The sequence below is a fragment of the Pogona vitticeps genome, chromosome 7 (assembly GCF_051106095.1).
Source record: "Pogona vitticeps strain Pit_001003342236 chromosome 7, PviZW2.1, whole genome shotgun sequence".
NCBI lineage: Eukaryota > Metazoa > Chordata > Lepidosauria > Squamata > Agamidae > Pogona > Pogona vitticeps.
In genome coordinates, this window is record NC_135789.1 from 12622756 (window position 1) to 12725484 (window position 102729).

General features: G+C 51.6%; 9 protein-coding genes across 20 annotated transcripts; 6 read left to right on the forward strand and 3 right to left on the reverse strand.

Moving 5' to 3' along the window:
- The first annotated feature begins 986 nt into the window (after window positions 1–986).
- Window positions 987–7032, forward strand: ISYNA1 (inositol-3-phosphate synthase 1). Its single transcript, XM_072977845.2, has 11 exons — window positions 987–1109; window positions 1593–1763; window positions 2344–2505; window positions 2942–3071; window positions 3265–3458; window positions 4235–4384; window positions 4481–4696; window positions 4915–5079; window positions 5198–5311; window positions 6049–6266; window positions 6570–7032. The coding sequence occupies exons 2-11, from the start codon at window positions 1650–1652 to the stop codon at window positions 6778–6780; spliced, it is 1674 nt and encodes a 557-aa protein (XP_072833946.2). The 5' UTR covers window positions 987–1109; window positions 1593–1649; the 3' UTR covers window positions 6781–7032.
- A 251-nt stretch (window positions 7033–7283) lies between these two features.
- On the reverse strand, window positions 7284–21876 carry SSBP4 (single stranded DNA binding protein 4). Of its 7 annotated transcripts, none has more exons than XM_072977850.2 (18): window positions 21573–21871; window positions 19038–19110; window positions 17916–17977; window positions 16476–16560; window positions 14468–14557; window positions 14061–14144; window positions 13425–13484; window positions 12740–12803; window positions 12424–12491; window positions 11740–11801; window positions 11513–11558; window positions 11344–11379; window positions 11153–11207; window positions 10557–10624; window positions 9698–9764; window positions 9068–9096; window positions 8601–8717; window positions 7284–8361 (listed from the first exon to the last, which is right to left on the reverse strand). In XM_072977850.2, the coding sequence occupies exons 1-18, from the start codon at window positions 21626–21628 to the stop codon at window positions 8332–8334; spliced, it is 1152 nt and encodes a 383-aa protein (XP_072833951.2). In that variant the 5' UTR covers window positions 21629–21871; the 3' UTR covers window positions 7284–8331. The 7 variants fall into 7 exon arrangements, with proteins under 7 accessions (XP_072833951.2, XP_078235139.1, XP_078235140.1 ...); XM_078379013.1 differs by lacking the exon at window positions 21573–21871 and adding an exon at window positions 20734–21272 and having other exon boundaries at window positions 8648–8717; XM_078379014.1 differs by lacking the exon at window positions 21573–21871 and adding an exon at window positions 20734–21264.
- Window positions 21877–22197: 321 nt separating this feature from the next.
- LOC140701663 (uncharacterized) lies at window positions 22198–31518 on the forward strand. Of its 4 annotated transcripts, none has more exons than XM_072977856.2 (3): window positions 22198–23504; window positions 24873–25412; window positions 28580–31518. In XM_072977856.2, exons 2-3 carry the CDS (start codon window positions 24874–24876, stop codon window positions 28725–28727), a joined length of 687 nt encoding a protein of 228 aa, XP_072833957.2. In that variant the 5' UTR covers window positions 22198–23504; window position 24873; the 3' UTR covers window positions 28728–31518. The 4 variants fall into 4 exon arrangements, with proteins under 4 accessions (XP_072833957.2, XP_072833956.2, XP_072833958.2 ...); XM_072977855.2 differs by having other exon boundaries at window positions 23491–23620; XM_072977857.2 differs by lacking the exon at window positions 22198–23504 and adding an exon at window positions 23804–24414.
- Window positions 31519–32279: 761 nt separating this feature from the next.
- Window positions 32280–37435, forward strand: LOC110072660 (uncharacterized). The gene is made up of 4 exons (XM_072977853.2): window positions 32280–33125; window positions 34092–34160; window positions 34236–34307; window positions 35947–37435. The coding sequence occupies exons 1-4, from the start codon at window positions 32318–32320 to the stop codon at window positions 36462–36464; spliced, it is 1467 nt and encodes a 488-aa protein (XP_072833954.2). The 5' UTR covers window positions 32280–32317; the 3' UTR covers window positions 36465–37435.
- A 4479-nt stretch (window positions 37436–41914) lies between these two features.
- On the reverse strand, window positions 41915–50860 carry GDF15 (growth differentiation factor 15). The gene is made up of 3 exons (XM_078379017.1): window positions 48905–50860; window positions 45982–47258; window positions 41915–43401 (listed from the first exon to the last, which is right to left on the reverse strand). Exons 2-3 carry the CDS (start codon window positions 46304–46306, stop codon window positions 42617–42619), a joined length of 1110 nt encoding a protein of 369 aa, XP_078235143.1. The 5' UTR covers window positions 46307–47258; window positions 48905–50860; the 3' UTR covers window positions 41915–42616.
- Window positions 50861–54933: 4073 nt separating this feature from the next.
- On the reverse strand, window positions 54934–70214 carry PGPEP1 (pyroglutamyl-peptidase I). 2 transcript variants are annotated; one of them, XM_072977859.2, is made up of 5 exons: window positions 70055–70214; window positions 66300–66352; window positions 56632–56748; window positions 55865–56097; window positions 54934–55274 (listed from the first exon to the last, which is right to left on the reverse strand). In XM_072977859.2, exons 1-5 carry the CDS (start codon window positions 70086–70088, stop codon window positions 55082–55084), a joined length of 630 nt encoding a protein of 209 aa, XP_072833960.1. In that variant the 5' UTR covers window positions 70089–70214; the 3' UTR covers window positions 54934–55081. The 2 variants fall into 2 exon arrangements, with proteins under 2 accessions (XP_072833960.1, XP_072833961.1); XM_072977860.2 differs by lacking the exon at window positions 70055–70214 and having other exon boundaries at window positions 56628–61393.
- A 432-nt stretch (window positions 70215–70646) lies between these two features.
- LSM4 (LSM4 homolog, U6 small nuclear RNA and mRNA degradation associated) lies at window positions 70647–76466 on the forward strand. Its single transcript, XM_020781059.3, has 5 exons — window positions 70647–70800; window positions 71498–71539; window positions 72764–72862; window positions 73861–74044; window positions 75808–76466. The coding sequence occupies exons 1-5, from the start codon at window positions 70798–70800 to the stop codon at window positions 75894–75896; spliced, it is 417 nt and encodes a 138-aa protein (XP_020636718.1). The 5' UTR covers window positions 70647–70797; the 3' UTR covers window positions 75897–76466.
- Window positions 76467–85830: 9364 nt separating this feature from the next.
- On the forward strand, window positions 85831–87732 carry JUND (JunD proto-oncogene, AP-1 transcription factor subunit). The gene has a single exon (XM_020781058.3). It carries the CDS (start codon window positions 86064–86066, stop codon window positions 87144–87146), a length of 1083 nt encoding a protein of 360 aa, XP_020636717.3. The 5' UTR covers window positions 85831–86063; the 3' UTR covers window positions 87147–87732.
- A 2005-nt stretch (window positions 87733–89737) lies between these two features.
- CIST1 (colon, intestine and stomach enriched 1) lies at window positions 89738–102430 on the forward strand. 2 transcript variants are annotated; one of them, XM_072977861.2, is made up of 4 exons: window positions 89738–94940; window positions 99734–100090; window positions 101433–101596; window positions 102248–102430. In XM_072977861.2, exons 1-4 carry the CDS (start codon window positions 94898–94900, stop codon window positions 102293–102295), a joined length of 612 nt encoding a protein of 203 aa, XP_072833962.2. In that variant the 5' UTR covers window positions 89738–94897; the 3' UTR covers window positions 102296–102430. The 2 variants fall into 2 exon arrangements, with proteins under 2 accessions (XP_072833962.2, XP_078235149.1); XM_078379023.1 differs by lacking the exon at window positions 101433–101596.
- Window positions 102431–102729: the final 299 nt, after the last annotated feature.

Sequence of the window (102729 nt, forward strand, 5' to 3'; positions counted from 1 at the left end):
ACCCTCTTTCAGTGTGGTCTTTGATCTTTGTATACTTCCTTTAAGCATGGTACCTATTTTAACAACATAAGCTGCTTTTAAGGAGAAAGGAGGGGTAAAAATAGTTTAAATAACTAAATCCAGAAACAAACCAATACCGTGGGGAGGGAGGAAGGGATGTTCCCCTTAAGAGCTCCTCTCCTTCCTTGGCCCACAATCTCGCTTCTCTTCCTCCTTTATTTTAAACTGAGTTCCTTTCAGGAGAAGAAACAGGCCAAGTTGGGGGGGGGGAGAGTGTTTCCTGGGCATCTCTGCCTCCTCTCCATCCCCCCCCCCCCATTGTTTCTCCTTGGCCTTTCTGGTTCAGCTTTGAAAAATCAGTGTCTTATTTTGCAGCCTCGCCCACCCCCAAGTCCGAGCGACTTCTCGGCTTCAGCCTTTGACGCACACGACCCCCCTCCAAAAAATATTGGCTCTCTTCCCTTCGTGATCGTCCCCCGCCCCGCTCCTTTTCCAAACACCGTCGGCTCCTTCTCCTCCTCCTCCTCGGAAGACTTCATCTCCCCCCTACCCCCCAAAAGGGCCAGATCCAGGGCAGCCGATCCCCCTCCCTCCCCACCTTCCTTCTAGCTTCTTCTGGACGATGGGGGTCCCCAGTGGGGCACATGAGGACTGGGGGGGGGATTCTATAACTCTGACCCATTCTGGTCCTTTTCCTGGTTTGCCAGGGCATCACCATCATCCTCATCCACGTCCTGTGTGCGCGGGACCTCTGGGTTCCCCCAACTGCCTCTTTGCCCCCCCGGAGGGGGTTCCTCTCCTTAGCCTGCCCTTTGAAGGGATGACACCCCCCCCCCGCCCCAGGTGCCTCTCCAGGGTGCAAGATGCCGCTGCGCCAGGGCGCAACCCCATCGGAGGCGCGCAGGGGACCGGGGGGGGGGGCGAGCGCGGGCGCGCGCCCGGGAGCTGGTGGAAAATTTTTATATGGGGCGGGGTCTGTGGGGCGGGGCCCTGGGGGCGGGGCCGGCGAGGGGCTTAAGCCGGCGCCCTCCCCTTCCCGCGGCAGACCGTCTTGCGCGCTTTGGAGACGGGAAACCCGGCGGAGGTGGCGCGGCCGGCAGCGGATCCAGGTGCGCGCCTGGGGGGGATGCGCCTTCCCCTCCCTCTCTCCCCCCCACCACGCTTTTCCTCCCGTGCAGCCCCTTTGTCTGCCCTGCAGCTGCGCCCCCCCTTCCCTGCCCCACGGGATGGCCTCCCGCCTAGCCGGACGCCTGGGTCCCTTTGCAAGGAGCTCGGGGTGGGGGGGGGGAGGAGAGAAGCAGGTGAGGCTGCAGCCTTTGGGGGGGGCGCCGGAGGGGCTGGGAGGGGAGGGGGCGTGGCTGGTCCTCCGGCGAAGGAGGCGAGGGGACCGTGTGTGTGTGTGCCAAAGGGAGTGGGGGGGCCTGTGGTTATAGGGCGAGGCGGGGGAGGGTCTCCCGACCCACACCTGGCCAGACCTCACTTTGCCCCTTGACCTGCGCCCCGCCCCATCCTTGGTCCTTAAGAGGCGGCTCTTTTCCACGCGCGACCCGGAGTGACCCCGAACTCGCTCTCTCTCCCCTTGTGCGACCCAGGAGGGCACACACGTGTGTGTGTGTTTGTGTGTGCGCGCCCCCCCCCAAGCCCGCGCCATGGCCGGCCCCTTCGTGGTGGAGAGCCCCGACGTCAGGTACACCCAGGAGGCCATCGAGGCCAGGTACTCCTATAGCAGCGTCCAGGTGTGCCAGGAGGAGGGCGTCACCAAGGTAGGTCCAGGAGGGGGCGAAGGGGGTGCAAAGCCAGGAAGCCCCCCCCCCCCGGCGAGAAAGGAAGCCTGCGGGAGACGCAACCAGCGGGGGAAGCCGGACCTGGAAGAAGGGCCGAAGGAAAAGGGGGGGGCGAGAGGGAGGCATGAAAGGACCAGCCCGGGAGGGCTCCCCCCCTTTCCTTTGAAGCCACCGGGCTGGTCAGTGGGCCTCGAGAGCAGCCTGGTGGCGTTGGTGGCCTTGCCCGGCTGGCAGTGGCTCAGGCGGCCTCAGAGGGGAACCTCCTCTGGGAGGCTTGTTATCTGTTTTTTCTGGAGCCTGGGGGTCTGGCTGGGGGTTGGCAGCCTCAAACCGACCCCTGTCCCCCATCCCGACAGGGTGAGCCTCCCGGGCAAGGGGGTGGAGGAACCCCTTAACTCTGCCCAGAAACAAGGACTAATAAAAGTGGGGAGCCCCTGACAGACCCAGGTTCGAAGGGGGTCCCGTGTTGCCAAACCCGAGAAACCAGGCTGATGTTTGTCAGCATCGCCCAAATGTCGGCACTGACCTCACCCTGTTCTTGTGTCGGGCGGTTCCGCAGGTCAAGCCCTCTGCCACCGACCTCGTCTTCCGCACCGAGAGGCATGTTCCCAAGCTGGGCGTGATGCTGGTCGGCTGGGGCGGGAATAACGGGACCACCGTGACCGCCGCGGTCTTGGCTAACAAGCTGGGTCTCTCCTGGATGACCAAAACCGGCCTCAAGGTGAGCCAACCGCTGGCGTGAAAAGTTGCACACATGCCTTGGTGGGTGTGATCCTCTGGGCACGAGGACCAAAACAGTGAGCACGGAGACCTTTTTTATGTTCCTCTTGTGGCACATTGTGGTTTGCTCTCATTTTCCTGCAGGCGGTTGGTTTTGATCCATGCATTTCTTTTTTCACTGCAGGGGGTGTGTGTCATTTTTGTTTATTTTTGAAAGACTTGTTTTGCTGCGTCCGCTCTGGACTTCAGAGGTGTTTTTTTAAAAAAAGATGAGATAGAAGAACCAGAGGAGGGCCAGGAAGGGACCTGGGTGGGAGGAAAGGCGGAGCGGAAACGTAAGGGCTGGATAAGGTGTGGTTTGCCGACTCTCTTGCTGCTCCTCTGCTGATGCCAGTTCTCTGCCCCCCCAACCCCATTGTGCCTCCTTCCCCCCTTAGCACGCCAACTACTATGGGTCCCTCTTGCAGTCTTCCACCGTCTGCCTGGGCACCGGCCCCTCCGGCGAGGTCCACGTGCCTTTCCGGGAGCTGCTTCCCATGGCCCACCCCAACGACATCGTCTTCGACGGTAAGGGCCCCGTTTTGCAAACAGAAAAGAAAACTCAAGATTAGGGTTTGGCAGAACGAAGCGAGCATCGTCTGTGCACATGAGGGATGAAAGAGCGTTTAGAAAGACCATCCTTTCCTGGCGGGACGTGATTCCGGACGGCCGTCTCTGAACGCTCCTCGCCTTCCTCTCTCTCTGTGTGTGTGTGTGCTAGGCTGGGACATTTCTTCCTTGAACCTGGCCGAGGCCATGCGCCGAGCGCAAGTCCTGGACTGGCCGCTACAGGAGCAGCTCCGGCCACACATGGAAAGCTTAAAGCCCCGGCCTTCCATCTTCCTGCCGGAGTTCATCGCCGCCAACCAGGAGGAAAGAGCCGACAACGTCCTGAAAGGAACCAAGGCCGAGCAGGTGGGCGGTGCGGGGAACAGCAGAGCCTGGCCGCTAGTCTAGCTGGCCCATGGTGACCCCTCTGTGGCCAACGGAGACTCCCCCCCCCCAAAAGGCAAGGGGGGACAGATTCGGTGTGGGAGCCTTTCCGGCTTTGCCACTCCTCGAGCTCGGGGAGGTCCTTGGGCTTTGGACCCCGTGATGTTTTGGACTTCAGAAAGTGGTTGTCCTGGAAGGGGACCTCGGCGGTCATCTAGTCCAACCCCAGGGAATCCGGAGTTGCTGCACACCTCACATGTGAGCACATCTCCTGCAGTGGGGGCCGTTCGTCCTAAACTTCAGTCAAAATCCGCTTCCTCGTTATTTGAACCCTTTATTTAGGGTCTCAGCCTGTGCTGTCAGGGGCTGATGAGAACTGTAGTCTCTGAACATCTGGAGGGCCAGTGTTCGCCCACCCGAGCCAAGTCTTAATTTTCTTCCGAGATTTCACACGAACATGTCCCGGCTGCAGCTTAACTCCTGTGACTTGGAACAGGGTGCCTAACTTCATCCTGTTCCCGTGCCCCTCGGCTAGGCTCCTCATGAGCAAGGCGACCCCTACGATTATGGGGTGGGGGCGGCATCTGGGAAGAGCAGGGCTTGAACCTGAACAGTTTCCTGATTTGGCCGGGGGTGGGCTGGATGACCTTCTGGGGTACCTTCTGGCTCTAGGGTTTTGCCAGACAGCAGGTGGGTTTCTCTTGTTCGTGGGTTCATGCACTCCTGCCGGCTTCTGGATCCTCTTTCCCTGCTTCCAGATGGCCCAGATCCGCCGTGACATCCGGGACTTCAAGAACTCCAGTGGGGTGGACAAAGTGATTGTTCTTTGGACCGCCAACACCGAGCGCTTCTGTGAGGTGCGGCCGGGGGTGAACGACACGGCTGAGCATTTACTGCAGGCCATTGAGGTGAGGATTGGGTCCATTTCCCTCAGGGTAACTGGGCCCCTAAGCCACCCCACCCCACCCACCCCCTCTTCACTCCCTCGCCCCGCCTTCTCCCAGGCCGGCCTGGAGGTCTCCCCGTCCACCCTCTTCGCGGTGGCCAGCATCCTGGAGGGCTGCGCTTACATCAACGGCTCTCCCCAAAACACCTTCGTGCCGGGGGCCGTCGAGCTGGCCGTCCAGAGGAAGGTCTTCATCGGCGGAGACGATTTCAAGTCCGGCCAGACCAAGCTGAAGTCCGTCCTCATCGACTTCCTCATCAGCTCCGGCATTAAGGTAAGTGGGCCGCGGGGGTGGGGGGTGCCAGGACGGAAAGAGGAGCGCGGTGTGGGTCCTGGACCCTCTGTGGGGTGCCTCCGAGCTGGGATCGGCAGGTAGCTGTGCTTTCCGTCTCTGGGGCTCGGCACCTTTTCGGGGGAAATCCTTGAGGACTAGCAGCGTGGGGTGCTCATTGAGGCCCAGCCGCCGGCTCGATCTCTTTCCGTTCCCTGCAGCCTGTCTCCGTCGTGAGTTACAACCACCTAGGGAACAATGATGGGCGCAACCTCTCGGCGCCGGCCCAGTTCCGCTCCAAGGAGGTCTCCAAAAGCAGCGTGCTGGACGACATGGTCCGATCCAACCCTGTCCTGTACGGGCCAGAGGAGGGGCCGGACCACTGTGTGAGTGGCCGGGGGGGACGACGGGGGACAATGCTGGGGTTGCAGGGCTGGCAGGAGGAGGGGGGGATGGGGTTTCCCAGTGGAGTCCTCTACGTGTTGCTTCCCCCCCCCCGGACAGGTGGTGATCAAGTACGTACCCTACGTGGGGGACAGCAAACGGGCCCTCGACGAATACACCTCCGAGATCGCCCTGGGCGGAACAAACACCATCGTGATCCACAACGTGTGCGAGGTGAGTGGGCTGTGCCAGCATCGAGCAGGTGGCGCCGGCTGATTTCTGGGGCAGGAATCTCCCGGGGGGGCTTGATCAGCCGGGGGTCAGTTCCAAGCCATGTTTGGATGCTGGAAACAGTGGATAATAGAGAACCCTAGGCCTAGCATGGTCTCTGCCTTCCTCTAGGGGCCAGTCCTGGTAACTACAGAATGGAAATCCTTGTTTCTGGGTGTTTTCTTTAATTTTTTTAGATCACAGGTGAGACTGTGGGACTATTTCCATGGATATGGAGGTCCTGCTATATTTCACCCACGTCCCCCAAGCCCAGAGTTTGGAAGGAGCCCTTCTGGCACTGGAGTTGTGTGAGCATGCCAAAAAGAAGCCTGAAAAGGGAGGCCAGGGCAAACCCCCCCTCCCCCGGGGAGATGGACCAATTCCATATTGTTCTATGCCAGTCTTCATTTCGGGTGGGTTTAGATGACCTTTGGCGTACCCATCCAACTCTGCGTTCCTCCTACACATTCTTTGAGGCTCCTGGGCCACTCTTATCAAATTTGAGTTTGGGAAAGTTCCTTTCTTGGCTCTTACAACCACATTGCCCAAGAAAATGGGAATTCGTCATCTCCGAAGAAGGCAAATTTTCGAGCTTTGTCTTCCGAGGGTGCGGGTGCATATCCTGACACCCTGTCACCTCCTTCCCCCAAATTCTTTCTCCTTCTCAACCCCACTCCCTGTTTCCTCCTCCTCATCCGCAGGATTCGTTACTGGCCGCCCCCATCATCTTGGACCTGGTCATCCTTACCGAACTTTGCCAGCGGATCCGGGTGGGGGTCGCAGGCGAGGGGGACCCCCAGCCCCTCCACAGCGTCCTGTCCCTTCTCGGCTTCCTCTGCAAGGCCCCCCTCGTCCCCCAAGGGGCCCCCGTGGTCAACGCCCTCTTCCGCCAACGGGCCGCCATCGAGAACCTGCTGAGGTACCTGGATCCGAAAACGGGTCCCGGGTGTCCTGGGGCGGCCTTGGGGTGGGCCGGCTTGGGGACCGCAGGAGGGAATCTGGGTGGGAGCCGCCAGTGCCTGACCCACTCCCCGTGGGAGGTTCGTTCAGGGGCCCTGCCAGCTGTGGTTGATGGGACTTGTTGTCCAGAATTGCTAGTGCACCCCCCGCTGCAGGGGTGTGTGTGTACAGACGGTGGCTCCCAAGGGGGATGGGGTCCCACTCTCGTTTCCTAATCCTGCCTTCTCTCTCTCTCTCTCCCCTCCCGCCATGTCCTGGACAGGGCTTGTGTGGGGCTTCCCCCGCAGCACCACATGCAACTGGAATACAAGACCCAGCATCCGTGGGGCTGCGCCAAGCGCTTCCCAGGGCCCACCACTCCAGCCGCCCCCAAACGGGCAGCCCCCCACCTCAATGGTTTCGTCTGCCCGGCAGAAAGCAACGGCCCCCCGCCCCCTGTGGCCCGGGGCGGCCTCCTGGGCCTGCAGGACTAGGCGCCCAGCTGCTCCGGCCGGCCCGCACTGCAGGGGCCGCCCTCTTCCCCTCTTTTGCCGTCTCCTTCTTCTGTCTCCAGTCATTTTGCGAGCTGTCGGTGCCCTTTCCTCCTCCGTTCCCTCCTTCCTTCCTCTTCTGCATTTCTGTTTCCCAAGCCAAGGCTTCGGAAAGCTGTCAATGTGTTTTTTGTAGTTGTTGTTGTGGTTCCGTCAGAGAAATTTGCAAAATAAAAATGAACAAAAAAAATGAAATTTGGCCCCGAATGTGGCATAGCGCTGCACTGGTTGAATGCTGCTGCAACGGAGCTTCCATATTCAGGGAGAGTCTATTAGTCTGAAGAGGCTGTTTTATTGGCAGCAGAAGTCGGCAAAGCTGTGGGCAAGGCATCCTTTCCTGACAACAGATGATGGGATTTGTAATCCAGTGAGTTTGGGAGAGCAAGCAGTGGCAGAACCCACCCACCCCAATCCCTATGAACAAATCACGCTGCTCCAATGGCATATCGGGTTTTTTTTTCTTAAAAAAAGAATTAAAATGACATTTATTGATCCAAGGCTTTTCACCAGCCATTTTTAAAAACTCAAGTGTCAGTCTCAAAAAGCGATACTCAAAAGCCACAATGTATTTACACTGAACAACAATGGGGTGCATGTGTGTGACCCCACAGGTGCTCCCATGGGGATCAAAAGTCATCCCGACCTTCCATACAAACTTGAACAAACCCACAAATCTACGCACATCCCCCCCAAAGTGGTTTGGAGACAGTAGGACCCCTGTGTCCGTGAGGGGGTCAGTTCCAAGCCACCAGCGGATGCCGGAAACCACAGATAATAGCAACCCTGTACATAGCATGGGCTCTGGTTTCCCCTAGTGGCCCATTCTGGTAATTACATGGTGAACTTACACATTTTCGCATTTTTCTTTCAATATTTTTCATCTGTTCAGACAGTGGATACTGATCCCTTGGATACGGGGATCAAGCGACAACAAAATCAGAACAAAACATGATCTAGAGACGGCTGAATCGGCTCCCAAAGGAGGACACCCGCCCAAACACAGACCGGCAACAGGAGAGGGGGGCCACCCCTAGCCCCCCAAAATGCCCATTGGAAGGGGGCCTCTTTATCCTCACCTGAATCCTGGCTTCTTTGCATCTTTTCCTCTCCTGGCGCTTGGCCTCCCGAAAACCCGAGCACCATCCCCCACCACCAGGGGGCAGCCCCCCACCCCACGAAGTTCGCCCCAAGTAGTCCGAGGAGCCAGTGCGGAAGGCAGCCCAGCCAGGCCGACGTCCCCTCCCCAAGAACGCCGAAGAAAAGGGTATCACCCTCTGGAAAAAGTGGGTCTAGCGTTTCGCCCGCCTGCCCAATCGTGCGGATGGCACCTCCAAGTTATTAGTTTGCTGAGTTTGGTGGGGGTGGGTGGGGGTTGTTGTCAGCTGGTTTGGCTTTAAAGGGGAGGGGTAGCTGGCCAAGGGGGGCAGTTTAGGGAGCCTTAAGACCCACGGAGGGGGGGCATCAGGTGGGCTCTGCTGGAGCATCCAGGCTGCATCACACGCTCATTGTCACGCTGGGCGAATACTGGAGAGACAGACGGGAGACATCCCAGCATTAGAGGGCCTGGGGGGGGATCCGTTGCACGGAGCGGGGGGGCACCAGCCTCTGCGTCACACCTCTGACAGCGGCCGCTTCCAGCTCAAGAGGGCCTCCTCGGCCGCCAGCCCCAGCCGGCCAGGCCAGGGGCCTCCCCATCCCCCTTGGGGGCCCCGAGACCCTCGCGAACCCCGCCGCGGCCGCCGCTCCACCGCGCAGGCCCTTACGCTCTCGCTCTGGAAGGGGTTCAGGAAGCTCCCAGTGCCCATCTCACCGCCACTGCCGTCGTCGTCTCGAGGGGTGCCCGGCGGGTTGGTGAGGGGGGGCAGGCGGTTGGGAGAATTCTAGGGGGAACGGGGGGGGAGAGAGAAGAAAAACGTTCATCATCATTCGGCCCTGGCCAAGACGCCCCAAAACGTCGTCCTAAGGGTGGAGAATCCCCCCTTCAGCAGAATGTGGGCTTTTGAGGAACCCTCGCAGCCGGCATCGTCTTCGAAATCCCCGGGTACAGAACAGTTCGAAAATGGGGTTCTTTCCAAGGGGTGAACCCCGGTGGAATTTGGGGAGCCATCATATAAAAAAGCCCCTCTGTTCGGAATAATGCAGGCAGTGTCCCCCTCCCTTAACATTCAGGGCCCCCCCCCCAGGTATCTGAGATCACCCACCCCCTGCTCCCTGGCCCCTACCCCCTCACCTTGGGCAGACTGTCCATTTCCGCCGGACCTGTAAGGAGGAGAAGGGGGAGGGCGGCTGTTAGAAGAGTCTGGGGGGGCTGGCTGCTGTGGGACCCCACTTTGGCCCCCTCCTAAGCCCCATGCCAGGCCATGCCAGCTGCCTTGCTTTTGGTTTTATAATCAGCTTCATTTAACAGTAGGACTCCAGTATCTGCAGGATCGGTATCCACTGAGTCACTTATCAACAGTCTCAAAATATTAAAAATATTCCAAGAAAAATCCTAGACATATAGCTTTCTAACATATGGGAGCCAGAGATCATACTATATATGGTGTTCGTTATTAAAAGAGTGTTTGCTATAATCTGCATTTTTCAGGCTCCACACAAATATTGGGGATGTGTGTGTCCTAATTTACATGAATAAATAAGAATTTATTTTTCTCTCGCCTCCTTTTTTTCACAACCTCTGATGGAGGTTAAGCGGACGACTGGCCCAACATCACTCGCTGTGCGTTTTGTATCCGAGTGCACATTCGAACCCAGATCCGGAGTCCCAGTGAAGTGCTCAAAACACGACACCACCTTCTGCTCCTCCCCAGAAGCATCCTCCAAACTCCCCCCTCCCCTCCATGGACAATCCCCGACTCACCCAAGGACCCATTCAGGTGGTGGGGCTCCATGGCTATGGGGCCTTCGGGGCTGGCTCCCATGGAAAACTGAAAGCCAGGTGCAGAGAGAAAGAATGAGGCAAAATGAGCGCCACCTAGTGGCCTCCGGCTGTCCTTGCTACTCATCTACGAGAAGGTGTCAGGACTAAACCCCACTGGGGGGGGGGGAGGAACCCTGTTCAAATTGTCCCAACTTGAAAAAGGAAAGGGAAAAAAGGCTGGATTCAGCCTTTTTGCATTCTGTGGCCAGTAAAAAAATATATATTTAAATCCCCCCCAGTGTGTCGTCACAGACCCAGTAATAATTTTGTGGAAGCAATCGGCATGCAGTAAGTCCCATAAACGGTGAATTTAACACTCTGGGTATTAAAATGTATATTGGGGACATGAACATTTCCCAACACATTAGGGCTCCCGTAGCTACAGGATCAGTATCCGCTGATTCCCTTATCCACCGTCTGGATTAATGAAAAATTTGGAAGGAAAAATCCTAGCACTTTATATTTTCATCAATGAAGTTACCAGAACTGGCCACTAGATGGAACCAGGGAACATGCTATGTATAGTGTTCACTATCATCCACCTTTTTTGTCATCCACTGGAGGCTTTGGAACTGATCCCCCCACAGAGGCAGGGTTTCTACTGTAATCAAAAGGGAAGGGATGCCCGATATGTGGGATCTGATCCTGCAAAAGACGCTGGACAGGAGGGCTCTCACCCCCTCTCCTCCTTTGGGCCTCCCCGTCATCTATGCCTTGCGGCCCCGGAAAACGTCTCTTGAACAGAAGTCAAGGCGCCACGACACAACCAGAGAGTAGGCAGGGCTTAAAGGCCACTTACACTGGGCCGGCTCCCCGGGGGCCCGGTGGAGTTCATCACATACATGTTTTCGCTAGAATTGGTGGAGTCTGTGGACAAAAAAGGAATTTAACTTTATCAAAAAGTGGCCTGTGGCTCCTTATGATCATATTGTAAGAGAAAAAAAATCAACAAACATAGCAAAAAATTTAAAAACACCAACACACTTATGTCTGCGGCGGGTCGTTTCCTAGTTACTTTTAAAGTTATTTTACCATTTTTGGCATGCTGATAGGGACCAGCACCCTCCCGTTTTCTGCAACAAGCAATGAATGAGCTTATTTATCATCAGGGCAACCTCAGAAGACAAGAAGTGTTGTTATTTTTTTTTGGTCAAGCCCTTGGTGATTAGGACACTTTCCCCACCTTTGCAAAACTTTCCCTTAGCAGACCCGAAAAGGAGGCACGAAAGGAAAGAGGCACACAACCCATTGGGTACTTTTTCCGTCCTGGATCGTCCACGGAACGAAGCCGCGGCCATCCTCATTCGAGCCTTTTGAAACGCCTTCTGTTATTTTCGCAGCGAGTGACAGGTAGCGATTTCAAAGCACTCCTGGGCACCCACAAGAAGCACTCACCTCCGGGGCTGGGCATCAGTGGGGTGTCAGGGGGCCCGCTGCCTCCGGTGGGGCCCTGTGGGAAGGGGGAGAGAGAGAGAGAGAGACAGACGACAAAGCGGTTTGGAAATTAAAGACCTGCAATGGCTCTGCTTGCGAGAAATGGCCCCCACCACCACCCCAAATCCGTGGGCCGTTGTGCCAAAACTCACCCCATAACTGCCAGGAGAAGGAGAGGAAAACGGCCCCTAGAATCAGAAAGAGAGAGAGAGAGAGAGAGAAACGAATCAGCCAGCTAATGAAGCTCCAAGTAGACACCCTCCCTGTGCCTTTATCAACCGCATGGGTGATGGATTAAAAACATATATAAAACCCACATACCGCGTTTGGGTTCATATTCAGCCACGGCCCCCGAATGCCGGGACCCCTGTCAAGAGACAAACACACAACTGCCGAATCGTAAACCATGTCTGTCAGCTTTTCAGACAGGGAGAAAGGGGGGCGGTCTCTAGGCTGGCCAAACGAGGGCCACTCATCCCCAAGAGCTTGGGGGATGCCCCACCTCCCTGCCCCCCCACGCAAAACAAGGTTAGGGTCCCCCTCCTTACATGCTCAGGGTGGGCATGCCAGCCAGGGACCCCGGAGGGACCCTCATCCCACCTCCGTAACTCTGGAGGGGAAAAAGAAAATAAGAATGAAAACGGAGACCGACATGATGATGGTCTGGTCCTCTGGGTCCTCAGAAGGGGTGGAGAAACGGCAGGGCTCCACGAGGCCATTTATCCCACCCCGACACCTCCCAGGGGCTGCCCTCCAAATGGAACAGAAAGGGAGCCGAAAGCCCTTTTCTCCTTTCATTTTTTTTTTAAAAAACACCTCTTTCAGATTCAAGAAAAGTTTTATTTTATCTGTTTGTTTGTTGTCTTAATAGGCTGCCTTTCTCTCCCAAATTGAGGGACTCGATGAGAGGATTTGTTTTTAGGATGGTTTGGAGGCCCCTCGTTCTATGAAACGTCTGTGCCGCCGGGAGACCCTCCCCTCTTGGTTAAAAAGTTCTAAAAATGACTTAGGATTTGTTAAAGGCAGACTTAGCACGGACGTTCAAGCAACTGGAAATGCAATGTCTCTGAGGGAGTTATCCAGACAGTTAAGTGCCAGTTAATGAGAAAGGGGTGGACAACCCAGGGCGCTTGAAGCTATTCGCCTCTGTGAGTCTCTCGACTTCTACTGGCCAGCAAAAGGAATTCTAACAGAAATTCAAAAGTCAGCAACAGCAAGTGTGTTGCACTTACCTGTGGCACCACCCCCATCATACCCCGCGGGGGGGTCATGCACGGCCCAGGACCCACGCTGGCATGGGCTGCAGAAAGACACGACTGTGTTTAGGAGGGAAAGATGGCCTTTTGTCTTCCCTCTAGATTTAGGCCCTCCAAAAGCACACCAAGGTCTGGGCAGGGCTGTCGCTGGTCCCCTCTGGGACGTCACGGCAGCCCCGCCCATCAGGGGTCGACCGTTCCCCCAGCAGTCTAGCCCCATGGATCTGCACCCTTTGGGGTCCGTGCAAGGAAAGAATTGCACCCGGGACCCACCCACACCGCCATTGCTCACCTCGGGCGGCCGAGTCCATCGCAACCGGCAGGAAAGGCTGGGACCCGGGCACTCCGACCGGTGGCTGCAGGAGAGAAAAGGCTGCGGCAGCCATGACACGGACTACTGCGCTGGGCTTCCCGTGGGGTGGCCCTTGAAGGCGATCCATTCATTCCTAGCCCCCCCCCCCCCCGTCTGACAGGTTGCTTTTAAGCTGGGGAGCCCTAAACAGGGATGTCAGCGATCCAGGTTTCTCGCCAGGAGAGCCATGGGTCCCCTTCTCCGTCCAGCTCCACCTGGCCTACCTCACAGGGCCGAGGTGAGGAGAAAGCAACAAAGAGGCCGTTTGGAGCTCTTTCCCTCCATCCATGGTAAGAAAACAGAATCATCATGCATTAAATGGTGGAAGAATTGTGCTGCGCTGTTCAGACCTTTCCCCCCACCCTCTGGCCCCCAATTCCTGGCTCCCAACGAGAGGGCCCGAAACAAGAACCCAAAAGGGGTCCTTTTCCCAAAAGGGATCAGAACCATCCTGTCCAGCTCTTTAGGGTGGCCTCTGGATTCTCCACCGTCTTAAGTGAAAAAACAGGGACCCGCACGGGACAGACCGGCGGGGTGATCCGGGGGCCAGGGACTCAACGTTCATTCCCTGAAGCCTGCTTTTTCAAAAAGGGTCGTGCCAAGCTGGGCAGGCGGGAAAGCTCACCTGACTGGGCATGCGGAGTGAAGGCCGGAGTCCGCCGGGGAAGCGCGAACCCATGAACGGCTGCCGGAGAAACAGAAAATCAACGTTAAGCAAAACATGGAGGCAGGGTGTGTGTGTGTGAATGAGTGTGTGTGTGTGTATTGCCTGACCTTTGAAGAAGCTACATTTTTGAACACCATGTCCCAGAATGCCCCATCTTCTCTAATGTTGTGACTACGCAAGTGTCAAATACAGTGAAATGTTTGATCGGAGTATTTACAACCTTGCGTGCTGCTTATCCTTTGTTTGGGCTGGGAGGGGCCTTTCTGAGCTGGAGTAACTGTCAATCTATCCAGCACTGACCAATCATTCTGTCCCTGCCTCTGGATTCAAAGACGGCCCCGCCTCTCTGCTCTATTGGGAGCAGTAGTGGTTTGTTTGCAGTTGATCTGTTCCCAACTTTCAGCAATGAAATGTTTTTTACTCTTTCTCCTACAAATGTCTCAAATGGAGTCGATGAGATGGTTCAGTGCCAGCTCATGAGAAAAAGAGTGGACTCTCTGGGAACTTAAAAAGCTATTCTTCTCTGTGGTACTTCTGCTGTGTATCAAAAGGAGAATTTAAACCGGAAATTCAAAACTTTAAGGGAGCCCTTACCTGATTATGAGGGCCCATCATCATGGCGCCAGGGTTGGCCAGAGGGGCCTGAGCATGTCGGGAGGGCTGGGAGCTCGGCGGTCCCTGAGGGGAGAAGCAGAAACCAGCTGAGGAAGAGGAGGAGGAGGGGGCAGCCCTGGATCATGAATCAGACTGGACCCCATCTTTTGAATACCCCACGGCCTGATCCATCCGCCATCGAGACCTGGCACCCTGTTTCCATCCACGGACAGCAGGATTCCTTGATGTGGACGTCCTGCCCCTGCGGCTGGGTCTCTGCCCTTTTCGCCTCCCGAGGTAGACTGCCTCTGAAGGTGGAGGTTTTACTTGTGAGGCCAAGCCGTGAACAGAAAGGGGCCTCCAGTCCCGGTTCCTGGAGTTGGGTCTGTCGCCGGCTGAAAAGGTACCTGGAAGACCCCAGATGGAAGAGGCCCCGGGGGCAGGCCATCCCCGGGGGCCAAGCTGGCCATCACAGGACTGCTCGTGGCCGCAGAGCTCTGTGGAGACAGAAGAACGCGTCGGGTTTGTAGATTCACCCGGCCTTTCTCCCTCAAGGCGGTCTGTGTGGCTTTCCCCTTGGTTTTCACGCCAACCCTAGGAGGTGGATCAGGCTCAACGTCTTCCTTCCCAAGAAAACAATAGGGCTTCTCCGGGGAGCGGTGATTGTCCAGATTGGGCTGGATGACAACTCCCATCAGCCCCAGGCAGGAGAGTCATGGGGGGGGACTGATCGGAGAATCTAACAACCTCTGGAGTGCCTCATTTTGTCTCCTTGGCAGACCTTGACCCTTGGGCCAAGTTCCCTTATGATCCCCAAGACCATCCTCTTAAAACATCAGAGCTGGAAGGGACCCTCGAGATCATCCAGTCTGGCCTTCTGTCAAGGAGGCCCCGTGAGGGCTTCGAACTCCCATCCAGCAACTGCCAGGCTGCCTCAAATACCCACGCACAAACACAGAGCCTGAGCAAGGGCTGGTGGCTGCCAGTCTCCGTGTGTGTCTCCGTGTGTGGGGGTGGGTGGGTGGCTGCGTGTGTGGGTCGAAGGCAAGGTGGTCCAGAGAGGATGTGGTTCCCATGGCAACCGCCAAGGAGGGAGGCAGGATGCGCAGCCGAGGGAAGCCGCCGAATCCGATGCGGCACAAAAACCTTGTTATGCAACCTCTTCGCTTTCTCTCTCTTACGCACAAGATCTGAATCAGAGCCTCAAAAAAAGAAAAGGGGGGGGGACCCAAAAATCAAATAAATAAAAGTGATTAATTCTGCAAAATTGTACATCCACCGGGTTACTGTGATAGGCTGTTTAAGCCTATTGGCCGGGGAGGCGGGGGGGGGATGTGTTTATAAATGCAGTAGAGTTTAATTCCATTTTGTCGCCTCACATTTCTTAAGAGTGTGGTTTTAATAAGGCCTGTTTTTCTTCTTGTGGGGTTGTTGCAGGAAAAGCAGCCAATAGACCTGTGAGGGCTTTAAGGACTCCTACATTTTCGGGATTCAGAGGCAGACTGGTGCCAGAAACGTTACAGTTTAAAAATAATTTGTTCCAATTTCTCATGATGGTGTTCGGGAAGTACTTCATTACCATTACTCATTATGACATGGGATAGGTTTTCAGAGGGGGAGCTAAGTTACGTCTCTTTCAGAAACAGCAATAAATAAATAAATAAATAAATAAATAAATAAACAAACAAACAAACAAACAAACCAAAGGGGAAAACTCAAACATTGTAGCATCTTTGAGAGTGACAAATGTCATGTAGATTTCATTTGCAATCCACAAAAGCTCACATTAAAATAAACTTGTTGATCTAAGGGCATGTTTATTTTGGTTTTAGTTTCATTTATGTTACTTTCACCTGAAATAAAACTTTGTTACTTTCACCTTTGAAAAGAAAAAGAAACCAAAACAAATGTTATTTTGCACACAATTGTGTAGCCTTTTGTAACTTTTCGTTACACGTTTTTAAAAACCCTTTTGAACGGCAGCTGCCAGAATCTCCCCATCTTCTGGCTGTGGATTCTGGGAGTTGTGATCTAAAAAAAAACACCCTCTCCGGTTTCTGTTCCAAACATCGAGGTTCTGTGCAGCTTGTTAGCAGGATTGGTAGCCCCACTGGGTAGCAAAGGGTTCTGCAAGCGTGTCACGACCACGTGAACGGCTACACCCCCTTTTGCCGTGGAAAGCAACTGCTTAAAGTAACTTTTGCATGAAACGGGAACACATTACTCATTGCTCCGGCGAAAGATCTTAGCTTCCGCTCTGTCGAGTTACTTTGGAAACATCGTGGTGCCTTCCTTACCCCAAGAAAGTAACTTAGGAGAGGCCGCTGTATAACTTGTAACTTGTTTCCCAGAGACCAGGGTCCGAAACGCCACCTGGCCAACATCGGCCAGCCACAAGCGATCCACCATACTCACGTAATCGTGGAACACCTTCGTCTCACCCGAGTGTTCGCACGTCTCCCTCCGGTCGGGCGCTGCGCAGTAGAGGTCCCAAAACACACTTCGAGGGGGCGGGGGAGGAGAGAGAGAAGGAAGAGATGGGACAGGCGTTAAGTGAGACCCCACACAGACCCTGGAAAGGATGCGCATCAGTGTGTGATGGGGTCTTCCGCCCAGGCCATTGGTATATTCCATTATTCCAGAGGTGGCCCAAACATAACCATTTTTTTTAAAATTGGAAAAACGTGACAGCTCAGATACAGTATATATCTTTAAAACTGGGCAGGGGATATAATTCGGGGGGCCTTTTCCGTCCTGGAGGGCGGAGGATCCTGTTTAAAATCTCAGCCACCGTTCCTCTCCTCCCCCCCACCCCCGACATCCCTGCATCCCATAATACTCTCCCAAATCACAACCATGTGCAGATCACGGAGCAAGACATAGAGGGCAAAGAATGGTGGGATTTGGGGGGGTGCAGGGGGGAGTGTGTGCTTGGTTCGTAAGAGGGGGGGAGAAAGAGAAAGAGTGTGCCTGAAGCCAATAAATTTAGTGGGGGAATTTTTGAGGTGTACAGAATCCAGGGAAGTTTACACACACACCCCGAAACAGCACTCAAAATCCCATTGGCAAGAAAGACACACAAAACTCATATGACACTTCTTTCCACAGGGGCCTCGTGTGCAATTTGGGGGCCACCTGGCCTGTGCTCATGAAATTAACTTGGAGAAGATGTTCAGGTTACTGAGATGTTGGCACGGGTTTTCAGAGGGAGGTCCGGGAGCACATTTGACCCGGCTCAAAATCAATGTCCCTTTAGCATCTTTCTAGGTCAATAAACTTCCAGGTCAACCAACATCCGGCCGAGGTCAAGGGCTGTGGCGGACACTCCACCTGCTTTTATTTATTTATTTTGGCTAATTCTGGACCCCAAAATAATCAAGAGCAGACCCCAAAACCTGCCCTCATCAGCACAATCTACATATTGAATCTCATCCCATTGGTTGCATTATGGAAGCCTGCAGGCCTGACTATTTAAATGATCACACAAATCTGATGCCCAAATAAAATGTGCTCGCTTTCAGGGTGCCACAGATCTCTGGGCTTTTTTGGGGGGGATTGCTGAAAATTTCTCAGCCCCCGGAGGGGAGAGCAGAGCTCGGAAAACCCATATACGTTGGATTACGGATTTAACCGGGAAAGACCATCATCCTGGGAAAAGTGGGAGGCTAAAGGTGAGGTGGACGGACTCCCTCAAGGAATCCTTCAGGAGGAAACGGGGCTGGAGAGCGTGAAATTTTCCCAGCACGGAGCCAGAAACAGTCCGGCTTGTGTATTTGCCGGCCCTGGAACGGTGCTCTCTCCTCAGGCCATAGTTCAATCCAAGGCGCCACCCCAAAAACGTGGATGGTCACTCACCACCACCAGGAGTGAAGGAAACCTGGGGGCTCGCCCAGCGTGATATTCTTCTCCCAATGGATCTGGAAGGAGGCAAAGGAGCCCCGGTAAGAACGGACGGGGCAGGGGAACCGGAAGAGGGGAGGGGAGCCGCGGGGAAATCCCACGGAGGCCACGCTTTGGGCGGGGATATCCATATTCGCACAAAGCACCACAGCTGTAAAATGGGGGCAGGTGCCACAGAGGGGACCCACGTCGGCTGAAAGCGGCTGGAGCAGACCCCAAATCCTTGCCACACTCCCTTTTAGAGGCGCCTGACCCATTTCCCAAACCGTTCTGGATTCCCAAAAGACGACGACAGTCCAGAGGACCACTGGAAATCTTCCCCACGAACATCCTCAACGAAATGCTTGGGGGCAGATTTTTTGGATGTCACAAACTGCACCGTGAAGAGTGCCACGGATTGGCTTCGGAAGGCAGCGGGCTCCTAAACCGAGGCCACCGGTCAGGGATGGTTTTGCTGTAGGGCTGGACTAGATGGCCTTGGTGGGCCCCTTCTGGTCCTACCCTTTGATACTTTGAAGCCGTGGCTGCATTTTACATGCCTGGTGCACCTGGTCCGTGAGGCCGGCCACGGGGAAGCCACTGCCCTCTGAGTCCGGGGTTTTACGGTTTTTAAGAAAGAGCAGTGTCTTCTCGCAATCGTATCATGGGACGCCTTCCAGAGCCACCAACCAAGACCCAGCATGCCGGGGGTGGCACGTCCTTTTGAGTTTCCTGACAAAGTGGGCTTCCCTTAATGGACCACACAGCTACAGGCACAACAGCACTGAGAATCCCACTGGGGTTTTACTCCAAAGTAAATGTGGCCAGGCAAGCGTAGGAGGGTGAATTAGGAGAAGATGAGCAAGACTGTGCCCCACGGAGTGCCTGGCAAGAAAAAAGGACCTTATTAATGACCTGCAACAGATCACGCCGTTTGATTTACTCTGGAGTAAGATCTCAGCAGGGTCACGGCCAGTGCAATCCAATGCAATGGGACCAAGCAGTGCATTTGCCGACAGGTTTCAGACATTACGTTTTCTTCTCAAAAACCAGAAATGCGGATTGATACTCCGGCAACCTTCCTTCCCCCTGCCTTACCTCCGAGAGGAAGCTCTGAGCCGATTTCTGCGCACCCATGTGGAGCAGGTACTCGTACACGTAGAGGGCCAACCTATGGGATGGGGGGGAAGAGGCATCGGTCAGGCTCCTTCCTTTGTCCCCCCTATGCCCCAAAAACAACCCCCTCCCCTCGGCTAAGGTGAACCAATTCAGCACTCCTTCTGCCTTAAACCCGATCACCCTAAGAGTGTGTCAGGAGGGAGGGTTTAGGGCTTAAGCCCCCTGCCCACAGCAATAACTAGCCAAAGCCCACCGCGACAGGAAAAGAGAACCAGACTCCATTCCATTGTCGAACACAGCGGGTGGGAACCACAGGTGGCCTGCTCCCGGAACTGGAGGCTCCGCTCTGAGCTTTCCTTATGAACCGCTGGCCTGCTTTTCATGCGTTCCCAGAGCATTTGGCATCCAGACAGGAAATGAGGAAAGGAAGAGGAAGGAGAGGGTGGGAGGAGAGCCGGCTGACTCCTTTCGGCCAAAGAGCCCACCCCGAAATTTGGAGAAATGAGGTGTGGGCTGTGTCTGAAGACCGTGTTGAATTTCTCAGAGGTCCCAATACAGAAACGGATCACGGGTGTCTCCAAGGCGCCCGCCCCCGAACTCACAGACTCGCTTTGGTGCTTTTAATCTCAGTTCGTCTTCCCTCGCAGGGCTGTTTGCCACGAGGCAAGGAGGACCACGGCAACCGCCCCCCCCCCCCCAAGAAAGGACAAACTCATCATAACCGGATCTCGCTTCTCCATTCCTTACGGGGAGGAATCTCCTCCACATGATTACAAATCTATTGAAAACATATTTATTTAATCCGATCGACAGGCTGAGTTCTGTCCTGCCTGGAAAGTGGGGGACCAAAGTAGACAAGAGGGCGACCACTCCGACTGTTCGTGGGAACAGACATCTCAATATTCCAACACGTTTGGACAAACCACATGACAGAACCCCAATTGAATTAAAGGCAATTATTAAAGCATAATCCACAGACACACACACAGAAACAAACAAACAAAAAAGGATCCATCCACAGTTGATCCTGGCTCAGCGTTCATCAAAATGCAAAAGAAAAAAGAAAAAGAAGCCACACTGGAACTGGTTAAGAACAGAAAATAAATCCATTAAATTAAATTAAATTGGGTTAATGCAAAGCAATTACACTTCAGTTTATTTATTCCCCTCTTTCTCCAAAGTGAGCAAGCGAGCGAGCGAGAGGAGACGCGATGGAAGCCACCTCCAGGAGCCCAGGAAAGGAAGCGTCTCAATCCGTCCCTTGGTATTTATGCATCCTGGCTCTTCACGGTGTGGTGTGGCGCTCAGATTTTGCCACAGGAGAGGGCAGGAGGAACAGTTGTGCGGTTAGTTGGTTTTGCAGGAATATCACACAATAAAAACAGCAGCAGCAGCACTCTGTGCTCTACCCATTATATGGTACTGCTTTCCTCGGGGATTGAACCGGGGAGAATCCAGCCAGCCAGCCAGGCAGGGCCATAAAATATAGATGGTGCCAGATGTGTGCTGGCTTGCCCACTGCCCCACAGCTAAAACTCCCCATTAAGACCTTGCTCAGACCCAGGACTTGATCTGAATTCATTATCTGGGGGGGGGATGGTCGGGAGGGGCAACCCCAGCCTGTCCCCAGTTCTGGATTTGAATGCTACCAAACCACCAATGAGCACTCATGCACCTTTGGACAGGTTTGCATTGAAAGAACCCGGGAAAATTCTTCTTTGGAGGTGAGGGTCGAATGCTGGGGAATCTGGGATTTGTAGTCCAAAAGCAAAGGGGGGCTGATCTTTCTCTACACAGGGTTAATAAAGTGGAGCAGCCCATCCTCAGCAGGCTGCAGTAGAAGAAACCATTTCCTGTGGGTGCTGCTGTCGTTTTTAAAGGATTCCACAGGCCCAGGTTCAAATCCTGCACTCACCCAGGAACTCACCCTGCAACATGGGCCAACTACTGATTCTATCTCACAGAGCTGGGGGGACAATGGGAACTGTAATCCAGCATGCACGCACACCCCACAGGGATCTCTGTTCCCTACATCTAGTTGAGGGAAGCCAGAAGGGTCCTGTTTCATCTTTCCCACAAACTGGTATACAGTGATAGACTTCTCCTGAATGTGGAAGCTCTAGTACCACCAGAGTGTACCAACCCCACCCACACCCGAAGGTGGAACACCAGCCCTGCGAGGGAGGAGAAGAGATGGGGAACAAAGAGGGAGAGGGGTCCCTTTATCTCCTGATCACCGGCGGGGGGGGTTGGACGAGATGACTTCCGGACCCCCCCGTAGCTCCATGGGACCCAGCCCTTCCCAACTGGGGGAAGGAGCCCTGGAGCAAAGGAAGGGGGCTCCCCCTCCTCCCGAGCCCTCCCCCCTTCCCAAGGGGGCGCCCCTAATTCTCCTTCCTCCCTCCCTCCGTGGAAAGAGGGAGGGCGCAGGGGAGGGCAGAGAGAACCACCCCCACCGCCCGCAAAGTTTCAGCCTTGTGGGGGGGCACCCATGGGAGGGGGAAAGGCACTTACTTCTCGCGCGCCTGTCCGTCGGAGGGGACGCCGGCGGCTTTCCCTTTGGGGTACATGGCTAGAGGCTTGGGGAGGGGGGGTCACCTGCCGTCAGAGGAGGAGGAAGAAGGCTGGGGATCGGGGGGGTCCCGGCCAAGGGGAGGAAGAGGAGGAGGAGCCTCCACCTTGCATCCCCATGGCGCCGTCGGGGCTCCTCCGGGGACCGGCCGGGCAGCCAAGAGAGACGCGCGCTGCCTTTCTGCCTTTCCCGGAGGGGAGGGGGCTCCTCCTCCGGCAGACCCTCCCCTCTCCCTTCTTAAAAGGGCAACGCCACCGACGGGAGGGGGCGCCGGGAAAGGAGGATGCGTAACGCGCCTCCTGCCTCCTCCAGAGACGCGCGCGGGGCGGGGAGGGGGAAGGAGGAGGAGAGGGGACTGGACGGGTCGGGAGGGTCTGCTTCTCTCATCTCACCAGCCGGGGTCCCGATCCTCCTGGCCGCTCTCCTTCTCCCTCGCCGCGAGGCCGCCCCTCCCCCGGCCCGGCCTTGCACGACCACCCCGCGAGGGAGGCCAGCCGAGAGGAAAGGGGGCGAAGCTGGAGAAGAGGAGCAGAACAGCCCCGCGAGGGAGGGAGGGAGGGAGGGAGGGAAGGCGGGCGGTGCTTCAGTGGGGCTCCGTCCCCGCCCAAGTCCGGCCTGGCCCCCAAAGCACGTGGAGATGCTGGCACAGGGGTCGTGCCCACTCGCCCGCCCACTTGCCCGGGGTCCTCAAAGCGCTCTGCGCCTGTTAGCAAACGCCCCACGCCCCTTGCAGTTTTTTTGCCGCGGCCACCACCAGTGGTGCTTGTGCCCTGGGTGTGCGATTTTGTTTTATTTTGCCACAAAATACGGAGATGGCTTTATTTGGGGGGGGGGGATAGTTCTGGGCACCGAGCGACCTCGATGGCCATCCGGCCAGAGTGACATCGGATCATAACTTGTGGTGCAAAAAAAAAAAAAAGAGGCAGCTGTGTGTGTGAGAGAGAGATTGTCCGCCCCCGCCCCCCAGAAATATTGAGCAACAGAGTAACGGCAAAGGAAACCAACCCCCCCCCCTCCCGGGACTCCCAAATTTTCAATAAACGGTGCTTGATGGGCAAGCGGAATAGCTGCAATTCTGCCACTACCCTGCAGAGGGCGGCCGGGCGCCACAGATTAGGCTTCTGAAGAGGATTTATGGTTGGGGTTGATTCTCTTGTGATCTGGATCCACCCCAGGAGGGATCCCCTCCAGGGGCCTCCGCCAGCCCTCGCCCAGCAGTTCCACCCAATTCCTCTCTGTCCCACTGCAAAACCCGCCTCCTGGCTACACACCTGCCTTTCTCTGACCTCCTCACCTTGCCTTTTACTTGTCATATCATCGTTTATTATTAAATGTTTTTAAAATCACATGACATTTTAAAACTCAATTCGTGTTTCACTGCCGCAAGCCAATGTGTAAGAATACAAGGAAAGAGTAAAGCGTCAATGCCCGAAATGGCTAAAAACTCCTTTACCCTCATGGCCGTTTGACTCCTGGGCTAATAATGACCCCTGGGAAGCCTGCCTGTGATAGTTCCCCTCTTAGGGGATGCTGGAGTCCAGATCCCATCGTCCCCAGCTCAGCCCATGCAGATTAGCACTATGGCACTATAAATAAAGACACTTCCCTCTGATTCCCGAAGTTAAGAAAGCAGTTTCTATTCCAAAGCGATAAATTACCTTCACTTCCTCTCTTGACCAACTTCTCTTTAATTCTGCTCAAAAGATCGCAAAAGGCACCGAGGGGCTGGAGAAATGGCACACAGAAGAGGAAGTCACACCAAGAGAGAAATGTTGCATTTTCTGAGTGTTTGGCTGTGAGCTTTTAAACCTCAGCAAGGTGTGATTTTTATTTTTATTTTTATTTGCAAGACCTGGCCTGCAAACAGCAAACTTGTAAGTAGCCCTCCGTGGATTTCATTTTTCCCCCCTGGGTTTTAAAAAAGCCGAGAAGAGCGGAGACCCGAATCCTTTCTTCTGCTGGAATACGTACTCTTCCTCCGAACGAACAGGTGGGTCAGGCTTTTTCCCACAAACCTGCGACGCCTGTTTGACCAGAGGTGATTTGGGGAAGAAAACAGCATAGACAGAAAAGTTCTTTTGATTCATGTTGCTTTTGGGTCTCTCTTTTTCTTTGTAGTCTGGACATGGATGTTGCCTGGAGTTGTAAAACTCTGGGATTTGGGGGGGGGGGAGGATCAAAAGAGGGAGGGGGAGGAGATGTAGAGCCGAGTTACGGAGGCCCCAAATTTCTTTTCCTTTTGAAAAGATTTTCCAGATGCTGGGAAGCTGCCAGCAAAGAGCGAAAGGAACTTACCGAATAATGACCTACCAAATGGCAAAAAGCACAGGTGCCATCGGCAGATAAATTTAAGATTTTAAGGTTTCGATGGCTGAAAAAGGACAATCTTTGTCTGCCAGTGCAGGGCACACCCCAAAAAAGCCTGTTTGCAAGGTTTAAAGGGAGCCCAGTGGCAACTCAGTGCATGTATTGTTGGCTGCCTGGGTTTTCTAGCGGAGCTTAGCGGAGCCTCCATGTTCAAGAGCAGTCTTCCACAGAAGGCGGCCTGCCACTTGCTAGAAAGCAGTCCTCTGTTTGAAGGTGTTTTCTCGCCCCCTCCATCGCCGCCCCATTTTCAAGAGCTCCTCTGATTTAAGTATCAACCGCCAGAAGGGGAAGAAGGTCAGGGGCCATGACGTAGTCCATCGTCCCCAGAGGGGAGGGAGCAGCTGGCTGGCAGACTCAGCAGCAGGTGGACCACTCTGGAAAATCGCCCGGTTCCACTCTTCCCTTCTCAGACAAGGGGTATTTGAATTTTGTTTAAATTATTTATTTATTTGCAAAAAAAAAAAAATCCTCTTGATTTCTACACCCCACCCCTTCCTGGCCTTCCTCTCCACCGCCTCGCCTTCTCCCCAGAAAGAAGGAAGTGTGGTTTGGTTTCCCCTTTCGGCTTCTCTCCCCTTCCCTGCCAGGGAGGTTGCTGGAGAAGAGGAGGCTGAGAGTGGCTGATCAGTCAGCTGGGTGGAGGCACCGGGGAGAAGGTAGAGGGGCACACTGGACTTGTGGGTGGCAAAGGCAGGGGGCCCAGAGAAGATCTGGAACCTGATCCATCAGGGAGAGGGGGGGGATCAGGCGCCGGAGAGGGCGGATCAGGCCCCAGGGAACAGTCCAGGCCACCGTCTCTCTGCTCCCACTTCCGGGGAGGGGAGCCCAGCCATCCCGACATTTATCGTGTTTTCCTTGTGCCTTTTTCCTCACAGGATGGGAGGGCTTTTCCTGGCTGGGCTGCTGGCCTTGCACCTCGGTCATCTGGCGCATGCCACGTGCCCCTCGTGGGACAGGGGCCACAACGCCACCTGCACCTGCGAGGAGGCCAAGGATCTCTACACTGCCTGCCTCAACTGCACGCCCAGCGCGGCGTGCCAGTGTACCTCCTCCTCCTCCCAGGGCCGCTTGAACCTGACCGACTTCTATGCCCAGGAATGCCACGGGAGCGCCACGAGAGCGGCCCTGTATGTGGCCATCATCTTGCCACCCGTGGCTCTGCTTCTGGCGGCCCTCCTGGTCTACGCCTTCGTCCAGAGGAGAAAGGTGGCCTCCCTTGGCCATGACAAGCGAGCCTCCAAGGCCTCCGATGCTGGCCTCGGGCAGCCACGCTACATCAGCCACACCAGCCCGCTGGGAGACGCGGCCAGGAGCCCCCCTGGCCACCAGGAGTACGAGAACGTCTTTGTGGACCAGCCCCAGGGGGCCCGAGGGGGCCGTAGCGAACGCCGGTCCAGAAAGCCATCAAAGAGCAGGTGAGCAATGGCGCCACCCCCCCACCCCCCGTGGCTGTCAAAAACTGAAAGGCGATGCTCTTGTTAATTAGGGTGTCCTTTGTCCTTACTTCACCATTCTTCCTTGAACCCTCTTCACTTTGGCCACGATCCTCACCCAGTCGCTGGAAGAGGAATAGATTTTTTTTCCTGTCCACAGGCAGAGCGGAGGAGCGTGTTTGGGTCATGAACAGGCCGTTAAGAGCCGTTCACTTTACAAAAGACTCGCCCTTAGAAGAACCAAACCAGCGCTCAGATAGGTTGCTTGAGTGGGTTCTGAAAAAGTGGAAGGTGTCCCCACCCCCCGGAAACTTGAGGCGGTGTGTGTGTCTCTCTCTCTGTGTATCACACATGTCCCCACGGGCACAAGCCGGTAGATGTGAATCAACACGGTTGTCCACTTTGGAGGGTCATGAGGTGGGGCAGGCTGCACAGACGGCCTTTCGGAGTGCCTTTGAAGGAAAATCTTCATCTGGCGGACCAGCAAATGGCAGTGTCCTATGATTTTAAAAAGATAAAAGGCAGCCAGCCCCTGAAGAAACAGGGACAAAAAGCCACATTTCTTTCCAAACACAGGCTGTTTTTCACTGGGGTGTGGATGGCAGCCCACCTTCAATGTCTCACCTGTTGACAATCCTACAAGGCTGTCCTACCTTGGAAGCAGCTTGGTGGGACTGGACATGCAAGGTTAGCTAATGAAGTTAAATGAGTGGATTAAAAACGATCCATAAACACCCCTCAACTCATTCCCATTGCAAGTCATGAGGCACTAAGTTCGTTCTTACTCAGAACCGACAGGATTGGGCGATTCATAGATTTTTCAAAATCGTTTTGTGACGTCTTAAGAAATTGTGCCAGTCAACTCGTTTTCCCACAAACAGCTTCCAGGCTCTGGAAGGGAAAAAGGGTTCAGGTCTAAAACACTGAAACCTGTCAGCAAATCTGTTGTTTGGTTTGGTTTTTTTTCCAACAGGACCTAATCACTTTCTGTAGCAGGTTCCTTACCCCAAACCCCACTGGGTCAACTCAGGTGAAAAAAAAAAACTAAAGGGGGAATTTGGAATGGCCTAGAAGCATCACGAGAAGGAGAAGCTCGTTTTCTCCTCCGTCAGGTTTTCTGAAATTTGCACAAAATCTCTTCATGCTAGAATGACCAGATTTGGCCTTGTTTGCAAAGCAGGCACAGAGAAAACAAACAGAGGAGGGGGGGGGCCTTTGGTGGCTCACCAAGGGACGAAAAAACCCACCCGAGGCTTAAAAGACACAAACATCTTGTCCCTGGCTTCTCGTTTGCAAAAATCCACCAGACCCATCGTCGTTTCCCATTATTGATGCAGAAGAGCTTCTATAAACGCTAGCGCTCTACTTTAAACGGAGAGAAGAATAGGCAAAGTTATTACAGCCAGCCTCCATATCCGCCGAGGATTGGTTCCAAGCCCCCGTGCATACTGAAAACAGTGGATAATAGCAAACTGTGAATACATGTTAAAGATGTAGGGGGAACAAGAAAAGGAAAAAAATCTGAGAGAAACGGCTTCATGACAAAACAGGGACCGATGGTTACAAGAACCCAGGCGCACTCCTTTTGGGGGATTACAAATCCCAGAATCCTTGGAGTGGAATCTTTGAAGCCTTGAATTGGTTTTTTGTCTCTTTGTGAACCACCAAGCACCCATCCTCTCTGTGTGTGCTGAGCGCATTGGGCCAGACCCGCTTGTCCACCATAGAGAGGTTTTGTGCACATTTCAGAACCCCTAAGAGAGAGAAAAAAAAACATGCTTCTAGTCCCTTCTGAATTTCCATGTTGACTTTTTGAAGCCAGGCACGTTTTCAAGCTCCGGACGGGTCTCCTCGACCCTTTCCGGCAAACTGGTTCCAAACCTGCTGAGACAACTTGTTTGTATCCACCAGTGAAGGGACAGCAGGGCGTCTCAAACAGGTTTATATGGGATGGTGAGGTCAAGGCTGACCGATGAGGCACATGATCTGGTGAGCAGGGCGCCCTGGTTTCGAAAGCTTGGATCACAAAGAGAAAGAGAGAAGAAGCCGAGAAGCCTGTGTCAGCTCCGCTCCTTGGCTAACATCCGTTTGGGTAACCCTTCTCTTGCGCTCCCTCCCTGCTCTCAGTTGGATAGCCGAGAAACCGGGGAAAGTCCCCACATAAGAAACCCCATGGCTTTTTCCCGGCAAGACCTCCCTCTTTGGGGCAGAAAATGTGCTCATTGTCATCATAAAAACTCCCACAGCCATTCGGAGGGACAAAAAGATCTCACGGTTGCATTGAAGCCGTTCTCTGGACCCCCTTTGCAGAAATTACTTTTTGCAAACCACCGGGGGGGGGGGCTGGTTATTTTATGCAATCGCTGCGGTACGGCATCCGCCAGAGTTGCAGTTCTTGCACAGCACCAGAGAACTTGAAGGCCAGCTTGAAGGTTTCGCCATTTTTTTCTCATTGGCTTTTTATCTGGTGCTTTTAGTTACAAAACATCTCAGTCGCAGTAAATGGATTCTCGTTATGGTTCAACCAGCATTCTGTATCCGTTTGCATTTTTCTAGATAGCCATCATAACCGTTATTGGTATTTTTTATGTTTGCTTGTTTTTTTTAGAAAAGGCAGGGCAATTAAATAATTAGCCCCAATTCTTAGCCTAAAATGGTCCATTTTTGAAGATACATTGGGTTTTTAATGTTTCCGGGTTCTCTGTTTACATCTTTGCAGGGGGGGGGAGTGTTGTGGTATTTTAATTGTTGTTAGCCAGCCAAAATAATGCCCTGGCACTAGATGGGCAGAATATAAATATAATGAACCAACCAAAAAAACCAATAAACAAACAAACCAATGCATTTAAAACCTAGCCATGTGACCTGCTGGTTTGTACCAAAGGAAACTCTCAGTCTATCTTGCTCCCAACTGTGTCTGCAGCATAGATAAACCTGCAGAGACGGGCTGGTTTAACGTATTAAAAAGAGATTGAAAAGCCTTTGTCCCTATTAAGCCTGAGCGAGACGGAATCGAATTTCATCCCATCATTCTCTCTCTGGTCAGCTCTGTGGAGTCCGGCGGAGCTGACAGGAACCAGGTAAGGAAGACATGGAGGTAACACGTGCGCTCCTCGTGTAAAACTATGAACTTCTTTGCTTCTTCTCAGGCCACCCTCCAAAGTGAGGGACACGGACAGCACCCAAAACGACCAGCCCATCTATGCCAACACTCAGGACGTGTATTACAACTATGTCGGCCGCCCCGCCACGCAGGAAGTGCACAACGAAGGGGTCTACGTGATTCCAGATCAGTGACTCACCGGCCCGCAAGCCTGCGATTCCCGCCCGTACTAAAGATCTCCTCTTTCAATTAATGCTTGTTTCATTGGGACATTTTGCTTTCGACGGTTGGGGGGGCAGGGCTGGAGGGGGAAGACATGTGTGTGTGGGGGGGAAACTTCCTTTGTGATCAATGCACCTGCCATTTGGTTTGCTGAGCTGTCTTGCGCCACCAAAACCCCGCTGCCAACCCTCTCTTAAATCTGATTGCAACGGGTGCATTGAATCATAATTTCATAATATTTCCACCCACCTACCCGCGATTTATCAACACAAGAGCGAGAGAGATAAGAAAACTGACTCTGTGGTTGACCTGCAGGGGAGGGCATCACTCCTGCTTTTACAAAGCGGATGAAAATCATGCGGCAATTCGTGATCTATTTTATGTTCTGCAAAAATGGGCAAGGTTTTCGACTTTCCAGGACTCTTTGTCACATTAGATCTGGAAGTGGAAAATACGTGGAGGATGGGAGAAGAAACAAAAAAGCCCCCACATCTGGCCAGATGTGATGGCCACAAGGACTGTGACAGAAGGAAAGAGACTGTCTGTCTGAATCCTACCACTTAACTGTGCTAGTCTACCTGCCTAGACAGAATGCTATTCCACTGCAAGTTCTGCTCAGCCCCATAAAAGTATACCTTAAAGCCTTGAGCGGATTTCATCACCTCCAATTTTTTCAGAATTTGGAGTTAACTCTCAACAAATAACAAGCTACCTGCAACTCACTCCTTTCCAGAGTAATTCCATCCTAATACATGTATATTACCATTGGAACATAACTGCCTTTGTAGTAACTTCTAGTAACTACTAGTTAATCGGTAGATATGGGCGCTGTCGCACTGCCTAAGGGTGTGTGGGACCACAGATCAGCTGCTTTCACCAGTTTGATGCTAGAGTAAGAAAAAAAAATCAGTAAGCAGAAATAACTTAAGTCTGAGGAAGTAAATTGACGTTCGAATATTGTGGTCAGTCTGTAAGGCACCACATCATTTTTGTCTTCTTTGGGGTCCCCCCCCCTTTTCCTTTTCCCTGATAGACCAGCACAGACAAACACAGATACCTCTTCTCAAACTACAAAAAAAAAATCACTTACCTTTCAGACCCGGGAAACAAGTTACTTGTAACTGTGCTGGTCAACTGGTCAAACTGGAACTAGAATGGGGACCGAGGGTGGCCTTTGGCCCTGACAGGGTGTAAGCGGAGGGGGGGGCGAAACCAGAGCAATGACAAGAATGCCAGAGCATGTTTTGAGCAGTGCAACAGTAATTGAGGTTAATTACCTTTTCTTTCCAAGAAACTTGTCCAGGTTCTGCTATTGTTTACAGCTCCGAGACTCTGGTTTCCCCCAACTCTGCAAAAACACAGAATTGAAAACAGAAGCAGGAAACCCTCGGTCTTTGTAACTGAAGAACCAGGTGCATCTCCCCTATGAGCAGCCGTGAAATGTGATCCTTGTTTATCCTTTACGTGAAACCCACTTCCTAGGAATGGAACCGGGCCCACCCTATTCCACCCCTCCAGGTGCTTCCTCGCGCCCGAACCCTCAGGGTGTCTCCCCATCGGGCCAAACCTGTAATTGTGGACGTCAGCCGTGGGAGCAACGGGTCTCCCTGCCTCTCCCAGATAAGGTATTGGAGCAAAAAACAAACCTGGAGGGATCATGCAAGGACAGGGCACGGGGTGCAAGGTGAACCGGGTTCTGGGTGCAAGGGGCTCTTTTACTCAGTACGTGAGTTACTGGGACAGTAAGTGCCGGGAAATGAGAAAGGGGTGGACCATCTGGAGGGAACTACTGAAAAGTGCAGAGGGAATAATTTTTCAATTATAATTCTGGAGAGGCAAGTGTATAAAGGTGGCCATGCACTAGCTAGCCCCTCGTGGCCACCTATTTCCCGTATTAAACAGTGGTATGCTTGGGAGGTGAGAACCAGGGTGGTATACAGTGGGGTCTTGACTTAAGAACGGCTCAAGTTAAGAACATTTTGACTTAAGAACCACTCTCATAGGAAAATATTGACTTGACTTACATACTTAGATTTGAGTTAAGAACTGAAAAAAACCCACGTGGGAGGCAAGGAAAGTGCAAAATGTGAACTTTCAGTTAACTGCTGGCCAGTGAAAAGGGTGCCTGTCCGCTTCCTCACTCCTCCCAGCGTTTAGAGAGTGGATTGGGAGACAGTCTTCGGACTGCCTGGTACTGCCTGGACTGTATTTTCCCTGCCTTCCCTGAACCTTTCTTGACCTAAGAAAAAAAGAAACAAAATATCCCCCTCTAGTGGTCGAAGGCGGAATAGCAGCTTCCCATTCCTTTCTATGGACGGAAAAGAGCAGATACGGATCAAATGGTTCTCAATGCATTCCTATGGGAAATGCAGATTTGACCTGAGAACTTTTTGACTTGAGAACCGCCTTCCAATACGGATTAAGTTCTCAAGTGAAGACCCCACTGTAGCTGATAAATTGTTGGAGTTTATACAACCTTCTGTGTTACCTGTAGCTTATTTGGTTGGGAGGGACTTTAGAATGAGTATAAACAGACAATTTATTTAGTCTATCCAGCGGTAACCCATCATTCCTTCCAGCCTCTGAATTAAAAGGCAGCCCCGGCTCTCTGCTCTGTGTCCCTTTCCCTCTCTTGGCCCTGTGTCCCTTTCCCTCTCTTTGGTCCGCTGAAGTCAGTTTTGTTGAAAGCCGCCAGGTTAGCCAGTTTGCTGTTTGATCTGTTCCCAACTGGAAATAAAGAAAGTAGTTGTTATTCTTTCTCCTTCTCATGCCTCAGAACGAGTTATTGGGAGGGTCAGTGCCCACTTGTCGAGAAAAAGGGGTGGGCTCCTCTATTCTGCTCTGCGACTCCCCATGCTTCTGCTGCACAGCTAGGGGGGATTTAACCTAAAAAAAAAAATCAAAACTCTGCCACAAGCCACAATATGGAAAACAGATTTAAAGTGGCTGAACAGCCCATCTTGAAGAAACCAAAAAAGAGAAGCCCTGAGCGGGCCCCAACAGGGGTTCAAAGCATGGGGAGTGACTTAGGGCGACCCGATGAAGGAGGGATCTCCCAGACGCCTCTCGCTTTTCCCCTGCCCTGAGGGTCTCCTCTTCCAGCACCATCTCTTGTTCCAGTTGGTCCTGCCCGGTCCCTCTAGAGTCGCCTCCGACTATTCCCGGGGACCCGGTGAATGACCCAAAACGTCCGGCCCATCGCAGCTCTTGCAAACTGGAAAAGCCTGTGGCTTCCTTGAGGGAGTCTATCTCTCTGCCTTCCTCTCTCCCTCCTTTGCCAGCAAGACGGTCCTGCACGAACGAGTCTGGAGGCTTGAAAAGCAGATTTCACGAAAGCCCCCGCCCCCCCGTCCCCCCCTGCGTTGGGCCCGATCCCCTTTTCGGGGCTGATTCTTCGGAAGCGCCGTTTCCCGGGTCAGCGCCTCCCTCCTGGGCCGAACCCACCGGGCGAGGGAGGTGGGGAGAGGGGGGACCCCCGGTTCTCCCGGCCTTTGCCTCCCTTCCCGAGGGGGCGGGGAGGGGGGAAGGGAGGGAGGGAGGCCGTCCCTGGTCCTCCCCGGCGATGCTCATCTCCCGGCCGGAAATTCGCATCACGGGAGCGCGGCTTTCCGGAGCAGGGGAGGCAGGAAGGGCAGGAATCCGGGGGGAGAAGGGAGAGTGGCGAGAGGGGAGTGGTTTTCTCTCCCCCCCCCTCCTTTCTCGCTCTCTCTCTCTCTCTCTCGGTCTCTTTTCTTGTTTTGCAGAAGGTCTCCTAGAAGGCCTCCGAGAGAGGAGGAGAGGGGAGGAGAGGGCGAGAAGCCCACCCACCCGGTCAGCTCGGCTCCCTCTCCCCTCCCGTCTCCCCTCCAGCCGGGCTCCGGGGCCGGGCCGGGCCATGGCCGACAGCACCGGGGAGGCGGTGGGGGCCCTGGCGGCGCCGCGGCGGGGGGGCCTGCTGCTGGCCAAGAAGGGCCGGGGCAGCTCGTGGCAGTACCAGGAGACGGTGGCCCTGCTCCAGCTGTGGGGCCAGCGCCAGGTCCAGGAGGAGCTGCGCACCAGCCACCGCAACCTGGAGACCTTCGAGCGCATCGCCCAGGGGATGCGGCGCCGGGGCTACCCGCGCGGGGCCGCCGAGTGCCGGACCAAGACCAAGAAGCTCAAGGGCGAGTACAAGCAGGCCCTCCAGCGCCGCGCCGGGGCAGCCGGGGCCGACGAGGCCCGCCGCTGGCCCTTCTTCCGCATGCTGAGCCGCATCCTCCGCCAGCCCCCGGACGGGCCCCCGACGCCCGAGGAGGCCGAGGAGAGGGAGAGGGAGAGGGCGGCGGAGGAAGAGGAGGAGGAGGAGGAGGAGGAAGGAGAGGAGAGGAGGAGGAGGAGGAGGGCCGCCGCCGGTAAGCGCCCCGGGGGGTCCCTCCCGGGAGGGGAGGGGGTGGGGAGCGTCCCTCTCTCTCTTCCCCCCCGTCTCTTTGCCCCGGGCAGGATGGAGCCCCCGCCCGGCCTCCGGGCCACGAGGCCGCCCCCCCATCCCTTCGGAGGTCGGCGAGGGGCGCCTCTGGCTTGGCGGACACGCACGCACGCACGGCTTTTTCTGCGGGGGTGGGGTGGGGTACCCCCGCTTGATCTCCGAGGGTATCTTTCCCCGGTAATACTACTCCTCCGGCGGTGCATCAGGGTAGAGGTTCACTTGCAGGCTTACCTTTGCTGACTTACCACTTGTGCGGGATTGGGTCCCCCCCCTTCTCTGATTCGGGGCCTGCTCCCAGCTTTCTCCCTCAAGGACTGCATGGCTACTCTTTCCAGGAAATCTTGTTGGGGCTGCTCTCCGTGGGGATTCCTCGGGCCATGCTTTGCGATTCCTCCTTCCACCCTTTTTAAAAGTTACCATGCTGGACAAAAAAATAATAATAACAACAGAGCAAGGGTCCAGATAGAGCCCTCAAAGATCGATCGATCGATCGATCGATCGATCGATCGATCGATCGATCGATCTATCTATCTATCTATCTATCTATCTATCTATCTATCTATCTATCTATCTATCAGGGCTGTACACACACACACACACACACACACACACACACACACACACACACACACACACACACACACACACACACACACACACACACACACACACACACACACACACACACACACACACACACACACACACACACATATATATCCTTAGTACCCATTAAATATTAGCCAAGGGTTCTTAACCCAATACCCTAAAATGTTACAATAACTGTGTTGTCTCTTCTATAATTTCCCAACAATTTCCCATGCTTCTCTCTGGCACTCATGCTTTTCTCCTGTTGGTGGAGAAAATGGACTCACCAGTTTCATCTTCTCAGCCTTCCAGGACAACGAGAATGAAGTAATGCTGGACCTTTTGGTGAAGGAAGAAGACACAGATGATGCCGGTATGTTCCTGTTCTTCTGCTGCCTTCCCTGAAGCGTGGATATGGAACTAATGTGGAACGGTCTTCTTTCCGTAGGGGACGGGAGCTGTGCCGGACCAGCCACAGATCCTGCAACACCCAGGACTTTGGAAGCCCAGCCAGTTTCTGGTGAGTCTCCTCTTGCCAGTTCGTCCTTCGTTTCTGGCAGGTGCTTTTTCTCTACTCCTGCCAGGATACACGGCGAATTCAGTCCGGGGCAGAAGGGGTTGGCCTCTCCTCTAGAAGTGGCTGTTCATGCGTAGGGCCTTCCAGACTTCTGTTACTTGAGCAGAGAGATATACCTTTGAGTGTGAGAGGCAAACTGGCCAGCAAAAGGCTTTGACTGCATTGATCTAGCTGGATATAATTTGCACAATCTGAAAATGAAAAGACAAAGGTTGTGTGTGTGTGTGTGTGTGCGTGCGTGTGTGTGTGTGTGTATGAGAGAGAGAGAGAGAGAGAGAGAAGGGGGAGATAAAATACATACATATGCTTAGCACCCATCACAATGGATTAAATATTACCCAAGGATTCTTAAGAACAACATCATCATCCTCACAGTGTGACATTAAGTCAGTTCTGAATTATGGCAACTCTTTTCAGGGTTTTCCAGGTAGCCAGAGGCCTAAACCCCTGAGCTATCCAGCTAGCTCTTAATCCTTTACCAAATGTAGAAAATAAAATAAAATTACATGTCTCAACCCATTACCAAATACAATTTTTTTCTCTACAATAATATTTTTAAAGGAATTCTAGAATAACTAGGTTTCATCTGCTGGACTTTCCCAATAACCCATGTTTCTTTCTAACAAACCACAGCCACCTTAACAAACAGCTTCAAAGACCGCCAAAAACTCATCCCCGTATGTTTCTGCCCTGTTATCTATATAGCCTGGGTTGAACGAAACCACTAACCATTTATTTTATTATTGTATTTGTAGGCCAGTTTTCTCCCAATCAGGGGACCCAAGGTGGCTCACAGTCGATATATATTGAAATCCCAATTAAGTTAAACATTACACAACAGTTAAACTATACGCCAATTAAAATAATTGAATAATTAGTTTCCAACACAATGCTTCAAATAAAGGAAAGAATGGAATATCAAACAGATGTCACTGCCAGGTGTGAAGCAACTCTCACAATCCACAATTTCTGTCTATTAACCCAAACCGTCTCTTTATTTTGTGATGATTTTAAATGTGTAAATAGGGACGTGGTGGCGCTGTGGGCTAAACCGCAGAAGCCTGTGCTGCAAGGTCAGAAGACCAAGCAGTCGTAAGATCGAATCCACGCGACGGAGTGAGTGCCTGCCGCTTGTCCCAGCTCCCACCAACCTAGCGGTTCGAAAGCATGCAAATGCAAGTAGATAAATAGGGACCACCTTGGTGGGAAGGTAACAGCGTTCAGTGTCTAAGTCGCACTGGCCATGTGACCACGGAAGATTGTCTTCGGGCAAAACGCTGGCTCTATGGCTTGGAAACGGGGATGAGCATCGCCCCCTAGAGTCGAACACGACTGGACAAGAATTGTCAAGGGGAACCTTTACCTTTACCTTTTACCTAAATGTGTAAATATCTGCCACGTACTCTCACACTTTTGTCTGAGGAAGGCTCACGTTAAAAGGTGAAAAGCAGGTCTTTAAGGTACCATTGTCTTCTCCAACAACGTTTTCTTGTTGCGACTGTTTTGTCTCTGGAAAAACGAACTGATGTGAAACCAACTGATCCATGTTTCTTTTTTTTTCCCTATGCCACGGAATGCGCAGACCCGGAGGCGGGCCACCCTGCCACGGCCGCCACCCTCCCACCGCCGGCCCGGCTCGCATGGCTCCGAAGGAGGAAGACCAAATCGGCCAAGGTGGAGTCCTTGCTTCTGCAGATGCTCCACCAGGACGCAGAAGAATCCCGAGAGACGCGGGAGGCGGTGGAGCGCGGCTGGGCCCGCCTGGAGGCCTGGGCCCGGGCCGAGCAGGAGAGCCGGGCCAGGGACGCCGAGCGGGAGCAGCAACACCGGCAGGAGGTCTTGAACTGCATGCGGCAGACAAACGCCTTGATCCGGAGCTTCATGGGAGACACGTCGCTGCTCCTGCGTCGGATTTTGGAGGCTCCCCGAATGGAGGACGGAGGCGGGGAAGGGGCTGCGGAGGGGTCCGTGGATGGCACGGGCAGAACGGCAGCAGGGAGCAGGCTGGCTGGCCATCGGCAGGCAAAGCGGAAGGCTGGCTCTGTCGACGACGATGACGCTGCCACCGGCCAGAGCCCAGCGGGCTCCACAACCCCCTAGCTCTGGGCGGGGGGAAAGGGGGGTGTCCGAATCTTTTAAAAGGGGTCCATAGATACCTGGGAGGAGGGCCCTGTGGCAGAGGGAGGGGGAGAAAGGCAATATCATACGTACGATAGTACTTACTGTTCTTTCCCCCTCTCTTTCCTGGGTTAGGGGCCGTTGTTTGTTTGCTGTTGATCCGTTCGGTTGGCTGCTGAAATAGGCATACGGCCAAGGAAAGCGTAGTCATAGAAGGTTAACGTCATGGCAAAGCTGGAGGAAGAGGAACCAGGTGTGGCCAGAGAAAAGAGTTCTGCTTGTGGCAAACGCAGGCCCTGCAGGAGAGTGTGGATCAGCCTCCCAAGCTGTACTCCCCGTCCTGGATTGCTTGTTGTCGTTGTTTTTAGACTTTCCAGAAAAACTCTTGATGGGCTCTTTCCACCTCATCTTTGGTCTTCCTCTTTCCCAGCATTATGGTCTAGGAACAATAGCAGCAAAATATTCCTGTTGCTAAGTCAGTCTCCCAGGCATCTGCAAGACAGTAAACTCTGTGTGTGTGTGTGTGTGTTGTCAAGATCACGCATGGGCTGAGTCGAAGGTAATTTCAGCAGATGATTGCAGATTACGGGGGGGAGGGGTTCCTGTAAACCAGCTGGAGGACAGAGTTGTGATTTGAATTGGCGGATCCTGGGTTCGGATCCTAGCTGGCTTTTACCTTGTGGTCATGGGGGGATAGGGGTTTCCTGGAATGGGGCTGGCTGCGTAGCTCCTCCCCTTTTTTGCAAAGCTCCCACCCCCAACATGGAATTTGACCTAGTTTTTTTGCTTGCCGTTTTTTAGTGTGGTATTAGTTTTATCTTTTTTTTAGTATTTGCAGACTTACTGTTTTTAGCTTTCGATATTGTCTTTTAATGATGTAAGACACCTTGTTTCCTTTTTTTAATAAGGAGAAAGGCAGGGTAAAAAATATTTTAAATAAATAAATAAAATGATTGGTGTGTACTCCCCAATTTTCACTGCGGAATAACGGACGCTGCCCTTCTGAAGGGCTGCATTAAATACTCGGTCTAAAACGGGACGGGGTGGCTCGCTCAAAGCCGAACCGTGTGTGGTTGCTGGGATTTGATCCGAACCTCAGTGCACCAAAAGTGGCTCAAACAACAAGTTTTATGCCCATCTTATCCAATAAAGCGCTAGTGGTGATTCTTCTATTCTTCTCGGATCAACACAAAATTAAATTGCGCAGGTGCTGGAAACATGTTCAAGATCTCGCTTTGCAAAGATACCCAAGTATAAGACAGGGTCTTTGCGCAGATGGAAAAAAAGAGAGGACCGGCCGGGGGGGGGGGAAGGGGGAGATGTTAGCCATGCACCAGGCCTGTATTTTGGTGCATCTCTCCAAAACCGCCACTATCCTCCCCCCTCACCCAGAGCCACAGGCCTGAGACCAGATCTTGTTCCTCCTTGACCCACCGCCCTGCCCTGAACTCCTGTTTTTGCAAACAATCCTTTCTTAGAAAAGGATTTCCCTGAAAATGCAGACACAGGAAACACAAAAACAGCCTTAAGGGTTTTTGGCCCACACCTGGGCTTCTCCGGGCGGGCAGACACTCCCTTGACTGTCCCTGCCTGCAGGCTCATCTCTCTGTCTCTCCATCAACCCGTTTGTTTGATCACTCAAGAGTATTCGGTTTCAGTCTTGGAATTTTACTAGTAGAAATACCACTGTCTGGGCAGGAGGACCCCTGAGCTGGACATCCAAGCCTTTCCATGACCCCGTCCCTCAAGGAGGGTTCGGCCTCCTTCCAACCACTAGGCCTGACTCCCCATTTCTCCTTAACACCTTGTTTTAAACTGACGGCAATACCTAAAGCTAAGATCCAAGACCTGAAATCGGAGAAAGGCAAGATTGCAGACTTAAGCGTCGCCTAAATACCTTTCTTCCACTTTGAATCTGTCATGCTCCTCATGAAATCAGTCTGCCTAGAAAAGCCGGGACCCCAAATCTTCATTCGTTCGTTCGTTCGTTCCTTTGCTTGTTCATTCGTTCCTGTAGTTTGTTATTTTATGTCCCGCCTTTCCACTTTACAAAATAGTGCTCAAGGCGGCATACAAGCATTTCAAAGATAGGGACTCAGTCCACCAGATCCACCCGGGATTAAATTTTTAGAAGCCTTTACATTCAAAGTGTGTGTGTGGGGGGGGGGGAGATGGCAACCACAAATGGGGTTCATTTTATTCCAAACCTGCCCCCCCACTGCTCTCCTCCATGTGGAATTTTTGTTGACTTTTAAAAAGGGGTTTATTGGGCTCCTTGACGGATTGAAAGCACCAAGCAGGTCCACCCCCAGGAGCCCAACCTGGTTTGCCTTTGGACCCCCCCCCCCCCCAGCTGAGCCACAGTTTGCAGGTGATTCTTACAAACAAGGAAGAGGAGGGAGAGGAGGGGTGAACCACGCACGGTGTCCTTGCATCTTCCATAGGGCTTGGTCCCAGGGAGAAAAACATGTTTGTTTCCTCTGCTCTGTATTCAAACCTTGCCTGGTTTCTTGCTCCCGGGTTTCCTGACCTCTGGGGCTTGCCGGGGAGGGAGGGGGGGCAGAAAAACAGACCTTGGCTCCTGGAAAGGTGGTGGTGGCAGACTGAGGACGCCCCTTGCCCCCTGACTCACCCGAGGGGATGAGCTGGAAAGGACGGTCGAGAGCCTGCCAACACCAGGCAAGACGGGGAATCAGGGCAGCCCAAACACCTTCCTGGTCCATGAAAGGGCACCGCCGAAACCGGCACGTGGGTTTAGTTTGCCAGGGCAGTGTGGGATAAGGGGGACTGTGGGCCCAGCGGACATCTTAACTGCCCCCCCAAATTTCCCAGGTTGTCCCGAGGCAGCTCAACCTCGCCAGGCTGTTGTGAAGATCCAGTGCGAGGGGAACCTGGAGTGCCAGCTTCCTCACGAGACGTGGGATACGAGGGTCGAGGGAAGGAAAAGCTGCTCCACCTCTTCTCCTCGGGCAAATGGATCTGCTGTATAGGCATTGGTTCTCTTGGTTTTGATACCTTGATTTTATATCTTCGTACATTTTATATTTATCTAGCCTAAGGCCTATGTCTAATAAAATGTACATAAAATGCTTACTAGATATTTTATTTTATTTTATGGCATCCTCACTTACTTTTTTAGTTGGTTAATAGTTATTTCAGTGCATTCTTCTGGGTGGTTTACAGCAAGTTGCAAACATTCTAATGATCCTATATTAAATAAGAACAGTTAAACAAGTCCGTTTAACAGTTAAACGGACTACTGTATTTAATATTTATTATTTTATTTAATTTTTTTACCCCAGCCTTTCTCCTTAGGAAGGACCCGAGGGGGCTTCCATCATTAAAAGACAATATTTAAATCTTTTTAAAAAGGGTAAGTAGAAAAATACTAAAAACAACCAAACAAGTACCACGCTAAAAGACAGCAAACAAAAGCAATACATAAAACACATTCAAAGCGACTGTCCATTTCAAAAACCCCACTTAGGTTGCCAGTCACACAAAAGGAAAGCTTGTCTGAAGAAGAAGGTCTTTGGCTGTCAGCGGAAGGACAGCCAAGACGGGGCCCCATTGGGCCTCCAGTGGGAGGGAGTTCCGCTGTCTCTGGGACCAGCTACAGAGAAGGTCACCCCACAAAATAACAGTCCACTCCCAGCATTTGTCTGGGGCATTTAAGAGACATAGACAGCTCCCAGAAAACCGCACTGGGCCCTTCTGGACCCTGCCTCGATTCTTCTCCCCTCAATGAAAAGCAGTGTACAAACCTCTCCACCATAAACAAACAAATATACAACAGGAACGCCTTTCTCAGGAGAGAGGTGGCCTATAAATAAAACATGTCTTGAGAAGCTGGGTCTGGAGGGACAGAGGGGTGGGGGTGGGGGGTCTCCTACGAGGCCGGAGACGGTCCACAGGTCCCGAGTGGTTTGTTTGGACGCAAGGTGATGGGTCCCTGGTTTGATGGCTTCAAAGCAGATGGGCTTGACGAGGGGTCTGGTCCTGAAGAGTTCAGAGGCCATGGAGACATGCCCCCCTTGGCTGCTTATGGCAGGTGGGGGGGGGTGGACATGTGGCATCCCGCCTCAGCATCTGGGCATGCCACGCCACCCCTTGGCACCGGGCCCAGTCTTTGCAAGGCGAGGAGAAGGGCTCCCCCCGGGCGCTGATAACGGCAAGGCCAAGGAGATACCGGTGGCCGATTTCAAGGACAGGCACTTTGCACGCAGCAGGTGGTGAAATGTTCTGGCATGTGCTGCTTTCCTGGAGAACAGGCTGGAGTCAGCAACGAGAGCCATGCCAGGAGGGAAAACAGGGTGAACCGAGGGCTGGGAATGCCCTCCCGTTCAGCTCAGTGGTATGCCTTACGCTCATCAGTCTCCAGTGCAATCCTCAAGATCTGACAAGATTCTTGGTCCAAGTTTTATCTTTTGTTTGCTGCAACTGATTTAAAACAGCCCTTATGAGAAAGAAGCATTTTTAAACAACCCATTTCAGTTCCCAAGAACGAGAAGGCAGGCTGTCATCCAGTGGAAGGGAGTTCCCCTGTCTCTCTGAGCAGCCTCTGAAAAGCTGAATTGTCAGGGGAAGTGCAGCCCCATCCAATGGTGTCTTGCGTCCCAATTCTTGAATCAGAATGTCATAAATGCACGTCAAATGACACTGAATCAGTTATGATGATGATGATGATGATGATGATGATGATGATGATGATGATGATGATGATGATGATGATGATGATGATGATGATGATTCTGTGCGGTGTAACAAGTAGCAGCTTAAAACTTAAAAGCAGCTTTGAAACGTATCTCTTATGGCAACACTTGGAATCAACAGGATGTGACTTGTTAAGTCTATCTCGTGTTGGTGTTGCTTGCTACCCTTTGTAACTATTGCAAAAATAAACATAAAAGCAAGGTAGCAGGCTTAAAACCTACTGGTTTCTTTCACTGGGATACAACCCTCTTTCTTCCGCCCCGTGCTGGAATGAACCCACCCAGCTGCCCTTCTGGAATTTGCAACTACTATTTTGCAGAATTATTTCTTACCCAAAAGTAGTTACATAGAACTATTTTGCTTGTAACTAGTTCCTTCCGATCTCTGCTTCCCTGTCCTTTCTCTCATCACCAGATCTCTCTCAGCTTGCTGTGTGCAGATTGTGACGTTACTGGTTGAGAGTAAATCTGGACTGTTGCAAATGGTTGAGCTACTGTGGCCTAGTGGTTAGAGCGTTTTATTAGCCTATCTTTGTAAAGTTAGGTTTGAAATTCTTCCTTGCTTGTGAAACTCACTGGAAAAGCTCGGGCGAGATCTGCTTTCTCGGCGTGATTGTTTCTCGGACGGGATGTGTGTTAAATGGGTACTCTGAGTGATGAGAGAAAAAGAGCCATAAAAGGCAGGAATTTATCGAACTGGAAGAAAAATAAGACCTCCGGTTTTACCTGCCGATTCAAGAATTTTATTGATCGCTTCATTACGTCCCCTTTCCAGATAAATCTCCTCTTATAAATAATGTACATAAAAAGACCAAAAAAACACCCCACAACACCCTACATACACGCCATAGATATAAACAAGAATAAGTTAATAATAAATAAGACAACAGAATAAAAAGATTTGAGAACAGTTATTAAAATATATATATAGTCTGAGGTCGAGGGTCTAGTAGGACCAGTCCATGATCAATCCTCCTCCCCACGATGCCCATCATCATCAGATGTCTGGGTGTATTAAAGTGCTTATACTGTAGCTGAAAACTCAAGAAGGAGGGGGGAATTTAAGAAGAATCTAGGGTTTTTTCTTCCCTCTTTTCCCTCCTGCCCCATAGAACGGTGACCTAGTCAGCATGAAAACTGGCTTTGGCATTTATTTATTTAAACAATTTTTTTACCCCGCCTTTCACCTCGAAAGGAGCTGAGGTGTGAATGCAAACAGCCCCTAAACCGTTCTGCATCTCCCTTTGGGGAGTGGGTAGGTGAGGTGGTGGGGAGGAAGGTTCCTCCAGTGATGGGGCAACAAGAAGAACCGGGTCAGGCGGCCGGGCCCCAAAAAGCACCGTTTCCCACGGTGGCTGGCGGCCCTCGGGAAGCCCAAGAGGTCACCCAACGGGGCCCCCCGTGGGCTCCCACGGAGGCTCTTCAGGCACAGTGGCACCGGGTCACGATCATGTCCTCAAAGAGTTGGGTGACCACCCGCCCTTCGCTGCCGTAGTGCATCAGGACCATGGGCTCGTAGGCGGCCGGGACGCAGCAGGGGGCTGGGGTCTCCCCGGAGAGGCTGTGGAGCCGGGCCTTGATCTGGGCGTGCAGGCTGGCCGGCTTGTAGTTATGCGGGCAGGAGCCGTCGCAGAACTTCATGGAGTAGCTCCGGGGGGCCACCACCCAGTCGGACCAGCCGATGGCCTCGAAGGAGACCCTCAGCGAGCGCAGGCAGCATTTCCCATCCTCCGTGGCACACTCCTCCTCCTCCTCCAGCTGCCTGGCTTTCCTCGCTCGGCCGTGGCGCTCCCGGGCCTCCACCTCCAGCACCAGAGTCTCCCGCCCTGGATTCAGCCATGGGGCCGGGGCAGGAGACGGGACCTCCAGCCCCAGGTGGAGCCGTGATTCGGGGCTGGCCAGCCACTCTTCCACAGCGGCCTTGAGGTTGAGGGCTGGGGGGACCCCTCGAGAGGCCTGGGGCACCTTGGGGGTGGCTGCTGGGTCCCCCTCATCTGCCAGTCGGTGGACCTTCAGGGGCCCATCAGGCCTGCTCTGGTTAGACTGGGGGGTGCCCCAAAGGGGAGGGAGGGAGGCTTGAAGAATCCTCAGCTCCGCCCGGAGGACCTGGAGGTGCCGATGGAGGTCGGCCGTTCTGGAAACCTCCAGGCGGTAGAGATGCCGGAGGGGGCCGCTTTCGGAAGAAGAGGCTTCGCCGATGGGCTCCACTGCAGGAAAAAGGAGAGGAACGTCAAATCAACCTCTGTCTCACTCCCGGGACCCCAGTGCCACGGCTCGCCCCACGTCGGCCACCACCAAGAGGTCCACACTCTCAAAGAGACTCGGAGGGCCAGCTCTGGTTCTCCAAGTTTCCCCCTGGCCTACCGCGTCCAACTGTGGCGGAATCGCAGAGGGGTGCCCTGAGGGTCATCTAGTCCAACCCCAGTTGATAAATCCTTGCTCACAAAAAGTAGAGGCGGAAAATGAGGGGGAGATGGAGAACGGGCCAAATCTTGCGGCCCCTTGGAGGCTAGGGGGATGGTTTTAGTTCAGGCTAAACCTTAACATGGATAGTTCAGGGGTGGAGCCAGAGGTTGGGAGTTCAAAGCCCCTCCTTGACAAAGGCTAGACTGAGGGTCCCTTCCAGCTCTTCACTTCTAAGAGGATGATGATTTCCCCTCACCCTCATTCCTTTCCATTCTGAACATGCTCAGACAGAACTAACGCAACAATGCCTTTGGAAATTAGTAACTCCAGTTATGAATTGCATTCTTCATCATCCACCAACACAGCTTCTGTGCTGCTTTCCCAGACAAAGTTTTTTATCACGGCATTCCCCTGCTCTGCTCACTGAATTTTATTCACTGGGTCTTTTGTCAATACTGACTGGGTCTTTTCTCCTTTATTGTTCTACCACTTTGGGGTTTCCCCCTTTACCAAATAAAATGTGTTGAGGGGGAGAATGAAGGTCCACTTAGCCTGAGGATCCCTCGGCCATTTCTCACCCTGCTGTTTTTTTAAATTATTATTTGTTTATTGCAATGCTTGGTTTTCATGTTGCTTGCCCCTCTTGATTGAATACATTTGGGTTCCAGCTATTTGCAAAGTCACTGAGGTCGGGGGTGGGGGGGTTCTGTGCATGGAGATTCCTAACGAGTGAGATAAAAATTACTTAACAGCTCAACCGTCCTAGAGGGAGCTGGAATGGCCGTTTAAATGAAGCCTTGTGGCTGGCGCTGGGCCTGTCAGGAGAAGGCAAAACCCCACTGGAAAAGACCGTGGTGCTGAGAGAAGCAAAAGGTAGCCAGAAAAGAGGAAGAGGAAATAGGAAATGGACGGACTCTTTCAAGAAATCCACAAGATTGAGTTTTGCAGGATCTGAGCAGGGCGGTTTGGGATAGGACTTTTTGGAGATCAATAATGCACAGGGTCACTATAAATGAGGGAATGTGACGGCACGTAATGATAATAATGTACCGACGCTGCACAGACAGGCCAGGCTGAGGGCTCCATGCTAAGCCATGCTGGGCTTGACCGTTTGCACCAAAACTTACACATCTTTGTTAGAGAGTTTCCGTGCATTTCCCCTGAATGTCAGCAAAGAATTCTGCGCCCGTCCCTAAGCTATAGATCACAGCTTTCCTTAGGATGGAGCCATGGCCATTAAAATGTGGAGAGGCACTCTGGAACTGTGGTGAGCGTGCCAGACTACCAGACACAGGCAGATCTGGGCTCAAATCCCCCCTTGGCCACGGAAGATCATTGTCAGGTGAAAAGGACAGCTTGAACCTCAAAAATCCCAGAAAGAGAGCAAGTTAAAAGTGGGGCAAACCAATATAATTTTGACGGGCAGTGAAGCTCGGACTTAGCACCAGGGACGTAAGAATTTTATCTGTAGCCAAATATTCCACCACAAACAGGGAACCTGAACTAAAGCATCTTCCCAGACCAACAGGTCTGAATGCTGTTCATCAAAAGCTGGCTAATTCATCGTTTCCTCCTTAATGGACTTTCTTTAGTAAGCGGGGGGGGGGGGGGGGGAAAGAGACTCAAGGGGGAAGAACAGAAGTTTAGCAATGGGGGTATAAGGTTGTTTTGGGCCCACCTGATTAAAAATTCCCCCTGGAAGCATCCTCCCTTTCCAACCAGACCTTAAGGGAAATGTGTATTTCCTGCTCTTACAACATTTTCCTTCTAGATAGGTGGTTCCTTCAAAGCTCCATGCCCAAGGAATCAGGGCTGGCAAAGGAAGCATACACTCGCCTCCCCATGACCAGTCACCAGAAAAAAAAGTCAGTGAATGATTCAGAAAAGACTGCCTAAGGAGAAACAGAACGTCAGACCCTGGATGCCTCTCCATTCTGCCGAAGGGAACTAACTCCCTCCCTTCTTGGCTAGACAGGGTGGCCCAGCCGGTTTTGCAACCCGAGGCCCTGATCCATGCCTGCTCCTTGGGAGGTGGCTTCTCAGGAACCCGACCTGCATCCTCCGGCAGTGAGCTTAGCTTGCCATCGGCTCCCGCCTTCTGGAGCTGCTGTCCGACAAGAGACAGACAGTAGCTCACCATGTAGTGCTGGCTGCTAAGAGACTTAGTTCTTGGGAGCATCTCCCATCTGGGCCAGGAGAGGATCCAGAGAGGCATAGCTGCCGATCAGAGTTAAGAATATGGTTCTTAGACAGAAAAAGGTCCGAATCAGAACCCTGAACTAGACTGCGGTGTCCGAGGAGCTGCTTAAAAAGAAAAGTCCCGCCAACCCAACGCCCGAGACTCGGACCGCTCCGTGCACATTGCCAGGGACACCACTTACGTTTCAGCGGCAGGCGATGGACACTTGTGGCCGGAAGCCGCTGAGTCTGGTTTGCCCGGAGCTGAGCCACTGTCTCCCGGTACAGTCTCTGCATTTCTCGTACGGCGGCCGGGCCCGGCGTCTGTTGGACGGTCGGCGGCTTCTCAAGGCCCAGCCTGGCCAGGATGTCCTGCTTCACCCTCTCCAGCTGAGCCGAATCCTGACCTTCCAGGGGTCTCGGGTCCACTGCAGAGAGGACAAGGAAGAGCAGCAGCAGCAGCAGTGGCAACCGTGGGCCCCGGGCGCTCAGGCGCAAGGCAGCCGGTGTGGTGCTCAAGGGGCGCATGGCGTGCCAGGCAGAGCGAAAGAGGGGGGGCCTTCTGCGGAGGGCTTTCCTCGTGGGCTGCGTGGAACCAGGGCGGGTGGGCGGGGGCTCCGGTTGCTCCTTGCCTGAGCCACCGAATGAATGAAACTAGCCAGGGAGGCCACGGTTTATATACTGGCACCTCCCTCTTGCATCACTCAAAGAAATAAACACACTCTGAGAGAGAGAGAGAGAGAGAGAGGGAGGGAGGGAGGGAGAGAAGGGGAAATAAAATGCACCTCAGGCTGATGTTTAGAGCGCCCAGGCTGGCCGAGGGTCAGAGACGCAACGTGCCACCCACCCACCCTTCTGGCTGTGCCCCATTTAAATCTGTGTTCAGGACAGAGCGGTCTGCCAAACCACACTTCTCCATGAGAACAAAGTCCACCAGGAGCCCTTGCTGGGATGGGTCCCCAGTTTGGAAGCTGTTCTCGCATCCCTCTGGTACATAGCCCTCTGGAAGCTGGACTCGATGGGACACAGCAGGAGTCTTCTGAAATTGCCCAGCTAGCTCAGTGAAGCCTCCAGCTCAGAGGCAGTCTACCCTTGGAAGTAAGAGATCAGGGGCAAAAAAAAAAACAACAACAAGAAGAAAAAACCAAAAAAAGTTAGGCTACCTCCATGGGACATTTGTCAGCTTCCCCAGAGACCTTCTGTTGTGCCGTGGGAAGCCACATGATCTGGAGCAGGGGTGGATCCATGCCTCTCACTTGGTCTTGGACACAGGCAGGCTCTTAGTAGATTGCAAGCTAAAAACGAGCCAACCCTGTGATGCAGCAGCAAAATGGGTGAACGCGATCTGTGGCAGCATCCACCGAACCAGGGAAGCCACGTCCTTCATGGCCTATCAGGAAAGGCTGCTCACTCTCTTGTCTAAAGTGTCAGGCTGGTTTTTGTCATGAAAATGAGGCACGCTGACAACGCCACTTCCCACCTTAAAAGGAATCAGAGGTTTTTTTTTTCAGAGATAAAAGTCATCAACCGGGCATTATAAATGTTTCTTTCAAACATTCCCAATATAATTTGAGATTCCTGACTCAAATAAGGCGAGGAATTTGCTCTCAGCCCGTCCAGAGCAGAGGTAAGGGCCCAGGGGAGGGAACGAGATGGGCTTTGTTTTCCGCGGACAAGAATCTTTGAATCACGGACCCGATGGTGACGAGGGACGGACGGGAATCTAAGCAGCAGCAACTTGTGAATCAAAGGGGCGATTTTACGGGAGATTGCGTGGTTTCTATGTTTAGGAAAACCTCATTCCACACAATCCTGACTTGTTTTATGGCGGTGATAGGCTTATAAATCCTGCAGAGACGGCCAGGAGGTGGCCAAATATATTTCAGAAGGAACATTTCCAAACCCCCTCCAATTTGTGCAGATTCATGAACTGATCCAGATTGAAACTGACGCAGAGTTTTGAAACATTCAGAACGCCGGGTTTTTCCGAAAATCTTGATGACATTCCACAGGGGTTTTTTCTCCCTGCCCGAAAACCCTCATGACATTCTGGCACCGGGTGGATGCCATACCTCAGGCCAAGCGAGAAGAAGAAAATATATAACACGCTGTTTGAATTAGCAAACGCAGATAATTTAAGATCGGAGCAAGAGCTGTGAAGATTTGGAAACAGCTAAGGAGCAAAATATAAGTCCCTTCTGGTTTCCCCTGGGGATGGCCGACCTCCAGGCATCTGAGAGTGGCCCACAGTCCACGGCGACCCCTTGGAGGGCTACTCCTGGACCCCTCCCCAAATTGGTTTTCTTTTTTAAAGGCCCTTTGTAGGGGGAATAAACCCTCATGCCCTCTAGTGGCCAGAAGTGTTTTTCTTGCAATGTTTTAGGGATGGGGGTGGGCAGGGGGTTGGCCCCCTCAAAGGCCCACATGGCTTTTCATACTCTCTAAAAGGGACTTTTTGAGATTTTGTTTTTAATGTAGGACATAGGGGAAGGCTGGGGGCCATGTGGTGGGCAGTTCCAAAGGTCAAATCCCACTACGGGCGATGGGGTATTTTCCACCTGCCCCGTCTGTCACCTCTAGGGTCAGGCCATCTGTGACACTCTCCACTGGGATCCCGCTGGACACTCTTTGAGTAGGAAGGAAGGAACAAGCTCCCTCAAAGTTTTGCACGCTTCCACATGCACGTGGAACACGTGGTCAACCCTCAAAGCCAACCAAAGGCACCAAAAGGTCATGAAACCGGATTCCCCCTTTATGTTGTAAAAGGAGCCCAAGGGGAGAAAGAATCCTTTTCCCGTTTTGCTCCTTCTCCAAAGCCTGCCTCTTGGGACGCCCTTCGGGTCTCAGAGCACTGCCACGCGTGGCACAGACAGCAGGGCCCGGATTTCTCCATAGCGCCACGTGCAACTGGGGCGAGCGGGCGCCGGCAGGAGGACTCCTGGCAGCCAAGGAAAACCCGTCTTTACGGTTCGGCCACTTTCCCCTCCTGCTTTTGAGCAAGGGGTGACTCACGGGCTGGCAGGTTTGCAACAGACGGACAGAAACCTCAGATGGGGGTGGGGACCCAGCAGCTCCCAAGCCCAGGAGATCGATCTTCACAGAAGGGTGTCAGCCTCAGAAACTCACCGGTGAACAGTTTGCACAAATCCCTCCACCACGGATAGGGTAGATTATGGGTCTCCCTCTCTTACAAGCCTTCCTAAAGGTCCTCTAGTCTGACCCCTGCCTGGGCAGGAAAGCTGTTGCTCAAGCATTTGCTCAATAACTAAGTCACGGCTAAGGCATTTTCTGTCTCCTAAGCCATTAAAGCCACACGGTCACCCAGGTTCCTCCACTCCCCTCTCTGTCCATGGGCTGGGCCGTCCCAAAACTTTTCGCTGCTTGAGTCGGAGGACGAGAGAACAAGCGACTGTGGGATTGCAGAAAAGAAAGCTTTTCACTGCACTGCAGGCAACTGGTTCCTTTTGTGGAATTCGTGTCTATTCTGCTTCGATTCAGTGCTCCAGTTTTTTTTTTTTTTTATTCCCCTTCTTGCCACAAACCTCCAGATCCGCTTCAATTCCTCAACGAAAGTCTGATTCCCAAGGAATTAGGTCACTTTCAGTGTGTTTACATCTTCCAAAAGGGCAGCGGAACCCGGCAATAAAATGATGTCGAACACACACACACACAAAAGGTGTCCACTTCACACGGAACATAGCAGACACTCTTTGAGATTTCACAGAAGGGAAATTTTTTGGTTTGGATTCAGCGAACAGATAAACTCCGGCGCGGGTAAAAGAGAAACAAGATACGTACTTGGAATTCCTCAACGGAGCATCATCTGGTGCAGAAGGTCAAAGATATGGCTGTGACCCAACTCTGAGCTCATCTCCAGCTTGGGCCTCTGTGGGTTGGCAAATGTGTGCCCCCCCCAGAGGGTAGACTATGCTGAGAACAGGAGGATCGCACAACGAGCTTGGCAGGCCATGGATTCTCCTTGGTGGCCTGACTCAGTCACATCTGGGGGTGATTTCACTGCAGGTAGGCGAGGGGCCTCAGGAAGCCCCTTGGCCCGGCCTTTTATGCCACTGTTTAGCCTTGCTGGCATGTGCTTTAGGGACCTGGGCTCCGTCCCTGAGGGGGGCCAGCTAAGAAGAGAAGGAAAGGGGACGCTGGAGCAGCAGCAGAGTGCTTCAAATCGACAGTCTTGAATGAAGGCTTGGGAGATCTGAGTTCAAATCCTTCCTTTGGCTCACCTTGGGTAGCTCACCTAGCCGGAAACCAAAACTGCCCGAGACCAAAAGATAACTTGACGGCACATAAACAGATCAAACAAACGGGCGGTGCTGAAGGCTGACACTGGCCATTCTCTCAAGCAGCCACTAAAAAAGTCCCCTTATTCCTTCCCCGGAGGGGCCACCAAACGGCTCGGTTCGGCTTGCTGGATCAGGGCGCCACCTGGTGGCCTCCGGGCGCAACACCCACCTTCCACGAGGGCTCGATCCTTTTTCCCTTCGCAAGCTGCGCCACTTCCCCTCATTCCCGGCCCAACACAGACTGTGGCTGTGGATGATGGGTGCTGTGGTCCAGCCACAGCTGGAGGGGCGCAGCTTTCCCCAACACCAGAGTTTTAAGCAACTGTTTTGCGTATGCATGGGGCCGTGGGGGTGGGGGGGTTTAAAATTTCCAGCAGCCGGAAGGAGGTTTCTTAGGCGCTCCCGGGAGACAACCAGAATCAGAGGAGAAAACCCTGGAAAGCAGTTAAAAAAAAAATAAAGATCCGCTCCTTTTGTGAAACATATACAAGGCAAGCAGAATCGTCTTTTTCGGTGGCCCCTTGCGTTCGAGGATGCTCGTGCTTTGCAGACTTGGAAGGAGGCAGGAAAGGACTTCTCTCCCCTCCGCCCCACCTTGGAGGCCCATCTTTCCCTTTTAAACGGCCTCCCACACCTCCGGCGGAGTTGCTTCCCCAGACGGGTGAAGACCTGAACTCAAGACCTTCCAAGGATTTGAAGGCGGCGCTCCTGTCTCCCCTCCGTCTGCTTCTCTCAAGGTTCGCCTTGCCCAGTTCTTTCTGCCTTTGCTTCTTAGAGGGCTTGGTTTCCAGCTCCCCTCCCCCCCCCCGCCCCCCCCCCAATCATCCTCACTGCCCTCCTCTGAACTGGCTCAAGTTTCACAGCATCCTTGGGATGGCCAGAACTGGACCCAGGACTCTGGGTGAGACCTCACCAGTCCCGAATAGAGGGGGACCATTATAGGATTTGGAGACTCCCTTTCACCCATGATAAAATCATATTCGCCTTTTTTGCTGCCTCATGGCCCTTTCGGCTCCTGTTCAGTTTGGGATCTATGACCAATCCCAAGATCCTTCTCTCTCGTAGCACGACTGAGACCAGTCTCCCCCATCTGGCAAGGGTGCATTTGGTCCCCCCCCCCATGTGTACGTCTTTGCACTTATCTCCTCCCCGCCGTTCTCTGCCCCCAGACTTGAGCCTATCCAGATCGTGTTGAATTACGTTCCTCTCTTCCAAGGTTATCAGCTTTTCCACCCAATGTTGTGTCATCCACAAAAATCCATCACCAGCACTATCACCATCATCATCCAGGTTCTAACCACTGCCTGCAAGCAGTCCAACCAGCACACTTTGGCTGCTGTAGTATCTTTGTGTGGCAACCACATAATCCTCCGTCCTTCTGTAGCAGAGTTTGTGAAATTTCACACGAACTCCGTGGCTTGGTAGAGGATTGTGCTCGAGAGTCGAGAGGATGATCTCGTTAATCAGGCCCTAATTATGCAGGAAGAGCCCGTGGGAGCCACTTTTATGATATTTAAAGGTGGATGAACTCAACACAAAGGAGGAAAAGGAGACAGGGAAACAAAAAAACCAGAAACATTTCATTTAGAACAGATTAAATAAAATTAGTTTAATGCAACTTTTTTAAAAAAAAGTTTAGGCAAGTGCTTGCTACTCGAAAGAGAGAGAAGACATGGAGAAACAGCTGTCCCCTAAAATTAATTGGTTCGCAAAAACTGAAAAAATCATAGAATTAAATTTCCTAGCTAGCAACATTAAGGAAGAGGGAACGGACAACAACACACAATGGCCTGCAGCGATCATGGAAGGAAATTCCTGAGGCGATGGGAGCACAGTTGAAATGAAGCACAGTAGGACCCCCATATCTGTGGGGAATGAATTCCAAGCCGGCCCCTGTGGATACTAAAAAAATGTGGCTTATAGCTCTCCATAGCAGTCTCTGGCTCCCTCTAGTGGCCAGCCCTGGTATTTTTATCTTTAGCAAAGTAGATTTCCAGAATTTTCCTTTACATATTTTCAGACTGTGGATAAATGAATCAGCAGATACCGATTCTGCAGATACAGGGGTCCTACTGTATTGCACTCCTGGGGAGAGGACTATCTCCTGTCAGGTACCCCTTCGCCTATTAGCTCCCATCAAGGCACTAGCAAATCCAGAGAAGTTTGTTGTGCTCAGTGATTTCTCTCTCTCTCTCTCTCTCTCTCTCACACACACACACACACACACACACACACACACTGTTATAAAGAACAGTGGCCGAATCCTGCTGCTCCCATTCAGGGACTCTTGCTCCCCGTGGCCAAGACAAGTCACCCCAGCAATTTTGAGAAACCCATAGAGGAGGTGGAGATGTCTCCTGAACTGGTAAGAACGGGAAGTCCCGAAAGGTGGAGAGGTTTCCCCCCATGTCTGTTTTTATAATCAGTGTTACACAGTTCTGGTTTTATTTACCCCATGTGGATGCTAAAAACCGCGGATAACAGCAAACCATACAGTATTTTAATAGCACACCCTACACACAGCCTAGTCTCTGGCCCCCTCTAATGGCCAGCTCTGGTAGCTTCATCTTTAGAAATATAGATTTCTAGGGGTTTCCTTTAATATTTTTCTGACCAATGGATAAGTGAATCAGCGGATACTGATCCCATGGATACCGGGGCCGTGCAATCATAACAATCTTTGAACTGCAGAGCTGGAAGGGACCCCATGCATGGATCATCGAGTCCAGACCCCCCTGTGAAGGAGGCCCAGTGAGGGGAATTGAACTCCCAACCACTACCTTCCCAGCCGAAAGCCTAAACATTTAAAAACAAGGTGAAATCAAGTAACAAGCTGGACGTCCTCAGATGCTCCTAGCTGGAGACTCGTTCAAAATTAAGACTGTTTTTAAAAAACCGAGGGCCTATGCCCGTTAGATAGGCTGACGTCTTTCAGAACGAAAATTGGGGGGGGGGGGGGCTTCCCAGTTCACAGCCACTTAATTATGATGGGTTTAAAAATAAAACAAAATAAGCCCTTGGAAATTGGGCTGGCCTTCATAGGGACCCCAACGACTCACCTTCCCCCCAAAAAAGACCTTTATGCGCCACGGGCTGTGGCTACCTTTTATCCCTCCCCTCGCCAGCACGCGCACGCACACACACACACACACACACACACACACACACACACACACAAGAAAATCCATTTAACAAAGGGTCATTAAATAAAATAAATTACTAACCAGAAAGAGGAAAAGTTTGGCAACCTACGTTTGGAATCGGGATGGTCGCACGGGGCCGGGGGCTGAGTTACTGGCCCCGACACTTACTGGGAGATGATTTTCCCCCCCCCCCCAGTTAAGACCTGCTCAAGCGGGCCACATCCCACGGTCTTCTCCGCCCGGCTTCCGCTGGGTTTTGCAAGCTGAGAACCACCCCGTGGCTGCTCTCACTGAGAGTCACTAAACATGGGACCGGTCCTCGTTAGAAACAGAATTTGATTCCGAACCCAGAGTGACGTTGATGACGAGAAAGACCAGCCAAGCGCTAAAAGGGATTCGAAGACCATCGGGATCCTCTTCCCCTACCCCTTACTTTAAAGGAAAGGTATCTGGGATGAAGTCAATAGCACAGCCGAGGCCACGCCACGCAGTCCCACGGCAGGAACGGCTTCCACGCAGTCCCAGCCCAAAGAAGCGGCCGGCAGCCCTAAAATCTGGGCATTAAGAGTGAAATCTCCACACGGGCTAGCTAGTAAAATTAAAACAGAACAAAAATGACATTTTAAAAAAATCTCAACAACGGAACGTTACACCCGAATCTCAACCTGTCCCCAAAGTGCGGTGTACATTTCTGCAGTTGTGCTAGGGATGTGTTTGTGTGTGGGGTGTTCCTCTCCCCCCTGAGCACCGAGAGCGTCAAAAAGGGGGGGGGGGACCTGGGAGATTACCCCACTGAAAAGCAAGGGGGTGGCCACCTTGAGCCCAGGATTCGCAACTCTGGTGCAAAAGGATGAGGAGTCCGGATGGGTCTTCGCTCCTACCTCTCAGCAAAGTTTCCAGAGGATGCCCCCCACCCCTGCCCCCCCAAATACAGCTGGATCACTGAAACGTCTCACAGGTGAGACCCCAAGATAGGAAGAGGGGACTCGGGAGACCTCCGAGCAGGGTCTACCTTTTTGAGGCACTGGGAAAGGAGGGGGGGGCTAATGGACTTGGGGGGAAAGAAGGACCCCAACAGCTCCTAAAGCAAGAGGCAGCTTTTGGGGGGGGGGAACGCTCCAGAAAATGTCTGCAAAAAAGAGCAGGAGCTGCTGCAGGCTTTGTAGGGGGCCCCCGCCCCGCCCCAGAGGTACATGGTTCTCCCGATGGACGGCAAGGCAGCAATTCTGAGACACCTCCGAGGGATTTGAGCCGAGGGGGCGGACGACAAGACTCTTCTGCCCCCCGAACCCCCAACCCCCCTGTGCCGTTGCCAACAGAAGCACGAGGACCCTCTGAGATGCATGCTTTATCGGCCGAGTTTTTGATACAGCGTGGGGCCAGTCGGACCCGGTGAGTTTCAACCTCCTTCCCCGGGGTTTCCCCTTTCCAGCCACCATGACCGTCACTCCTGCTCGCTTCGAGCCGCTGGCATGGCACGGAAGGGCTGGCAGATGCTGTCCTTTCGGCCCCCAGAGGCCACCGCGGTCAAGAGCGGAGCAAGCTTCGTGGCCCGGGGCGCGAGTGGCTTGCACACTTGGGGGTTTCTGTCCACAGGGGAATTTCAGCAGGAAAACGTACTACCGGCAAACGGGTTAAAGAAGCCGCCCGAGCCGGTGGGTTTGCCAGAGGAAGCAAACGGAAGGAGAGGGGCCGATCCTCGGAGCAGCGCCAGAGGGTGTCAGTTCTGTTCTCAGCGGCTCCCCAAACCCGCTGCTTTCCACGCACCCCCACCCCAGGAAGAGTCCGAGGAGACGTCCAGAGCGTTCCTGGGGCAAGTGCCATGGAGGAGGGGGGGCACCGGCCAGCCCTCCGCCCCGGGCTCAGTGCTGGTGGTGGCAGCTGATGTTGTTCTCGGTGCTTTCCAACACGACGAGCATCTCCTCGATGATGGCCTGCAGGGCCCGCCCCAGCTGCTGGGCGCTGTAGGGCTTCCCCAGAGGAGGCACGTGGACGAAGGCCGAGCGGCCGCGGCTCTGGTAGAGGGACATGTAGTATGTGAAGTCACAGAGGTAGCTGCAGACGAAGAGAAGGCAGGGGAGCAACTCAGCCACGGGGTGGGTGGAGAGAGAATGGGGGGGGGGGAGACACACCAGGAAGGTGGTGCTGAAGATCCCAGCGCCGGCAGGAGCCAGCGATAGATCCCTCCACCTTAAGATCCCTTCCGATGTGGGGCGGGTGGGTGTCTTAAAGGATCGGGCCCTCTTGGCTGGCGCTCCTCTCATTGGGAAGGAATGCCCCCTCCAAGGTCCACCTGGCCCCTCTTTTTCTGGAGATTTTCAAGACATCTCAAAGAACTTTCTCACTGGGTGATAGCTAACCTTGCTCGCTGGCCTTTTCTGTTTCAGACCCACTATTCTTGCCCCCCTAGTCACGGCTGCCCAACCCCGGTTAGCACTGAACAAGAACAGAGCCGAAGCAGCCAACCACAACAGCAGCAACACCAAAATATGGCACCCCAGGAGTAAAACCAGCACCAACACACACACCCAACTACTCTGTTTCTCCCCTTAACTTCCAGGGTGAAAACCAGCCTGTGGTGCCAGGGCGGCTTGCTTCTGTCCCCCCGCCACGCTTCTCCCCGCCCTCTCGCCCAAGCCCCGTACCGGCCAGCGTCCTTTGAGACCGTGATGGTGACGTCCAGCCCGAGGGCGGAGACCCTCTTATGCACGGCGTCCATGTCGATGACCGAATCAATGCACTCGGGGCCTCCTTCAACGCAGCAGTGGGAGCCCGGGCAGAAGCGGCAATTGTCCAGGCCCCGGTAGCCCGCGTTGTGGCCGCATTTTTCCAGCGTCACCGTGGTGGCCATGCCGGAGAGGCCCACGTGAACCACGAGCTAGAAGAGAAAACCCAGAAAGGCTCAGAAAGGGGCGGCCGGCCTTCCACGTTGGAAAAGGCCGAGGGCCTGAGATGAGGGCGGGTTAATCCGGGTGGCAAGGTGACCATCGTAGGGGGGAAAAACAATAACCCCTTCATTTCCACTTGCACTGGATTCAAATCCTGGCTAAATCCGGAAAACCTGAGGCAGCTCACAGCCAGCTCGTCTTTCTCCACATTGCACCTCCCGAAATCCTTTCTCTCCCCACCCCTTTCAGCCTTCCCCCTTCCACAACAGAGCCAAGGCCCCAATCAGGAGCTTTTCCCGGCCTTTTTAATGTTGATATGATGGATGAGAATCAGCCAGAGAAGGGAAACCATCTTCTCCCTGTTGACATGACCAACCTGTACGTGGCTCATGCACGACAAGGACACGTGGGCAGTCACGCAGGGCTATCGGGGGGGGGGGAGAGAACACACACGTCCTGGGCTACCAAACCCCGTGCGGCGCTCCGCGTCCAGCGCTGGCTCCCCTCGCTCCTTACTCACTCACTTGGGGGCTGTGCTTCTTCCACAAGGCAGGAATCAGCCGCTGCACCGCCTGGTACTCTACAGGAATCTCGTAGACGTGGAGATCCACATCTTTGCCGAGGCCGAGTTTTTCCAGTTCCTAAAAAAGAGAAAGCGGGTGGGGGGGGGGAAGAAAAAGAGAGAACTGCGCCCCCTCCGCCCAAAGAGTGGGAAGCAGCACAGTCAACATCCACACACCAAGAAAGGGATATTTTGATCTGGAGGATGTTTAGCTCCGATATCCTCAAATTTGGAAAGAGCATTAAGGACATCAGCTAAATCACAATGCCTTGGTGTTCAGACGTCAGACCCGTTCTGGGAACAAATACTCTCCCCCCCCACCCGAGAATCTCCAGGTAGCGGCACCCCCTTGTGATCTTATCCTTTACCATCTGACAGGCTCCTGTAGACCGTCATCATCCTCATCACCTTAGAGCTGCAGAGCTAGAAGGGACCCTATAATAAATCATTGAGTCCATGGGGCTCCCATGCGGGATTCGAACTCACAACCTCTGGCTCCCCAGCCAGAGGCCTTAAACACTGGAGCTCACCAGCTGTTCTGGACTCCTCTGTGGCTGTCCTGACCCATTATCCGGCCTGTGGCCTCCTCCATGCCGCCGGAGGGACGGCTGAGGATTGTCCACCTCGCCAACCGTTGAGCGCTCTCCTTTCCAGCGTTAGGAGGCTTAAAGCAAACCTGCTACCCCCCCCCCCCGGTTCATGGATCGGGTGCAAAACCCCCCTGTCGGGTGTCCCTCTCTGGGCACACCCGACACACAGCGAGTACAAAAGCGTGCACGCACGCATCATGCACCACAGAGCGCAAGGCAGGCGGTTGGCCCAAAATCTCCTTTACCGTTCTGGGCCATTCCATGAAAATCCGTCGCAAAAAGCACGGATCCTCCCCAGCCAAAAACAAGCCAGCAACCCCACCACCACCACCACCACCACGGTTTTGGCACCTTCTCATTTTGCAAGTGGGGGATTTCCTCAGCCAGCGAGTCGCCTCCCACTCGTGGTGACCCTCCCCGTGAGCGCTCTGCAATGCGTCCTGCGCTCAGCAGCCCTGCTCAGCATTTGCAAACTGAAACGGCATGGCTTCCTTTATGGAGTCCATCCATCTCACATGGAGGTCTTCCTCTTTTCCTGCTGCCTTCATTCCTTCACTGGAAACTTTGCCTGCTCAACACCTGTTCTGGTTGGTCGAGAGCCTCTTATATTAGCCACACTTTTCCAGATAAGAGTGCATTGGACTGAGTGTGCCTCTCTCTCTCTCTCTCTCTCTCTCTCGGCGTGTGTGCGGCTCTCAGCAGATGGCCGAGCCCTCAGGGACCACTAAGTTTTCCCCTCCTTCGCCCCCAGCTGGTGGGGGTCTTGCATCCCAAGTAAACAGAACCACTCCTGATTCTGTTTTCAGAAAAGCCACCCTGGCAGCTTAACTTCAAGAGACACGCAAAAACCTCCTGGGTCTTTCCAGAAGTTGGAATCTTCTTGAACTTTGGGCAATCCAAGAGGATTTTGAATACATAAGGCTTAAAAGTCGAAAAAGGCGGTTGCAAACGGAGGGAAATTCCAATTCCTCCTCCCCCCCCCCAAAGCAGCTGCTTTTACACTCTCTTGCTGGCGGCAGATGCAGACCCCACCTCTTCTCTCCACCCCCCCACCCCCACCCCAGATCAGAATTCACCTGGGAACCAAGGGAAAACATCCAGCATATGTCTGTGCAGGAGGATTTAAAAAACCACACACACAAACACCAAAAAACGAAGGTATCGAGTTGAAACAATTACACCCAAAGGGGGGGGGAACCCACAAATGCAACATGGCGGGGGAGGACCCGCGCACACAGTTGGAGCACTTTCCCGGGTTGTTCTCGGACAAAGTGATCGATCCACGGTTGGGACTCACGGCAGGGAAGGAAGCCCTGAGTTTGAAAGAAGGGGTCCCGATCCCAAGGCTGTCCGTTTGCTTTCCGTTCCAAGAGGCTTCCCCCCCCCCCAAGGTTAAAGATGCCCAAGGAGTTTCCAGGGAAAAGTCTGTAATCAAATCCATTCCAATGCTTTTTCTTCTCCTTCTTTGGCTGCCTTTTAAATTACTCCGCAGTGCAAAGGGGTTCCCATCGGGAAGCGGAGCCGGGAGGGTTCCCGTAAGCCTGGGTCATCCAGTCCAACCCCTACATAAGCAGGAAATCCTCACTTCAGCATCGTCGCCAGGCGGGGCCTGCTGGAAAACCTCCGGCAAAGAAAAGTCCACTCACTTCCCATGGAATGGGTTCCTGTGTTGGATGCAGCCGAGTATTACATCTGTCCTTTTTGCTGCTGCATCGGACCGTTGGCTCATGCTCAGCTTGTCGTCTGCTGAAATGCCTGGATTTCCTCTCCCTCCCTCCCCCCCCCACACCCTCCTATCTGCCTAAACATCCCATTCACCCGCTAGGCCTGAGACCCTAGGCTACAGATCTCTCCAGGCAACACTGTTCCTTGCTGTGCAAGCCCCGCTTAGCTGGAGGGAATGACACTCATTGCAGCTCCAGAGTATAGAGAAAGCAGTTCCAGACGGACGGAGACGGGGAGGGAAGCTGGACGGCTCCAGAGGGGCCTCTCTCGTCTGGTGTTCAGCCTCCCACCGGGGTCAATCGAAAACAGAAGCCCACCACCACAGCAGCCGTTTGTACCCCTCACTCCCTAGGAGCTGATCGATGGAGACAGGGCTTAGATACAGGAGGAGAGGCGGCCAGACCAGGAGACCCTTCACGGCTTGTTATCTTCCACGCAACCCTACTCACAACCGCTGTGGGAAGTTTGAGAGATTGATGCAAAGCAGTTTTTAAATTGCGTACAGTACTTGATAAATATATTACGGTTCTCTCCCCCCCCCCCCCAAAAAAAACAGATCTTGAAAGGAATTTGTTTGGAAGTCCAGCAGGGTCGGCTGCACCCCCCTTCCCCAGCCGGCGCAGGGCGAGGAGAGACACCCAGGAAAAACAAACAGGGATAAACCACAGGGTTTGGCTGATCCTCTGGTGAGCAAAAAAACACACCCATATTGATCCACGTCTGGAATGCTTGGGTTCATTAGCAAAGGCTGGGCCTCGAGGGATGGGTTCAAATTATCCGGGTGACCTCAGGCAAGGAGATGAGGGGAACAGTCATGGGAGATCAGACAGAGAAACTGCTCGGGGGGGGGGTTCCACGGAAGAGAAAGGAAAGGAGATGGGGCAAGTAAGCGAAACCTGCTTTTGTGGCATGCTGGAACCTGTGGAACTCCCTGCCAAGAGAAACCCGGAAAGGCTTCCTTCTTTTTCTCTCTCCTTCCACCAGTGGACAGGTTGGATAATGATCGATTTTTACAAAAAAAAAAAAAAATCAACTTGATTTAATTTTTTTAAGATCATCCCCCCAAAATATTCCAATAAAAATTAAATTCTCTAAATGGTTAAGAAGCTGAGAAATGAACGATTGTAAAGTTGGCGGGAGGGGGAGAGGAATGATAAAAACAAAACCTTTATCATGGAGGAATTTAGATCCTGGGCTTTTTACCTGGCTGGACAGCTCAGGGGTTGAGGCTCTGTGGAGCCAGAAGTGAGAAGTCTGAATCCCCCATGAGGCTTCCTTCAGAAGGGGCTGAACTGGATGACCTCCAGGATCCCCTTCCAGCTCTGCCGTTCTAAGATGATGATGATAAACTGTACAAACAAGAGTGTGGTGCCATCTTGGAAATGAATCCGGACTCTCACAAGGTGAAGCCCATGTTTTAAACATGGATGCACTAAGCCCGGTTGAGTTATCTGTCTCGAAAACTCAGTATTATTTTTCACACCCTCATATTCTTCTTTTTTTTAATTTAAGAAAACAACAACAACAAAAATCAAGAAATGACACTTTAAAATGCAAATAGACCAGGGCAAAAGGAAACATACTTTTAAAACTGGAAAAGAAAACAAAAAAAACATAGTTTTATAAACATATAGAGATTTTGTGTTTTTTTTTTCCCTGAAAGATGAATTCTGTTATTTAAGGTGGTGGAAATACAAAAGTTTTTTTTTTGGGGGGGGGGCAGACAAACTTGTTATCTGCTGCCTTGTGTACCGGTCAAATACAGCAGTGGGAAACATACACACACCCGAAACGTACATGTATGTGTGTGTCTGTGTGTGTGCATGTGTGTGACCGATTCCCTGGCCCCCTTCACAATGGCCGGCTTTGTGATTTTCTAATAACCTTATCTGGTCTGTCTAGACGCCCTGACAGCAATTGTTCCACCAGAGGATGTCGGGAGGGGGCTCTGACCTCACTCCTCACCCGCCCAGGGTGGGTGGGTGGGAGAAAAAAGGGGGTGACCGGATAAATGGGCCCCCGCAGCCAGAATTAACGTCACAGTCCAGAAGGCACACCTGAGGCAGGAAAATACAGCCCCGTGGAAAGGGTTGGGAGGTGGCTCCTTTCCTCCCCCCCTCCAACTCCAAAAAACCCTAATAATCAAGAAAGAAGAACTTCAGAGCGCGCACTTCTGCAAAGCATTCACATGCAGCTGCATGGCGGCTCACGACACACTACTGAAAAAGCCACCTATTTCGAAGGAGGTGCTGTCCCCGAAAACGCCACGGAGCTTTCCGATCATTCTGCAACCGCGTCAGGATTAAGTCGTGGGGTTTCTTCTCCCCCACTCACCCCCTCCACCGTGCCCCACGAAAGTTGAGTTCGGGGGTGTCTGCATTCAACCGAGGAGCCAGACGAGAAGAAATCCTTAAACAACAGAAAGAGGAATGGGGCCGAGGGTCTCCCCAGCGCCATCCTGCCTGCCCCCTCCTCCTCCTCGGCTCCCTTTAAAGCTTTAGGAAGTCGGATAATGCCGGGGATGTAATAAACCATGAGCCCTGCTCGGCCTCCTCTCAAGCCAGGCAGGATTTACCAAGATTGTTTAATTGATTTTTCTTCTATTAAAATGCAGATCACACCCGTCTGGGACTTGGGAACTCAGACACCGGGCTTTGTGTCCCTTCCAGTTCTATGGAGTCCTGTCTGAGACCGGGGATGGGTGGGGGGCACAGGGCTCCCCCTGGCACATGATGTTTGAAGGCAGGCCAAGTCCTTTTTTGTGTGTCTGGGGCTCTCCACCGTGGGGCAGAGAGGAGAGCCAGCCCCAAATCTCTTTTCCACCCCCAACTTTTACATGTGCAGAAAGAAGAGAGAAAAAACTTAGGCCGAGCATGTGCTGCATGGGGTGGAGGTTTTACTCTCGGGAAAGCATTAAGCGAGTGCAGGATATAGTGAATTATTATTAGTGTGTTATTATTATTGTAATGTTGAGTGAACTTGAGTGTGCCTTTTCTAACATGGAGGAAGGCTAGAAAGGCATCTCCTGAGTCCACCAGACATTTTGAAAAGAATAATTCAGTATTTTTAGGTAGGCCCCTTTGCAAAATCAAACCAAACTTGGAAGCTGTCCTCTTTTTGGCACCTCACGAGAAGACCGGATCCCCTGGTGGGGGGGAGAAACCATTCTGCTGGGCAAGGTGGAAGCCAGCAGGAAAAGAGGAAGACCAAAAGACAAGATGGATTGACTCCTTCAAGGCTTTTGAGTTTGCAGGAGCTGAGCAGGGCTGCGGAAGACCAGCTCTTTCAGAGGTAGCTCATTCACCGGGCTGCCAAGAGTCGGAGGCGACTAGATGGCAGGGGAAAGTGAAAAACGATACAAAAGATAGTGCTGGAAGAGGAGACTCCCAGGGCAGTCAAAAGCTAGGGACATTCGGGAGACTGCTCCCTCGGGAGGCAACTTGAAGGCACATAACGACATCTGAAACCAGAGTGGAGAAGCAGACCATAACTGCTTCGACTAACGTTTCCAGCCAGCATGGAGCCCAAAAAGTAACGTGTCCAAACTCTGATTCTACATCAGGGTTCCATCCCCACCCCTGGCGACCCAAGGACCTTTGGGGAGTTGAAAAGGGTCACCTCAAGCCCTTCCTCAGTTTGCTTGCTGGGGCTACTCTCATCTGAGGTACGGAGACCTTATGAATTAACACCTTCCAAAAGGCCCTCTCATTAAACAGCCCTGCTGGAGGCCTTCTCGTAGCTTCCTTTGCCAGAATTTAGCACTTTGTATGAAGGATTTCCCAGGCATCCCAGCGGATGGTTACGTGTTTTGTTTATTACTAGAGAGAGAGAATAGCTTTGAGATGACCTTGTAAGCATCCCTGTGGCTATATATATATTTGAATTAATGTGGTCTAGATTTCAACTAAGGTGGTTTGGGTATCATAAATATATATTTTGCACAGATGACTGGTATTTTATAACATGAATGTATAAACGCGCATAAGCGAATTGTTAGTGGGAGCCTGTGTTTAGTAACAAAACATGGGTTTTGTTTATATTATATTAAGCTTTTAGTGCACTGTGTTTCTCTTGTTTTTTGGGGTATGGTGTTTATTCCGCATAAAAATGGGCCCTTTTTCGGTCACTGAGTTGATGCCTTTAATCATCATGATCCTCTTGGAGGGTACGCTAGGGATCATCGGGTCCAGCACCCCGACAGGGACGCCCAGTCCAAGAAAAAAAGCCCAAAGCGACACACGATTTAAATCACATATGGAACAAAACATTGAGATTTAGAAACAGCCAAGTCACAGACTTCTTTCCTGCATTACCCACTGGGCGGGCCAAAGTCACACCCTTCTCCCCACACGGTGTCAGCTGGGAAATGGGCCCACGTCGCCTTAAAACCTGCTGCTGGACTGCATGCCCCATCCACCTTAGCCGGAAACACCCCTGCTGAAGGATGATGGGGGTTGTAATCCAAGAGCAGCTGAATGTTGAGAGAGCTGAAGTCCGGCACCAACTTTGCCCAGCTTTGCCTTAAAAAGGAAGTTTGCTTATCAAGGTACCTCCCGAGTCAATGTGGGAAGATTTTAATTCATTTTATTTTTAAACACGCAGACGCACAACTGTCCAGTCAATTGACCTAAGGCTGCAGCTTACATCTAAAGCAACGGCTCACGCCCCACGAACACACCTACCCAATTAAACTTCAGAGATGCTGAACAAGGGTTCTGGCATTGGCTGAGTTTATTTATTTCTGAAAAACCATGCAGCAGAATGGCTACTACTTTGATGAATGCTTCAGAAGCCCAAGCACAGAATGGGTTGTTCCTATCTTTCAAACCCTCAACCCTGCCCCTTCTCTGCTGGCTATGGAGGTCTGCTTTGCCTCTCAATGCGAAAAGACACCTGTTTTGTGCAGAAACTCCCCCCCCACACACACACGCATTATAGCTAGGATTTTCCTAGTGAAATCTCGCTTCTCCTCCAGGCTCCGTGAGCCTGGCTCAACAAACTGGTTGGCTTTCAAAAGACAGGAGAGACAGAGCGTGTGTGTGTTTGTGTGTGAGGCCCAAAGCTACACACCAGACAGCCGTCGGCCTGTCCATTAGCTAGCTGCAATTGATTACGGCTGGAGGTTTAATTGGAAAGCATTTGGGGAAAGTATTCCCAGAGCCCCTGACTTAGGAGGAGAGGTTAGGCTGCCAAGCGGTGGGGAGGGGGGGGGAGAGGAGGCAATGCTCTTGCTATCCTCCTGGTGACATTTACACTGCAGTTCCTTGGGATCTCCGCTTCCTTTTGGGATAAAAGGAAAGAGAAAGTGCTCAAGTCTCTAGCCCTCATGAATGCAAGTTAGCTGCATGGGGCCCAGAAGCAGAGGCAGGCAAATCAGGCCCTTAAGCCTGCACCTTTGCCATTTTGTTGGCTAGCTCTCTGGTTAGGTCTCCGGCGGCAGAGCCAGCGGTCGGGAGTTTGAGTCCCAGCAATGCCTCCTGCGTGTAGAGCCTGCCGCGAACTCGCCCTTTCCAACCCGGACTACGGCTCCCAGAAGCCTTCTCCCTGAGCTGAGCTGGCCAGGATTTCTGGAAGTTGTCATCCAAGAACACCTGGCGACCCCCCCCCCACAACCCTAGACGATCAGGAAACACCCGGGAGGGGGAGCCCCTCTGCTGATGGGGACATAAGGAGCATCGCCGACCCCAGCCTGATCATTGTGGTGCTGTTTACTTTTCATTTACTCTTTTAAGTTGGCAGGTTACTCGTGTTTTGTACATCCGTGTTGGTTTTCCTTGGAATTTAATGGAAATGAAAAGGAGCACCTTCTACACACTCGATCACACATCACGCAGCCTGATGGTTGCCACCAGTGGCCCAGTTTGGGGATTCCTTGGGTAAAACCCCACGGCCCCAGCCCTAGTTTCCTCTCAAGCTAAGCCATGGGTCGGGAACCTGAGGCTTTGGGGCTGAACCCAGACCTCCGAACTTCCTCTCCAAAGAGAAACTCTCTCTCTTCAGAGGATTCTGTGATTCCCCAACTTTGGGACAATGTTCTTCCTGTTCTGGAAGGTCAAAATGCCTCTGGCATGGAAATGAAACATCCCCATCATTGTGGGCCCGATCCTCGATGGAGAGAAAGTGCCGAGACATCTCTGAGATTGAATTTGGGCTTCAGACGGGACGTCTTGCCTTAAGCCACTTCTGGCTAAGAAATGGGACAGCATCACCCTCCACCATTAAATACGGGGAGATTCTAGCCTATTTCCCGCCTGGCAAAGAGGAACGCTCACCCGGAGCCCCGAGGAATCCAAGATAGATTTTCCTGTCCATGGAGGTTCCATTCAGCTGCCAGGCGAGCAGCTCCTCACAAACCAGCGCGTCAAAGAGGATGCAAAACATCAACTGCTTCACCCAAGGTGGGGAACCATCGTTCCTTGTGGCAGGAAGTTCCACAAGCTCGGTCAGCCGGCCTAACCGTGGTTCAGGAGAGCCCACTGGCTTTGTAGGATGGAAAGGCAGCAGGGTGGCTTCTGGGCAAGAAGGCTCAGGAGCCACCCAAACCAGCCATTAGCTGAGGAGGCTAGCCTGTCAACAAATCCACGACCGCGGATTTCTGCTGGCCTTGGCGGGTTTTAGCATCTCAAGGCAGACGGATTTCCCCACCATCTCCCCAAGCAGAGAGGGAACAGGTCGCCTCCTACAATTAAACCGGTGGCACCAATTCATCCACCAGACAGATACACAATCGCTCAACGGTTTAGGTCTCTGGCTGTGGAGCCAGTGGCTGGGAGTTTGATTCCCGACTGGGCCCCCTCGTGAGGAGCTGGACTGGATGATCTCGGGGACCCCTTCCAGCTCGGCTGTTCCAAGATGATGATGATGATACTTTTGTCAGGATAAGCAACAGAAGGGAAGCACCCTATTAAGGGGGAGGATTTCCCCTTTACCTTCATAAGGGGCATCTTTTATCACAGAGGCGTGCTCCCCCTACACCAATCCTATGGAGATTTCTTGACCCGATGGCAAAAGCCCGTCTGAAGGGCTCTCTCCTGGCTACGATCTCCATGCTCGCAAAGAGATGTGTCCACATTTGTGGCCCAAAATGATTTCCCCTCCAACAAAAAACATCCCTTTTTTTTTTTTTGCCCTGGTTGCCCACAGCTGAGAATTATTCACCACGGCCGACTAAAGCCAAGCAGTGATTGGTAAGAGGCTGATCCAGATGTGGGCTCTTTAAAGTTTGGTGGGGTTTAGTTGGGCAAACAAAAACTGTTTTGTTTTTTTTTAAACTAAGAGATTTTGGGAAAAGGGCTGAAAAGGGAACGTCTTTTACCTGAACCGCAATCCAGCTGGCGTTCACGGAGTGCTCCCCGAACGGACCAAACCCTGGAATGACAGAAGAAGACTTTCACAGGGTGGCGCCACAAGGTATGGCAGGCCAGCTTCTCCCTCCCTCCCTCCCTCCCTCCCCAACCCTGTCCTGACATCCTTCCCTCATCCCAGCTTTCGCCTGAGTCAGCACGTTCCTGACCGCAAGCAGATTACAAAAGAATTATAACGGGGACCCAAAGGTTGCTCACGAAGTCCAGCCCAGGACAACTCACACCTTGAGCTCTGGCTGCCTAATGACTAACTTCGTTAACCAGGAAAACCATAATTGCTTCCACCCACCAAGAACGCTTCAGCCTTTTTTTTCTTCTTCTTCTTTTGGACCTCGAGTAAAGGTCAGTCCGCTCAAGGGACACGAGATCCCAGATTTTTCATTAACACGACAAAACGGTTTCCTTATTGGCCCCAGAAGAGGCGGAGAAGCAAGGAAGACTTCACCAGTTCGGCAAGAAATCGCGACCACAGAGCTGGCTCTCACTCACGCCAGCAAAAATTGTGCAATGCTCAGATGTGAAAAAAGAAAGAAAGCCTGAAAGTGAAAGCAGGAAGCGGGGGTGGGGAATACAGCATCCCTCTGATTTAGCTCCCATCCCACCAATAATAATAATAATAATAAAGTTTGGGAGCTGTTCACCTGGGTACCTGGTCTCATCCACCTTAGCAAACACACTGAGTTTCTTCCTCTAACACCCGCATCTTACTAAACTGGAAGGCCAAATTTTGCATATTTGTAGAAGGCGCTGATCTACAGGGCAAGGGCTAGTTGAAAGAGGAACAGTTCTCGCTGGGAAAGATTGTCACACTGGGAAAGGAAACACCCGGAGACAGAGAGAAACAGAACCTGTGAAACCAACAGAATTAGCCGACAGGTAAGGTCAGGCTTGCAAAGAAGTCCACAATAAGCAAACTGAAAAAGACACCCGCAAAGTGACAAAACATTTGCTGGCCTGCTAGCCCAGATGTCTTTCCCGTGGTCAAATTGGGGAAAAGTCAGCTTGCTAAGCCCAAAGGCCATCATTTCTCCCTGGAAGGAACCAGCGACCTCCAAAGCTTGTTTCAAAACTCACAAGATTTTAATCTGAGCCAAAGAACACTCCGTGTAGTTTCCCCACCACCACAAGTTCAAGGAAATAAACAACACACATAGGGTACACCGTTTCACAACAAACCTAAGGGCACTCCTTTTCCAGGAGTCCAACAGGTATCTGCGGCATAGCTGTGCCGCCTGAGAGAAAGCAGCCGCCGTCCCCCACGGCCAGCCCCCCATCCGGAGGGCTCTTTTGTGCTCTCTGCTTTCTCCCACCATCGAGGCTGTGGCCGCCAGATAAGAATCCAGTGGAGCCTTTTTCGGAGTCTCCTGGGGTCGCCAGAAAGGCCTCCAAGGGTAATTAGCAGGAAACCAGCTGCTCCCAGCTGCCAGATTTTCTACGGGGTTATCTCAAGACTGAAAGCCAAGTCACGAAGGAGCCCCGTCTTACGCTCTCTGGCAGGGGCTCGTGCCAATGGTGTGGGCACCGAAAGGACACCCTCGCCCTTAGAAAGAACATTTTAAGGAACACACAAAGGCGTCCGGGATGCGCTTAAAGGAGCCCACTCCACAGGTGTGCAAGCACCGAGCGCTACCGAGAGAACACCCGGCCGCTTGCCTTGAAGGCTCATTTTGCCTCCACAATGGGGCACCATGCCTGGCATCCCTTACTCTGCCAAGAGACCCAACGGCTCCACCAGCTCCAATTAAGGCCACGACAGCTAGTTGAGAGAGGGCACCTCCTCTCCTGCCGCTGATGGGTCAAGGCAGGTGGCATGGGTGTCACTCCCCAGCGCCCTCCCTCCCGCAGTCCAGAGCGCGCTCCCCCACGGTCTCTTCCCCCACCACCTCCCATACACAACACTTCTACCCCTTTTGTGTCTCAACAAGCCTTTTCAAGATGGGGCCTCTCGTTTCTGCGAGCGCACGTCACCCGCCGCCCCTCCTCTCTCGGGCACAGCTGACTGCTTCAGATCCCCACCAGCGGCTGAAAAAAAAACTTCAGACAGCCGGCAGCACAGGTCTTGTTTTTTTTTTTTCTTGTATGTTTGTTTCATTTTGGAAACAAGCGTCAAGAGTTCCCAGGAAGGGATTGCAGGATTTTGCTTAACTCGGACATCAGAAGAACTGTCTATATTCCGGGCATCCTCTCGCTGTATCAGTCTATACATACAATTTAAGGAAATGCAAGGAGTGTTCCTCTGGCTTTAGACTTTCAAGCTCAGCAGTCTCAGTTTCTGCAGGGAACACATAATGTTCTCACACGTGTGTGTGGGTTTAGCAGAAGGACAAATCCGTTCCCCACTGCTGCCGCCACATCTCTGTGGAGACCCACTTCTCAGGTACAACGGCATCAGACTCCAGGGAGCTTTTTGGAGGGGGACCGGTAAGTCAACCTCCCTTTCATATAAAGCAGCCAAACCAAGCTCAATTCTGACTTTTAACAACCACAATTAAAGCTTATGAAGTTAAAAATGGTGGAAAGAACAACACCTGGAGACAAAAAAAAAAACTGCCATCCACCCCGTTTAATGAATACCACTTCCCTTAAATTGTACACGTCACCACAGAGTTCTAGAGATTGCACTTCGTAGACAGCGCTTTAAAGCCTAGCGCTGAAAAGTTCATTTTTCTAACAGCAACTTGTAGATCCAGCTGCCGGCATGGCCTCCAGCAGCAGCAGCCACCATCCTAAGGGCGACTGGGGATTCAGTGCTGCAGCAGTCCCAAAATAAAGTCCCTTTTCAAAGTGGCAAGATTAACTCCCACAACATCCAAGGAGGATTTCTGGCTGTCCCCCACCGCCACCCCTCTGAAAGTACACACTCCGCTTCCTTCAAGTCTTTGCTGTACATTTGATGACAAAACATGTCAAGGGCTTGGAAAAGCGAAGAAAGAGAATCAGGGGTTTAGGGATACGTGGAGGGGAGGTGCTGCTTATTCATTGGGTCGAGTGGTTTAAGGCACTCCTACCAGGAGCAAAGAGCAAGTCAGGGAAAGGAACACGGATGAGAAAAGAAAAGAATCCGATTTAAAGGTGAGAAATGGAAGTGGAGCCAGCAAAAAAAGGGGGGGGGGGTTAGGTGTGTTGAGTCAGGAGCTGGAGCAAGCCCAGGAGAATTATGAGACAGGCTGATTAACAGTACACCCCACTATTAATTAATGTAACGAGGCAGCTCTATGCGGTATGTTCCTGAAAAGTTGGGGAGAAGGGAGTTCAGCACACATTTCAACCCCTGGGGAAAAAGTGCACCTAAACGTTTTGTTTTCAAAGGAAGAGTTTTAGGAGGAGAATTAGACAGGGCTAATTAACACTTCCCCTCCTCTATTAATTCATTTAACGGGGTAGTTATTTATTCCTGAAAAGGGAGGGAGGAAGTGAAGGTAACAGCAACCATTCACACACGGAAAAAGTGGACCTAAAAAGTTTTTTTTTAAGGGGGGGCGGAGTTTTGGAATCAGAGTCAACAGGAGGCAAACGGGATAAAGGATTCTGCAAAAGAAAGCGGCATCAAAGGGCTTTCTCTTTCCGGGGGGGGGGGACAAAAAGCAAGGGGGAACCCAGGGAGGGGCGCGCGGGGGGAGGCTTTTGCGGGGGGGACGGAGTCCCTCCCTTCAATGCGTTCCCCCCCTCGGGCATCGTTCCGCCCGCCCGCCACGCATGGCCTTACCCGTGACCACCACGGGCCGCCGGGGCTTCTCCATGGCTCGGCTCCCTCTTCTTCCTCCTCCTCCTCCTCCTCCCCGGCCGCCGCCGCCGCCGCCGCCACCTCCTGCCCGGGCCGCTGGAGGCGACTGACTGAGCGGGTGGCGCTCCGACCCGCGGAGCGCCCGCAACCCCTCCCACTGAGGGGAGGGGCGTGGCGGCGAGGTCTAAGCCCCGCCCATCCTGGGCCGGAGGAGAACGAAAGGAAAGCAATAGAGGCCTAGAGCGTCCACCACCTCCCGCCTGAGTGTTCTTAAGCCAGGCCCCGCCCACCGTCGGGAGGAAGAAAAGGAGGAAAGCGAGCATGAAGTGAAAATACCCCAAATAATGTACACATATTCACGATATAATTACCAGAACTGACCATTAGAGCGAACCAAAGATGATGCTATGCATAGAGTTCACTATCATCTGCAATTTTTATTATCTGCAATCGGCGTGGTTGCAAAAACTCCCACAGTAACTCGTTACAAGCAATGAATTCCTGATCCTTCAGTCGGCTTCCGGACTCTTTACGCCGGTATTTACGACACCCACCGCCGTCCTCTGCTTTACGGCCGCGGCGGGGGCCTCCCATTGGACGAGCTGAGGAGGACGCTGACTGGCTGGCGGGCTGAGTCGAAAGCCTTCACCGGGCGGAAGTCGGGCAGGCGGAAGCGGAAGTCGTGAGAAGGACGGCGCGTTGTGGTGGCGCTTTGAGCCAGAAGGATGGTAAGCGACGGGGCAGGGAGTCCTGACTCGTCAGGAAGCCCTCCTGGAGGGGGGGGACACTGGGGGGGTGGAAGGGTAGCGGCCTTAGCCTGCCACCCAGTCCTGGGCGCAGGTTTACTGGGCGGGTGGGGGTGTTGCATTGAACACAATGGGCTTACTCCTGGGTAAAGGTGTCCCTTGCTTGCCAAGGATCGGGGCCATGGCAAGCAAGGCTGAATCAGAGCTTGGGAAACTTGTCCTTTTTTACTACAACACCCAGAATCCTTGGTTTTGGGGACTACAATGCCCAGAATCCTTTTTCAAAAAGGACTACAAAGCCCAGAATACTTGGGGGGGGGAGGACAGGAACGCCAGAATAAAAAAAGGTAACTTTCTCTCAAATAGATGGATTTTTCCCTCAGACAATACTAAGCTTTGCTAACTGGTGCATTCTGGGTGTTGTAGTCCCCCCAAAAAAGGTAACTCCCCACCCCCAAAAATAGATGGATTTTAAAGCCAGACAGCACCAAGCTGCATGACTCATGAGTAAGGCCTCGCTGTAGTTGATCCGGAAAAGCTTATTATGAGAGTAAAACCCAGGAAATGCAGGTGATCCACAGCTGTCCGTGAACCGTTGTGGTTGCTTTTGTTGTGAAAGTTTATTTATGGTATCTGGCACGTTTCTGAAGCAGCTCCTTGTGTTGGCTTCCTCTTTCAGCTTCCACTCTCCTTGCTGAAGACGGCTCAGAACCACCCTATGGTGAGTGACAAGTGGCGGCGGTAACTTCTCTCCAAAACCTAATACTGTACAGTGCCAGTTCTTGGGGATGAACCTGTTTTCATAACATCCTCAGGATATTACAGTATTTATCTGAAGACAAAGGATTTTTGTTGTTCAAAAGGGAGTGATGAGGAGCCCAGGGTGGTATTCTGGTTACTTAACACTGGAGAAGGGCTCTGAGCTTCCTATATTCTGTGCACCTGCTAAAAGTTAAAACCTTTCCTGGGTGTCCCTGCAAAATATAGCTGTTTCAACACAGTCTGAGTTTGGGCAAGACCTTGGTGGGTTCACTTAGGGAACTGGAAAGAAGACAAGCTTTCTAGTCCTCCAGAATTATTCACCAGGCAAGGTAAAGGTTCCTCTTGACATTTAGTCCAGTTGTGTCCAACTCTAGGGTGTGGCGCTCATCGCCATCTCCAAGCCGTAGAGCCAGCATTTGTCCGTAGACAGTTTCCGTGGTCACGTGGTCAGCATGACTAGACATGGAATGCCGTTACCTTCCCACCGAGGTGGTACCTATTTATCTACTCGCATTTTACATGCTTTCGAACTGCTAGGTTGGCAGGAGCGTGGATTCGATCTTACGACTGCTGGTCTTCTGACCTTGCAGCACAGAGGCTTCTGCGGTTTAACCCGCAGCGCCGCCATGTCACCAGACAAAAACCAGTATCCTGTTGGGTTTCTGGGGCTGTCCGGCTTCATGAGCCGAGGGCCTCACATCGGGCCCGGAGTTTGGGATTGCTTGTCTTAACTCCCACTCTCTTTGCCCAGGGAACAGTTCTAAAGAACTCCAAAACTACACATATTGGTAATTTTTGGGTGATCCAATAAAAGTGTCGAGCAAGGGGTTGGACTCGAGGACTTTCTAGGCCCCTCTTCCGATGCCATCCTCCTGGGATTCTATGGTTCTGCAATTCTGTGATTCTGCAGTTCAATTGCCCAAGCCTTAGAGGGTGCTTCCTGGATGCAGTTTTGCAGTCTAATAAGAATGATACAAGGGGGGGGGGAGGAATGTGAACATCTGGGCCTGCATAGAATCCTAGAATCATGGAGTTGGAAGGGACCCCTAAGGCCCTTGAGTCCAACCCGCACTCAATACAGGAACCTAAATCCAAGCAGACCTCAACAGGTGGTTGTCCAGTTTTCCCTTGAACGCCTCTAGCCCCCCATTCCCCCATCGACAGCTTGGTCTTGTTGTTCCAGCTGGTGGAGCTGAAAAATGGGGAAACTTACAACGGCCACTTAGTCAGCTGCGACAACTGGATGAACATCAACCTTCGGGAAGTCATCTGTACCTCCAGGGTAAGCTCGATCCGCCCTGCTTCTGGGGCCCGATTCACAATGGCCAAGGATAGATGGAGGGAGACCTCAGGAAAGGGTGGCTTGAGTTTAATTTACTACACTTGCTGTTTGCCTGTCGCCCACGAGGTGGCGCTGGTGGGCTTCTTCCTGGAGAGGCCCAGCTATTTCCTGAAGGCAAGACCTGGACGGAAGTTAAGGGCGAGCTTTCTGATTGGGTCCCTTTGTTCGCCTTTTCCAAAGGAGACCAAACCCCTTCTGGTATTCCAGCCTGCTTGTAACGAATTGATTCAGAATGAGAGGTTCAAGACAAGAGGCATCATCAAATGGCACCGATAAGGCGCCGAAACCATACAGGAAAGGGTTTTCCTCTTCCCTCTCCCTATAATTTTAAGGGGCAAATATTTACATGGTTTAACCCAGTTTTCATAAGAAACTAGTAGTGGCTCCCTGAGTATAGGAAGTTAGTCTGACTTGCTAAAATTTCTGGCACATAAACGTACTGGAATACTCTGCAGGCAGGCTGCTTGCTTTCAAGGAACCTTGAATTTCTTATCTATTTATTTCGTTGCTCTCCTGGGTCGTTTGAACCTGCTGCTTTGGTTCACAGCTCTTTGTAAAGTCCTGTTTTTTGTCCGGTTTTGAACCGTGTTGGTTTTATCATGTTCTCACAAAGAGCGGAATCGGTGAATCAGAACAGCGGGGCTTGTCAGAAACGAACTATTCCAAGCGTTCCCGAAACTTTCCAAAAAGTGGTTTTCGGTAGGGGGAGGGAGGGCATCCTGGCTGGTCTCATTTTACGTCACTTGCTAAACCCGTTTGCAAGACGGCAGCTAGTCCCTTGAGCGCCGTCACCGGTACAGTTGCCAAATCTGAAATCCCAGTCGTCTTTCCAGGGTGGATCCCTTCGTGGTGCCTGTTCAGTGTTCATGTGGACTAGTAACTTAGCTTGCTCAGCTGCCTGATTCTTTCCTCTTTCTCTCTCTCTCCACTTGGGGCAGGATGGAGACAAGTTCTGGAGGATGCCGGAGTGTTACATCCGCGGCAGCACCATCAAATACTTGCGAATCCCGGACGAGATCATCGACATGGTGAAGGAGGAAGTGGTGACTAAGGGCCGAGGCCGCGGTGGGATGCAGCAGCAGAAGCAGCAGAAGGGCCGGGGCGTTGGTGGCACTGGGCGGGGTACGGCCAGGCCTTTGGGGGGGCTCTGTACACTGGGAGCGGGAAGGTGTTGGGATGGGGGGTTCCCCATTCGACGCCGGCCGGTAGGTCTTGAGCTTCCCCGGCGTGACATACCACAGTTCAGGAGGGATGGGTGTGGGGCCGCCAAAACCCTGCCTGAAATCTGAAATCTTCAGCCGCATAAGGGGATTAAATCAGAAATAACAGCAAACAGGCCCAGTTTTAATGCAACCCCCCCCCCCCCAAAGAAGCTGAGTTGGCAACGGCTCAAGACGAGGCTTCCTCTGTTGTTGTGCCCAGATTTTAGAACTCCCTCCCGAGGGAAGTCGGGCTAACTCGTCCCTGCTGGCTTTTTGATCAGTCGCCAGGCCTGTTCTACCATCTGGCTTGAGTTATATATGTATTTTTTATTGGCATTCATAATTGGTTTTCAACTCCCACCCATCCCCCCCCCTTTTTTTAAACAGAGTTTCGAATCTTGTCATTGCTATTATTGCAGATTATATATAAAGGGGTTGCAGATTATGATATATCCCTTTTACACGGTTTGTCAGCTTGATCCCTTCATCCCAGGATAGCTCAATGGCACAGCTTAACCAAGCTCCCTCCCTAAATAACCATCCAGATAGCTCCATAGTTTTGGCCGGAGGTTGAGGGTTCGATTCATCCGCTGTGCTTTCTTGATGGGGGCTGGACCAGAGGAGCCATAGTTAAGAACCATCCGAGTTCGCAGGTAGCAGGCCCTCTTCCCTGCTGGTTTGCCGTCTTGATTTAATGAGCTTGAGAGCTACTTAACAGACAATACTTACATATACTGGCTAATTAACTTGGAAGGCCTCAACTTGGCTTTCTGAAGATGTTAAAAGGACCGCTGCTGAAAAGCCGGCTTGGTAAGCTTTTCGAATACATGGCTGTCACCAAGGGAAGGTGTGCAATATTTATTTCTTTATTAACCTCATTTCTATGCTGCCTTTAATTTTTCCCCGAGGTGGTTTCCAAACGATTAGACAAAAACAGAGGCCATTAAAATTCCAGTAAGATGTAACCGTGGAGGAAACATGGGAACCTATCATAATACTGGGAGGACAGCTCATTTTAAAGAAGTTTAGAGCGCTCTTTAAAAAAGAAAAGAAAGAAAAGCAAACTAACGTGTTTGACTAGTCCTTTTGGGAGTAAGATGGCCTACAAGCACAAGATTTTTTTACCTGTCTGGATGAAAAGGTGTGCCTGCCTCACCTTGCCTTCTGTCTCCATCTTTGCTGAGTTGCGGCGGGGGGAAGCTTACAGGCAAGGGGTGAAGGGGGGGTTCTCCTGTTGGTCTCCACCCCTGCTTCATCTCAGGGCCTTGTGATTCTGCTGCCTTTCCCACCCTTCTTTCACAGGCAAGATGCCTTAATAACCTGCAGAAGCAAAGCCTCTGGGCAGTGGAAACCTAAAAGGGGAGCCTCCACATCCCCCAGCAGTCAATCTGTGTGTTGCCTAGAGAGCATTTCCTACTAGACATCCAGAAATTGCTGGGAGGAAATGGAATCAAAAAGGCTTGGTGCCTGTTTTTAACTCTCCAAAAGAATATGGACCATTCCACAGCCAGAACCCTCATGGTTTGGGGATAAGCTTCGCAGAAATATCCCGCTAGCCTCTGCCAGCCTCAGGGAAACTTGGTGGGATTGGATCCTTTTCAGTGGTGCTGTGTGATAGATTGGCCAGAGCTTCGGTTTAGCCAAGGGTCCTGCTCAAAACCTGCCCTGCTTTTCTCTCCTCAGGCGTGTTCGGGGGCCGGGGCCGGGGCATCGCAGGGGGCAACCGAGGGCAGCCGGAGAAGAAGCCCGGGAGGCAAGCCGCCAAGCAGTGAGAGCCCCAAGACGCCCAGGAGAAACCCTCAGACTCAAAAACCACATCCCTGGGAGAAGCTGGGTCTCCAGTACCATGAAAGAAACTTTAAATTGTGCCCTCTTTTTTGTTGTTGTAGTATTTTTTTTTATTGGTTATGTTTCGTTTCGTTTTGAATGCAAAGCCGGAGTTTAGACACGAGAGTTGGGGTATCCGCTCATTCTTTAGTGTAGACAGTTTCACTCTGGCTGGGACAAACCCCGAAGGACCTTCTGGGTGTCCTTTGGGGGGGGCTGCGCTTCGCCCTGCTCGCTGGGTGCGGAAGATGCCTCGACGAAACGTCAGGACAGATGAGCAGCACCTCTCCTCGGTTCGGTCACGAGGGCTGGACTCTTTCAGATGGACTGACTTTTTCTTTTAAAACCGAATCCTCTCACGAGAAAGGGAGGGCTTGCCCGTGCCGTGGTGGATTTGTGGAAGAAGCCAATGCCAGACTCCCCAGTCTTGGCAGCTGGGATCTGTGCCAGATGTTTTGCCCCCACCCTCACTGTTCCAAAAAAAAAAAAAGAGGAATTAAATAACAACAACAGTCGTGCTTGGGCTCCATGTTTTTGTATTGTTTAAACGAGATCTCTGGAAGAGTAAGGCTGTGACCTTTTTCTGAACGGGCATGTCTCTAAATCCACTCCTTTTCTTTCATGCCCAGGGTTCAGAGTCTCCTTGGCCTGCAGGAGTTCACTTTGCACTGGAAATAAACCCCTTTTTTCCTGTAATCAGCCAGCGGTTCCTTCTTCCTCTCGTTTAGACCAGGCCAACAAGCAGGAACAACATGGTGATGTGGGTCTCTCACCAAGGTGAGGTGGCTCTAGTTAGTTAGGAAATACCACTGGGAGATACAGTAGAGACAACACCGCCATGGCGTTTTTAACATTTTATTGGCGTGACCTAAGAAACCTTGGCTAACATTGAATCCACTGAGATGTTTTCTAAACATATGTATCTATTTTATCTTTGCTCTCTATTTCTTGGGGTGATGGGTTTTGTTTTTCAAGTGCCTCTGGAGCATCCAGGTGGGGAAAGCCTGTGGTCATCCCAGAGGGTGGCCCTGTGCTGGAGATCAAAGTTCAGAGTTAGGGAGTCAAAATCCCACCTCATCAGAAGGACACACGTCTACCACTCGCCCCCCGGTCTGCCCCCCCCCCCAAGTTTTCTCATTTCTTCCGTGAGAACTCTAGAACACGATGCTCAGGTTGGCAGGTGTTCCCTTTGAAAAGGGCATCTCAAAACCTAGCAAAGTCCTTCCATTCTCTGCTTGGGGCTCAAAAGCAGTGGATTTTGGAGCTGTTTGAGTGACAGCTGAAATTAGCTTTATTTTTTATCTATCTCTTTTTTTTTTTTTTTTTTTTTTTTTTTTTTTTTTTTTTTGGCAACCAGAGTTTCTTTGGCCAGCCAAAGAGGAAGGAGATAAACCGAGTTAAGCAGAGCGATTCTGCAGCCTGGCAGGAGTCTTGCAATGGGTTGGCAGGCCTCCTCCCGGGGCTCATTTCTTCATTTTGTTTACACCCTGCCTTCAGCAAGCGCAAGGTGGGCCTGCGGGGTGCCTTTCTTCCTGATGGGCCTGCGAGGTGGCTGCTCTGCACCCTTGGCCAGTCGATCTTCTGACACTCTCAAAGGCGGACGTTGCCAAAAGAGACCAGGGCGGCCACCTTCGAAATCCCAGGAGTTCCATATTGTAATGTGTTGCTGGTGAAGCTTTGGGGTGGTAAACTTTCGGAAAGGGGAAGGGCGCGGAAGCAATAGGTTTCCTCCCTGACCCACGGATGGCAGGAGCGCTTGGACCTTGGTGCTGTTTCCAGGGAGGTGTCATAATCCTCTTAAATTTTTGGAGGTTTGCTTTAGCACTTCCGTTTTGTGCTCAGAACTAGAAAAAAACCCAACTCTCTGGGACTACAATCCCCAGTACCCACCTCCCAGCATGGCCAGGGGATGATCCAAAAAAAAAAAAAAAAAGACAGTTGTTTTAGGAAGTGCATACCTGTGTTGTGGCTGGGAAGGATGGCTTCCCCTGTTTCTCTGGGTTTTTTTTAAAGCTGAAAAGAAATATGTGAAGTTTCCTTGGCTGTGGGGTCTCGGCCAATATTCTTTCTCCCTTATTCCCCATCTAACCCTTTGGTTGGTTTCTGAGCTTGTCACTGTAGCCTGTGCCAACCTGTTGGTTGGCGCTTCCCGGCAGCCTGGTGCAATCCCCATCCCGGCTGATCCCTTCCCTCTGCCATCCCAGTTGCCCCTTCCACCTCCTGTGTGGGCAGCCGGGGTGCCCACACCTGGGGCCACCGGCTGGGGAAGGGCATGGCTCCGTTCTGCCCTAGACCGAAGTGACTCACTCTCTCCTCGCCTAGAATAGCTGCTCACAAGGAGGAGGTGCAGTATCAGCAGCCCACATGCTTCAAGGCCTGGGCTCAGCAGCTAAAAATATCCCTGGCTCACACCTTTCCCCCCCACCTCCTCCTCTATTTGCATTCGGAGGTGTTTCCCCCCCCCCAGATCTTTTCCCCTCTGGGTGGGTTGTGGGCATCCACCCCCTCCTGGGGAAGAAGTCGTTCAGACTCTGAATGAGTTAGGCTTTCTCGTGAAGGCAGAAGATACCCCACCAGGAATTAACCTCTTTGCAGCTGTCTTGAAGCCGGTTTTAAAAGCTGCTTGGGTCTCCCCCTGGAAACGAAGGAGAAACATTCACCCAGAACAAAATCATTCTTGCGATGTGTTTGTGGAACGGAGCACTGTCCCCAAACCCAGCATCGGGCCATTTTCACAACCTGTGCGATGTATCCTTTTATTTCTGTCCCGCTGTCTTCCAAAAAGGAGACCCGCAAAATCCTACGGAAAAATTCCTTTGCAAAATGAATCCTGTGGGATTCGGCAGCTAGAAGCAACCCATTAGAATCCCTTGCTGGTTCTTTTTATGTAGATCTGTCTCTAAAATCTATCTGTCTATCCCTCCATCTGTATCTATATCCCTATATTCATGTTCCCGCTCGGAGAGATACAGAAGCAAATTTCCAGAGACTTTGGCCTGTGATGTAGAAACACATGGTTCAGAAAGCCCGGCAGGCACATACAGGTTCTCCTCTGGCTTCTCGTGGACATATATGTGTGTGCATATGTTTAGACATATATGGAGGCACATCAAGATATATAAATGCATATGTAGATAAAATATATATTTAACCCTGGGGACAGGTGTCTATGTGGTGAGCCCAGGGCATGCCTGGGCCGCATTCCAGAGACGACGGCTAAGAATAGCTGGCTGGCTGTCCCGGGAACACGTTTTCACCACAATGAGTCAAGTGTTGATCTGACGTGGCTCTTTGGAGCCGAGGGGGATTGATCAGGTGAGAAAGGCGAAAGCAGCAGGACCCTGACCTGACATATTCTGGAAACAAAAATATACCTGGAATCCCACAATGTTGTGACATCAGTCAAAGGGTGGACATGGTCTGCTGTCTGTGGATGAGTTTGAAATATTAGTAAATGTACTGATGCAATGCATGAAGACTAGAAACGCGTTGGGCACGCATTGGAAGGACCGGTGAATGAGTTGACCTCCCAAGTACCCTTTGCTTTTTCCCACCCTGAATGTCTCATCTTCCAGCACTATCTCTTGTTTTGTTTTGCACTGTCCCACCCTAGTTGCCTCCAACTTGTGGCGATCCTATGAACGAGCGACTTCCAAAAAGCTCTCTCCTCAACAGCCTTGCTCAGCCCTTGCAAACTCAAAGGTTGTGGTTTCCTCTAGGGAGTCAGGCCATCTTGCATTGGGGGCTTCCTCTTGTTCTGCTGCCTTCCACCTTTCCCATCATTAGGAGCTTTTCTTGAGAATCCTGCCTTCTCATGATGTGCCTGAAGTCGGACAGCCTCAGCTTCATTATTTTTGCCTCCAGAGAGAGTTCAGGCTTGATTTGATTGAGGACCCACTTGTTTGTCCTTCTAGCAGTCCCGGGTAACATCTGTTTGGGTTTAACGATTTTTTTTTTTAGTCATCTTAAGGGTAACTGAGCTGCTTTTCGGATGGTAATTTCTCTTGGTTATTTCTCCCTCCCAGTTTTATAGTCCTTTTAAGGATATGTAAACTGTTCACTCTGTTAGAGTATTCCTGTCTGCCTGCCAGGGGCATAGAAATCACGAAGGCCTGGAGCCTCTGAGCATGTGCAGAGAGCATCCCTTGTGTCACAAAACAAAGCCAAAAAATAAAATCATAATCTGATAGACCTCCATGTTTGTGGAAGAAGGGAACCACTGAATCCCCAGCACAAAAAAAAAAAGAGCATTTTCATCCGCATGGAAAGTCTGAACCTGTTGGCCCAGCTGTCAAACCCGTCGTGGCTCTATAATTATGAGGTTGGTGGTGTTTTCTCCCGAGCGAGGGTGGAGCTTGGGAAGTCTCATTTTAGGACTTCCTCGGTCTTAATGGGCTTCTCCTCCTCTCTGGGTTGTTTTTCTCGCCACCGCCTCCCGTGGTTTTGGCACCCCCGGAGGCCCAGTTGAAGCCCACGTGAGCCGGGTTTTTAAAACAAGAGGTAAACACAATGCCACATGCTGTAGGGACAGGATCGGCCCCTCCTCACAGGCCCCTTCCAGATGGGGAGAAACGCGAGCCCTTGATTTGCTCAAAATCAAAAGGAAAAAAAAAAGAAAAACAAGGATCCGCGGGTTTATGGAGAAAAGACAGTCCACCCAGAGATCTGCCAGCCTCACCCTCTCTCTTGAGCAATCCTTGCCTTCTGCCTTTGGAGGATTAGAGGGTTTCTGCCACTGCTGTGGGAAAATACTTATGGATCTCTTTCCGGATCCCGCCAAAGCTTTACCTCCTGTGCTTTCACAGGGCAGCAAAGCGAACCCTGTTGTTGTTGTTGTTATGGGCCATCCATCTGCATCCAATTTACGGCCACTCCATGAATGAGTGATCTCCCAAACGTCCCGTGCATTCCCCTGACCTGGGGGTCTCCTCTTCCAGCACTCTCTCTTGCTTCCTTTGGTGCTGTCCCAGCCACCTGGTGGCCTCTGACTCTTGGCCGCCCTACAAATGAGCCACCTCCGAAAAGTCCTGTCCTCCACAAGCAAACCCATGGCTTGCTTGAGGGAGTCAACCCATCTTGTCTTCAGTCTTCCTCTTTCCCTGTTGCCTTCTGCCTTTCCTGGCAGGATGGTCTTTTTCCAGAGAATCCTGCTTTCTCGGGATGGGCCCAAAGGTGGACGGCCTCAGTTTCAACATTTTTTTTTATTTTTGCCTCCAGATGTAGCTCAGGCCTCACTTGCTCTAGGACCTACTTCTTCGCCTTTCTCCCGGCCTCTATCTCTCCGCCTGGCACCCTCCTGTTTTCCATCTCTCTCTCTCAGCCGGCTGGCCGGCCGGCGAGCAAAAGCAGGCGCCACGGATTTTCCATGCTTCAAACCCTGGGTGTGGGCCCCCTAGGACAGAAGCCAGATGTTGAGGCCAGCCGGTTCCCTGGCTGGCCATCCGGCCGGCCGTGATACGATCTTGCTTCCACCCTTTTGCCAACCCTGCCCTGCCAGGGTGGGGTGGGTAATGAGAAAGAGGGGGTAAAAATATTTTAAACTATCATTTATTTGTTTGTTTCATAGGGCATAGCAAGATACACCTTATGGCGCAGGACTTTGCAAAGACAATATAAAATATGTACATATTGCCAAACTTTTAAAAGAAATTCTATGAGATCTAAAAAACACGCAATGAGAAAAGTGAATATTTGGGATGCCATGCAGTCTAGCTTCCTTGTGGTGCACCTAGACATGTACAATTTCAAAAAAATACATTTTTTTCAGGGGAAAAAATTCTCCCAGAAAAAAATGGAAGTTTTCAGAAATTTTCCATTTCCAGGTGCACCCCGGGGCAACATGACTTGCCACTGAGAAATAGTGTACACCTTTTGGCTGCTGAACCTCACAAGGGTTTCCCAGTAAGAAGAGTACTAAAATACTGTATAATGATAATAAGAAATAATAAAGAATGCTAGCCACTGCATCAAGGAGGCAGGGTTAAAAAGGAAAAAGGAAAGAACAGCCAACTGAAGCCCCTCGAGCAAAAGCACTGATCTGAATTAAAACACAGCGGTGGAGCCCTCATTTCGACAACCGGAATTTCTTGCTCGTCACTGCTTTTCCTGTTCCCAGCAAATCTGGCGGGACAATTCGAAGTGAAACCTAATTATCCCGGGAGCCCCAAGTGAGCGCCGGCCATGCTCTCCTGTTCCAACACCCAGAGCAGCCCACGAGCCTCTCACCTCGCCTCCTGCCATCCCCAAAACGACCCCCCCGCGCACCCCCATGTGGCTTTCCTTTGTTCCTTAGCAGCTTGCCCCGATGAAGAGACCGGTGCGGTCCCGAAAGCTTGCACCGTTCCTCGGATGTGGGGAATCGAGTCCCCGCAGAGCCCGGACAAGGAGGGAAGGAGGGGAGGGGTTGCAATGACATCGCGCGCAAGCACAGCTGCTCCCGCCGCCCCCTCCCAAATCCCCGGGCTCTGACGTCACGGGCGACGCGAGCCCCCTCCCCCTCCTCCGCCCCCTCCCTTCCTCCTGTGACGTCGGCGAACTGGCCTTAACCCCTTCCCGCCCAGATGCTCCAAACTTTTGTGCCGATTTTTTTCCCTCCCCAAACGGGGAACTGATGGAAACGTGGTCGCCTTCCTGGTGTCACCGCACCATGCGCCTGAGGAGGCGGCCTGTCACGGAAGAAAGCTGACAACGCAATAAATCTGATGTTGTCTATGTTTCGTTCCCCTTCTAAAGGCGGCCCGGGAGACTTAATGCAGAATTTCTTGTTTATACTGCATTTGGCTATCCCAGCTCCCCCCCCCCGGGGACACCCTCTGCCAGCACGCTCCAGTTGCCAACTCCACCTTGGGCTGGGGCTCTTGTGCTTCTCAGGACTGAGAACCCTAAATTCTAAGACAACAACGATGATATGCAACATCCAAATTAGGATTCAGTAATTGAGGTGCCTGGAATAGTGGTTTAGGGTCTCTGGCTGCAGAACGGAAGGGTTGGGAGTTCAATTCCTCAGGGTGCCTCCTTGACAGGGGGCTGGACTGGATGATCCTTAGGGGTCCCTTCTAGTTCTGCAGTTTTAAGGTGTGGATGATGTGAAACGTCCAAATTAGGGACCAATAATTTAGCTAGCTGGAGAGCTCAGGGGTTTGGATCTCTGGCTGAGGAGCCCGAGGTGGGGAGTTTGAATCCCCCACGGGGCCTCCTTGACAGGGAGCTGGACTGGATGATCTTGAGGGCCCCTTCCAGCTCTGCCCTTCTAGGATTCAGAGGCCTCCAAGTCCTCCCTCGCCCCCCCCCTCCAGCTACTCCTGAATGCCCAATGCATGGCTCGGCCCTCCTCTCCTCCTCCTCCGCCCAAGCCGGGGAGAGCCAAGCTGGTGATTCAGCGGGGAGCTGAGCGCCAACAGACAGGCGCACGCCCAAAGCTGAGGCCCAGGAGGAAAAAAACAAACCCTGCAAACCGGCTACGCCACACAGCTGGCACGCCTTCCCATTTAAATCCCTCCCTTGTGCAAATAAGATTTTATTTTCTTCTTCTCCAGAGAGACTGCCAATTTTTTTTCCCCCCATCTCTGTTTCTGGCTGTGCTCCGGAGGCTTTGGACGGCTGTGCCACAGGCAGAAATTCAAAGGGGCCAGAGGCCTCTCTGCCCCACAGAACTTTCTGCCTGCGAAAAAGCCACCCAGAATAGTGGGAGAGGGGTTCAGGCGAGCCCCTCTGTTCGCCCAGACACGTTCGGGATGAAGCTCTGTCTGTGGAAACCAAGCAGTGTGACAAAGGAGAGGGCTGGGCCATGCTTCCCAAGGCCTGGATTCGAGATTCCAATTAGCCATTAAAAAGTTACTTTATTTGAGGGTAAGCTTGGGGAATAAAGGCTATGTTTATTCTCAGGAGCAAAACAGAACCCCAAAAATATGGAGGGTCATGTAGAAATTCACAAAGTATGCAAACGTCTGGGTTATCCAGAGAGGACAGAGAGCTTTTTTAAAAAAAATGTGTGTGCAAGTTGCACGGAACATAAAGCAACCTGAATAGGCTTTTCAAGTTAGGTGAGATATTTGAGGAGTAGATTTACCAGTGATGCTAACAGTAGTTAGGGTATTAACCACCCCATAAGACTCTACCCCAGTGGGGTAGGCTTTGTTAGTCGATCACAGAACAGGGTACAAGAATTGCAGAGCTGGAGGAGACCCTCTCCAGTCCAGCCCCTGTCAAAGAGGCCCAGTGAGGGATTCGAACTCCCAACCGGCTGAAGACATAAACCCCTGAGCTGTCCACACACACACACACATAACTAGTTACCTGCCACTAGTTACTCTTGGAGGGAAGTGAAGGCATAATCCCAGGACATTCCAAAACAATGTAGCAAACAAGGAGGAACCAACAGTTCTTTCATCAATGCAAGAAACAGTCTTGGCCAGTTACTTTTAAAGAATAACTTCAAAGGCTTTTGAGAACCCGGGTGGGGGGAATGGTTCCAATCGCACACTCTCCTCTCCTCCTGTCCCAAGGAGAAGGAGGAATCAGATCCCACTGGGGGGCCCCCACCACCACCACCACCCCAGCTTGCTTCCTAATTAATCTGGAGCGCAGGAGTCGGCTGTCGCCAGAAAACGGGCCCCCGGCCAAGCCAGCCCTCACATCTGCTCTGGGTTAACCTTCTCCTCCACCCGCCCCTTGAGGCTGGCCTGCAGCAGCCGGCAAAGCTTTGCCCACGGGGAGGGAGGGGGGTGTCTCTCTTCCAGGAGGTGGAGAGAGCCCGCCTGCCGGCCCTCCGGAGTGGGCCTCTCCTTCAGGGTCTCCAGAGAGGGGGCTCACCGTGTGACCCTCTCCTGTTCATGCATTTTATTTCTTCCTCCTCCACCACTACTCTGTAAGTAAAGGCAACCGAGAGAGAGAGAAAAATACAGCATGAATAATAACAAATATGCATAGACCCTAGTCAATAAAGTCCACCTTGCCTGCCCAGACACACAGACCCCGGTCCCAGTGGCCAGAACTTCTTTCTGTAGGCTCCATGGGGGCAGAGACCTTGACCTGCTTCCAAGTCATCCTGAATGGGGGTCATATTTTGCAAATAATCTCACCTGGCTGTTTTGTGCTGTCAAGTCAGAATTGACTTATAGAGACTCTAAAAGGGATTTCAAAGTAAGTGAGATAATAAAAGAGTGCTTTTACCAGTTCCACCACCGTCCCCCAATCTTCCCTTGGCTGAGGCAGAATTTGAACTCTGTCACCTAAAGGCCTAGGGTATCACTCTATCCATTACACCAGACTCCTGTTCAATAATATAATACATGGTGCAAAGTTACATTTGCAAAAGAATAAATATTTTGCAGAAATATCATATTTCCAAAACAATATAATATGTTGTGTGAAAGAATGTGTTTGCAAAAGAATATAGTGCATTGGGAAAAATATGTTTACAAAACACTGTAATAAAATTATGCATAAGATTAACTTTGCAAAATACTGCACAAAATATTATGTTTGCAAAAGAATATAAAATAAGGTGCATAATATTACATTTGCAAAATGATATATCCTCCAAAATAAGATATATTACTTTCAAAAGCAGCAGCAGCAGGAGGGAGATCCTCCGCCCTTTTGTCTCCCTCCCCTCCCCCTCCCTCCCTCTCCCCCTCCTCCCCCTCCCATCCCGATGACATCAGCCCGAGAGGCCGCGCGCTGTTGTGAGCAGTTTACGCGGCTGTTGCCGGAGTGACTGGGAGGGGGGCACGAGGAGGGGGCGTGGCCCGGCCCCGGCCCCTCCCCCGCTGGCATGCAAAACAGCTTTCCCTCCCCGACGTCATCTCCAGCCAATGGGACGCGCTGCCGGTGAGCTCATCGGCCCGGCGGAGGCTATAAAGGTGGCGCCGCGCGGCCGGCCAAGGACTCTACGCGCGCGCGGGAGCGAGAGTGAGCGCGCGGCCTGCACGGAAAAAAGGGGAAGCGGCGGAGGCGGAGCAGGGGGTCGCGCCCGGGCAAGCGCCCGCTGCCTTCCCCGGGGCCCTGGCCGCTGGGCCGGGAGAACGAGCCCGGAGGACCCTCTTCCTCCCCCCCTCCACGCCCCTCCGCGGGCGCCCCGGCTCGCTCCTTCGGGCCGGCGGGGGCAGACGATGGACGTGCCTTTCTACCACGACGAGGTCCTGATCGCCTTGGCGGCTTCTTCCTCCTCTTCGTCGTCGTCGCCAGGCGCCGGTGGAACCTCCGGCGACTTGGCGCACCGCTTCTCGCCTTCCTCCTCCTCCTCCTCGGCGTCCAACCGGATGAAGAAAGACGGACTCGCCCTGGCGCTGGCCGGAGACCTCAAGGCGGGCCCCTCCGTCCAGCCGCCCCCGGGCGAAGGAAGCCCGGCCGGACCGTTGCTGGCCTCGCCGGACTTGGGCCTCCTCAAGCTGGCCTCGCCCGAGCTGGAGCGCCTGATCGTCCAGTCCGGCGGCTTGGGCACCACCGGTAACTCGACCGGAGGGGGCGGTGGGGGCGGCCGCTTCCCCTTCCCCAAGGCGGCCCGGAGCGGCGAGGGGGGCCCCGACGAGCAGGAGTTCGCCGCCGGCTTCGTCAAGGCGCTGGAGGATCTGCACAACCAGAGCCACCAGCTGGGCGCGCCGGGCGCCGGCGGGGGAGCCGCGGCGGCGGCAGCGGCGGCGGCGGCCTCCGGTGGAGGAGGCGGCAGCGGCGGCGGCGGCCCCGTCGGGGGCGAGCTGCCGCCGCCGCCGCCGCCTGGGCATCCGCTGGAGCCGCCGCCGGTCTACGCCAACCTGAGTCCTTACGCGGGCGCGGGCGGCTACGCGGCGGCGGCCGAGGGGCCCCCGTTCCAAGGGCACGCGCGCCTCCAGCCGCCGCTGAAGGACGAGCCTCAGATCGTGCCCGAGGTGGCCAGCTTCGGCGGCGGCGGCCCCGGGGACAGCAGCCCGCCGCTCTCGCCCATCGATATGGACACGCAGGAGCGCATCAAGGCGGAGCGCAAGCGGCTGCGCAACCGGATCGCCGCCTCCAAGTGCCGGCGGCGCAAGCTGGAGCGCATCTCGCGCCTGGAGGACAAGGTCAAGAGCCTCAAGAGCCAGAACACGGAGCTCGCCTCCACCGCCAACCTGTTGCGCGAGCAGGTGGCCCAGCTCAAGCAGAAGGTGCTCAGCCACGTCAACAGCGGGTGCCAGCTGCTGCCCCAGCAGACCCCGCACCAGGTGCCCGCCTACTGAGAGCCAGCCAGCCAGCGAGCCTGCCTGCTTGCGCCCAGAAGACCCCGGGGCCGCCGCCGTGGGACGCCTTCCCCAGCGCCAGCAGGACGGGACCCTGGAGGGGCCCTCTTGGACCCCCCCCCCAACCCTCTCCGGGAACTGTGGGGCTGCTTTGGAGTCAAAGAGGGGCAGCTGGGAACCCCAGGAGGACCTTGCGTTGTGCACGGATCCAGGCCTCGGGACTCTGGAAAGGCTGCTGAGTGCAGGACCTTTGGGCCGGGAGGGGGGCTTCCCTGGGGTGGGGGCTCTGCCGTCCATCCCGGCTGCCCACCGGATCCACCTCTGATCTCACCTTCTTTGGGATCTGCCTTAGACTGGAACCCTGGCTTTCATCCCACCGTATTTATATGAATATGAAGCCCTGTTCTTCTTGTTTTTTTGTTTTTCCTTTCCAGGGTTGGGGGGGAGAAATGTATTTTTTTAATTTTTAAAATGTCTTCGCTCTTTTCTTTCTTGGTTATGTATTTCTCTTTTTCTTCTCTCCTTTCACATTCCAAGGTGCAGTAAAAAAAAAAAACACTGTGCGGGAGACATCCCCCCCCCAAAAGGAGTCTGGTGATTGTTTTTCTAAAGAGGGGTTGGGTCTTCCGGGGTGGGTGGGTTGGGAGGAGGGGTGCTTTACTCCCTCTTGTGGGCCGGGCCCTTCCTGCCTGAAAAACTTTTCAAGGCGAGGCCTTGGGACCAGAAACGTGGGCCACCAGCACCCCCTGGCGTTGGCCCTGGGAATGGGCCACCTGAGCAGGATCACAGTGAGAAGATTTGGGGCAGGGGGTGGGAATCTGGTGGAAACCCACCCACCCCACCCCAAATATCAGCTATCTTTGCTTTTCAGAATTTTGAGTTCTCAGAATCCATGGGGTACAGAGGAAGGAGGGAATGTTGGCTTCAAAGCAGAGCTGGGAAAGTTATTTTTGTTTTGAGGTTTCGACAAGAAGCACAAAAGCAAAAAAAATCATTATGGTCCTTTTAACTGCTGTACTTTAATGCAGATGATACCACTCTGATGACAGAAAGTGAGGAGGATTTTAAAAACCTCTTAATGAGGGTGAAAGAGGAGAGGGCAAAAAATAGTCTGAAGCTTAACATCAAAAAATTAAGAGAATGGCCACTGGTCCTATCACCCTGGCAAATAGAAGGGGAAGATATGGAGGCAGTGACAGATTTTACTTTCTTGGGCTCCATGATCACTGCAGATGGTGACAGCAGCCACAAAATTAAAAGACACCTACTTCCTGGGAGGAAAGTGATGACAAACCTACACAGCAGAGACCTCACCTTGCCGACAAAGGTCCACATAGTCAAAGCTATGGTTTTTCCAAGACTGATGTATGGAAGTGAGAGCTGGACCATAAAAAAGGCTGGCTGCCGAAGAATTGATGCTTTTGAATTGTGGTGCTGGAGGAGGCTCTTGAGAGTCCCCTGGACTGCAAGGAGAACAAATCCGTTCTGAAGGAAATCAACCCTGAGTGTTCCCTGGAAGGACAGTTCCTGAAGCTGAGGCTCCAATACTTTGGCCTTCTCATAAGAAGAGAAGACTCCCTGGAAAAGCCCCTGATGTTGGGAAAATATGAAGGCAAGAGGAGAAGGGGACGACAGAAGATGAGATGGTTGGACAGAGTCCTTGAAGCTACCAACATGAATTTGAGCCAACTCCGGGAGGCAGTTGAAGACAGGAGGGCCTGGCGTGCTCTGGTCCATGGGGTCACGAAGATTCGGACACGACTTAACAACTGAACAACAACAAACAACAAGTTTAATGTAAGCTTTTGTGGAACACGGTCCACTTCTTCAGACATGAGTGAGAGATGAGAGACAAGACTGTAAAACATTCACAAAGAAACAGTGGTGTCTGAGTTGCATTTCACTCCTCCTATTTGAGATTCTCTTCTCTGGACACTAGATTTTTGTAAACAGTAACACAAAGGAAATCACAGAGGAACAACATGTAATGTGTAGAGAATGGCAACTTTACCGTTGGGCCAAGTTCTGAAAATGTGGAACTAGCTGTTGGGAAGAAAAGTAAAAGTTATCGGCATAATTTTTACATTTGGTAATGGCTGAAGAAACCTTGGCTGATCCTTAATCCATTGGTATGGGTGCCCAGCATGTATATGTATTTTATTCCAGGTGTTTCCTCTGGGTTCTTTTTCTGTAATTGTTTTTGTTTGTTTGTTTGTGTGTGATCCCTCCCAGGATTTCCCAATTAAGGTTTATGGGAGTTAACTTTTTTAAACTGCCTCTCTTGTTTCCATGGCCTGTTTTTAAAAAGGGGTTGTAGTCCAGAAAAAGTAAATTTTTTGTGCTTAGCTTAGGGAGGTTGGATCCGCAACAGTTGACTGAGCAAAGTGTGACTTTAAAAAGGCAGGTTGTAGCTAATGTTAGGGTTAGCTTTCTTGGTGGTTGGAAGTTGGTCATCTATTGGTTGGCATGTTTTTCTTGATGTTTTAATTGTGGGCAGAAGATGTAGCTTTTGATGTCTCCAGATGGTTTTAAAGTAAACAGGTCATCATTTTTGACACCTGTTTGCTTAAATATACTAATAAGACAATTCCCTCTCCCCTATTAAGTGGCCAAAAGTTTAGAGGGAGTCTGAAAAGGATTTTTCTATGTAAAAAGACTGAGGCAGATGTAAATTCCTAGACAGAGAATACTTCCTCTTGAGTAAAAGTGTGCAGATTTAAGCCTGGCTAAGTAATTATGTGGTCCAGAAGCACAACAGCTGTACCCTTCTGCTTATAGGGATACAAGCATTCGCTGGATGTTGAGTCTTGAATGGCTCTGTTTGTTAATGGAACTGTTCCAAAATATTCTCTCTACTTGAGGCCAGAGAGATCTCTCTCTTGCTCTGGCAGAGAGGGCTGAGGACTGGTAACTTGAGACCATATCTGATATCCAAACCCCTTTGTTTGCTGTATAGCTTGGAGTCTGTGTGGGGTTTGCCCTCGGACTAGCGTTTTTCTCAGTGGTTGTTAGATTCTGCTTTAATAGGTCATTTTTGGGGAGGTCTTGGCCATTGCCGATGAGCGCCAGGGCTGAGCCGTTGCGTGGGTCCAAACTGATGCTCCAAAGTGTATCAAAACTGTGGTTGATGCGGGTAGGAAAGTGAGCAGATCCTTAAAAGAATTGCTTTGGGGGCAAAAATGGAGCAGAAGCGTACATTGTGTTTGTACAAACAGGGATGAGCTCTGTGCATTCCCTGGTTTTTAAAAGCTTGGATTGCTACTTTTTAAAATTCGCTTCCATCTCAGATGGCTTTAAGAGCACACGGGTACTGTTTCTTTTGAAATGGTTTTCTGAGACGATCTTGCCTGAAAACCCTTGGCTGGCTCTGTTCCTATTCTGACCCCTTCATGGCTACACCCTGCTGCCTTTCATTGTCATATTTCTCATTCGGGCCAGCAGCTCCTTCCAGAACAACCGACACATTTCTCAATAACCAATTCCACCTCTTGTAAACAGCGGGAGGCAGAATCTTCTTGGAGACTTGAGGCATCCATAAATTAAATCAAATTAGAACCCCCAGTGAATTGCTGCTAATGAACAAAGGATTGGGTGCCTTCCTGGATGCACGTTCTCTACACCCCTGTTTGTTTACTTAGCAGTGATTTGCCACAGTCGGTTACCCAGATTTTACTTACTCTGGTGTAAATCCCCACCAGGATTGAGTATACAGTGGTGCCTCGCTTAGCGATGTTAATTGGTTCAAAAAAAAAACCATCGCTATGGGAAAACATCACTAAGCGAAACACCATTTCCTATAGGAATGCATTGAAAACCGAATAATCCGTTCCAATGAGAACAGATTACCGTCCTTAAGCAAAAAATCACCATAGGAAACATCGCTAAGCAAAATGCGTTTCCCCCATTAGAATGCATTGAATAAGTTTCAATGCATTTCAATGGTTTTGAGAGGTCCATTTTCGCTATTTTTAAAGTGTCTTAAAATGTTCAAAAACTGTTTAAAGTGCTTGGAATCGTTAGTGCACCCTGTAAAATCTTTGCAAACTTAATTTGGCTTTGTTCTGAGTCTTCGTTAATTTTTGGTGAATTTTTTCTCCCCCCCCCCCATTGAAATGCATTGACTGTAGGTTTGACAGCTGTCAATGCATTCTAATGGGGGGGGAAATTCACCAAAAATTAACGAAGACTCAGAACAAAGCCGAATTAAGTTTGCAAAGGTTTTACAAGGTGCACTAACGATTCCAAGCATTTTAAACAGTTTTTGAACATTTTAAGACACTTTAAAAATAGCGAAAACGGACACCGCTAAGCGAAACAGGGGGACCCAAACTGTCATCGCTATGAGAGGCATGGTCCCGAACATTGCTATGCGAAATACCCCCATTGGAAACATCGCTAAACGGAGCGCAAGATTGCTCCTAAAACCTCATCGCTAAGCGAATACATCGTTAAACGAAGCAATCGCTAAGCGAGGCACCACTGTATATGATATGTGTAGCCCGGAGAGGCCATATAGTGTCATTTTCAAATGTATGGAGAAACAGAAAGATTATTTTCTGTAGCCCCAACCCAGTTTGCAAGAGAGAAAGTTTGGGCTTAAGCATTAGGAAGTGCTTCAACAGCTCAGGAGTGAGGCCTGTGACCGCAGAACCAGAGGTTGGGATTTTGATTTTCTAACCCATAGGGTCTCTTCCAGCTCAGCAGGTCTAAGATTATCAGAGATTTTTTTTAATGGATTGGAGAGCCGTCTGTCAAATAAGGTTTTAGCTCTTGATTTCCAGCACCAGCAGGGGTGAACTAGGTGGCCTTTGGGTCCCCCTTCCATTATATGAGACTCCATGACATTTGTAAAAGTCTGCCTTGAAATTTTCTGAAAACTCTTAAATTGTGCGTGTCTGACTAGAAAGCAGTCCCCCCCCCGAGAGTGTGTTCGACCCTCCATCCCTTTTTGTATCTTCTGAGCTGGCTCTGCTGTTGAACCCCCAGCTTCAGGAGCAGTCTCTCTGAGAAGTGCAGCCTTACCAGATCTGAACCCCAAGAGGTGGAAAATAGTTTTTCACAGTTATGTGATTGGATCCTCCCTCCCCAACACGGACTGTAAGGTGGATTGGATTGTGGGTCTTTTACGGAGCAGTTTACTTTATCCCTCTATTTATGATACTTACACCCCAGCCTTAAAAAAGTAAAGCTTCCAGTAAAATACAAAAACTCCAGTAATGCGCAGTTCTGAGATCAATCCTGTTTCTCTTCTGTTGATGCATCCTTTGTCTGCCTTTTCCCAGTGATCCACAGGGTCCTTTCCGGCTTTGCAATCCTGAGATAATGATTATAAAAAGAACTGGCTGGCTTAGGGATGTTCAGATCACAAGAAGGGGTGATCTCAAGAACAAAAGCACCATGAAAACCCTTTGTGATTGAAGAGGGATGTGGTTCCTTTCTTCTTTTTTTAAAATAGGCTTTTACCAGCAGGAGGGGGGCAGTTTTGAGATGGGCGCCGCTTTGGGAGGGTAAATTTGCGGGGGGGGTGATGACAGTCCTGAGTTTTGCACCCACTGGGGCCAAGAAATGAGACATATGAGGAGGAGGTGGAGCACAGATCAAATCAGAGAGAAATAAAGTTCCTTAGAGAGAGAGAGATCCTTTTAGATACTGTTTGAGGATGAAATGTGGTGGAGGCAACATGGGGAGAAAAGGATCTTGTGTGTGTGTGTGTGTGTTTCCTGATTGCCATCGCCCAAGAAAGACCCGTGTTGTCCCTCTGGTGCTTTTCCTGCACTGGATGGGTTAATGAAAGAGCCGTAGTAAACCAAAACCAGATGGGGGAACCTCTGGGCCAGTTTTTTTTTCCTGGGGGTGGGAAGGCCGAGATGTCTTGGATGCCAGCCAGGCCAAAAGGCATGTGGGGCAGGGAAGGCATGGGGGAAATCAGCGCCAGAGGGCTCGGCTGTCTTGGTTGCTAGGGAGGCTGCTACAACACAAGAGGGTCGTGTGGTACAGCAACAAAGGGCCATGCGCACAGCCAGCAGGGAGAAAGGGACCCCACCCTGGGTGGATTGCACACATACAGAGGATGTGAAAGGGGGGACTAGTGCCTTTGGAAATTAAAAAGGAACGGGCCTTTCTAGTCTTTTTCAGCAGGGCATCAAATCATAATCATCACCATAAAACTTCAGAATTAGAAGGGACCCTCGAGATCAGGGGTCTCCAAACTACAGCCCGCAGGCCACATCCGGCCCACCTTGCCTTTTTATCTGGCCTGGAAAACGCCACAGGCTCAGGTCCATTCCCTTCAGCCTGTGCGTGCGCATGTGTCTTCCTTCACCCCTTAAAAATGTGTAAAATATATGATGTGGCCTTCATGCTGAAAAGTTTGGAGACCCCTGCTCTAGATTAGCCAGTCCAGTCCCTGTTGAGGAGGCCCAGTGGGGTATTCGAACTCCTAACCTTCATTTTGGTAGCCAGATGCCGAAACCACTGAGACCTACTCTAAACCCTTGCAGGGGCAGGATCTTCCCCCTCCCAGTCTGGAGATTTCCCCTTGTCAGGATAGAGAGAAGGTGAAATGTTTAATCACAGGGGCGATTAATAGAGCTTGTCATCTCAGGGCCTGGATTCAGGACCAGCATTCTGAGTGGAGGACAAATGCATTTTTCTACCCTTAGATTTGGTAGCTTAATGAGTTGGGACTACAGGTCCCATCATTCCTCCTGTCACTGGCAGCTAGGTCTGGTGGGAATGGGGGGGAAGAATCTGGAGGCCCACAATTGCTCCTGCTGCTGTTTCCCAAGACCGTTGCGTAGAGTAACAAAAATGGAACACCCATCTTCAACTGCAGTCTACCTCACAATTGCCACTCGCCAGGAAGAAACTACAAGAAATGGCTTTCTTCATCATGTCTGTACGTGGTTATCCGGACGAACTCTGTGGGAATTGGGGCTGCAGAGAGTGGGTTAGGCAGGCCCTCCTGGAGTTGCTCCATCCACAGAAAAGGGGGAGTTATTCCAACTTGCTGCTACTGAGTGCAGATCCTCCTGGACTTAAACTGGCAGGGAATACTCTGTCTCCCAAAAGCAGCATGCCCAACCTCCAGTCTGGATTGAAAAATCTGGTCTGACCTTATGGACTGTTAAGTTAGAAACAGAACTGGAGAATCGTGGTGCTAGGAGGGATTCCTTGGGGTCATCTAGTCCACCCCAACTGAGGCAACCATAGGTAGGTTCCATCTGAATGCCTGCTAGGTGTACAATCTAGGAAGAGCGACCTGTCACACTGGGTTGGATTGCAGGGACACACACATATACACCCACCCACAAATCACAAATTGAATAATGATATGCTTTTTCCGTGCACAAAACAAGGTGCCGTAGGCAGGACCACCAGTGGAAAATAATTCTCCCTGGCCATCCTTGCAGATCTTTGCAAAATTTCAGATTTAAACTTTGTGGAATGCGGAACTTTGCAAAGTTTCCACCTTTAGAAACTGGGTGTTGAGGTCTGACTTTCCCTCCCAGCTGCCTTCTCACTGGGTTGGGCGTGGTTCCCTCACCTGCCCAAAAGAGGGCGCTGTGGCCATACCCCCACGCTTCCCTCTCAGGTGCCAAGTGGCAAAGCGGGCATTTGGCAAGCACCCAGATGCCCGCCCTTTTGGGGCGTTGGTGCCAGATCCTGTTAGCAGCTGGAGCCAGAGAGACGAGCCGGTCCGTGCTGTTCACCCCGAGCCCCCCACCCCCGGAGAAGTGGACCTGCCGAGCATGGCTGTGTGGCCCCTGTTCCTCCTGGTGGCCTTTGCTCCAGGTAAGTGGCCCAGGTGAGATGGGGAGGAGCCCAGAGGCAGCCACCCGGGCACTCCGTGAACTGAGCTACCCGAGGTATTCCTAACAACACAGAGAATTTCCAGCCACCTTTAAACCATAATTCTTTTTGTTTGGGGCAAACACCGATGGATTCCAGTCCAATTACAGTGTAAAAATGCAAAGAAGGCAGGCTTCTTCTGGTCAGGGGATGTCAAAACCTAAGGAAACCCCAAGTATCGGTTTCTGTTCCCTTCTGGTCAGAAAATAAGGAGGTGGGGGATTCTGTTTACCCACAGAGTAAGGGAGCAGGAGACATGGTGATGTGTCTCCCCAACCTCTGTGATCTAGAGGATGGTTTTAATGACTTTCGTTCCTGTGTTTTTTAAGGTTTTATTTTCCAATCCATGTTTAATTTGTTTTAAATGTACAAAAGCTTGGTTTTTGTATGATGTATGGCTGGCTGCTTTGAGTCTCTTTTTTGAGTGGAAAGGTGCGTGGAAACATAACAGCAGGCTGGACGTGATGATCCACAGATGAGATCAAATTTAATAAATCTAAAGGACAATCTCATACAAGACCATTGCTTAGAAAACATTAATTATCGTATAGTCATAGATTATGTAAAACAAAGGTGTCCCATTTTAAGATTCCACCGTGACTCACATAAAGTCAGGGAACATCTCCCACAACTGAAAAAGAGTAATGTGGGGAAAATTTATGCTGTTATGCTGTTACAATGTATATGTCTGTGGCAGTAGCAAATGTATATCTATGACAATGGCAGGCCTCATGCTAAAACTGCAAGTCACTAGTTTCCAGTAAGGATGATCATTAACCTGCTGTCTATTGTCTCTGGATAATGTAGTTAAAGTGTTCGTGTATTCAGGAACTTGTCTGTGTATTTGGATGGTATCTGTGTCTGTTTACTGTTGACTGTCTGTTTGCCAGCCTGTCTGTTTACCAACCACTGTGTTTACTGATGCCTTTGTATTCAAGGAAATTAGCTGTCTCTGTTTACTAGCACTCTGGTTATTCTGGCTGTGTATTCAGGAAATTAGTTACCTCTGTATTGATTAACTAGAGCAAATGTAGTAGGGGGATACAATAAAAGAAGAGAGGGCGGGGGAACGAGAGATTCCGCCTCTGAACAGCTGCCATACACTCGAGTGTCCCGTCTTTTCTTTTCCCCCCTTGCTGGTCAAGGAGAAAGATCCCTGCCCTGAGGCTTCATCTGCAAGACCCCTACTTCCCCTCATCTTGCAGATCCCGACAAAATGGTGCCCTCTCTGAGGTAATTCACCTATCATCCTACTCATCACGCCCGGTATGGAAGGGCTACAGCGCGCGCATGCATCCTCTGGATCCCGATGAGTAGGACTGAGGTCAACTTTCGACAATTCGCACTCATCTCGCCTGGCACAGGCCCCAAGACGCGTCAATCATCCGCAAGGATCCCTCGGGTGAGTGGAATTTGTCAAGTAAGACACACTTTTAGCAACATGGGAGCTTCTTTATCCAATCTTCAAGAACAATTTGTAGTGTGTACTTGCCTTCAAGACACACGTAACATCTTTTTCGATCCAGAATTCGAGGCTAATCTAGTCAAACAACTCCCTCAAATTCTGCCTCCGCTCCCTTCAGCCTCTTTGGCTTGCCTGGAGCAGCATGAGAACACCTCCTGGAAAACTCAGTTGCCTCCCAGTTCTGTCGTCCCTCAGGCAACTGAGATTGATAACCATCCTTCAATGGATACAACAGGTGCTTGTGCAGAAACTGGTGTCATTTCTGCCCCTCCTGTCATTGAGGGAGCAGCAGAAACACAGAGAGATGTGCCAGCTGTTTCTGCTAGTTGTGAATTGTTCCCAGCTCAAGGCATCCACAAACTGCAAAGCAGTAACCAGGACAATGGGATGGACTCTTTATCTGCCCCATGGCTTAACGACTGCAAGGCCTTGATAAAAGATTCCTTTCCACCAGCAGAAGGACTCACTTGCCTTCCAGAATGGCAAGATTTAGCATTTAAGCGAGTAGAAATTAATGTTGGTGCATCCCCTGATAGTCCTCTAATGTTTAAGGGAGGAGCTGCATTTTCTACTGCTGTTCAGCAAGGCATCATGACAACAGCTCTAACTCATGCAGCAGGAGTATCTATAAATGCATTCCAATCAGCAAATCAAACTGCATGCCTGACTCCCTTCCTTGCTGGTCTGAAAGAAGAAGCAGCTACCTCAGTATCTCCGCCGGTTCAGCCAAAGTTGCAGGATATCTCATGGAATTGGGACCCAGGCCCAGATTTCTTTGATATCATAGACTGGGGGTACAAAAACAGCTCTACAAGCATTTGATGGAACATATAAGGAAGGGGAAGAAGAAGAGGATCTAAGGGGGGTAACTGCTACACACCAACATGAAGCTTTTTGAACTGCTTTTTCCATGTGCTAATCCTGTTTGAATAAAAAGTCCTACTCAGCCGGACATGGCAGTTATACAGATCATCAAAGAATGCCTCCCACCTGGCCAGTAGAGAGACTAATGCTGCATATTGGGGTGGGAGGAGGCGAACCAGAAAGTTTTTCCCCATCACCTTCCAATTTGGAGAAAGCATTGTTTATACTCAAGCCACTTGTAAGGATCCAAATGATGTCCTGCATACTCTAGGTTCCATGTTCTTAGAACTACAAATCCTATCACATCTTGCTTTGCTGGGTTTCCTGGGTAACTGAGCATATGGGACTTCATACAAGCCTGCATTCCTGTCTCTGCCTTCCAGGAGTATAAGTGTCACATCCCTGAGAAAATGTTTGTTGCAAATGCTGTAAATTGTCAAAAATGTTTGTTTTTCTTTCTGCAGGATAAAAGTGCATGGCATGTGTTTTCTCTGTTAGCCAGATCTTAAAGTATTGAATTTTAGAGAAGCAATTCTTAGTTTTATGCTCAGAATTAACTGCAGTTTTAGCCTTTGAGTTTTCCTAATATGAATCTAATTTTGTTGTAGGCACTGCATGTTTATTCTTTTACATGTCACAGTTTTCCTTGAAAATTATTTTCTAATGTAATATGAAAACTTTGTCTGTTTATCCCTGAGACAGAGAAGCATATTATTCCCTACAAGTAGGCCCCACAGTAGGCAATTTTGTACACTGTGATGCTGATACATCTGACATGCTTGCTTGTAAAAACACATTTTCAGTCCAGGGGAAATTTAAGGGCACTAGCAGGCAACTTTTTAATTCAGTCAGTTGTACAGTTTAAGAACTTTGCCCAGAGCCAGACAGATGCATACAAGCACCATTCTTTACTACTCATCCCTCAAAATAAGTTTCTGTTCTGTTGCCAAGCTCTATATGTATCTCTCCAGTCAAGTGTCATACAAGAAATTCATGGTGTGTGTGTCTTCAGTAGGGAAGTTGTCTGTGTCACATATTTCTATGCAAAAGTTCTGTATACCTTAAAGTTTTTTGCTTTTGCCTCTTAGCAGTATATTGTGCTTATATATCTGAATAATTAGTGATCAATATGTTTGTTTTTCTGAAAATTGTTATGTACTCGTTATGCAAACATTATTGTAATTGTAATTTTAGCTATCCAATATTGTGTTTTCTTTAATCTACAGTGTAAATTTAATTCTCTTGCCAAGATTCCAGGTTTATTCCATCAGAACAATGTTTTAAGGTTGTAAAGAGTTTTGGCTCTCAGTGCAACAAGGAAGCAGGGTTGGCTATTGGAATGCTTCCCTAATTCCCAGTGGCCTGGAACATGCTATGCCACCCTCTGCTGAAGATGAACCAGACTTTCTGCTATCATACCTGCACCGGAACCCCCTGGATTCAGAAGATTCAAGAGTCGACAACAGCCATTGTCTTCAACAAAATAAATAAAAAACGGTTGGGATGTGGGGAAAATTTATGCTGTTATGCTGTTACAATGTATATGTCTGTGGCAGTAGCAAATGTATATCTATGACAATGGCAGGCCTCATGCTAAAACTGCAAGTCACTAGTTTCCAGTAAGGATGATCATTAACCTGCTGTCTATTGTCTCTGGATAATGTAGTTAAAGTGTTCGTGTATTCAGGAACTTGTCTGTGTATTTGGATGGTATCTGTGTCTGTTTACTGTTGACTGTCTGTTTGCCAGCCTGTCTGTTTACCAACCACTGTGTTTACTGATGCCTTTGTATTCAAGGAAATTAGCTGTCTCTGTTTACTAGCACTCTGGTTATTCTGGCTGTGTATTCAGGAAATTAGTTACCTCTGTATTGATTAACTAGAGCAAATGTAGTAGGGGGATACAATAAAAGAAGAGAGGGCGGGGGAACGAGAGATTCCGCCTCTGAACAGCTGCCATACACTCGAGTGTCCCGTCTTTTCTTTTCCCCCCTTGCTGGTCAAGGAGAAAGATCCCTGCCCTGAGGCTTCATCTGCAAGACCCCTACTTCCCCTCATCTTGCAGATCCCGACAGAGTAACCCTATACCAAATCCTTTCATGTACAAAAGGATAATCCTAATATTTTGGTGTTCAATTGATTGCCAGCTTTGATCCGAGGAGAATGGGTTCACATGTCACTCTAGTAAACCTGTGATTCTAGGCTGATACCTTGTTGCTTTCAAGCTATGGACCTCAGAAGAGTGTTGCCAGAGCAGGTGCCCCTGCTGCCCTGCAGTAGGCATTGCCTCCTTCTAACGACATATCTCAGAGGTAGACTGCCTTTGAACCTGGAGGCTCCATGAAGCTGTCGACTCTTGAAGGAACAGATTTTCGTCCGTTATGACAGCAATTTTCCTCCTTACGCAGAACTGCTCAGCATGCAGCCGGTGCATAGCACGACAGTAACTGCAGTATCAAAAGCACCTGCAACAACCCTGGCTTCTTCTCTTGCTGTTTCTGGTGCGGAGATGTCTACCAGAAGCCATGGGCCTAGGAGGACTACCTCAAATCAACCCACAAAGATAGTGGAGGCCCACTCGGCTCATCGGAACACCTCCGTCCTGCCGCCTGCTTCTACTCGCACGGAAACTCCTGCCACCAAGCGCATGACCGAAAGGCCAGGGAGTGCGACCACTGGATGGGAAACTTCAACAATGCTGGAGACCTCCAACGAGCCACCGGCTAGCCCAGGGAAGGAGCCTGCTAGCCACACCACAGTCATGGGTAAGAGATCTTCTTAGGCTGGTTCCTTCGTCTGTGCCCTCTTCACTCACATGGAGCTGCGTTTGTCTGCAGTTGTGCAATTTGGGAGGCCCAGTGTATCTCATAGGAGGCTAAAGCTGACGTCCATTTTTCCTTCCAATAAGCTGAAAGGGGGCCTCTATTGCTCTCTGCCTCCCACACAGCGACCCTGTGAGGCCAGCCAGGAACCAGGGTGGCTTACTTAGGCATCTGGTTGGGAGTTCGAATCCCCCTCACTGGGCCTCCTTGATGGGGGCTGGATTTGATGATCTACAGAGAGTGAGAAGCCCTGCAATTCTTTTTGCATTTTTCCTGCATGCCAAGCGGCCATAGCCCACGTCCAACTTCCAGGATGCTTTCTCTGCTGTCATTCCTTTCCGGTCTCTGTCTAGCAGATATGGAGCATGGGGCTGGAGTCCTGGGTTCAGGGGTGTCAGCACAGCCTCACAGCAAGCCGCCAACTTCTGGGAAAGATGGGAAGGGGTGGGCTCTGTCTCAAGACTTGGCTGCCCTTTAATCCACCGGGTTGGCAAGAGGCACTCCTCTTTGGCAAACAAAACCACCGCTCGCACTGATACGAGGACAAACCGAAAGTTGGGAAAAATTTCCTGTTTCCAAAAGCCATCCGAGGCAGCGTGAAGGCTTGCTCTTTTAGCCCCATGTGGTTTTCTCTCATTTAGATGTTGATCATTTGGATTTAAAGGCTTTAAAAAGTCCCTTGTTTTGGACTACAAACCCCAGAATCCACCACTTTTTTGTCATCTCTTAAAATATATGATTTCCAGCATCAGGGCTCAGCCTGAAAAAAAGGACTCTAAGCAACCAGGGGGAGTGAGCGGCAGGGGGAGCCAGAGCACCACAAGTGGTACTGTTGACTTGAAGCAGATACTGTAGTTTCAAACAAGGAACCACTTACATTTACAGTATTTGTTTATATATTTTATTTTATTTTCCTTATACCAGCTTTCTTTCTCTTTAAACAAGACTCTGGGCAGCTTGCATCAAACAACTCAATGGCTAAAAAACTGAGGTGGCCCATTTTCTGTGACAAATTTTGCAGTAGTGAGGACTAGTGGCATGGCTTTTCCCACCCACCCACCTCAAAGGAAAGGAGAGATGCTTTAGAAGCTTAACTCTGCATCAGGATCCTGTTCTGTTTTTGACATTGCCGTGACCTCTTGGGAAGGTATTCAGCCTAGGCTGGCCGTGCTTAGGGGTCAACAGCGGTCATTCCTCTCTGGAAAATCCAGAGCTGGTTTTGGGGGGGGGAATACCCACAAAACTGTGACATCTTTCAGAGCTATGTCTTTTTTGTCCACAACAGACCAGCCTGGCGATGATGATGATACCCCCCTCTCACAAAAACCAGGCCTGATTGCTGTGATTTGCATCTTTATGGCAATTCTGCTCATCGGGGCTGTTGTGATCCTGGTGAAATTTTGCCACTCGAGGGAGCCGTCTTTCAAGAAACTGGATGAAGTGCCCATGGTGTGTAGACTGGGGGGGGGGGGAGAACGGACAAGAGGGAAGGAGCAAATTGTTTCAGAGTTTTGTATTTTTGGTTAAACTCCTCCAGCTGCACAGCAGAAGTGCAGGCATTCCCAGAGCAGAATAGCTTCAAGATCTCCAGAGTAATCTACCCCTTTTTTCTCTCTCACCGTCTGGCACTTACAGTCTCAATGATTATCTCAGAGACATTTGAAAGAGAAAGAATAAAAATACTGTAGTTTATGACTTCTTATTGAACAGATCAAACAGCAAATGGACAAACATGACTGCTTCCAGCAACAGAGCAACAGACTCAGGAGAGGGGGAAATAGCTCTCAGCAAAGAGGTGGGGCTCTCTTTGAAATCAGAGGCAGGAAAGGAACAGTTGGTTAGTGCTGGATAGTCACCCCAGCCAAGGAAGTTACCTCCCAGCCAAACCCACTCCAGGAAGCATGCAAGGTTGCAAAAAACTAAATATAAGAGGGGAAGCAATATCATTCCCCCACCCCTAAATTTTGGATATATTTTCCCGAATTGAAGAAATTAGTGACTCCTCCATTGCAGGCTTGAGGTGTAGAAAATTGGGCTGGAGTTGGAGAACTAATTTTATCTCTTTGTTATCTTTCTTTGTCTCCTTTTTTCCTTTAACAGGGAAGAGTCACGGAAGATTCTCCGTTTGCCCGTTACCCACCGAAATAACCCAGCCCTGTATTCTGCTGTTTACAAACACCTTTGGACAGTTACAGTCTTTGGTGGGATTTGAACCTGCTTTCTCTTGACGGTGGCTTTTTGAAAGAAATAAAAATCCTTGCCCAACTTGTTTCAAAGACAAAATAGTGTATTTTTCTCTTTCTCTTAGGTGTCACTTTTGAGTGGGTTTGGGGTTTGTTTGTTTTTTGCCTGCTGCATACATAGAAGCAGCTTGGTGGGCACCTGCTTAAATCAGAGGTGTTGTTTCTCCAGAGTCACAGCTGTTTTGATCTTGCACAGCTTATCTGTTTTGGCCATGTAAGGCCTGGTGTCTCGGGGGAAAAAAAGTCTGTGTGATACAGACATTGAGCAGAAAACTAAAAACGGCGCTCTACGCTGAGCCAGAGAGAATACTGCCAGCCCAGCAGGAGAACATGGGCAGA

What these genes read in the sequence shown, in the direction of transcription:
- ISYNA1 (XM_072977845.2), top strand. Translation starts at nt 1,650, where the DNA reads ATGGCCGGCCCCTTCGTGGTGGAGAGCCCCGACGTCAGGTACACCCAG. An exon ending in TGACCAAAACCGGCCTCAAG is followed by an intron (nt 2,506 to 2,941) that starts GTGAGCCAACCG and finishes TTCCCCCCTTAG; the next exon opens with CACGCCAACTACTATGGGTC. An exon ending in TGATCCACAACGTGTGCGAG is followed by an intron (nt 5,312 to 6,048) that starts GTGAGTGGGCTG and finishes CCTCATCCGCAG; the next exon opens with GATTCGTTACTGGCCGCCCC.
- SSBP4 (XM_078379012.1), bottom strand. Translation starts at nt 20,879, where the DNA reads ATGGGCTGCTCCACTTTATTAACCCTGTGTAGAGAAAGATCAGCCCCC. An exon ending in TTCCTTCACTCCTGGTGGTG is followed by an intron (nt 16,561 to 17,915) that starts GTGAGTGACCAT and finishes GCCCCCTCGAAG; the next exon opens with TGTGTTTTGGGACCTCTACT. An exon ending in CACTCCGCATGCCCAGTCAG is followed by an intron (nt 12,804 to 13,424) that starts GTGAGCTTTCCC and finishes TCTCTCCTGCAG; the next exon opens with CCACCGGTCGGAGTGCCCGG.
- LOC140701663 (XM_072977856.2), top strand. Translation starts at nt 24,874, where the DNA reads ATGGGAGGGCTTTTCCTGGCTGGGCTGCTGGCCTTGCACCTCGGTCAT. An exon ending in AGAAAGCCATCAAAGAGCAG is followed by an intron (nt 25,413 to 28,579) that starts GTGAGCAATGGC and finishes GCTTCTTCTCAG; the next exon opens with GCCACCCTCCAAAGTGAGGG.
- LOC110072660 (XM_072977853.2), top strand. Translation starts at nt 32,318, where the DNA reads ATGCTCATCTCCCGGCCGGAAATTCGCATCACGGGAGCGCGGCTTTCC. An exon ending in GAGGAGGAGGGCCGCCGCCG is followed by an intron (nt 33,126 to 34,091) that starts GTAAGCGCCCCG and finishes TCATCTTCTCAG; the next exon opens with CCTTCCAGGACAACGAGAAT. An exon ending in AGAAGACACAGATGATGCCG is followed by an intron (nt 34,161 to 34,235) that starts GTATGTTCCTGT and finishes TTCTTTCCGTAG; the next exon opens with GGGACGGGAGCTGTGCCGGA.
- GDF15 (XM_078379017.1), bottom strand. Translation starts at nt 46,306, where the DNA reads ATGCGCCCCTTGAGCACCACACCGGCTGCCTTGCGCCTGAGCGCCCGG. An exon ending in CCATCGCCTGCCGCTGAAAC is followed by an intron (nt 43,402 to 45,981) that starts GTAAGTGGTGTC and finishes TTTTTCCTGCAG; the next exon opens with TGGAGCCCATCGGCGAAGCC.
- PGPEP1 (XM_072977859.2), bottom strand. Translation starts at nt 70,088, where the DNA reads ATGGAGAAGCCCCGGCGGCCCGTGGTGGTCACGG. An exon ending in CCAGCTGGATTGCGGTTCAG is followed by an intron (nt 56,749 to 66,299) that starts GTAAAAGACGTT and finishes TCTCTTTTTTAG; the next exon opens with GAACTGGAAAAACTCGGCCT. An exon ending in GGAAGAAGCACAGCCCCCAA is followed by an intron (nt 56,098 to 56,631) that starts GTGAGTGAGTAA and finishes TTTCTCTTCTAG; the next exon opens with CTCGTGGTTCACGTGGGCCT.
- LSM4 (XM_020781059.3), top strand. An exon ending in AAGTCATCTGTACCTCCAGG is followed by an intron (nt 72,863 to 73,860) that starts GTAAGCTCGATC and finishes CACTTGGGGCAG; the next exon opens with GATGGAGACAAGTTCTGGAG. An exon ending in CGTTGGTGGCACTGGGCGGG is followed by an intron (nt 74,045 to 75,807) that starts GTACGGCCAGGC and finishes TTCTCTCCTCAG; the next exon opens with GCGTGTTCGGGGGCCGGGGC.
- JUND (XM_020781058.3), top strand. Translation starts at nt 86,064, where the DNA reads ATGGACGTGCCTTTCTACCACGACGAGGTCCTGATCGCCTTGGCGGCT.
- CIST1 (XM_072977861.2), top strand. Translation starts at nt 94,898, where the DNA reads ATGGCTGTGTGGCCCCTGTTCCTCCTGGTGGCCTTTGCTCCAG. An exon ending in CCTGGTGGCCTTTGCTCCAG is followed by an intron (nt 94,941 to 99,733) that starts GTAAGTGGCCCA and finishes CTCCTTACGCAG; the next exon opens with AACTGCTCAGCATGCAGCCG. An exon ending in AACTGGATGAAGTGCCCATG is followed by an intron (nt 101,597 to 102,247) that starts GTGTGTAGACTG and finishes TTCCTTTAACAG; the next exon opens with GGAAGAGTCACGGAAGATTC.